General features: G+C 43.5%; 1 long non-coding RNA gene across 3 annotated transcripts; it reads right to left on the reverse strand.

Moving 5' to 3' along the window:
- Window positions 1-4,312: 4,312 nt before the first annotated feature.
- LOC128325682 (uncharacterized) lies at window positions 4,313-67,933 on the reverse strand. 3 transcript variants are annotated; one of them, XR_008307558.1, is made up of 3 exons: window positions 67,355-67,933; window positions 64,090-64,236; window positions 4,313-4,485 (listed from the first exon to the last, which is right to left on the reverse strand). It is a non-coding gene; the product is annotated as an uncharacterized LOC128325682 (long non-coding RNA). The 3 variants fall into 3 exon arrangements; XR_008307556.1 differs by lacking the exon at window positions 4,313-4,485 and adding an exon at window positions 24,247-24,957; XR_008307557.1 differs by lacking the exon at window positions 4,313-4,485 and adding an exon at window positions 51,931-52,031.
- Window positions 67,934-102,014: the final 34,081 nt, after the last annotated feature.

Genomic DNA, 102,014 nt, shown 5'->3' on the forward strand with positions numbered 1-102,014 from the left:
GGCAACTTATTATCTGAGAAGGGTCTGTTCCAAGGATTTATCCATATTATATATACACATTTGGTTACTGGTGGAAGTGTGAGATACAACTTCCACAAAGATAACCTTCGCTCTCTTAATCAATAAATTATCTTTAGATTTGCACATTACCAAATTCTCAGTCCAGATGCCTTTTGGAGCATGGTTTCTCTTCAGTGCAGGATAATGACAGGGGTGTAACAAGGCTGGAGTGGGCCCAGAGACAAAATTTTAAAATGGGCCCCTCACTGATACACACACACAAGGAGGGAGGCAGGGAGGGAGGGTCGAGAGACAGGGAGAGAGATACTAGCCGGGTCGAAGGAAGAAATATGAAGGTAGGATCATAATGAAGGAAGCTCTGCGGGTGTTGGGGAGTCATGTGACTTGCCTCTGGGGGGGCCCTCGAGGCGTTGGGGTCCCCAGGCAGCTGCCTCCCCTTGCCTAATAGTAGTTACGCCCCTGGATAATGAGCAAAATCAACCACTAATCATGAGTGAGTAAGGCTGTTATTGATATTTTTGTTTTGATCAATTCCGTGAGGGGAAATATGGCAAAAGCTAATGAAACAAAATTGGGACTTTCTCCCCAATTGTAAATGCTTGCAGAAAGTACAGTCCTAACTGAATTTATCTGAGAGTTGGTTCAGTTGAAATAAAGTACATGCATTTCCAAGAAAACTTATTTAGGACCAAGGTGTGACACCTCCCCACCCCAACATACTACCACATTTTTACTGTATTAAGCACATGGAGTGGACGTGGGGACCAGAGTCAAAACAGAGCCTGATTTTGTTACACCACAGAACCTAGGTTTACTCTGAGATAGCAAGTTCTGGTCTCCAATGTCTTGTCTCTTCTCTGTTTAACATAATTAGAAAGGAGATGTTTGAGAGCCCAGTGGGGTTGAAAGCTGGGTGATAGATAGATAGATAGATAGAAAGAATTATATCGCCTGAGGTGGTATAGCAAGCTGCTGTTCCCCCATCCACTCCCCACTGTGCCATTCTTCCCTCCCCAACCCCAATGTGGATCTCCCCACCACCACCACCCCACCCAGCTCTTCTTCCCCATTTTCCTGGTGGTGCACTAATGAACTTGAAAAAATGGTGGAAATGGAGTTTAGCGCATCTGCAATAGCAGGGGCACTTCACAGATCTGGACTGCACTATTTGAGGGTGGCTTCAGGGGCGTAACAAGGTTGGCTTGGGCCCAGAGACAAGATTTTAAAATGCCTCCCCCCCGTCACCACCTTCCTCTCCTTCTCCTGGCCTGATGTAGACTCTGCTAACTATCCCAACTAGTTAAAAGGTGTAAATAACAGCACAGCAGAACCAACTAATACAACAGAAGAACTTTACTCATTGTACATATCCCAACTACAGTTACAAGGTGTGCATAACAACAGACCCAACTAAAAACAGTATCAATGAAGAACAGTTAACACTGCACACATAAATAACAGAACCAACTATTAAAATAGTATCAATGAAGAACTTTAACCATTGCACACATCCCAACAGTTACAAGGTATAAATAACAGAACTATTACAACAGTATCGATGAAGAACTTCACATTGCACATATCCCAACTATGATATCTCACCACTACCCATATACTATGATATCTCACACCCACCATCCAGAACTTAATTCAATGGCTTCTTTCGTGCTCATGAAATATTAAATAAATCTTTAATTATTATTATTATTATTTTTACATTTATATCCCGCTCTTCCTTCAAGGAGCCCAGAGCGTTGTACTACATACTTGAGTTTCAGATTCACAACAACCCTGTGAAGTAGGTTAGGCTGAAAGATGTGTGACTGGCCCTGGGTCACCCATCTAGTTTCATGGCTGAATGGGGATTTGAACTCGGGTCTCCCCGATCCTAGTCCAGCACTCTAACCACTACACCACGCTGGCTCTACACTACACCATGAGGCTGAATAGTTTTGAGCAGAATTACAATTAAATAAGTAGCTAACTAAATTAATTAAAATGGCTCCCTGTCCTCTCAGGGTTCACAATAAAGAAAAAATTCATAGTAACACAGAAAGCTGGCTTGTACTGAATCAGAATGAGAAGTAAAGCATACTGGGATCTGAGAGATCAAACCAACAAGAAATAATAAGACCCCCCATCAAACTATGCACAACCACATGATAAAAAGCAAGCGACAACTTAATCAAGTACATCTTTAATTGAAAATATATACAATCTAAGACAAGACCAATTGGAAATGATATCAATGAAACAAATATATAGCATGATAGTGTAGAGATCAATGTAATACACACAAAACTGTGTCCACTCCACACATAAGATAAACACCAGAAACAGCCACAATGCTGTACTGGGGATGGATAGGGCCAGTTATTATCCCCCAGCTTAATATAAAGCTTTATTATTTCTATTTTAACTGACTTTTGGTGGGATTTATTGGATTTATATACTGCCTGATATATCTAGGCAGTGTTTGGATCTCCAATTTTTATTCAATTTTGCCTTGGCAATAAGCCATAGGAATAACAATACAGATATACATATTTTTAAGTTACATATTTTGAAGTGAATTCACACATGGACATTAGTCGGGAAGACTGCAGAACACTTCCTACTTTGGAAGTAGCCATAGATGTACAGAATCAACATGTGAATGAACTGAAAAACCTCAAAACAAACCAATAATCTTCTGGGCTGCTTTTTATTTAGTTTCATCTCAGTGCTCTTTAGTATGAAATCTAAACACAAACGTGAATAGACAGAAAATTGCCTCTGTCCACTCTCCTTTTGCATATGGACCACAAAGATAAGATGGGTGTATTTTTTAAAAATTTGGATTGCATGTTTCTTCACCCCTCACTATCACAGAAGTATGTATTTCAATAAAATATCTCCTAAAAGGATTGCAGCCACGCTACTCAACTCTACAGGCAGGATCCAGGCTTACTTAGTCATGACTAAGTCCTGCTGAAATCAATGGGGCTTCACTTAGTCATGACTAACTCGCCTCCTTTATTTCAATGGTGCTTAGTGATGACCAACTTAAACCTACATGCTGCCCCTAAGCCTTTGTTCAGAAGTAAGCTTCAGTGACTTTGGCAGGGCTTACTCTCAAGTAAGTGCATGTTCAAGATTACAGGCTGGGCAGTCGCAATCCTATGCCTGCTTCGTCAGGAAGAAGCCCCACTGCAGTCTATGGGGCGTTCTCCCCAATAAAACGTGCACCCAGGATCGCAGCCGTTGTACCCCCAATTCTCTGCATGGGGGGCTCGGAAAGGGAACTGAATAGGATTTACTCCCAGGTAAAGCATGGATGGCAATCGCCCCGATTCCACCAGTGGCACATATAACTGCAGCCCACCCGCAAGGGAAACCTCCAACCGCTTGTGCGCCTCGGCCTCCCTTTCTGCCTTGGAAAGTGCGTGCTGGGGAGCAACTGCTGCCGCCGCCAACATCAGGGAGCATGCTGTGGTGCTGTGGCAGCGTTTGTGCAACTTAGGGGTTTTTTGGGGGGTGGGGGGGAGAAGTGGGGCGAGGGCCATCCATGCCGCAGCACCACGGCATGCTCCCCAATGTTGGCGGTGGCAGCAGTGGCTCCCCCGCACGCACCTTCCAAGGCAGAAAGGGAGGCCGAGGCGCACAAGCGGTTGGAGGTTTCCCTCGCGGGTGGGCTGCGGTTATATGTGCCGCTGGTGGATTCGGGGCGATTGCCATGCTTTACTTGGGAGTAAATCCTATTCAGCTCCCTTTCCGAGCCCCCCATGCAGAGAATTGGGGCTGCAACGGCTGCGATCCTGGGTGCACGTTTTATTGGGGAGAATGCCATATGATGCAGGCGGGCGGCGGTTGTCGGGCGGGGAGAAGTGGGACATGCCCAAGCCAGTGGGCAGAGAAGTGGCTGGGCCACCATGGGGGGGGGGCGGCGGGGGGGGAACTTGGGACAGTCAGACTAAGCGAACCGAACACAGTGTCAGTCAGCTAACTAAGCTGAGGGTTCCTGAGCCTCTTGCCGCTCCATGTTGTGTTAAGTAAGTAACACGAGTGAGTCTCCTAGCTTGCTTGCTTGCTAGATAGCTTGGCGGTAGGGCACGGATAACGGCAGCGAGCGACCTCTTCCTTCCTTGCTTGGCGGCATGTGTTAGGCAGCAGCAGCCGAGCTGATCATGCGCCTTTCTTCTGGGTCACGTGCTGCGAGAAGGAGGAGGAGCCCACCGGCCACAACTAGGCAAAAGGGTGGAGGGTGGACGGAGGCAGCAGGCAGGAAATACGGCGCTCCCCGGAGCCAGAACAAAGGCAGAATATTTATTTTTTAAAAAAAACAATACACTCATTCAAGGAAGCTGGGGCCAGCGCTGGGTGGGGGAGGCACGTGACATGTTTCTCGGGGGGCCCCTAAGCTGGGGGCCCACGAGACAACTGTCTCCCCTTGCCCGATCATAGTTACGCGCCTGGGTGGCTTGCCTGTGAAAGAAAACAAAAGTACACTATGAACTGCACTTGAGAACTTTAAAGCAACCATACATAAAGAATTCATAAGCACTTGGTTATCAGATCCTATAGTTTGGAGACAATTATGCTGTGTAATTAGAGAATATTGTGTTCTCTTTGTGAGCACAGACACAGAGTATCTGATTCCAGACTATGCAAAAAGAAGGTTCAACTTGTTTATAAAAGCTCACTGTTTGCATTCATTATATACCTATCAATATAATTTCAACATCTAACAACTACCACCACGTTCAGTTACAAGTTCTGAATTCAGTAAAAATATATATAATAAAAAGAATGGATAGCATTTAAGCTCTAGAGTACAACTACTAATACATTGTTAACTTGTTTAGCTGTATTTCACCTTTTGAGATTAAACTGCATGTACTGCCAACATACAAGTAGATCCTTTTGACATCATGAATTATGAATTCTAGCAGACAATAGCGAACCAAATTATTCAGCCTGGGTGTGAGCCACATCATACTGAATGAAGCTGGATTGGACCCATTCTTTGTCAAATTTTACTAAATGACAAAAAGGATATATTGTTTTGTTCTACTCACTCCTATGCGTGGGTGAGAAGTAATCTATATTAAAAATGAATTATTTAGCAACACACTATGATTTATAAGGATAGACTTTCAGCTAATTTATCACTTTCCTAGGATACTGACCAAGATTTATGGACAGAATTATTGTGCACATATTACTATGACAAATTTGTTTTGGTAAGTTCAGAAAATAGACCCCGTTAAGAATCAGAACCTCTTTTTACACCCCAACCTTCTTTAAGTTGCTGACATACTAGCTATTTACTGGAAGAAAGTCCTACTGAAATTTAGTCTTTAGAGTAACTCCTGAGTCTGGAAGTCAGCCAATGAAACTAGTCGTCCACCTCCAACCTTGCATATGAAACCCCTACAGGAAAAAATACCCCTTGTCTGTGTCACCAGATCTTAGTGGCAAAATAATCCCACCCCCAAGGAAACTTTCAAATTGTTCATCCTGTGCCCATATGTAGCCATGAAAACCAGTTTAGTAACTGGCTTTTATTGTTGCACTTATTGCGATTGCTTGCTTGCTGCATGATTGTTGTTTTATTGGATGTTTATTGTGAGTTTACTATTCTAAGCCGCCATGAGTTCGCATTGTGAAAATTGGTGTGGGGTATACATTTTTAAAATAAATAAAGATAGTGACAAAGCATAACCTGTACAAAATGTGAGTGAATTGTGAATGAGTCATGTTGCAAATTGGTCACATGTGAAAGTATTTGCAAGACCTGTCCAGTAGGTACCAAATCTACTGTCCAGAAGGTGCCAAACCTGGAGACATCAATGTATGTTAACTTCAACCCATAAAAATGGCTGTGGACATCCACACTAAGGCTGCAGTCTCACATAACGTGAAACTAGAGGTTGCCTAATCCGCGGTTAATTTTTCTAACCATGAATCACATCACAGACATTCATCCAATCTCAGTCTGGCAACCTCTGTTTTCAGTGCAGGGGAGCCCCCCCCCCCCCGCTTCCAGGTCTGCCAAGGCTGCATCCCAGCAAGCTGTGTACTGCTCACATCAGCAAATTGTGAGCAAGATGTCAGAACATCTCCAGGGTAGCAGACATTGCCATGGTCTTCAAGGGGATGTGCCGAGATGATTGTGCCTTTTTGGAATGGTTCACCTGCCCTGGACTGAGAAAGAGCATTTAAATCCCTTTGAAAGCCCTTCATCTGACAGCAATTGCATTGCCACCCTCTTAAGAGCCCTGCAACAAAATAGTCGTGCACAAGCACAATTTCTGGTAGAAGGGGATGCTGCAGGGCACTGTTTTCCTATTACTCAGGAAAGGGAAGGGAACATGATGATTTCCTAGGAGGGGAAATGTATATGAGGGAGTACAAAGGATCCTGGGGTCTGGCCCATTGTGACCAAGGATACTTTTGTGATGGCTCACCCTAGCAAAACAGTCCATAAAGATCAAAGCACACTCCTGCCCCCATGGTGGCTTGATGCCAGATTAGCACTCTCATGGGAGGGGCAGTCTACTGGGGAGGACCTTAGGCTTGCAAACCTCCGGTTTTTGAGCAGATCCATTCAAGAATTCTGGGGGCTGCCCTTTATACCCGACCCTTGGTATCGCCACTCTGCCATATGTTCCCGTCCCAGTGATCTAATGGGGTTGGCCTGTTTATGTTGGCACCACAACTGCATGTACTTGTGAACACACATCGCTTCATTTTCAGAGAGCTAAGCCCTTAATGCCCATCTTGCCACCCTGTCCTCTTTCTATCTCATGACTGCCAGGAGAGGGAAACAAGGGACGGAGTGGGAATGAGGGCATGCCCCCATGTGCAGCTTTCCCATTTGACAGGCTTGGAAGCTGTTGCTGTGGAGTTTATTCCCTGTTGCTTTATTAGATTGGAGAGAGGGGGCAGTGCAAGTGCTTGAAGAGCACTGCAGGCATGGAGCAGGCATGATCTCAGGTGGATCTGAGCTGCCCTTTCTATGATTACAGTTCCAAAAACTTCATGGGACCATGGTGATGGTGGCATCCGCAGTCGGATGTAGTTGCCAACAAAAACCCTAAGGTTGTGGCAGCGGAACTCACTACAAACCAAAGCTTCAAACTGGAGTTTTGTCAAGAAAACCTCCAGTTGCTTTTGCCACAAAACCATGGTTGCACACATTCTGGCGTTCACAAATTCCAACCTCTGCCCCATTTAACTGTGGTCTCATGTTACGTGTGAATGCAACTTAAGCTTCACATGGTACTTTCCACAGGAAACGACAGGATGCAATTGCCCACTGCAAGGGTCACTTCATTAAACATGGTTGAAACAAAGGCATGGCAATACACACTGCTTCAAATATTCCCTGATGTGATTTCCTCCCAATGTGATTTTTAGTAGTGCAGAAGAGCCAGCATATACCATAGCTAAGCACGTATTCAAAGAAGAAGAAGATCTTAAAGATGCTTGGGTGCAGGCATCTTTAAAATTATCTTACCCTGGAGGATCTTGCACACTAGAATATATTAAAACAGATTTGAAAATAGTCACCTGCCTGGTAGTCTGCAGCAAATTAGAAATGCTTCCAGCAGCTCTTATTTCCTGTAGGCTTTTCATAAGCTGACCTGGCGTTACAGAGACTGGCCATTTTTTCTGCTAGGCCACAACTGACTAGCACATGTATGTAACTTCTGACTTATTTTCATGGATGCTTTAAAATAGTTAATCAAATACAGGTGAAACTCGGAAAATTAGAATATCGTGCAAAAGTCCATTAATTTCAGTAATGCAAATTAAAAGGTGAAACTGATATATGAGACAGATGCATTACGTGCAAAGCGAGATAAGTCAAGCCTTAATTTGTTATAATTGTGATGATCATGGCGTACAGCTCATGAAAACCCCAAATCCACAATCTCAGAAAATTAGAATATTACATGGAACCAAGAAGACAAGGATTGAAGAATAGAACAATATCGGACCTCTGAAAAGTATAAGCATGCATATGTATTCAGTACTTGGTTTGGGCCCCTTTTGCAGCAATTACTGCCTCAATGCGGCGTGGCATGGATGCTATCAGCCTGTGGCACTGCTGAGGTGTTATGGAAGACCAGGATGCTTCATTAGCGGCCTTCAACAATTCTGCATTGTTTGGTCTCATGTCTCTCACCCTTCTCTTGGCAATGCCCCATAGATTCTCTATGGGGTCAGGTCAGGCGAGTTTGCTGGCCAATCAAGCACAGTACACTGTATACTTTTCAGAGGTCCGATATTGTTCTATTCTTCAATCCTTGTCTTCTTGGTTCCATGTAATATTCTAATTTTCTGAGATTGTGGATTTGGGGTTTTCATGAGCTGTACGCCATGATCATCACAATGATAACAAATTAAGGCTTGACTTATCTCGCTTTGCATGTAATGCGTCTGTCTCATATATCAGTTTCACCTTTTAATTTGCATTACTGAAATTAATGAACTTTTGCACGATATTCTAATTTTCCGAGTTTCACCTGTATGTTATGTGTGAGCAGCAGCATAGCAACTGTGCAGTAGTGCTCATAGTCTATGGTATGTTCCCAGAGGATTGCAGAATTCCTAAAAAGGTAAAATTCTATAGGTGTTGTGTTGCCCCATATTCCACATGTACATAGTGAGGCGATTCTCACGATCACTCAAAAGCGGGCTAGAGGAGCCTAGCCTGCTTTTGGGCGATTGTGTGCTGCAACGGGAGCCGCAGCATATACCCCTCCCCTAAGACAAGTTAACCTCCTATTTTTGCTCATGTGTTGCCGCAGGATGTGTTGCAAGCAGCCTCCCGGGCTCAGGGGTCTCTCCAGAATGCCCCCCGTGCTCGCATGGGGCACCCTGGGACTTCTGGGGGCCACGCAGCCCGCAATCCCCGCAGCCCCCGCTGGCTCCGTGACAGAGCTGGCAGTTGTGTGGGTGGCCGACTCGGCCTCCCAGGGCTGCCTTTGGATCGTCTGCGGGGAGAGCAGGCTAAGCCCACTCTCCCTACAAACCCCCTTCCGGCAAGTCTCACTGATCGTGAGACTCTCCTCACACACTTGTATATCACTATGTGATACTCATATATCTGTATGTTACTGTATATTTTCAAATGGAAATTTACATGATAGGTAATCTTATAGCTGCTTATACCAATGTGACCATGTAGATTTTCTGTAATTCAACCCAAATAAACTTACTTATTTGCAAGGTTGTCTTAATGTCAGATTTGGAAATCTGCAGCAGTTAGACAAATCCATAGAAACCAATTCATGGAGACATAAATAAATTCATGGAGACATGGACAAATTCCTGAATCAGCCCAGGACAGGGTCTCTGCTAAGACAGGGATCTCGGAGGGACACAGATAGCTCCCATGGGAAAGGGATTGGGGCTTCAGATAGCTCTGAGCAGGACCACCAGAGAGTTGGGTATAGCAACATAAGAGGGATGTTTCTCCACCAGCAGCTGCTTGGAGTGCACTGCTGGTTTTTATTGTTGCTAGCTACTTGAATTGAGTAGATTGGCCCTTCCCCTTCCCTGCACAAGGCTTTGTTCTTTAGAGGCCCAATTTGCTACATCGGGTCCAGTGGTGCTAAGTGGCACTTGCTGGCTCCAATGTTACTGAGATACGTCTGCATGTTCTGGCAAGTCTTTGAGGGGCTCCTCTAAGTAAGAGAATGAAGGCAGAGTCATGTCCTCAGCTTATGGTGAGGGTGCTAACTCTGGTTCCCCAGTACTTCTGATATGGGGGATCTTGTCAGTGTGGGGTCACCTAGGATCTCAGTCATAGGGTCTTTCCCTGTGTCATCACTCCAATCTGAGAGGCTGCTTAGAGTTGGGTAATGAGACAATAGGTCTGACAGTGGTTGTTTACCATGACAGCTGAATACAACTCGATTTTCAGAGGCAGCAGAAGTATCTCTGGGTGCTAAATTCATGGTGAAAACAATAGGGGATGGCTATGTACCATTATGCCTGATTTGTGATGGTGATCTTGGAGACAGAAGGTTGGACAAGTTGAATCTTGTCCAATCCAGTAATGCAATGCAAAGGCTATTAATGTACTGTGCAGATTATATGGGCTAATAATTTGACAATAACATGGATGACGTATATCAACAAAATGGAGAGCAACACCTGATTGTTATTGATCTACATTTCTTCTGTGCTACATATGGAAACTGTCTATAGTTTGTTCTTAGTTAAGCTTAAGTAACTTGTGCAAATCTAAGATGTGGAATGAGAGGCAGAAGTTGCATTGGGATAACAAGTCATCTGGATGAGCAATCACTTTCTTATATACCTCCTGACAAGTTCAGAATTGTCTTGCAATGCAATACATCAATCTTCAGCTTTGATCTTTTAAAGCCAGCAGGCTTGGTAGACATTCTGAAGCCTGTGAAATGCATGGAAAGCAACAGTAAAGTCTGTAGCCTTTCAAACTCCATGGTAACTCAAATTGCCTGACAAATCCAGGGCACATTTCCATTTAGGGGTTTTTCCTCTCCCACTAAAGCATACAACAGTCTCTTTTTTAACCTTCTTAGTGATTGTGCAAATTGGTGGATCTTCTTAAGAGAAGCCAATTGGAGCTGGCTGGTCCCATGTGCTGTACGGAACACATCCAATGGTTGGCAAACAGTAAGCAAAATTTTACAAAGCAGGGAAAGCTGTATAATTGTGAGTGCCCTCAGAATTGGCAGTGCCAGAGGCCTTGGCCATGAAGGGAGTGTTATAGGGCTCACAGTAAATTATAGAATACTTCAATGGGCCAGGGAGATCTGCTCCAGATCCTATTCAATGGAAATACTTCTCTTGATTTCAGTGAGCTCACAGTCTGGCCACAGAAGAGGGATACACTTGAGACAGTCTTTTACTTTCCAAGCTGAGCTGAATCACACTCAAATATGGATGTGAAAAGCCTTTGAGTGATCCAATTATCAGAGCTTTAGCTGTGAGATCTGTATGGCATGCTATAGACACTTTTGCTAGGTTTAGAGAGGGGAGAAAATGAAATGGAAGGACTCCTTAGATAAAACCTAAGGGATGGAAATGTAGTTGAGTGGAATACCATACTTTGTGACCAAAAATGAATTGACTTTGGGGTTATCCAAACTGAAAATATAAAAGGGGTTATGCATGCATGTGCATCACTCAGTGAATGCAACATCAAGAGACGACTCACGTGTGAAACAGCTGTCACAGAAATCAAACACTACAGAAGGAGCTTTCATTTCACCTGACATCACATAAGATACAATATTTTTCACTCAATATATTCATTTGCAAGCTATCAGTTGCTTCCCATGACACATCTAAGTGTAAGACTATTGTTGCCACAAATTTCCAGTAATACCACACTTCAAGTAACATGCCACAGAAAAAGCAGTCCCATGGGAAAGAGGCATCATGAGTGTGTGTGTGTGTGTGTTTGTGGAGAGCATCACCTGTACTGAAAATGATGGATTTAGAGAGTGCATGTTATCATCCAAAGCCGCCCTTAGGGTTAATTTGCACATATGAGAGAGAGAGAGAGAGAGAGAGAGAGAGAGAGAGAGAGAGAGAGAGAGAGAGAGGAAGAGGAGGCTTATATTGTGAAAGCCTCTTCCTCACATTGCAAAATATGAGAAAATGCAGCAGCAACAAATGAAAGCAGAACAATATATTATTTTAAAATAACAATTAAAATCGTCCCCATCAGGTAGCCATCAGAGGTCATTGACTAGCCTTTATAGCTCCACCACTGAAATTTAGTCACTGGCTCCCTTGTTTCTGCAAAGTAAGACTGAGGATCAAACAGCATGTTATGCTAATGATCACATGTTTGCATTAATGTGCTCCCCCCTCCCAATAAATAGCAGGTGGATCAGCCCCACATAGTTCAGGACCACAGCCTGGTAGGACAGGGTTTAACCCTCTGCCACTACCATGATCTTGATCTGGATAGGGTCTCCGAACACTTGTTATTTTCCTTGGGGAAAATATTTCCATTTGTGCCAATGCTATAAAACAAGGCAGTTTGCCTAAAGAGGAAATAGACGAACTGAAGAAAGAGATGACATTTTGCTAAAGTTCACATGAATGCTCTTCTTTTAATCTGTGTCTTCAAAGGGTATTAGAGCCATGAATTTGTACCTGTAAATGTCATCCCTATAGGATCTGATTTTGAAAACATATGAGAATTTCCATCAATCACTGGTTGCAATAAGGACTGTGAAAAATATTTGTTTTCATTGCTTTATGCTCTATATGTGTCTTTTAATCCATGTGTGTGTGGCTTGTAAAAATAATGGATCAAATAATGTTGAAGATGATAGTTTGAAACAAAGGAGCAAAATTTCTGATCCAAAATGGTTTAAAAGTGTTAGGTTCTATGACATTAAATATTTCAAATCAAATATTTAGTACAACTTTGATGTTCTGAGATGACCAGCTTGGATAAACTGATGTTAATGGATGGCTCTGTTACATTCATTGGGTCCAGCTCTTGCACTGGAAAACAACCCTTCTCGGTAAGGTGAGAAGTTTCATTATGGGAAAGCATTTTCAAGAGGGGACATTTTGAACATTACTTACCATTTGGAAACTCAATGGGTACAATTGCTGTATATTAAGTACATGAGATAGTTAACATACAAGCAAAATACAAGGTCTTGGTTATAACCCATAAAGCCCTAAACAGCTTGGGCCCTGGGTATTTAAGAGAACGTCTTCTTTGCTTTGAACCACACTGCCCATTGAGATCATCAGGAGAGGTTTGTCTGCAGTTGCCACCGGCTCGTCTGGTGGCTACTCAGGGATGGGCCAAGAACCTTCCCATCTCTTACAACTTTTTAAAAGGCGGTCAAGACTGGACTCGAAACTAACCAGACATTTTCAGTTTTGTGACCCCCAAATGAGGGGCTTGGCTTGGCTCGGGGGTTCTAGAATTTTAAATTATTATTACTTTTTTTATTTACCACCGGGTCCGGCGGTGGCCTTGGGTGGGGGTGTGTGTGTGTGCTGCCATGGCTGTGGGAGAGCCTCCAGATGTTCTCCTTTCCCCAACTGGAGAGCCCTTGAGCCGGACCTGTTTGATGCTGAACCGGCTTGAGGTCAAGCCAGTTTGCTTATCCCTAACTAAGAACATTTTAAGCTAAGCAGAAGCAGTTTTCTAGACAATGTGGCAAGGACAGGAAGAAAGTTGTGCATTATAGTTGGACAGGAAGAAAGTTTTGCATTATAGTTGTAGCTATAGGAAGCAGTACAAATAAACAATTAAAACCTAGACTCATCTGAACTCAAATGAGTTCATTTGAACTCACAGTAGAACTGTGGCTCTACTGAATAAGGGGGGTATAGAGATAAGAATAGACATGGGTTCAAAGTCAGGTTTATTTGCCAACAAAATAAATGTTCAGTGACTGACCTATAATTTTATTAAGAAGCTCTAGTAACTAACAAAAACTTCTTAAGTGGAGTCTTGAAGCTTGTGACACAAAACCTACAATTCACAATTTGCTTGTTATTATGGAAGCAGCTAGCATGTATAAATGCACAGTATTTTCTGACAACATACTCAAATCATCATTAGAGTGATTGTTTTATTGTTAGTCTGAGAATGTGGAATCTAAGCTGCTGAATGCTGGTAATAATTATTCATTTGGGATTAATTCTTAATAGCATGCAACAGCTCAGCATGCAGTTCTTGAAACTGCCTGTGAAAATGTATTTGGAGCTAAGGATGGTGACTGACCTACATTTTTTGCAAGTCAACACCTCTGATTAGAGCAATATTGTAAGGTAGAGTGAACTGGTGTATAGTAAAAGCAAAAAAGAGTCTATTCGAAAACAAAATAGAATGCAGTAATCTTACTAAGAGTTATGAAAGCAGAGATACACATCATTTTCTAGTAAAGAATTTAAACACATATTTCAAAATACCATCTTATATGCATATTGCTAAAAACTAAGTATATTTGAGGAGAATAGGTATGCTGAATATTTACAAGCAGAATTGGGCATAAGCCTGCCAAAACCTAGCCCTTTAATATCCCTGTGAGGGATCCCCCGGACCTGAGGCAGAGGGCAGGGAGGAGTGGACGGCCACCTGCAGAGGGGGAAGGTTCCAAACGGGGCCGCTTGCCCCAGCTGCAGACAGCATCAATTGGGGAGCTGCTGTCTGTGGCTTCGTGTGCTGGCCCAACTGAGGGGTAGGCAAGACTGTCGCGACTCCGGACGAGGTCTCACCGGACCACCCGAGTGTCTCTCATAGGGGTCTCATGATACTTCAGGCCGAGATCTTGGCTCCAGCCAAGGTCGTGAGGTTTGCCCCAGGGCTTTATAACAAGCAGCTGGCCAATGAAGAGGGGCCAGAGCAGAACGAGGGCTCAGAGGCAACAGAGCTCTATGAGTTTTGTTGGAGCTGGTGAGCGGCATATGAAAGTAGGGGGCTTCATGATTTCCATTGTAATCAAAGGGATTGTCACACTCCTTCAGCCCGCTGGCTGGCGTTCCTTGACCCTGTTGTCAGGGTCTTTTAAACCTAGCCCCAATTTGAAGGGTAGAGCCAGCTACTCACCAGACTCTGAGGCCTGGCTAGGTTTAAAAGTCCCTGACAAAAGGGACAAGGAATTCCAGCAGGCTGAAGGAGTGTGACAATCCCTTTTTATTACAATGGAATAATTAAGTACAACTTAGTGGCTGGGTTTGGACATAGCACCAAACTGGGGGTTGGCGAAGCTGCAGTTTCAATTTCAAACTGTGAATCATGCCGCAGATGTTCATCAAACTGCGACCCACCAACCTCCAGTTCCAGGAGAGGGGAGCCAAAGACTGGACAAGCACACCCACCCTGCCACCATCTTCGGGCACAGCAACACAGTGCACCACACACCTCGGTCCAGAAGACCCACCACCACTTCAAACCCCCCACCTTCCACCCTCCACAGGAACCACACAACCCCAAACATCCACCACTACCACAGACCACTGCATCACCCACTGCAGGAATCATTTCACACACCTGGGCGATCTGGCATGGTGCGACTTTGATCAACGAGGGTGTGCTTGTGGGCACACGCACCTCCAGTTGCTACCCCACAGCCCATCAGTACAGAGGTTGTGGTGGCGACCCCTATCCCAGACGCAAAACCAGGTGGCGTGTGGCGGTACAAATTGGCCTTGGTCTTGGGGGCTTCCAAACCCAAATCCTGCCCCCTAAAGGATCCCATGCCCGAACAAGGATGCATTGCTGTCCTTCTCAAAGAGGTGAGCCAAGTACAGCTGTTCTAGGTCACCTATCTGGGTCTCATCCACCTTCTCTCCTGATTTAATAGTGTATTGGCCAATTTGGAGTTGTCCTGTGGGGTCCATGAACTGGACAACCATGGGTTCGCCATGGCCCCTGGCATCCCTGGAGGTTTCCCCTGAACTTTGCACTCCTGTCAGCTGTTGGGTGGCTGCAGGTGCACATGAGGTACCAGAGAAGATGGAGCTTGTGGACTCCTCCATGGCCCTGAAGAATGTGACCAACATGTGGGGCAGGCTGGTCACCATGGATGATGCCATTCAGGCCGACCAAAGGTGGAAGGAGTCCCTACAGAAGGAACGGTGTGCTGCCGCACTGTCCCCCAAGTGCACACAGGTACTTCCCTTGCAAGAGCTTGCAAAGTGCAACTGCTACTGGAAACTGCTGCTGCTGGGACGGCGGTGGCAGGTGGTGCTCGCCTGCTGGCTATGGTGGCAGATGGTGCAGCAGGCCTGCTTACCCCCTGTGCAGATGTAAGGGAAGGCATCAGACTAGATCTCAGCATCCTGTCTGGCATCAGGTGCCCAGTCCCTGCTGTAGCCCTTCTTTCCAGCAGGACCCAGGGCTGCATGTCATAGCAGGCCATTGTCCTGGGCTCCACTCCAGACATCTTATTGTGCATGGTGACCTCTCTCAGCCCCATCTTGGAGATGCTAGAGAGGGAACTTGGAACCTAGATGCTCTTCCCAGAGTGGCTCCATCCCCTAAGGGAAATATCTTACAGTGCTCATATGTAGTCTCCCATTCATATGCAACCAGGGTGGATCCTGCTTAGCTAAGGGAACAAGTCGTGCTTGCTACCACAAGACCAGCTCTCCTCTCTATATACACATATGTATACTACCGAAGTCTCTAGGTGTTTTACAGCATAAAAGAAAAGAATAAAACAAACCAAGAATTTAACATAAAACATAAAACCAGATTAAAATATCCATTTTAAAATGGATATGTTCACTTTTAAAATGAACAATAATCTACACAAAAATATGTCCATGTGTACAGACACATGTACGCAGACACAACATAATGTCATAAAAACATGAGAACAGCCCTGCTGGAACAGGCCCAAGGCCCATCTAGTCCAGCATCCTGTTTCACACAGTGGCCCACCAGATGCCGCTGGAAGCCACAGGCAGGAGCTGAGGACACGCCCTCTCTCCTGCTGTTACTCCCCTGCAACTAGTACTCAGAGGCATCCTGCCATTGAGGCTGGAGGAAACCGATGATAGACCTCTCGTCCAATAGGTTATCTAAGACATCCAGGTCATTGGCTATCACCACATCTTGTGGCAGAGAATTCCACAACTTTATTATGTGTTGTGTGAAAAAGTACTTCCATTTATTGGTCCTAAATTTCCTGGGATGACCCCTGGTTCTAGTGTTATGTGAGAGGGAGAAGAATTTCTCTCTATCCACTTTCTCCATACCATGCATGATTTTATAGACCTCTATCATGTCTCCCCGCAGTAGTCTTTTTTCTAAACTAAAAAGCCCCAGGTGTTGTAGTCTTGCTTCATAAGAAAGGTGTTCTAGGCCCCTGATCATCTTGGTTGCCCTCTCCTGCACCTTTTCCAGTTCTACAATGTCCTTTTTTAGATGTGGTGACCAGAATTGTACACAGTACTCCAGGTGTGGCCACACCATAGTTTTGTATAAGGGCATTAAAATATTAGCAGTTTTATTTTCAGTCCCCATCCTAATGATCGCTAGCATGAAATTGGCTTTTTTCACAGCTGCCACACATTGAGTTGACAGTTTCAATGAGCTGTCCACCACAACCCCAAGATCCGTCTCTTGGTCAGTCACCAACAGCTCAGATCCCATCAGCATATACTTGAAGTTGGGGGGTTTCGTCCCAATGTGCATCACTTTACACTTGTCAACATTGAACCACATTTGCCATTTTGTTGCCCACTCACCCAGTTTGGAGTGATCCTTTTGGAGCTTTTCACAATCCATTTTGGATTTCACTACTCAAAAGAGTTTGGTATCATCTGCAAATTTGGCCACCTTGATGCTTATCCCTACTTCTAGATCATTTATGAATAAATTAAAAACCACTAGTCCCAGTACAGATCCCTGGGCGACCCCACTTCTTACTTCCCTCCATTGTGAAAACTCTCCATTTATACCTACCCTCTGTTTCCTGTCCTTCAACCAGTTACCAATCCTTATCGCATGACTGCTAAGTTCTCTCAGGAGTCTTTGATGAAGAACTTTGACAAAAGCTTTTTGGAACTCCAGGTATACTATGTCAGCTGGATGACCTTGATCCACCCACTTGTTGACACTCTCAAAGAACTCCAAAAGGTTTGTGAGACAAGATTTACCTTTGCAGAAGCCATGCTGGTTCACTCCCAGCAGGGCCTGTTCTTCTATGTGCTTTACAGTTTTATCCTTGAGGATCCTTTCCATCTATTGGCCTGGAACAGATGTTAAGCTAACCGGCCTGTAATTTCCCGGATCACCACTGGATGCATTTTTGAAAATCGGTGTTATATTTGCTACTTTCCTCTGGTATAGAGCCTGATTGCAGGGATAAGTTATATATTTTAGCAAGGAGGTTGGCAATTTCACATTTGAGTTCTTTGAGGATTCTTGGACGGATGCCATCCGGCCCTGGTGATTTGTTAGTTTTCAGTTTTTCCAGACAGTTTAGAATATAATCTCTTGTCACTTCTATCTGACTCAGTTCTTTAGCCTCCATCCCCAAAAAGCCTGGTTCAGGAACAGGTATATGCTCAATATCCTCTGACGTGAAGATCGATGCAAAGAACTCATTTAGCTTCGCTGCCACTTCCATATCCTCCATAATAATCCCTTTCACTCCCTCATTGTCTATCGCCTCCCTGGCAGGTTTCCTGCTTCTGATGTATTTAAAGAAGTTTTTTTATTCCCCTTGATACTTTTAGCTAAATGTTCCTCAAACTCTCTTTTCACCTCCCTTATTGTCACTTTGCATTTCTTTTGCCAGAGTTTGGGTTTCTTTCTGTTCTCTTTATTTGGACAGGCCTTCCAATTTCAGAAGGAAGTCTTCTTCCCTTTTATGGCTTCCTTGACGGTACCTGTTAGCCATGCTGGCATCCTCCTGGACTTAGTGGTACCTTTCCTCCTTCTGAGTATACAATCTAACTGGGCTTCTAGTATTGTGGTTTTGAGTAAACTCCATGCATTCTGGAGCGAAGTGACTCTCCTGATTTTCCCTTTCAGCTTTCTTTTCACCATACTCCTCATTTTGGAGAAGTTTCCTTGTCAGAAGGAATGTCAGAATGTCATGTCAAACTAAGCTTCAGAGATAAGAACATTTGGAACCTCTAATTAACAGGTGTCATCCTTCCATGAAGCAAGGTGAGACAATTGCCTCAGGGAGAAGATTACTGGGACACCAACAGGTTAGCAAGATGCTTCCTGTCATCTTCTGCCACTCACCACCATAGGAGCAGCTCTTTGTCTACACCTCTTGACCTCTTCACCCTTGCAACCTGTCATGGCATGGAGCACGTGTGCCCTCCTCCATTTCTTCCCTTCTGTGCTGCTAGGCTGATTATGAATTCCTCTTCCTCCTCCTTTTCACAATCAACCCAATGGTACATGAGGGAAGAGATGGAGGGTCCATGAGATGCACACTGGTGGCTCTTGCCACACAAAGGAGGTGGTAGTGGTGATAATGAGTAAGTTTGTGTGTGTGTGCGCGTGTACATGCATGCACATGAAATCAAGTGATGAATATAACTGCTGCCACTTGCAGAAAAAGAGGGAAAGGAGAAGAGGTGCATGTGGCCTGCCTCAGGTGCCCAAAGGTCTTGGACTGCCACTTCCATAGTTATAATCTGAAGAAGGGTACAAAAAGGAGGAAAAACTGGGCCAAGGTCTTTGTGCACCATAGGTGGAGTGTTATGCTGCCTACCTGCTACTTTGCCGATATTCATCTGCTGCTCTCATAGCTATCCTCTCTACCTTTTTCTTTTGGGCCATCTGACCTCCTTCCATGCATGCTGCATTTGAAAAAGAAGAAGATGGAACAGAAGACGTGTGGAGAGGAGAGGGCAGTGAGGAGAGGTGGCAGACGGCATCTGGTGAGGCAGCCACCACAGCTGAATGCATGGTGGAGATGGGGCAGCAACTGTTACCCCTTGCCCTCTGGTGATTCACCATCTGAGGTGACTGCTTCAGGTTGTCTCATAATGAAGCAACCTGTGAAGAAATCAGTTAGGCAAAGCCTCACCATCACTACCTTGACCTGCTGTTGCTTCTCCAGGAGAACTGGGCTCCTCCTTTCTTCACAAAAATCAATAGAAGTGCCCTGTGAGGAGGAGGAGGAGCAGCAGCAGCAGCTGGAGCCACCAAGGAAGGAAAAACTACTCATGTCAATGTTTGTAATGATTTACTGTTTTTATCAATTTTATGGAAGTGTTTCTGCCTGAAGAGTAGGGTAAAATGTTATAGATAGGTAGATAGATAGATAGATAGATAGATGGTGAATCTTCACAAACTCCTATTGCCAGCAAGTTAACAATGACAATTAAACAAAACAAAACAAAAAAGCAATAGGACTAAAATGGAGAAAGAGGTTGGAACTTATTTTTGTTTACTGTCTTTGGATACAATTTTGGAATTTTGGTCAGGGATGCTCTGCCATGGTGCATCTGTATGGAACTTACCTGTTTCCTTCTAATTTTGAAAACCAGAAGTTAGGAGAGTGAATGTGATGGCTGTACTCCCATCAACTTTCAATGCAACATAGAAGAAAAGAGATTCATGCAAAATTAACATGGGTGATTGATTTGATTTGACTCTAGGGTAGCATTGCATAAGCCTGTACATGAAATTTTCTAGTAGGTTTTGCAACATACGTAGCAGGTGGTAGAGTATATATGTTCTGTACCTGATTTTTGGGAGGAAGAGAGAATGTAAAGGAACACACTGAAATTGCTACACCTAACAAGTAAATAGAGAATTGCTAACTGCCCTCTTAGGGAGAGGTATAATTAACAAATAGATTTTATATGGGAAAGGTTCTTTTTTTATAAATAGCATTAGGGCTGAACTTGAATAATCAGGTGAGTTTATGTTATTCATCCCCACCTCAGCTGCCAATAAGTATCTTATTGGAAATTAAACTAATTTGAAAGACACAATGATGTTTCAACATGTCAGCAATTATCAGACTCTAGGCTTCTATCTTTCTGGGAGAAATCTTAATATGCTGTCAGGCTCTCAAATGTGTTGCTTTCCATCCTCTTCACCATTGTGAGTAGGTTAAATTGAACAGGGCTCTAGCCTGTTAATCTATCTGGTATCTTCCTGACTGCCAATTTGTCACTGGAAAGAAATTGGGAGGGGGGAATCACATCACCGGGAAGCTTATTATATCTTACTTCCTTTACTTTGTTATGGTCATAGACCAGCACACAAGCAGTGATACAATTTACATTATAAGCAAGTTAATCAATAGCAAGAATAAAAATACTAATATTTTAACTAAATATTAAAATAACAAATATATACATACCATTTCTGAAATTCCAAGACCAATACAGACATAACCATGTAGGATCTACCAGAATGCAGAGAGCCCTTGCCACTAAGAAACAATATTTTGCTATTTGATATTTAGCATTGGGATATTTATTGGCTAAAAGATAGTGACATAAAATCCATCTGGATGGCCTGGGAATTTTTAAAATAAGAGTTGAATCAACCTTAACTGAGAGTCAGAATAGAATATGCATTGTAAAAGGACATGAACAATTTACTCCAGAGCCATATGGACATAACCACTGGGAAGCTGGAACTTTGCCATACTCACCCTCTAAAAATGGCAAGGAGAGAATATTAATATAGGCTCTAGAGAAGGCCCATCGATACTTAGAATAAGTGAATGAGAATAGGTAAGCTGCTGGGGGAGATCTTAAGGACTCTAAGAGGTTGGTATATACTTGGAAGTTTGGCTTAACTAGTTCTGGAATTCCATGTCCCAGACTTGTTGTTTAATAATATCCTTGGCCTTATCAAAACATGAGGATAATAAATGCTCAGATGAGAGGTCATACAAAAGCAGCTTACATATAATGTTTTTCCACCAATTTGACCGGTAATTATTGTACAATATTAAAGAGATCAGCCCAATCGGAATTAGATTTAGCTTTAGCCATGCAGTTAGAATAACTATCCAAGCTTTAGTTTCAGTTCTAAGTAGCCCAGCTTCCAATCTCAAGGCCACTTTAGTAATTGATCTAGGATTCAAAAATAATGATCTTAAGAATGCAGATTGTACTTTTTCAAGAGAACCAAAGTTGGAATAAAGGCCTAATTGTGCTCCACATAGAAGCTGTGCTGTTGATTTTGTGGTAAATAATTTAATGGCAGCTGTAAGAAAATTCCCTCCCTGAGTTCGATGGGATCTTAATATGGCCATAGCACTTCTCTGAGGCAGGGAAGAGACATAGTTGACTAGGACAGTCTTCCTTCTATATGCCTGGAAATTGACTTCCAAATATTTAAAACAGTTCACTTGTTCTATGTCATGGATATCTATACACCATTTGTGGATCTTAAAGCTGTTAGGAAAAACTATGACTTTCTTTTTTTGATGGCTGAAAACCAACTGCTCCTCCCTACAATGTTGAGCGAGAGCCTTAAGAGCACTTCTAAGGCCAGTATGGATCTGAGAGAAAATGACAGCATCATCAGCATAAAGTAAAACAGAGAGTTGCCTGTCCGCTAGTTTTGGGACATGCAAATCCAGACTCTGCAGACACTTGATTAATGCATTTATATAAATATTGAACCAAAAATGAGCCAATATACCACCTTGTTTGACTTCCATAAAGGTCAGATTGGAGAGCTGGCCAGCATGGTTACATCTTACTCTGTCTTGCGTTCTCATAGAGTTTATAGATAAGCAACAGCAAGCATTTATCAACAGTTGAATTCTTAAATTTAACCCATAAGAAAACTCTTGAAATTGACTCAAAGGCCGCTCTGAAATCCACAAATGCAGAGAATAATGAAGAGCTGGAACTCCATGTATATTTCTCTGCTAAATACTGTAATACCAGGCAATGATTAATTGTAGATCTTCCAGCCCTGAAGCTCATCCTAGAGTATATTCTCCTAATCAAGCCAATCACAGAGCTTCCAGCAGAAATGTCTCACATATAATATGCTAATTATGTTCAAAAGGTTTATAGGTCTGTAATTAGCAGGATCATTTCTACTGCCTTTTTTGAAAATAGACAACTATAGCTACACCCCAGTCATCTGGTATGTGTGCTGTGTTGTCTGTATATGTAAACAATGATGCTAGAACAGGAGCTCACCAATCTACACTGGCCTTTATTAATTCTAAAGGAATAAAGTCATTACAATGAGCTTTACTTCATTTTAGCTGATCTATTAACTGCTTAGTCTCAGTAACTGATACCAGTGGCCAACATTGTATAATATCTGTAACTAGATCTAATAAAGAAGTGGCAGTACAGGCATCTCTGTATAATGAATGGAAATAAGATTCCCATGTTCCTGCTGGTATACAGCAAGCCAACTGGTATAGACCAGAATCTGGATACCCTGCAGTGATTTGCCAGAAAGAGGAAATATTATTGGTTTGGACTGCTTCAATCAAAAGCTGCCAGGTTAAAACTAGAGTAGCCCTTTTCTTTCTTCTAAAAAAAACTTTATAGTTTCTTTTCATTTCTAACATGGTTTGACTAGAACTAGGTGTAATTTCAGTTTTATAACAAATATAAGAATTAATTAGTGCTTTCTTGGCAGTCACATGATCATGGTCAAATTTGAGCTGACTTTAAATTTGTCTTAACAACAAGTACCTGGATCTTCTGAATGAAGACTTCATATAATTCTATTATGCTTTTGGCCAGGGGAGTTGGGTTTGTACATGTCTCTAAAATAGCCATGTGCAGGGTATTACTATGAGCAGAATTATACCATTTAGCAACTGTCTCACTTACCTGACCATCCCATTTAATTCTTGAGGGGCCAGCATCAGCCAAAACATCAGGCTGATGCCTACATGGCCCCTTCAAATGGTCACTTGGAAAACTGCAAAAGAATGATAAAGGTAGATGGTCACTTTTGGATCTAACTAGAATTTTTAAATGGGAGATCATGGGGATCAACTGACAGGAAAGTTAACAAATAATATACAGGAGAGTATCCTGCCTGACCAATATGAATATCGGCCCAGGTGCAGGTTATATGTGAGACAATTCTCCCGGAATGGCTCCATTCAGGAGTTCTTGCCTATTCAGCATTTGTGCTAGGCAGAATCCGGCAACATTGCAAATACTGACTTTCAAGACCCTGCAAGGTAGAGATGGTACATCTTCCAAGCCTGGGGGCCAATAATGGAATTGTGTGAATAGGGTTTTATCATTAGGGCCCATTCTACTGTTTAGATATAGGAAGATGCTGAAAGGCATCATCTCATACTGCGCAGGAGGAGCCAATGGTAAGCCCCTCCTGTATTCTACCAAAGAAAACCACAAGGCTCTGTGTGTGCCAGGAGTCGAAATCGACTTGATGGTACACTTTACCTTTAAAATCTTAAGAGAGCTGCTGTCAGCAGGAAAAACTGGGTTAGATGCACGAATACAGCATAAAACAGCTTTATATGTAGTCACTTTTCTTCTTGTTCCTGTAGTAAAGATGCAAATGCTTAAGACCTATAATAAGTTAGCAAAATTCCCCAGAAAGTAATAAATGACCTGGTAAGTCCGTCATAGCCTTCCCAAGTCATGAGACAATTATTCAAGTCTCCCGAAGGATCTAAAGAAATTGTTTATTCTCTATGACCCAGGTCAATGCTGATCAAAGGACCAAAAAACAGATCAGATTCCTCACAAATATGCCCATTGACAGGGGCAACGGAAGACACATGGAAGAGGTCACATCAATATTAGCAAGCAGTATTTATTTATTTAGCATATTTTTATGCCACCCAAAACTCACGTCTCTGGATGGTTTACAACAAACAGTATCCACATACTGAGGGGAAAAGTACGGGAGGGTGCCAATGAGTATTCAGTTCCAGGTTTCTCAAAATCTTTAAACAATCTTGCTCAGAATTCTCATCTGAAAAACCACCCATGACTGAGGTGGTGACCTACCAATGTTACTTCTCAAGATGACAGTCGCCATGTAATTTATGAATAATTCAGTCAAATCCTGTTACATATAAGGGCTCTTTTTAACTTTCCATCTCTGTTTTTCCCCGTATATTATATCAGAAACATTTTCAGTCTAGGTTATTAATATTCAGTGATGAACTAGGTGAGGACTTTGATCTCTCTGGTAAAAATGGCTTTCATAGTTTTTGTTATTGGTTAAAAACATATGCCTTTTATTCTTAGCATTGTGATGTGCTTCAGTTTGCATTCTCTTTTAAATATTGTTTCTATTCATAATCGTTGTCCTATTCATGCTCTTAAGTTATAAGAGAGAAACTAAAAAGAGTCAAACCCAAAAGTACAAGTAGTTCAGCAATGCTCCCCACTTTTTGATTTATAAAGGCTTCTTCAGCTTTATGCCATTCTTTACATCAAGGGCAGACAGGTGATCTTCTGGGAGAGAGAGAGCCAGAACAAGATTGATAGAGAAATAAGACAAATAACCTGTTGGGGAAAATGCAGAAGAGACACAAAGGACATTCAATGAGAACAGTTTCAAAGGAATGATGCCTCTTAAATTTAATTCTCTTTTCATTTTCTTTTTAATTGTTTCATGCTGTGCTATTTGTGCATCAGTACCTTTGCTTCAATACTTGTGGGCCCTCTTGAGAAAAAATGTAGAGCTTTTGCTGTGAGAAATATTCCAGGTGCTCTGTAAGGAGTTTAAATGTTCGCAGTATGAAACCTTCTTAGTTAATTGGTGTTGGAAGGATTTTTGCTTCTCTCCCCTAAAATGTAATCTGAGACAAAGTTAAATACTTTGTCCTTGGTTCTGACTTTCTTCATTCTAAATCTTGCTGAAATAAATCTAGATACAATGTAAACAGAAAAAAAAACCTATTCATTTATCATTGATATATTCTCTCTCTCTCTCTTTTGCTGATTTATCCATTCCTTTATCTATTTTTGCTTTTTGATCCATCTGAAGGGCTTGGGTATGCAACAATACTCTACATAAATATTATGGATAACACAGAGAATACAATCTTATTAAAATATTATATATCATAGTTAAGGATTGTGGGATTCTGCATTAAAACCAACAAATTTTACAACTGGAACATATTTTATATTTGCATAGGCTACAGACTATGCATAGACCACAAACTAACTTACTCTACTGCACATTTTGGGCAGAATAGAAAATATTTTAAATAAAAATAAACTTTTAAATGAAATAAATATGTTGCATTATTTCCAAACTAGATGTCTATGGGAGGTATATGATCAAATCTCCCATGGATTAAAAAAAAATTGAATAGCAGCCATGCTGCCACCACCCCTGATTCGGATCAGGACCATTACCGTGAGGAGGGATATAATTGTCCCACTGTGTGTTTCCCCCAGTGAAAATTATCTCCTGGGGGAAATTCCCTCATGGGGAAAACTTTACAGGTACCATACCTGTACCTGTAAGTGTCCTGCTGCGGGAAAAACAGAAAATTATTTATCCCGCAGCAGTAGATGGGGTGATTTTTCATCAAGAAAATGGTATGGCGGGAAGGGTTAACTCCCCTTCTCCCAGCACAGCATCCACACTCCCAACTATTGCAGCTATTTTAAAAATGTGGATCATCCAATCTTACTGTCATGTCTTGTTTTACCCTAGTTGCCCATTTAGTTTTTGGAATTGTTTCTTCAGTTGTCTTTTTGAGTAGTGTCTGAGGAAAAGAAAATTGAACTCATAACAATAGAGTGGCATAGGGAAGATATATCTGGAGAAAACGTAGGTGTGAATGGTGGGGACATTGTAAGAGATCTGTCAGTGATAAGTGTAGTTCTACATGAAAAGCATGAACTAGGAGATTCAGAGTGGATTTATAACAACAAAAAAGAGATATCTTTTATCTACAGAACTATGTTAGATCCCTGTCCATCTCATTGCAAGAATGGGGAAAAAATCCATCCCATGGCAGTGATACAGATTTCATGTAAATACATCCCTTTCTATCTTTTAGTAGTATAGACTCAGGTTTAACTGAGAACCAACTGGGAAATGACCCATTCATTTCAGAATGAATTTCAGGAACCCATGAAGCTGGGTCTGGCAGCACGGTGGCATCCTGGGCAAGTGTTGGTTCAGCGCCAGTCCCTCCCTCACCAGCACAGTCCTCATGCTTCTTTGAACTCTTACACTAGTGCCAGTGACAGATCCCACACTCTTCCCCCTACCAGCCAGCCATAGCTTTGCTGCCTCCTCCCATAAAGGGGATCAGATTCTGTAGAGGGCTGGTTGACCCTGCTAGGCCTTCAGCATAACCTTGGCCACACTCTGGGATGGCCCTAGGATAAACAGCACACTGGGTGAGAGTGCCTTTGGTATTCCCCTATGGTTAGTTTAGCAGTGTTGCTTGTGCAGATTTGCAAAACCTAGTTGTTAACAGGCTCCTGTTCCCAGGTGTTCCCAGCAACATTCATGAAAAGGGCCCCGAGCCACCTCTCCACCCATCACTTGCTGCCAGTGCTCTCCTACTCCAGTTCTAAGATCTGTTAATGAAACTTCCTCAAGGGTGATTGGCCTACACCCCCTAGTTAGGGTGAATGTGGGGAATTTAGCTCAAACAGGGAGACAGTTCCAATCAGCCTTAATTTATGCAAGTGTATGAACTCAAGAAAATCAGCTTGAGAGAGAGGTTTGAATTCAATCAAAAAAGAGTTTATTAAAACTAAAATCAGACTAAATCACTACGTGGCCCTAGTTTAAAGGCACTACAAATATGCTAGGAAACAGGTTATTGTGAGGCATATTTAGCTTCAAGTTCCAAATTAAGTGTAAATTCCCAGGCAGGCTAGAGAGGTACTTTAAGATAGAGGGGCAAGATTTCAGAAATAAAAGAAAGGGATAGGTTCAGCCCTGAAGAAGTTGGACAAGAAGCTATATCATCTGCCCTGAAGAGGGGAACACCAAGGTGGAGTTTCTGTTGCAGTCTTCTGGGAGTGAGAGGCACAAGGGAACACTGAGATGTCTCGCTGTGGGAGTCCAGGTGTAATAATACATGAGGAAGCACATTGGGTCATGGAATTAGGGATACTTATATCCCAAAACGTGCCTTGAGGGCACTTGTCTTTTGTCCTGCTCTGCTGAACACGGGAGCCCAGACAACTTTTTTTTGAATGCATTGTGTCTTAGTCCTTCCTGGGTAGGAATGTGTGTGAATTGCCTATGGCATTCAAGGCTGATTGTGAGGACAATTGGAGTGTGCAGGTGCATTTAAAGAATCGCCTGTGCTAGGACCAACTCTCTCAATAATTCTATCAACAGTTTCAATAGGCACACTTTCAAAGTTACATCACTTACTAATCCCTATTGTAATGGAGGCTGCAGATAAGAGACTTGTCTTCTCTGTCTTTTCTCCCTGGCCGGATGGCCAGGTTAGATTTCATTCTACGGCTGAAATAATCTTAGATGCCAGACAGTTGCAGTAGATAGTCCTGGGCGTCTGCTTAGCTGGGCACCTCTCATAGAGAGTGTGAAGCTAATCCCCTTTCCAATTTGTGGGGCTTGCAGCCAAATCTAGGGGCGACCAGTCCACTGCCAACTAAGAGACTTGTCCCCGTGTATAACATAGACTGGGAGCTCACACTGTGGTGTAGCTCTAGAGCATAGCAAACGTGCAATCTCCAAGCCTGGAGATGCAGTTGCAACCAGAGGGGCTTCTGGGAGCGAGCAGAATAAGCTCAGCTGGTAACAGATCCTACTGAAGTTTGTAGGCTTCGGCAGCTTCACTGAAAATGAGACACTCAACAATGAGTCACAAAGCTTTGCTTTGGACCCCTAGGTAGGGGTAGATACCCTAGGTGACTGTATGGCTTGCTCATTCTGAAGGTTGGTCTTTGCCACACAATTAGATATTACTGACATCTTTGTATGCAGACTTACATTCTTTGCCAAAGAGAGTGTGATTCAAGCCCTGTTCAGGCATTATACAAACTGGGGATGCATTACTTACAACATCCCCAAAAGCATGCTTGAAAGCCTTGTGCCCACTATGATGCATGCACCCCACACACTCCACTCTCCATATTTGTCTGAAGAGAAAAATGCTGCATTTGTGGAGAGATTCTCCTCAGATCAGAAAGCGGAGGCACCCTAGCATTATGCACCATGCGGAGGATCTTTCAACAAATACAGTATTTGTTTCCACGTCTATACAGTTAATTTTCTTAAATGTACCCGTTGCTAATACCATATGTAGCAGCTCTAGCAAGAGTTTGTGAGCAGCTGCCGGGGGATGATAAGTAACGGGGACGGGGGAGGAAACTAGCCATTGTGGCTGGTGGAGCCACGCCGGTGGGAGGAGGCAGATGGCTGGAACCATGCTGGCGGGCTAAGCCGCGCCGGTGGGAGGAGGCGGCCAACCGACTGGAGGAGGTGGTGGCAGGCAGACAGGAGGCAGCTGGCAGGTGGGAAGTTAGGCGCCAGCGGGTGGGCGGCGAGAAAACGGTGGCGGCGGGTGGGAGAAAACGGCTGGGCCAAACTAGAGGCGCAAATGCTCTGTGCCCGGCCCAGCTAGTATTTATTGTTTACTTCCCCCCTCTTCTATTAGAATAAAAAGGTTGTAATTTAGAACATTATTTGTGGGGGGGAGGTCCCTTTTTTCTAACAAAGTCTTCTGACCAGTTGTTTAGGGGTGAACATCTGTTCTTTTCAAAATAGCTTTATCTGTTTAAATTTAAATTTTGATTTTTAAATTTGATTTTTAAACTGATTTTTTAAAAGTTTTAAAATTGCTTTGTATTGTATTTTCTCCCCCCCACACCTTTTGGTCTGTTATGATTTAATGTATTATGTGTTTTTATTTTATGCTTTAATGTTGTGTTGTGAGCCTCCCAGAGAACAATTTGTTATGGGGCGGCTAACAAATAATGTTTTTTATTTATTATTTTTTATCCTGCATTTGGTCACCCCAAAGGACTTCTCTTTGAACAGTCCCCATTTATGCTGCCTGCCCTTGATCATGTCTTTTTCATTATTTAGCATCCTCCCCTTTCATCACTATATCCTGATCTCTGATTTGTGCTGCATTGACATCAAAGGGTATTTCACTGAAGATTTTAATATCTCTATTTTCTCCTAATCTCCAGTATTAGGCAAAATTGCTTGCACATAATTATGTGGAGATGGTTTGCTTGGTGTATTCTAACACATTTGTCTTGTTTCCCTCTGCTCATGAAGATTCCAAAACCTACCTCTTGATTTATAACTATATCAGTATTGATTATGCCAAAGAGTATTTGAAGCTGCCTTACAATGAGAAAAATCATCCATCCATCTAGTATTAGTCAGTATCATATGCACTGACTTGTAGCAGCCAGACGTGCTCTTACCCCTGGACATCAAGGCCAAAGTCCAGGGCCTCCACACCCCCTGGGGCCCCCCAAATTCTCTTTTGTCTGTCCTGGGTGGTGTGGTTGCCGTACCACCCTGCCGGCCTGCACTGTGCTGGGCCACCGAGCATGACTGTGACCAAGAGTGACCTCTGCTTTAGAGACAGAGAGGAGAGTGCAAAAAGAAATATGTGGGATGGGGATATGTTAAGTTGCATGTTGAAATGTATTCTGTGAGTTCAGTTGCTGTTTGTGCCCTCAAGAACCCACGTGTTAAATATACTTCTTGTGTCTGTGTGTCCGTGTGTGTGGAGTGGGATGATGCTTAACTTGTAGTGGTGGTGGTGGTGGTGGGGGGGCTCCAAAGGCCTTTAGGTCCAGGCTCCAAAATGGCCTAGGTGTGCCTCTGGCAGCAGCTCTCCAAGTTTCAAGAAGGGGTCTTTACCACCTCTACTAACTAGGGACGGCAGGAATTGAACCCAGACCCTTCTGCATGTAAAGTGTGCACTGTCCCACTGAGCTACAACCCATCCCCGTATATCTAACTTGTTTACAAAAGAGATAAACTGCACACTCCTATTTCACAGCTAAACTGCTAATAATGCTATGTATAGATCTCCCACAGCAGAGAACGCTTCCCCTTTGAAAACTCTCCCTATCAGAAGTCCCACAGAAGTCCTAAAAAGCAGAACACCAGCAGACCAAACAGCACAGGTCATTTACAAACTCAAACACTTACAGCCAGAAAACATCCTATAGAATGGCTGTATCATGCTTCCTCCATCCCCTTTATTTTCTCTGATAATAGGGGTCATTGATGGGTATCACTATCCTTCTCCTGCTGCCTCTCAGTTAGATCCGGAAGGAGAACAGCTGGCAAGCCCAGCCTCTTGCCCTAAAATAGGATCCACTACGTATTAATAAATCAACATAATCCAGATTATAAAGTCTCACAAGTTAGGAGCAGAAGTGATCAATATGCACCATGTCAGATGTACCTGAACTGTTCTTAGCAACTCATACTGACACTATCTTAGGGTCAAAGCAAATACGATATATGAATCACTTTGGCCCTCTGTTTCTTAAAAAAAAATAAACAGTAGACATAATGGGAGCAAACTGACTGGGACCACAGCACGGGAAGAAGAAGTGATTTTGTTGGAGATGGAGTTCCAGTGCATCGACCTTTGCACCAACTATTCTAATGACCACTAGGGGCATTGGGAGCAGAAGTAGCTAGTGAGGGTCTCCTCACCTGTCCCTGCTCTCCTCTGCTCTATGACTCCTGCTTTGACTCCTCAGGTACTTTCTGTAGTGCAGGGTTTCTTAACCTTAGGCCCCCAGATGTTGATGGACTACAACCCATCATCCCCAGCCATGTCCATTCTGGCAGGGGATGATGGGAGTTGTAGTCCATCAACATCGGGGGGGGGGGTCAAGGTTAAGAAACCCTGCTGTAGTGAGTCAGTCCTCTTTCTTTCCTCCTAGAGAGAAGATGGGAACATCTCTCTCTCCCTACCTATTCATTAGGTAGCTGATAGATAGGATAGGTCTTTCCTATCTCAAATGTACTTCACCAATAAATCAGTTTAATTTAGACTCTACAGTGATCTCCATGTGTGTTACTTAAATAGCTGCAACGACTAAACTCTGCACTCTGTAACTGGAGTGGTCGCTTCCTTGGTACTTTGCTAAATAGTCACAAACCCCAACAGGGTTACGGGCCCAGCAGCCCAAAGGTCTGCAGCAGAGTTTTCCCTTTAAAGTGCAGTGGAGTTAGTAAGACAGCAGCACTGCCCTCTCCAAGCTGAATGGAATTATGACCAATGGGTTATGAAAATGGAAGTCCTCCTGATGGCAAAAGGACTTAATGGAGCTCTTACAGAACCACGACCAATAAATGGGGTGGCTGCCCAAAAGGAGTAGGATTCCCGGAATAACAGAGCATATGGCTTGATTCTCCTATGATGACTTACTAATGCATTTCAAAGAGACTAAAATTGCCTCAGAGGTGTTGAAAAAGCTCAAAAAGCTGTATGGGAGAGTCTCCCGCAATGCTGCTGTCCTTTTAATTCAAAGGATTTGCAAAATGCCGCTGGAAGAAGGAAGGGATCTTTCAACCCATATAAGCAGGAGACTCACAGATTACTTAAACAACATGGATCTACTTTGGATGATCAAGTGTTAATTGGCTTGATTCTGAGATCTTTGCCACAGATTTACAATCATGTGAAGATTGCCTTGGAAGTTTCACATGATAAACTTGAATCGGAAACTGTAATTGCATACTTGCAAGATTTCAGCCTTAAACGAGAAACAGATTTCGCAAAGCATGGGGACAGTTCTGCAGCCTTTTTCGGCAAACAAAGACATTGCTTTAACTGTAACAAAGTAGGGCATTCACATGCTAATTGCCCAGAGCCCAAAGATGGAAAATGCAGAAAAAAATTCTAGATGAGGAAAACCTGGTTACCATAGCTACAGAGATGACTCACAGTCTGTGAATATAACAGGAAAGAGAGCATGCTTTTCTCACAGACAGAGAAGCAAAGAGCATGCTGGTTTTGAAGAACAGAACATAGACAGAGACCATCAAAAGATCAGGACTTACAATGTAGCAAGTAGAAATGAACAGAATGATTTTATTATTGATTCAGGCACTACCCAAAATATCCTGAATCCCCCTGAACTATTTATTGTTTTAGACAAAAATTACGAAGTCCCTGGTTTTTTGGGGAATGGGAATACAATAGCGGGGAAAGGAACCGCTGAGCAGTATTGCAGGCATTCGGGTGGACCGATTGAGAGGATTTTGATCCAGGATGCTCTCTTAGTCCCTGATATGGAGAGCAACTTGATCTCTGTGGGACATGGAGTCAATAAAGGCTGCAAAGCAACTTTTGAGGACAAAGTATGCTACATCATCAAAGATGATGATTTAATTATGACAGCCTAGATGCGTGAAGACTGAACAAGCAAGCCTTGCAGCCTCATGCAAACACAAGAGTTGTTCTACCATATGACATAAAAGACTAGCACAGACAAATAAATGTGATAAATGAGCTTGAGAAAAATGGGCTAATTGAGGACTTTAAGGTGGACTCATGCAAAGAAGCTGCCATTAGATGTCAATCAATCAATTTTATTACAGCCATAGGCCATACAAAAGACATTAAAAAATTAAAACAAAATATTATACATAGTAAACATAATAAAACAGAATAAAACAGTAAGTTCCTATAAATTAGATCTTAAACAAGATCTTAATCTAATAGCAACATAAAAATTTTTTGCCACCACTTTAGTGATGTCATCATTTTGGTCCTCAAGGCAGAAGTTCAAATAAAAGGGGTCAGCTCTTCCTGCAAATTGCTCTAACAAAGGGGATATAAATTCTTTCCTGGTATCACAGTAAAAAGAGCAATATAACAACACATGAGAAACCGTTTCAGGGAGGCCTGCACCAGCCATTAGATGTCAATGTTGCTTACTTAATAAAGGGTTGAGACCCAGCTTTTCTGGAAAGACACAGATGGAGTCATAGCATCCTCTGGAACTTATACATTCTGGTGTCTGTGGTCCATTTGAACACAGTATGGATGCCAATTGCTATATATTCACATTTATTGATGATTTTTTCAAGATTTATATATATCCTCTGAGAAAGAAAAGTCAAGTGTTTGAAAAATTTAAAGAGTATGTTGCACTGGTCAATAACACATTTGAAAGAAAGCATCAGAGACTAAGGTCAGACAATGGAGGCGAATACATGTCAAATGACATGAAAAGATTCCTAAAGGAACATAGGATTTCTCATGAACCTACTCCTGCATTCACACCAGAACGGAATGGTGTGTCTGAGAGGAAAAATTGCTCTCTTCTAGAAATGACCAGATGCATGTTTGTAGCGAATAGTGGATTTAAGCCCAGCCTTTGTCTCAAAGCAAGCCCACGTGGGGGAAAGGAAAATGCTGATTCATTCCCTCCATGTTTGCTCAACAAAGAGTCTTCCTTTAAAACTTAAATTGGTAGAAAATATAGTGCCACCACAGCCTAATTACAGAGTTTAACTCCTCCCTGGATTTGGGTGAGTGTCCAGGGAGACTCTCTTCCTCTTTACCAATGGAAAAATACAAAAAACCCTCCACATGCAGCTTCCACGTGGTGAGAGAATTTGGTAGGTTGTTGAACAATTAACAGTGAGGCATGTCTGCACAAAAGTAAAACCCTTTTTTCCCTGAGTTAAAAATCCACTCAGAGGCAGGTGAAATCCAAAGAACAAAAAGAGGGGAAAAACTAAATTCAAAATACTACAAACTGCTTCAGTCTGAGGTTTTCCTCAGCTTTTAGTTACAAGGAGAAGAAACACTTAGTACTTGCAAGAATACTTTCAAAGAGCATTCCAGCTGGTATTTGGAGTGGCACATTTTAAAAATTGGGCTTACCCAGCTGCAAAGATAATTCAAAAAGCACCCCCAGTTGCAAGGAACCTTTAAAAGCACTTTTACAGGGTACAGAGACTTCTACAGAGCCCTGGTTGGATAAAAAGGGCTCAAGTTCAATTCCTCTTAGTTATGTTACAGATAAAAACACTATAGACCAATTGTAAGGATTTGGAAAAGCACAAAATCAAAAGAAATCTAACGCAGGCTACCTAACACACAGTTCCCTGGCTAAACCTTTCCCCGAAGCCCTTGGCTTCCTTTCCCCTTAAACTCACCCCAAACTCCAGAAGATAATTCAAGTTTGCTGCAATCCTGTCTCTCAAGGATCTGCAGATGTCCTTTCCTGGGAGAAGTCTCCAGGCTGGCTGTGGGCCATGAGGCGGCCAGACGTCATGGCTGGTACTCACGAAGCCTGCTCCCCATCTTCTCTCATCGCTCTCCTGGCTCCTTCTGAGAACAAAGACCCCCCTTCACTTCCTGCCAACAGGCCCTCTAGGTCCTGGTCACCGTGCGCTGAGTGGCTGATTCCCAGAGGTCACTGCCTGACAGACAGGACAGGGTTCACTTCCGGTTCACTCTTTAGGGTAAGGGAGGGCCCAGTTGTGACAATGTTACATGATGCTGGCTTGGCAAATAAATTCTGGAGAGAAGCAGTGATGACTGCAAATTACTTGCAAAACAGATTGCCAACCAAAGCAATAGGCAAGATACCATTTGAACTATGGCATGAACACAAATCCTCTCTAAGCCATATCAGAGTATCTGGATCAAAGGCTTATGCATATGTCCCAAAAGCCAAGAGAACCAAACTCAGTTGCAGATGTGAACTGGGAGTATATGTGCCTGGCCAAAAGGAATACAGAATCCTTGATCCTGCAAGTGGAGAATTCAGAATTCAGAATGTGGTGTATTTTGATGAGACACAAGGTCCAACTAGAGGTGATGTACCAGAACTTGTGCCAGAGATCCAAGTGAAAGAGGAACCATGTGAGTGGACCCTTATGAAGCTAGAACCAGAAAGTGAACTCAAAGAATCTATGCCAGATTCAGAAGGGGCTGCACAGCCTGAGCCAAACTGAGGCGCTCACAGAGGCCCAACAAAAGGGTTCAACCCAAAAGACTCTCACTCATGACCAAAGGAGGAGAGATACAAGATCCTACCACATGGCGAGATATGGAAAATATGCCAGCTGATGAAGCTGAGAAACGGAGAAAAGCAGCATTAGAATAAATTGATTCCCTGCACAAAAAAGACTTGGATTCTTGTGGAACTACCTGCTGGAAGAAAGACTGTGGGGTGCAAGTGGGTCTTCAAAGTCAAGCAGGATGCAGAAGGGGATGTGTACAGCACTACAAGACCAGACTAGTAGCCAATGGATGCTCCCAAATCTATGGTGAGGATTACGATGAGACCTTTGCAACAGTTTTGAAACACACTTCAGTTAGGACACTACTCAGAGTGGCAGCAGCCAGAAAGATGCAAGTTGACCACTTAGATGTAAAGACTGCCTTCCTTGATGGGAAAATCGAGGACGACATCTACATGCAACAGCCACCAGGCTTTGAGGTACCTGGAAAGAAGTGGCTTCTGTGCAAAATACAAAAGAGCATCTATGGCTTAAAGCAAGCCGCCAGAGCGTGGAATGAGAAACTGAATCTGCTGCTACTTGAGGGGTTCATGCAAGGAAAAGCTGACCACTGCCTATATTCAAGATTCAGAGACAATGGACTTTCATCCTGGCTTATGTGGTTTACTTGATGATGGCATATGATGAAGTCCGTACAGCACCTGAACAAGGAAACAGAAGTAAAGGAACTTGGAAGCATCTCCTATTACCTTGGCATCCAAATAGAAAAAGAAGGAGATGGGACGTTCCTTCTCAACTAGAAGCAGAAGATAAAGGATCTTCTAGAATGCCTGGGACTGACAGATGCCAATGAAGTCAGTACACCAATGGATGAAAATTTCTGGAAGCAAGATGGAGATAGCGAGCCTTTACCAGCCAACAATCAATACAGAAAGGCAATAGGACAGCTTCTGTATATTGCCACAGTGACAAGGCCAGATATTGCCTCAGCAGTGGAAATCCTGAGCAGAAAAGTAAGTGCACCAACCAATAAGGATTACATTGCAGTCAAAAGACTGGGAAGATACCTAAAGGGTAATGCCGCACATTATGTGTGGGAGATCCCAGCAAATAGCAATCCCAGATTATTGGGATACATGGATTCAGACTGGGCCTAGGACAGAACAGACCACACGTCCACCAGTGGACACCTGTTCTTGTATGGAGATGGAGTCATAAATTGGGCTAGCTGCAAGCAGTCACTTGTTGCGCTCTCATCGACAGAAGCATAATATATTTCCACAGCTGAAGCATGAAAGGAAGCGATGTGGATACACCAGCTACTATCGGATTTTGGGATTGAGGAACCAAAGCCCACAGTAATGTTTGAAGATGACCAAAGTTGTATCCAGATCTCCCAGATGGAGAAGATGAAGTTTCGAACTAAGTACATTCCCATAAAGTATGACTATGTTCAAGGGATGCAGAAAAATGGGGGTAATCCAATTGAAGTACTGTCCAACAGAAGAGATGGTGTCAGATGGATTGACTAAGCCACTGCCCAGAGACAGATTCCAGATGCTTCCTGAGAAGATGGGAGTTGTGAGCCAGTGCAACAGGCGATGAAAAGGGGTGTTGGAGTTGGAGTTCCAGTGCATCGACCTTTTACACCAATTATCCTAATGACCACTAGGGGCATTGGGAGTAGAAGGAGCTAGTGAGGGTCTCCTTACCTGTCCCTGATTGCCTCTGCTCTATGATCCCTGCTTTGACTCCTCAGGTACTTCCTGTAGTGAGTCAGTCCTCTTTCTTTCCTCTTAGAAAGAAGATGGAAACATCTCTCTCTCCCCCTACCTATTCATTATGTAGCTGATAGATAGGATAGGTCTTTCCTATCTCAAATGTACTTCACCAATAAACCAGTTTAGTTTAGACTCTACAGTGATCTCCATGTGTGTTACTTAAATAGCTGCAACAACTAAACTCTGCACTCTGTAATTGGAGTAGCAGCTTCCTTGGTACTTTGCTAAATAATCACAAACCCCAACATATTTAATCCACACTATACATTTTGAGTGTCTGTACAGCTTTGTGGTGTTTGGTCTCTGTTTGCACAGTAAGGAGGAGAGGGAGGCAACAAGTTCTACCTTAAACTTTAAATTTATTAATTTTTTTAGAAAATGTCAAAGCCAAAGCTAAAAGTTTGAATTTAAAAATGTTCAAAAAATTTTGAAGTCAAATTCTAATCTTTTGTTAAATTTTGAATTCATGTGGAATTTCAGAAATTATTTGTATAAATGCAACCCTCACTGTGGATTCTTAGTTTATGCCAGATACAGGTATATTTTTTCTGCCCTGTTTTGTAACTGTTCCAACATGTATTCAAGTTGTGGCGAACTGAAGTTCAGGTGTCTTGGGTTTCTAATCTTAATCTGGGCATGTGCAAGACACAACAAGGGGTGGCAGTTTCTTCAAAAGTTCCTTAGTTTTGTGCACTCTTAGAGATAAAGGAGATACCATTGATTCCAGTGGTGTGTCCTTCCTTCTTGGAGCTGTACATTCAGATCTTTTGAAGAAGCTTTTGTTATTTGTCACAGCTTGGCATTCTGTTATTGTCCGTTGCTTGCAGGCATCTGTCTGACCCTTTCTGCTACAGTTAGTTATGCAAGCTCCACTGCACCTTTTTTTTAATTAGTTCACTATAGAGCATCCATCCTTTCGATCCTTTGGGCTACAGTTTTGAAACTCTGGTAACATCTATCTAAGCAGCATCTCAGCAAGAAATTTTGTGTGACCAATTGCCTGATTTCAGTGTGCACAGCTTCATAACATGACATGCAATTATTTAGCAATGCATATGCTCACTGCAAGAACTAGTTGCACAATGGAATAGGAAAACATCACTATTAATAATAAACTGATGGTAACATATTGATTTAACAGTACACTGGTCAGCCTTTTCTCAATAATAAATAGCATTTGTGCAATATTTAGTTCAATACATCGTAAATTTCCTTTGAAAGTTTACAACCCTGGTAATATAAGATTCAGTATGATTCTTCATCGTCTAGTATATCTTATGCATAACATTTATCATCTACTGAAGTACAGCCCAACCTTATGCATTTTTATAAGGACCACTAAATTGAACTGAGTTTGCTCCCAAGGAACTGTGCACAAGATTGCAGTAGGGATGTGCACCGTTGGGGCAGGGAGTGATTCCCTTAAAAAGCAGGTAAGGAGCTTCTTACCTGCTTGTCCCCACCCCGCTGCTTTTCCAGCAGTGGCACCCGCTCTCCAAAAGGCCACGCATGGCTGCAGCCCTGTTCCCTGAAACCTCAGCATGGTGTCAGCATGCACATGGCCAGCGTGTATGCGTGCTGGCCATTTGTGTGGTCAGAAACATGATGCTGACCATGCAAATGGCTGGTACGCACACATGCCGGCCATATGCATGCCAATGCCATGAGGAGGCTGCAGGGAACAGCCCTGTAGCCATGTGCAGCCTTTTGGAGAGTGGGTGTCTCTTGTGGGGAAGCGGCAGGGCAGGGACAAGCAGCTAAAGAGCTCCTTAAAATAAAGTGTGCTGTCAAGTCGATTCCGACTCCTGGAGCCCACAGAGCCCTGTGGTTTTCTTTGGTAGAATACAGGAGGGGTTTACCATTGCCATCTCCTGCATAGTATGAGATGAGATGCCTTTCAGCATCTTCCTATATCACTGCTGCCCGATCTAGTATGAGCGGGGATTCGAACCGGCAACCTTCTGCTTGTTAGTCAAGCATTTTCCCACTGTGCCACTTAAGGTGGCTTCCAAGGAGCTCCTTACCTGCTTTTTAAGGGAACTACTCCCCACCCCGCCAAGCCAGTTCAAATGCTGGCACCCGAGCCAGTTCGGCACTTCCCAGAGGAGATGCTGAACTAGTTCGTGCACATACCTTGATTGTAGCCGTGCACTGCAATCCCTACTGGGAAGTCAGTCCCTCTGAACTCAGTAGGACTTATTTCTAAATTGGTGTGAGTAGCATTGCAGCCGTAGTTGTTTATTAAAGTACTAGTTATTTCAGGCCCGTTAAAATAACGGGTGCTAGGGGAGTTGTGCACTCCGGGCCCCGCGCCGCCATTCCCCCTCCCGCCGCCGTCAGCCTCCATGCCGCGGCCGGTCTCCCGGGCCCGGCAAGGGCCCCCCGCCATCGTCGGCCTTCCCTTTTCTGCTTCCCCCGCCGCCTCCTCACCATGTCCGTCGGCGGCCGCCGCGGCGGCGGCTCTGCCACCGCCTTGCTCGGCTTCTTCTTCTCCCTTCTTTTTTCGCTGGCCGGGCAAGACCCGCCGCCGCCTCTCCTCTCCCCGCGGCTTTTTTGCGGCTGGGCTGGTTTCGCCGCTGCCGCCTCTGCCCTCCCCCGGTCTCCGCTTCTCCTCAACTGTTTTAGCAGCAGGGCTGGTTCCGCCGCTGCCGCATCTGCCCTTCCCGGTCCCCGCTTCCAGTTTCTGCTGCTGCCGGACGGGAGCCAACATGGCCACCGTGTCCCTGCGGCCGTATCTTTCTCGGACGTTCTGGGCATGTGCTCTGCGCATGCCCAGAACGGCCAAGAAAGACACGGCCGCAGGGACACGGGATTACACTCAAGGGCTTTATTATAGAGGATATTAGGAACCTTTGAAAACACAGACAGTACAGTCCTAAAACAGTGTGCCATTACACAAATGTGTATGTCAGGTTGTCTGAACAGCTGTGTCAGCATACTGACTCAAAACACTATCATGCACTGGGAAGGTATTAATGGTATACTGGTGCTACCGACATCACCAGTGTTTAGGAGTGTTTGAAGAACAGATTATTAAAATAAGCTCCTCCTCACTTGGCTACTTTTATCTGCTTCCAGTCTCATTTAAGGTTTATATATTCCCCATTATCTCCAAGACTCTGCCACACCAAATGCTTAAAAACAGAAAGTAGTATAATGCATCAGAAGGCAATAGCAGGGTTTTACTCCATTACATCGCACACCCCATTTTATATGCCACATCTTCTTTAGAAATTGTTTTGCTTAAATAATTTATAGCTTTGGTAACAGACATGCACATGAACACAAATATCAGAAAAGCCCTCCAGGGAATTCTCTCATGTTGATAGCTCAGGGACATCTGCTTTCAGCTCATCCCAAGTGGGAATGCTTGATATCACAGGCACACTGTAACATAAATGAACACTATATATTACCAAGCCTGTGAAGAAATACCCCTCCCACTCCTCTGCATCTCATCATGAGTTATTTGTAATGAAATGTGTATTATGTTTTATGTTTCCTATCCAAGACAGGCTTGATTAGGGGCTTTGAGACTGCTAAAAGCTCTGTTTGCCATGCATGATTTTCTGCTCCTTCCTTTGTCACATTCTTAAGATAAAAGACCAAAGAACAGTAGTAAATAAACAATGTTCCATTTTTCAAGTTTATAACAGACATAGATGTCATTCACACAATCAAAAACTGTGTTCTACTTGGGTTTGGGAGTTGTTTGTGGGAGCAAGGTAGGAGGAAAAGCAACCCAGGATTTCCTCCTACTTTGCTTGCACACAATGAGGCAGGTCTCACAATCTGTGAGACCCGCTTTTTCCAAAACTGCGGGGACAGCAGGCTAAGCCTGCTCTCCCCACAGATGATCAGGCAGGGAGCCCTGGGCGGCCGGATCATCCACCCACACGATTGCCGGCTCTGTGATGGAGCTGGCCGGGGCTTGGCGGAGCGGCCGCCGCAAGTTCCAGCATGCCCTGCGCGAGCGCGCAGGGCATGCTGCTGAGACCACTGGAGCCGGGAGGCAGCTTTTCGCCTCCCCTCCAGGGGCCTCCTCATGAGTAGCTGCGGCATGGAGCCGCACCACGGCTACTCACGATCCGATAGCCCAGGTTTGTGGAGCGCTTGCTCTGCAAACCCGGGCTAAGGGGCGGGCTACCAAAGCGGGTTTGCATCCAAGCCCGGTGGTTCTTACGATCGGGAAAAATCAGGCTAGGCTTTCCTAGCCCGATTTTCCCCGATCGTCAGAATAGCCCCGATCACTTCTACCCAGGGTTCCTTCCTACCTTGCTTCCTCACAACCAAAAATTGGGAGCACACACAGCTCCTACAACCAGGTAAAGCACAGTTTTTGACTGTGTGAATGACCTCATGGTTTAATAAAATGTAGGGTTCATGATCCCTCAAAGTAAGATATCCCTAAAAACATGTGTTTTTAAAAATTGTTTATTTGAGAGAAGATCTGGTAGTCAAACAGGAGAACACAAATGATTTGTGAGTGTTTACATGGGCCGAAGCTATCATATTCAACAGTTCCTAATTATTTAGGAGCTAAGTTAATTGTGGGTGATCCTTTCACCCCTAACATTGATAATTATGTAATACAATGAACATTTTGATGGAGGACTATCAAATATTCAAAAATTTTGATGGAGGACTTTAATAATAACAGCAATAATCAAGCATTTCCTGCCCCCTGCCCAATCCTTGGTACTCTAAAAACAAGCCCTGTACACCAGGGCTGAAAACAGTGAAAGCCACAGGCCCAGATATGCTCAAAATTGAGAATCTACCTCAGTATGTTGGACATTATTGAAAGCAAAGAGAACAATGAATTAGCATGAGACACAGCAAGAATTTACAAGCCAGAATCTGGCATCTAGCAGCTTTGAAAATTAATTGGAATATAACCTAGATGGATTCCTGCAATCCCAGAGCTGCTGTAACCTACTTTTTATCATAAGAGAGCCTGGCACAGCTATTCTAAAGAACCCCTTTAAACACTATGAAAAGCATACAATTTACCAAATCACGTGAGGACTAACCTACTTGAAAACTACAGCAAAAGAGACAGATGCCACCATCCCATGCTTCTGAGTTATTCTGTATCTGTGAAAAGAGACACTAAGGCCGCCTTCAGAAAAAGCCAAAGAGCAGAAGCTGCTGACTTGCTGCTGCTAGCCGAAGGCACACCTGACCTAGTGCTGCCAGCAGGGGCAGGGAACCACTGTTCCCTCTAAGGCATGTGCATGTGCACACACTCACAAGTTTTTGGATGTCCATTCAGTTCATTTTAGTTCCCACTCAGGTTGAATCAGGAAGGCCCCATTCTGAATGGAGGTGCGCGCACACTGCCTTGATACTGCCGCCCAGAACAAAACTCATTCCTCTCAGAGATGGAAAAAAATTAGAGGGACCACTTCAGAGAACCCCAGGTGATGCTGCTGCAGGTGCAACAGCATACCTGACGTTGTGAATTGCTTAGAGTCTTGCCCCTGCTTGCTTGTGCCCTGCAGTGGGTGCAGACAGCATGGGCAGGATCACCAAAGCAAAGCTCAAAGTGATCCCACACCATGCTGCCACTCGATTATCTGGCACATGGTTGCTTGGGTGGTGGTCGGTCTGCTGGTTCCTTCTCGGACACATTGCCGCCACTGCCCTCAGTGTGGGCCGGAGAAGGTCCAGGGACAGGAAGCATGGTGACTTCTTCCTGGCCCTCCTCAGGCCCAGACCGGGGACTCAAACTCTCCGGGGGCATTGGCGGGGGGCTGGGGATGGCGAGACGGGTCCATCTGGCTGACCTGGCAGCTGGCTTTGTCTGCACTTCCTCCATGGCTGCCATGGGAAGAGCTTACATAAGAACAGCCCTGCTGGATCAGACCCAAGGCCCATTTAGTCCAGCATCCTGTTTCATCCAGTGGCCCACCAGATGCTGCTGGAAGCCTACCGGCAGGAGCTGAGGGCATGCCCTCTCTCCTGCTGTTACTCCCCTGCAACTGGTACTCAGAGGCATCCTTCCTTTGAGGCTGGAGGTGGCCTACAGCCCTCCGACTAGTAGCCATTGATAGACCTCTCCTCCATGAAGTTATCCAAACCCCTCTTAAAGCTATCCAGGTTGTTGGCTGTCACCACATCTTGTAGTAGAGAATTCCACAAGCTGATGATGCATTGTGTGAAAAACTACCTTCGCTTGTTGGTCCTAAATTTCCTGGCAATCAATTTCATGGGATGACCCCTGGTTCTAGTGTTATGTGACAGAGAGAAGAATTTCTCTCAATCCACTTTCTCCACACCATGCATGATTTTATAGACCTCCATCATGTTCCCCCGCAGTTGTCTTTTTTCTAAACTAAAAAGCCCCAGGTGTTGTAGCCTTGCCTCATAAGAAAGGTGCTCTAGGCCCCTGATCATCTTGGTTAGGGGTGTGCACGGAACCGCAGAGCTGCCGTCCGGCACTGGGGTGGGGGGTTCCATTAAGGGCGGGGGGGGGTTACTTACTCCTCCCGCCACTTTCCACCTTTGGCGCCGTATTCTCTGTAACAATGGGGCGGCAGGATACCTCCCTGCCGTCCCTTTCCTTGCTTGACTGCAAAAGGCTTTTTGCGTGCGCACACACGCAAAAGGCTAAAGCCTTTTGCAGTCAAGCAAGGAAAGGGGCGGCAGGGAGGTATCCTGCCGCCCCGATTGCTACAGGAGCTGAACAGCCGGCGCGCAGTCAAGCGGGGAAAGGGGCGGCAGGGAGGTATCCTGCCGCCCCATTGTTACAGAGAATACGGCGCCAAAGGTGGAAAGCGGTGGGAGGGGTAAGTAAACCCTCGCCCACTCTTAATGGAACCCCCCACCCCAATCTGTCCAAACCCAAACCACCCGTCCCTGGACTGGTTCGAAGGCCTCTAGAATGGCCTCCGAACTGGTTCGTGCATATCCCTAATCTTGGTTGCCCCCTTCTGCACCTTTTCCAGTTCTACAACATCTTTTTTTAGATGTGGTGACCAGAATTGTACGCAGTACTCCAGGTGTGGCCGCACCATAGTTTTGTATAAGGGCATTAAAATATTAGCAGTTTTATTTTCAATCTCCTTCCTAATGATCCCTAGCATGGAATTGGCCTTTTCCCACAGCTGTGTTACATTGAGTCGACACTTTCAACGAGCTGTCCACCACGACCCCCAAGATCCCAATGTGCATCACTTTACACTTGCCTACAATGAACCACTCTGGCCATTTTGCTGCCCACTCACCCAGTTTGGAGAGATTCTTTTGGAGCTCCTCACAATCTGTTTTAGATTTCACTACCTGAAAGAGTTTGGTATCATCTGCACATTTGGCCACTTCACCTTCTTCTAGATCTTTTATGAATAAATTAAAAAGCACCGGTCCCAGGACAGATCCCTGGGGGACCCCACTTCCTACTTCGCTCCATTGTGAAAACTCTTCGTTTATCCCTACCCTCTGTTTCCTGTCTTTCAACCAGTTAGCAATCCACACATGTACTTGTCCCCTTGTCCTATGACTGCTAAGTTTTCTCAGGAGTCTTTGAAGAGGAACGTTGTCAAAAGCTTTTTGGAAGTCCAGGTATACTATGTCAACTGGATCACCTTTATCCACACACTTGTTGACACTCTAAAAGAACTCCAAAAGGTTTGTGAGGCAAGATGTACCTTTGCAGAAGCCATGCTGGTTCTCTCTGAGCCTGTTCTATGTGCTTCTCAATTTTATCTTTGAGGATATTTTCCATCAATTTGCCTGGAATGGACGTTAAGCTAACCAGCCTGTAATTTCCCACATTGCTCCTGGATCCCTTTTTGAAAATTGGTGTTACATTGGCTACTTTCCAGTCCTCCGGTACAGCGCCTGATTGCAGGGATAAGTTTTATATTTTTTTTACAAGGAGGTTGGCAATTTTAAATTTGAGTTATTTGAGGACTCTTGGATGGATGTCATCCAGCCCTGGCGATTTGCTAATTTTCAGTTTTTCCAGACAGTTTAGAACATCAACCCTTGTCACTTCTATCTGACTCCATTCTTTAGCCTCCATCTCTGAAAAGCGTGGTTCAGGAACAGGTATATGCTCAGTATCCTCTGCCGTTAAGACGGACGCAAAGATCTCTGTCTTTGAAAGCTTCTTCTCTGTTGGCGGGGTGGGGGCTCCCTGCTCATGCCTGCTTGGCCACAGGCCACAGTGTGGGCCCAGGATCCCCCCAAAAGGAGACCCTGCACATAACCAAAGAACCAGGGGTGGGGGGTGCCTCGGAGAGTAAGCTGGGCACATTCAAGCCAAATCTGGGGAGATTTGATTTGACCTCGAATCTAGCCATTTTCCTCAAGGGTGTTTCAATTCAAGGTCGAATTGCTCAAATCGACCAGATTTTACCCCAAATCGATTCACACATTCCTACATGATGGCTGGAGCTGCTGCGCACAGTGAACTATTATGCAAAGAGTGCTACTACAGTTTCTCCCATTGTCACAAATACAACCACCCTCTACTGTGCCAGGGCTGCCTTATGTGTCAGCAGTAGCCCCAACTCAGTGTGCATCGGCTCCGTACTACTGCCCATCATTTTAGCCAGTCTCTTTAAAGAGAAGCCGTTGGAAGCAGCCTTGTTTTGATGGGCAAAAGTAGCCGATTCCCTAATCACCTTGAAATTTTTGAGCAAAAGAAAAAATTAAGTTTTGACATTCAAATAAGCACTTACTCAAGAGAACACGTTGATCCAAATCAACAAATGAGTGGGGCAGGGGGGACCTGTTCAGGTACATTTAGAGCAGGGGTAGGCAACTTTGGCTCTCCAGCTGCGGTTGAACTCCCATGATGAGAGTTGCAGTTCAACAATTCCATGATGGGAGAGGTAGTTCAACCATAGCTGGAGTGCCAAGGTTGCCTACCCTGATTTAGGCTGTGATGCTTAGAAATAAAACAGGTGGAGGCTGACACACACATTAGGAAGCCCCCAGTTTGAATCCTGCCTCAGCCATGATCTCACTATGACCTTAGGCAAAGCAGTCTCTCTCAGCCTCAGTCTCCCATCTGCAATACTGACCTAGCTAACAAGGCTGTGGTCAGGATTATAACAAGCTTTTGTAAGTGAAGCACTTTAGAAATGCTTAGTATTGTATCATGAAAGAAACACAGTCCTGGAGGCCCTGATTAAGTAGAATGATCTCTGCCCAGGACACAACATTGCAAACAGCAGACAAATAAAAGTACATGGAGATTGCAAGTAATATTTCTTGTGGTTTCAGTGGTGAACCAATGATTTTTTAACTGGTGCCAAAGCATGGTCATTAGAACATAAGGTTTCACATTTCCCATGGGATATATGTTGAAAATTGTGTATGAGAGTCCATTACAAAACAGAGGCTTATGGCCCAGAGTAATCACATGGTTATGATTGTACAAGACAACTAAAGATGTATTATGAAATTTTGTGGGATTGTGTGCCACACCTGTTTTCCATTGAAAGTCATTGGGTTATCAAAAGATCTCATATTAAGGCTTGCGATAAAATTAAATGGGCAATTATGGCATGAGCATGTCAGCACAGAAAACACCCCTTTTAATTATATACGGGTTTTCCTCATGAAGTGTTATGTGAAAGTTGTCCGGTCATTCGGTGCTACACAATAAATGAGTGCTCTAAGGGATCTTATAGATGTAATCAGATCATTTAATTACTGGTCTGCCTAATTCCATTTCACCATTTCCCAGTATGAAAATGTGGGATGAGAAGATCTTGATGACAATTTGCATAATGTTCAAGGCACAGAAAGAAAAAAATGTAGCCCACACTTTCATCACTAGAAATATGGAATAGTCATGTATAGACTGTAGAATCAGATTGGTTCAGTCAATAAGAGTCTTGGAGGGAGGGAATTTAAATCCCATGAACATATAGGGTGGCATTAAACTAATTTACCTCACACAATTATTGTGAGATTAGTACATATATTAGATACATAATCAGTTATATAAACATTTTATATGCTTAGAGCATTATTTTGAACTAGCTTAACCTGCACAGAGCATCTGCATGCTAGTACTTGATTGCTTCCTTCACCCCTGCCACAGCCCCCCTCACCTCAGAGATCTCTCCACCCTCACCTGAGCTGCATTCAACCTTCTCCTCCATCCAGTTGCTTCCATCATCCTCACCCCTCTTGGTTGCTGCTGCAGTGTTGCTGGCGCCTATTCGCCAAGCTGCAGCCTCCTATCCCCAGAGACCTCCCCACCCTCTCCCAGCTCCTGCTCCTCCCCACAGGAGCAGCAGCAGCAGCAGCGGTTGACCGGGTCCTTCCTTGTTGCTACCACCACCATGGCCGCTTGTTCCACTCAGGCCGCTGACAGGCTCAGGCCCATCCCTCGCCCTCCCTTCTTTCTCTCTTCCCCTCCCTTCTTTTTCTCTCTTTCTCTCTCCTCCACTCAATCTTCCCCTTCTCTCTCTCTCTCTCTCTCTCTCTCTCTCCCCCTTCCTGAGTTAACAGATCTTGTTTCCTCATCTAACAACGACCACTTCCTTCTCCTGAAGGAGCTCTTTCCTCCCTCACAACCCTTTTCTTCGCAGACCCCTGCCCACTATCCTTTTATATATATAGATTCCTCTCCTTTACAATCAAGAACATCTTCTGACCAGTAACAGTTGCATTCCAACTGACCTTAACCATCACAGGCTCCTCTTCCCTATCTGCATATGGAATCCCCACTGCCTAATCACCACAGTGCCACAGACTCCTCATCCCTATCTGCATATGGAATCCCCACTGTCAAATCACCATGGTGCTTCTGCTTTCTACTGCCCAATCACCACTGTGCTTTTCCTCGCGAACTCTCGTGAGAGCTGCCATGCATGGGATTAGCCATGGCTACACCTTAGAGAATTATACATAGAGAGGGGCTGAATCCAAAGCTTCAATTTTGCTATTGGAAGGAGCTTCTGTTTCAAAGAAGGAGAATTGTGCACTGGGAAGGACTAGCCATCTCTTCAGTGAACAGAAGCTCCTTCCATACATAGAATGGCAAATCTGGATCCAACCCAATGAACTACCCTAGACAGTAAGGCCACCTATACAGCAAGGCTAATCTGAGGCTTTCCATTGTTCAAAAACAGTGAGATGGGACTACCATCATTCCCAGTCACTAATAATTTGCATCTGGGGATGAAGGGAGTTGTAATCCAACAACAGACAGCTGAACAGCCTAGGTTAGCCACCCCTGCTATAGAGCCAGACAATGGGTCTATCTAGCTCAGAATTGTCTCTGATGCCTAGCAGTGGATTTCCAGGGTTTGAGGCAGGGGGCTTTCTCAGCCCAATCTAGAGATACCAGGGATTGGACCTGGGACTTTCTGCAGACAGTGCAAGAACTCTACCACTGAGCTACCCTGCTGAGTCATGTTTTGTGCTACCAGGCATTCACACCCCCATCTACAGGAAGACCTGAAATTTGTAGCTATAAGTGCAAGGTGCTGACCTCTTGGCTACTGTGTCATATAGTCTGCACAGGTAAGAGCAAGCCAAGGTCCATGGGTGGGACACTGGGCTATGGTCGTTCTCCTTGCAACCATATGAAGCAGCAGCAGATGCAGGAAGGCAAATTTGCTGCAGCAGCCAGGCAAACCACATACATAGGTGTATTCCACCTTTGCATGCTTTTACATTTTTTTGGATTGGGTAAGTGGGAATTTCCTATAGCATCTAGATGCAGAAGGCTCATGCTGCACGTAATACTATGAAATAAAAGGATTCTTGCTATTTATATGTCTGGAGAAATGTAACATTATCCTCAAGTTCCCTATTTCAGACATCTTGGCAGGGGCAACCCAAGAAGGCTATTCTCGTGATCAGCAAAAACAGGGCTTGAGGACTGAAGATGGGGTTAGTACTCCCATGTGAACCATCGGCAAGCCCTCTAGCTGTGCTCTTTCAAAACAGAGTCACCCAGTTCCCAGCCCGACCTCTTAAATGAGGTTTAGCGGACAGAGGAACTAACCTACCCTCTCCCAGTGCTCGTGTGGAGTGACGGAGCACTGCTCTAGCTCCAACACCGTCCCTCTCCTCTCCTTTACAGAGCTACCATAGAATCTGGATACCAGAGTGGACTTGGGGCTGCCCTGCAAAGCGAGCAAAACACTCGGCAGAAGTCTCCCCTCAAGAGATGACATCACCAGCACTGAGCACTTGCTCAAGCATTAAAGTGGCAGACAACCTGCACATGGGCTCAAGAGTAAAGTGGAGCCTACTGTGGCTGCCTGCCCTGAAATCAAGCCCTTAATGGTAATAGTCTGTCCTGCAGGCTTACTGCCAAGGCCTGACCATGTGCTCGTGTGTTTGCTGTGAGGTGTGTGAGAGGGTTACAGCAGGGCTCCTGGGGTTACTCTGTTTGCTGCTCCTGAGAATAGCATCATGCAAAATAGCCTTTCTCCACATCCCTGGTGGGGCCATCCCTCTTCCAAAGCCAACCCTTGCAAGCTTTGAAAAGGCATGTGGGGGGAGGAGGGAAGGTCACTCACTAGCAGCCTCCTCTCCTTTCCTCATGCTTCATACAAGCTTTGCAAGGAGATTGCAAGGGTCAGATGGGTCCCAAAGTGTTGCTTCATTGTTGACTGTGGGGGGCATCTTCTGTCTTGCGGGTATCCCAACAATCTGCTGCCTGAGGTGGCTGCCTCACTCACAAAAGGGTCACCCCTGCAACGTAGGGTATAGACAAAATGGAGCATGTTGTTCTGTAGGTGCATCACATTCTGATTCTCAATTCAGTGTCCCATGTCTGCCAAATTTAAGGAGAGCATGAAGCCATCATACATTCATCAGTCTCTTTCTTTGCTGCTCTCTCCAAAAGTTGCACAGAAACAGAATCCAACTAGATTATTTATTTATTTATTTATTTATCAGTCATATTTTCACACCACCCAAAACCACCCAGTCACAACCACCACCCAGTCACAAACTGGAACTGATCCAGCATAACCACATAAGAGGAGTCACTGGATACCTCCGCATCAGATACTGAAGTAAGTGCAGAGACAAAATCCAAGTCGGCCTGAATACGAGAGATTTTTTCCACAAAGAATTCATTAAACACATCACAGCGGGTAATAGATGGTTCCGAATTCTGATTCAAGGGAGGAGGGGAACATACTAGCCCTCTCACAACTCTGAACAACTCTGCCAGATGTGAACTTGCGTATGCAATACGGGCAGAAAAGAATCGCTTCTTTGCCGCATGTATTGCCTGAGCATAGGTCTTCAAATGAGCTCTACGTTGCAATCTGTCAGATTCAAGTCAAGTCTTTCTCCACCTGCACTCCAGTCATCTACCGCTTCAGCCCCCATAGTTCTTCCAAATACCAAGGGGCCAGTTTTGAAGCGGGTTGGAGAGGACGCTTAGGAGCGATCATGTCTACTGCCCCGGTGAGTTTGTTGTTCCAATTCTCCAGCAGGAGATCAACAGGATCGCCGGCAGAGCCAACACTGAATCCCTCCAAGGCTTCTTGAAATCCTATGGGATCCAATAACCTTCTCGGGCAGACCATCCTAATAGGTCCCTCACCCCTGCGAAGGTGGGGTGTGACTGTGAGTCTAACCTTAACCAGATGGTGTTCCGTCCATGACAAAGGGGAAATCACAGGATTCTCCACCCATGGAACACCACCCTGATCAGAGTGAAAGACCAAATCAAGCATGTGACCTGCAATGTGCGTCAGTCCCGAGACCACCTGAGATAGGCCCATAGTTGTCATGGCCGTTATGAACTCCTGAGCTGCCCCGGACAAATTGGTCCTGAAATGAACATTGAAGTCGTCCAGCACCACAAGCCTGGGCGACTCCAACACCAAGTCTGAGACCAAGTCTGTCAGCTCAGTTAGGGACTCTGTTGAGCAGCGGGCCAATTGGTACACCAACAGAAGTCCCAGTCTATCCCTGGTCCCCAAACGTAAGTACACATATTCAATATGGTCTGACACTCTAACAGGGATCCTGGTAAGGGAGATATTATTCTTGTAGACGACAGCCACTCCACCTCCCCACCCCCGGTCCCTCACCCGCTCCTCAATAGACTACCCTGGAGGGAGAAGCCGGGACCACACTGGGCCCCCAGCCTCCCCCAACCAGGTCTCTGTAATACATACCAGGTTGCCACCTTCATCCAGAATCAAATCATGTATGTTTTCTGATTTGTTCTGGACTGACCTGGCATTACAGAGGAGCAAGGTGAGGTTCCATGGGTGGTGGGCACTGCTCCCCAAGGTCAATGAGCTGGCAAGACAGCCGGAAGGGTAAATAGCTAGTGAATTTCTATGTTCCCTTCCCCTGTAACGACCTGCTGACCTGCCAACATTACTTCTTCTGTTCCCCACCACCACCGGAATGGCTGCCCCACAGTCAGTGGACATGCCCCCTGTCTCCCCATCTCCAGATAAGCCCAGACACATTATACAAGTTCCTCACCCAGGACAAATTAAAACAGAAGCCCTTTTATAAAATGCCTCCCACATACAAATATCTGGGCCAAGAGACCTGGCCTTCGCCCTTGCTTTCCCCTGAAGTGGCTCCCCCAAAGGGGCGAACTCCTTTGGTGTTGCCCCTTCGGTGGTGACTCCACCGTTTGCGGGCCCGCCGCCACAGGCAGCGTTCTTATATAGGGCCAGAGAGAGCCCCTCTGGTCAGCTGACAGTCTGGAACTGCTGACACACTCCTGGTCCCGATCCTGCAAAGCAGCCAGAGGCCATAGTTCAACTGCCAAAGGCCACAGTTCTACAGGTCAGGCAGGGGACCAGCAGGTGGACTCGCCTTCTCCCTTTCCTTCTCCTGCAGGCAGATGTTCAAGGCAGCAGCAGCAGCAACAGACAGCCCACACCAGTCTCTCACCCTGGTGATGACAGACCAGCCTTTGGGAGAGACAGAAAAAGCAACACATTCAGCCTGACCATTTTGCATTTGTCTAAAACAACCATAATTTATGGCATTGACCTACATGCTGCTGGACTTGGAGGAATGAGCTACAATTTTGTCTGCGAGGAGAAAAAGGTGACCAATCCAATTATCGGGAGACAGGTAAACAAGAACCTGCAGTCATGTGGATACTGCATCATTACTATAAAGATTAATCATAATTTGAAGTTGCCCACTGGAGTAGGTGTGTTTCAGGAAGTGGTTTCCCAGAACCAGTGGTGTGGAGCTTTTTTCTAACCTTTGTTTATGGGCAATATTTATTATTTTATGTAGGCATTCATAAAAGTAAAGCAGTCTTTTATGCAATGCCCTGGAGAATTCCAGAGGCTTGTTTAATTTTCAGCATGTGTAATCCTAAAAGGTCAGTGCACATAGTCACAATTTCACTGCACAAAAGTATCATGGTTTTTCTAGCTGGCTTTGCTACGAAAGAAATCTGTGAGAGGGAAAAGGGCAAGTTAATCTGTAGAGGGTTAACATATTGAAGATCCTTTGCTGAGAAAAGCAAGTTTAGGTTTGATGACATTCTAGTCCCTTTCAAACATGCAATTCAATAAAAGAAATAGAAATGCTTCCAAGAAACAATAGTACCATTAAGGAATACTGTATTTATAAAGCAAATAAGGGAACAGCTTTTATTGAGCCAACTTCTGTTGCTGCAGTGATGTGCAGTGTAATTACACTAAACTTTTCATCAGGTAGAATTTGGTCTAACTTTTATTTAGAGACCAAATATAACACAGATTAGTCCAGAAGGAGAGTTGTTCAGAAAGTTACTAGAGAAAATTCCATTCTGGAATGTTAACCATATAACAGAAACTACATTGATACCAGGGAGTGAGGGGGAGGGCAAAGAGGCAATATCCTAGAGGTGGGATGGTTGTACCAAAGCTATTTGCTTTTGTTCAGCTAAGCCTTTTCTTCCCATTAAAAAGGAGGGCTGTATCTGATCTCATAATTTATGGAGTCACACAATTCATCAAATGCAGTTGTTCCCAACCTTGGGTTCCCACATGACCTTTGGCCATTGTGGCTGGAGATGACAGGGATTGTAGTCTGACAGTATCTGGAGATCCAAAGCTGGAAAGCCCTGATCTAATGTTTCGGTATCTTTATCTTGTTTATTGCTACAAAAGCAATGCCTCCACAATGGAAGCAATGGCGTTGTAACAGTCACTGTAATTTGATAGTCCTGCATTTTCCTGTGCTATAGCTCTGTGCTTGGAACATATTTATTGCCACAGCCCAATATGAGCCAGCCAGCCAGAGAACAGAAAGCCATATATTGTGATAGTTAAGTAAGAAGCTCCTCACATGCCCTCCGATGCTGCTCTGACAGCTCCTAGCAACGTCTCCTGTTGTTTTCTATATATATGAGTGTGAGGCATTATCCTACTGTTAGCTGAAGCTACCATGCAATAAAGATGTTAGGAATGCATGGGCTAAGGGTGACTGGTTATGTAAGCGGCATTGGCTTTGTCAATGAAACATACATGTTACTGGAACATAATCGTCCTGCCTAGCTGAGGTTTCCTTTGTCAGCAACAGAGCAAAAAAAAAAGGATACCTGAAAAGAAAGATCAGAAGACCAGTGATTCATCTGCATAATGCTTAATTAAACTGAGTATTCTCCTCCCTCCCATGGATCCATATGGCATGGTTCTTCCCAATTTTATGTTACTATCAGGTATACTGATAGTATAGGTAGAGAAGTGAAAAATATAGGACAAAATGTTTTATTGTGTGAGAAATGTTTTCCATAAACTGTTATAAAAAGGATGGTTTGTAATAACTTTCTGTTCTTGGTTTATGCCACAGTAAGCACATTGTGCTACAAAGTGAAAAGAAGAGTTGGCTTTGTAAAAAGGGAGGTTGTAGCTATTGCTCCAGTCTCTGGAGGTATCTGTGGACCAAATTTTCACAGAAACTACTTTTTGTCCTCAAAACTTAGGGAAACAATCTTCACGATCGCTCCAGAAGGCTACCCCCTTCTGAGGGGAGCAAGCCTGAAAGTGCTTACCTCCCTGCAGATGATCACTGCCTCCTCTCTGGGTGGCCAGATTGGCCGCCCACAAGATTATCGTACAGAGCCGGTTGGGACAGCGGGGATTGGGGGCTACCCGGCCCCTGGAAGTCCCAGAATGTCCCACACAGGTACGTGGGGCATTCTGGGGAGCCCCCCCCCAATGCTGAGAGGCTTTTCATAGCCTCCCAGTCGCGGGTCTCCTCGTGAGTCACCATGGTGTGGAGCCGCGCCATGGTGACTCATAATCAGGGAAATGAGATTCGCGGAGCACTAGCTAATGGAGTGCTAGCTCTTCTGACCTCATTTTAGGGGAGGGGAAATTAGGTGGGCTAGCAGGCTGGAGCTGTGCAGCTCCCAGTGCTGCACACAACTGTGGAGAACTGGGCTGGTCTTCCTTAGCCCAGTTTTCCGTGGTCATGAGAATAGCCTCAGGAAGTCAAATGCTTCTCTTCCTTAAACTGCTCCTGTCCCCACACCATTTGCTTTTATGGCACTCGAAGCATCTTGGGCCCTGGAGCATATTTTAGAGCAGAGTTATTCAACTGTGGACCTCCAGCTGTTTTTGGACTACAGCTACCAGCATCCCCAGCCACTGTGGCCAATAGTTAATGATGTTGGGAGTTGTAGGCAAACATCTGCAGGAGGTCCAAAGTAGGGGTATGCATGGAACCAACTTGTCCGGTTCAGTTCAAGTCTGAACCAGACCTGAACCTGACTGGGCCAGTTTGGCCTGGCACCCCCTCAAGCCCCTCCGGTTCAGTTTGGTCCAGTCTGGGGGAGGGGGTGTCTGCAAACATTTTTCAGTAAAAAAAAGATTTTCCAAATGGCCACTGCGCTGGGGGAAAGGCCCGAATGGGCCGAAGAACGGCTGAACAGGCCGGTTTTGGAAGGCGGGGAGGCTGGCGGGGGGAGGGGGAACCTCCGCGTGCCCCCCACAGCCTTGGAGAGTCCCCCCAGAGGGGGAAAGTTAATTTTTTAAAAAAATAACTAAAAAATGTTTGCGGACTGAATGGGTTCGGTTCAGGATCAAGCCGAACCAGGGGTGGTTGGGCTCAACCCCGAGCCTTTGAACCAAACTGGTTCGACTTTGAACTGGTTTGGTTCTGAACCTGTTTGCACATCCCTAGGCCAAAGCTGAGTAGCCCTTTTTTAGAATAAAGAAAGATTGTCTTGGTCCAACTGTGAGAAGCAAGGCAAAATTATTACATTTTACAATGTAAAAGAAAGCATGGAAATAAATGCCGAGTTTTGACACTATATTTTCAAGCCACTTCACATTTCACTAAAAGCATAGCATGCAAATGGTCTGTTCATGAAGCTTGCTTGCTTGCAGAAGCTCCCGTGAGTTGTGCCTGGAGTTCAGGGAGTTGTCTGAAAGCATGTCGTAATTACAGCCCATGCTTTCATGTGAATATGGAGTCATTATGTGGCCGCAGAATGAGATGGTGGAAGTGACTCAGAGGTACAGTTTTACCCACTGGAATCAACAGGAGTTTGCCCCACTAGGCCTAATAATGCTTAAATGTACATATTTCCTCTGGCAAACTGACCAGAGTTGCTAAATGCTTGCTAAAATACAAACTTGCTAAACAACATGCTATCTCAATGGCAAAGAAGAGAATAGGGAGAGTCAGTCAAGCATATACAAATAATTCTGTAGAATGCCAAATGATTTACTTCAAGACTTCAATAAGATTAACCAAGTGATGGCAATTAGAGATACTGCTAGTGACATCTAAGGAATATGCACAGTTCAACTAAAACCAGTACACACAACAAGGCATCTGTTCAAACAAATGCCAATGTTTGAAATGTGATTTCTGTAACTTTTTTTTTAAAAAGGGGGGCGGTCAAAATGGCTTCTTTCCCAGGGGCCCCACCAGTGTATTGGTATAAATAGGCTCCAGAAAGCTCTCCTTAGCTGAACACACTATGGATGAGAGGGCCAAAGCATAGACTAGCAACCAAGGCAGAAGGAAGCACAGGCGGATATTTAATTATTGTTCTTAAAATACTGTATGTGCAACAAGCACCAAAAAAGCAAACTTAGAGGAAGCAAAATAGAGGCTGATATCTAGATTAACAACATGCTGGTGCTGCAACGGTGCGCTGGTACTACAGGGGAGTTGTAGGCCAATATCTGTAGGAGGCTCATTTTTGTCAACCAATTTTTGTCAGTTTTTTAATGAGTGAGGGGCAATTTTTGTCAACCTCCCCTTCCCTCTAAAACTGACTGCGATGCCTGAAAATATGTCCCTGAGGGGGCATATTTCAACTTCAATTCAACTTCAGAGCACCAGTGCTTTGTTAGTTTGGATGTCAGCAAGAATAAAAAATGGGGGGGGGAGGGGAGTCCCTAAAAGGTAACAAAGGTTCACAGAAACATTTGTAACTGTGTTGTAAAAAAAAGTCCAAATGGATGTTTTTTTTAATGAGGTTCCAAGTTGGTGTAATAAATACATTAGAATTACAGGACTGAATTTACACACTATGAGGCTGCTTGTGTGGAGTGCCAGGATTGCTCCCAATCCCAGTGCTTCTGCCCCATCTAGTCCGATTTTCAACCCCGGCTATTAGCAAGCAGGCCCTTAACCCCAGTGCCATGTGTATGCTCAGGCTGCACAAGGACACACGAGGGAGGGCGTCCGACTCATGGGGGAACGCTGCTTGCGCGGTGCATTTAGGGATTCCTAGGAGCTGGGAACTCTGGCCTCCAGTGATCCATGCTGCTGGTAGTGTGGATCATGTGGGTGCACAAGAACACAGCAACAATCATCTGGGGGAAGGTAGGTCCAATGCTGCCTTCCCCCTCGCCCATCCTAGCCACCAGAGGTTCTGATTGTGTGAAAAGACTTTTATTTTATTATAGGATATCTTTCTATGTATGATTATTTGTAAAGCTTTTAATAGTACAAATGATTATAGTCTATGAGTGGGATTGATGTATAAGAATTGATTTTTTTTACAACTTATTGTGTAAGTTTGTTTAAATAAGATTTAATTATTCAAGAAATTTATAAATTAAGATTTTTATTTTATTTTGGGTTCTTTTTGCATAGTCAAGTTGCTGTTTTTGAACCCTCAAAGCTTTTAACTAGTCAGTGTTCTCAGCATTGTCTCGCCTCCTCTCAGTCTGGCCTCAGCACTGCCTCGCTCTGTCTTTGGCTTCAGCCTCAGCATCATGGGCAGTTAAGACGGGACAGGACAGACTCACATTTACACGCAAGACCACAACAGGAGGTGGTATCAGCAAATATTGAAACTATTCACATGAACATGTGAAAACAAGCTAATGCAGCCCAGCCCACTTTTGTGCAGTCTTGAGAACCACCAGACTTGTGAGTGAGCCCATTGGTTCTCTGGCGGCTAGCTCACCTTAAAACTCTTCCCCTTAACCTAGGTTTTGGGGTCATAAGATGCTTCGGCACTTCTCCACACTGCGATAACTCACAAAGAGACCCCTGACCGGGAGGATCCATCAAGCCTCCCAACCCCAAGGGTCTCCCCAGCATGCCCTGTGCACTTCCAGAGGGCATGCTGGGACTTCCAGGGGCTGGGCAGCCCCCAAACCCCACTGCCCCAACTGGCTCCGTGACGGAGCTGGTAGTCGTATGGGCGGGTAATGCTACTGCCCAGGGTAAGCGTTCTGCTCGTGTGTGGCCAGAGCGGGCTAAGCACACTCTCCCTGAACTAACCCTCCCAGCGCTTCACACTAATCGTGTGGAGTGCCCCAGAGATGGAGTTCCAGTGCATCGATCCTTTGCACCAACTATCCTAACAACCACTAGGGGCATTGGGAGTAGAGGCAATTAGTGAGGGTCTCCTTACCTGTCCCTGATTGTCTCTACTCTATGACCCCTGCCTTTACTCCTCAGGTACTTCCTGTAGTGAGTCAGTCCTCTTCCTTTCCTCTTAGAGAGAAGGTGGAAACAACTCTCTCTCCCTACCTATTAATTATGTAGCTGATAGATAGGATAGGTCTTTCCTATCTCAAATGTACTTCATCAATAAATCAATTTAGTTTAGAATCTACAGAGATCTCTATGTGTGTTACTTAAATAGCTGCAACAACTAAACTCTGCACTCTGTAACTGGAGTGGGAGCTTCCTTGGTGCTTTGCCAAATAATCACAAACCCCAACAGATTCCTCCTCAAATGACTGCCATTGCTCAACAGTCCAAGTAGTGAGAATGTGACTACAACTGGTTATGCCGTGCTCTTGCTCTGCTGTTCCTTCCTATCACCTGTTATGGGGGGAAATGAGAGCACTGCTAGTTCCATCAGTGAGGAGGAAGGTAGAAAATAGGATTGGCGAAGAAGCCAGATCAATTGAGAAAGATGGAAAGAAAAACCACAGTTTGTTTATTTTTATTTATTTATTTAATTTATATGTTGCCTGTCTCTGGATACGCTAGGCAGTTCACAAAAACTGGCCTCTTTCTGCATCTCCAAAGCTGTTTTGGGTTTTGACCTGACCATTTCATTCTGCATAAGACACACTCTAAAATATAAGGGTAAGATTACCTACAACAAATTGAAGGAGAAAGGAGGTAGGTAATTACTCCTGAAACTCACATCATACCTCATAATGAGTTTAAAGGGGAAATACAGTGGACAACATGTTGTTCAGTGAAATGCCAGAGACGCTGAACCACCCGCACTGCTGTGAGCACTGGGGTGGAAACTACTGGTGCTCTTCTGCAAAAGGGCTGTTGCGCAAATACTAAAACTGGTGTGATTTCACTTCCATGACTCTACTTGCATTGGAAATAATGAAAGCAGTGTTGCAGAAGTGTGATCGCACCAGTTTAAGTATTTACGCAAAAGTGCTTTTGCACAAGAGCACCAGTAGTTTTTATTTAGGATATATTCATATCCTGCTTTTCTATTTAAAATTGCTAAAGCATTTTACAAAACCAAACCATCCAGATATATAGCTATAGCGCACACACACACATACACACAGCGAGATAGCGAGAGCAGGAGAGGGAGATAGATTTAAAACTACTGTGACAGCAGCAGCAGCAACAACACACAATTAAAATCAAATGCATCTATTAGGAGACTAGATAAAAGTAGCAAAGACTCAGACCATTCCATTAAAAGCTTTGGGAAATAAAAGGTCTAATGTTTGACTTCATGTCTGAAGGAAGTGAAATTTCCCCTGCTCCATGCATCAACTGAAGACACCTGGGGAGGGAATTTCACATACTTGGGTCCCTCATACAATAAAATTATTTTGGGCACTGAAAAATGTACTCATTTCCCTTCCCCTTTAGAATTACAAGTGTCACAGAACCTATAAGGATAAAAAATGATTAAAATACACAAGGAACTGAATAAAATAAACAAAATAACAGCAAAGGACTATGCTGGATATACATCTGGAGCAATGGTAACACATCTACCCAGCAGAGTTTTAAAGAATAATACACCAAACATAAATCTTCTTTACTTGACTGTAGTGGCCAGTTGCTTACTTAACTGTGCCATAAAAACAATTCGTTCCAGTTGATGGTGCCTGTGGTGTTATGTTGAAGACTTTACATAATTATGCACTGAAGTTGCTTTTATTCCAGAATAGCCCATGAGCAGTTTATTTTTAAACAGTAACATTTCTGGTTCTGTACCTTCTATGACCATGACATGTGGCATGCATGGGCAATAGCACTGAAATCTTTAGTTAGTTATCATATTGTGCCAATCATAATGCAAAGGTTTTGGGGGGAATGGTGCTGAAATGCCCTGGGAGAACATAATGAATTATAGTACAATGCTTATATTCTGCCAAAAATGCTAATAAAGTTTTAATTAAAAAAGAAAGGAAATGTTTATATTCTACTCTTGGTGTACCGCACACAATGAATGAAATACATTCATTGGATCACCAAATATTGAAGAGAGCTGTGCCAGTCAGTTGAGAGAAACAGTACTGGAAAAATAAGAAACAAATAATCCAATGAAGAAATTGTTAAAATATATGAATTGTATGGATTTCTAATACAGAACAATGTAAGAGTTCTGTTTAAATTTTACAAGGCTCTGGAAACATTATACAGGACATTAAAGATGCAGACACCGTACATTATGCATGGCAGAAATGGGAGATGCCTGAAGTAAATAATTAACAATAAGTAAAAACTGAGCAATAAAACAAAACAAGAAAATGATGCTAAACTTCAGACTACAGAAGTTTGACTTCTGTGCCTACATTTTCTTTACATTTCTGTAGACATAGATGACTATGTAACTGTATAGTCTACCACATGTACATGTTATCACATATCTGCACTCAATAGCAAAAATCTCCATGACACTTAGCAGGATGCAGTCTCTTAAGTGCAGCTCTGCTTTGCACACAGAAGGCCATAGCTTCATTCCCCAGGCAGAACTGGCAAAGACCTATCTGAGACCCTGGAGACTTGATGCCCAATCGGTGTAAACAATGCTGAGCAAGATGGACCAATGGTCTGACTTAATATAAGGCAGCTTCATTTATGTTGGCTTATCCATATACTTCATGCAAGTTATTTGGCAAATAGTCCTGTGAACAAACTCTTTCCTTATGGTCTTGGAAAATGCCTGGACACTGCTTATTTTAGAGATCTGATACATTCATTCTCCGCACAGCTCACATATGCCAGGTTGTCAACACATTCGGGTGGTACCCCACCCCAGCAAACAATTGACAAGGGTAAGAGCACTGACACAGCAGGTTGTTCAATTTCCCAGCTGTCTTCACAGCACTATTGGTCAGGGGAATCGCTCAATATAACAAGCGTCCTCCCCGCCCCACACCCCCTAGCAACACTTCTTACACTTCCAGTTATGTCCCAATCTGTATATTTTATCTGGACGGCATAGCTATAATCATATAAATTTATCAGTACATTAAAATACAAGCACAGTTCATTATTTTAATTCTTGTTAAGAAAAGAAAATATGCTTAAATATAAAATAGATTAGACCAACAGACTTCTAATTGGATTAAAACTAATTTACATCATTGATTGATTGATTGATTAAGTGCCGTCAAGTCGGTATCGACTCCTAGCGAACATAGATAGATTCTCTCCAAGATGACCTGTCTTTACAATTTACATTATCTTTCTGTCTTATTGTCTTAATGATTTACATTATAACTACCACAAAAATTGCTCCATGTGGTGACTGTTACCATGTGGTAAATTATTTTCATGCAGTGGCTTGCCACATGAATTGTGGCAACAAAACCTGTTGCCAAGCTTTTCGGTGAGAATGAATAGTCTCAGGAATGTGTGTGTATGTTCACAAAATGCTGCCAGATACTCGAAGTATGGTATGGGACATATATTATAGGCATCAACTGTGTGCGTTTCTGTGGATGAAGAGAACACCTTCTTTTCCAGGTGTTAGTAGAGGATGGATCGATGTTTTGTACCACAAGCTTATGAGTGCCTAAATGTTGGAAAGGTTGGGAGTCCCAACTACAAAATCCATACAGTATTGCTGCCACATTAATGATGAGTATTCCTTTGATAATAAAATGCCACTCTTTTCTGACTTTCCTGGCACTTTGACCCTTTCTTTCATGTCCTTCACAATGACCCCTTCTTTCATGTCCTTCACTAAATTTCTTTCTTTCAGCAAACAATCCAAGGTCTTGAAAATGAAACATATTCCAGTTCAGCCTACACTTTAGTTATTATCCTCTCCCCCTCCCCTTCCTCTGCTTTCTGTGTCCTCCTTTTGCCCTATTCAAAATTCTCTCCTATTATGTGGCTTCTTGCTCTCATGCCTTTTTCTATTCTTCCAGTAACGTTGTTGTTCCTTACCTATTGTATGCACAATGTGATTGTATTGCATTGTATGCACAGTGTGATATTTATCTGTGCAGCTCCATCATTTCAGCACATTTTTTTTCTCTGCAGTCTGTTAACAATATTACACTGAAGAAAAGTAGTATTTAGACAGTGGCAAGGATAGTCATAAGTTTTAAATGTACACAGCCTATTGTCCATTATAGAATGGTGATGAAATATGGCTTGTATGTCTAAGGCTGTAATCATATACATACTTACCTGGGATAAGCACAATTGAATACACATTGGATTGCATGGGAGTTAACAAATATGGAGGTTATTCACACGCTTCCACTGGGGCGGGGAGAGAGGCAGGGGGAAGGCAGGGTTCAATCTACCTTCCCCTCAGAAAATCCTTAGGATTCCTGTGGGTGCACCATTGTGCGCCCACACGATCCCTTCTGCTCTGTGTAGTGTGGATCAGTGGAGGCCAAGACTCATTTCTCTGGCCCCCCCAAATCCCAGAAGGCACTGTACGATGAGTGCGGTGCCTTGCAGGCTTCCCCCAGGAATCAGACACTCTAGGCACCCGAGCATACAAACGATCCTGAGCATACAAATGATCCCGGTGCTGGGTTAGAAAGCGTGCTTGTGCCCTCTAACCTAAGTCAAAGCCCAGGGACAAAAGTTGGGCTTGCCACGGATGATCCCAGCGGTGCACGCGAGCAGCCTTATCCAGGTTGGGCTGCCCTACCCTGGGTAGGTCTGCTCGTGAGCACAGCCTCATTATTCGAATAAAAGGAATAGCTAGCTCAACCTTATATGTTACTTGGGGTGGTTTCACTTTGATGTTAGAAAGCTGATGTTAGAATCATGAACAAAAATGATGAAATAAGGATTAAATCCTGATAATACTCTGTATTGTAGATATGGAGAGATATTTATGTATGTTGACTAAAATGTATTGACTAAACATGAAGACCTACCAATTATGATCTCCTATACACATGTGGACAAATTTGTTGGTACCCTTACAGCTCAATGAAAAAGTGTTTTATGCCTCCTGAAAAGCGATTAAATGAAAAGCAATTGTCCCATGTATACCTGCATGCCTTTGATATGTCATCGAGTAAAGCAAAGCAAATGTGAAAAGAGATAAAGTACTGCTTATTCTACAAATATATTCTAAAGTGGCCTGGACACATTTGTTCGTACCCCTAGAAAAGATAATAAATAATTGAATTAGAGTGATTTTTCAAATTAGCTCTTTTCTTTCATTAGTATCACACATGTCTCCAATCGTGCAATCAGTCATTCAGCCTATTTAAATGGAGAAAAGAAGTCACTCTGCTGTTTGCTATCATCGTGTGTCCCACAATGAACATGGACCAGAGAAAGCAAAGGAGAGAGTTGTCTGAGGAGATCAGAAGGAAAATTATAGACAAGCATGTTAAAGGCAAAGGCCATAAGACCAACTCCAAGCAGTTTGATGTTCCTGTGACAACAGTTGCAAATATTATTAAGAAGTTCAAGGTCCATGGGACTGTAGCCAACCTCCCTAGACGTAGCCGCAAGAGGTTCATTCAGCTGAACATCCTCCTCTACACATGAGGACAGTGCAGAAGTGAGAATGCACCCACCGCAACATCATTAATGGATGTACCGACACTATCTTGGCATGTCCTGTAATCACATGTAGATGGGTTGTTTGGATGATCACCCTGCTACCTGATTAAAGGACATGCTGGGATGATCATGTCAGCACAACTTAATTGGGATGGGCACATTCTCACCACAGCCCCATCGTATGTAGAGGAGAATGTTTGGCTGAAACTTCCGTTTGTGATATTATAATGTGATGTTCTTTATGGATAGAGATTGTTGTTATTTGGCAAACAGTTTTAGGTGGTATGAATTTGTTGGTGTGTATATTTTTGTGTTATATACAGTATAATAGTGAGCAGCATGGGCAGGTTCCAGGCTTAAGCTGATCATGACTAAGTCTTATTAAAATTAATGAGACTTAAGTCAGTTATAACAAACCTGTTTCATTTTTATTTGAATGGTGCTTAATTTTGATTAACGAAGCCTTGATTCTGCCCAATGTCTTCTTGGATAAAAATATGTAGAAAACATCATTTAGTCAGAGAAAAATCCAAAGTAAGTTTAGATATGCCTATCACATACCTGCATCTTGTATGACTGATATGTTCTTTCTAGGGGTGATGCAGAATTTTCTGAGCATTGAATCCTGACAGCAACTCAAATGCTGGGGGGGGGGGGGTGGTGGAATGAAATCTGTCTTTAGACTGTCTCCACAGCTTCCTATTCCTGCTGAAAGCAAAAGAAATTATATTACAGCTCTTACCCATTGTTATCAGCAGTTAACAGTTGATGGACAGGACATCTACAAAACCTAGAATCAATGGGCTGTTTCAGACACAATGTGGATCCTCCTTGCTTGAATCTGAGAATACCTGCTGAGTTTTTCCATCCAAATGTGCCTCTCAGATTCACCCATGGTTCAATTTGCTTTGAAACCAAGGTGTGTAGTTGGCGTCTTTGTTTTAAGTGAGGCTGAATTTGCCATTGTGTTGCATCCAAACCAACCCCCAGGCTTTAGTCTCTGCTTCTTGCAAGAGACTCTGCGCAGAGCAGCTGAGAAACAGCTGTGGATTAGATGAATGGCAGAGGGAGGGGCCAGCAAAACAAACCACACTGCTGTCGGGTCATCTGGGGAGGGAATTCTCTGCTTGTTTTTGGAAGCTTGGTTAAGAGCTTCCATGGCTCTGCATTTCATCTGACAGGTCTCATATGATCACTAGTCCTCACTCTTTTCCTGCTGTTCTCCTAGCACTCAAGAAATTACCAGGGAGGGTGAATTAAGGACTGTGGTCATAATGTCAGCAATGCACTATCATTAGTAGAAGGCTACATCTCCTGACCAGGAGAGATACCATTGCAGGTGTCTTGCTAAGGGAACCACTATCATCTGGAGATGGTTTTAAGCATACTCTTCACTCTCTCGTGGTATGTCAACTGAAATGGAACCCTTGGCTAATTCTCCTGGTGGAAACTGATTAAATCCAGGTAAACCTGTGGAAGAACTTTTCACTTCAAAGTCCTTCAAAACTGTTACTTTCAAAAGCAAGGATTACCAAGTTTGATTTTTTGGTAATGAAGCATCGAGCGCTGGTGCAGTGTCCAATAGGAACAGCCTACTGCAGCGTTCTTCATTGTAAGGTTTGGGGGGCAGTGGTGCACCCCATCAACACTAAGTGTGGCTCCCTGACTAATTGTTTATTGGGTCTGTGTGAAGCTTTGGTCAAAACTGAAAACTGCACAGTCCCCCTGGCACCATGTACAGGCAAACGTTACCACTGTGCAGTGCTGTACTTTGGGCTCCTTTAAGAGAAACAGACTCCTCTTGAACCCCTGAACCATCTTGGAAGCATGCACAGAATGCTGGGAAATGTAGCCCTTCACAGTGCTTTCCTCTTAGAGGCAGGGCTCTGTCTCTCTTAAAGGGCGCTCTCAGCACTGAGAAAAGTGCAGAGGTTAGCACAGTGAGAAATGGCTCTCACATTGAAGGGGTTTTAGCTCGAAAAACAGTGAAGAGCACTGACCTAGTGGGTCAGTCCATCTAGTCCTGTATTCTGCTGCCACCAGAGCAAGTGCAACAGATGCAGCAATCTCCCTCAGTACATGGAAATACTCTGTAAGGTAGAGTTTGTGAGCAGTGCGTATTCCAGCTGCATTCATGTTTGCTAAGCCCCAACTACCTCAAGGCTATGAGTTCTCCTGAGGAAACTGGTTCTCAAAACCAAAGAACTTCCCTGGGGCTGCCCTTTGCCATACCAAGACACCATTTAAGAAGTTTCACTTTAAAATTATATGAATAGCTGTAAACATCACTTTGCACAGCACACCATGTAGCACACCAGACAGAAATCTCTCTGAATCACAGCTCCTAGAATTAAGTGGACCAGCCAGTTAACACTGCTTCTGAGTGGCTCTAGTAGCAAATCTCATAGCTTAGACAATTTTGGGAGTATATTAAGTTTGCATAAATATCACCAAGACAGGGATTCAAAATAACTGTAGCTCAAGTTGTTCCAGTTTGGTTCCAGTTCAGGCAAATAAGTTTAGTGACCAATTCAGTACATGTAAGCAACTGGTTCAGGTACCATTCAAATGAGAAAAATTTAAAAGATGCATTATTTATAACTAGCTGACCCAGGTGCAGAGCATCTGCGCCCCTAGTTCTCCCTTCTTCCCCCTCCATTTCAGGGCTCAGACAGTTCTTCAGCGGCCTCATTTTCACCACCTGCTTGGCCGTCCTTGGCGGCTCCCAATTGCGCCGCCACCACTGCCTCCTCCTCGGTCTCCCCCCCTCCTTACCAGCTCTCACAACTCCTGGGAGCTGTTCGTGAACTCCACACCCAGGATTAGCCACTGGTACTCCTTAGAGAATTATATATACAGATGATCATTTGCACAGCGGAGTTGAGGTCTAAAACTGTTGCAGCTAAGGCTCTAGCTGCATTACACATTTAAAAACCACTTTAAAATAGAACCTGCTTGAAAGGATTCTGGGAATCATAGTTCTGTGAGAGGAATTTTCAGCATCTCAGCAAGTTCCCAGAATTATTTAATACTGGTTCAGTTTCAAAAACCATTTCAAAAAGTGTAGTAGGTCTAGAGTCTGTATCAGCAATTAGTGTTGTGTAGAGTTTCCATGCCCGCCCAGAATTCCGGGTTTCACCCAGATTTTAAGCATCTCACCCAGATTGCTTAGCCCACGCAGATTCACCCGGATTTCAGCTTTCATCCCCCCCCACCACCAATAAACTAAGCTCTAGCTCTTGTGGAAGCGGAGTTATGGAGCAAACCATGCAGTCACTATTCTGCTCAAAAAACCTGTATATGGAAAGCCAGAGTGTGGCAACCCTAGTGGTATGAAACATGCATATGGAACAAAAAATAAATCTGAAGTTAGTACTTAATAAATGCACCCTTATTTTATGTACACAGTGTAATGTGTATAGTACAGAGATGCGTAATAGTTGAATAAGCAACCAAATCAATGTTAAAGAGAAAAGAAAGGAGAACTAAGTAAAAGAAATAATCATAGAGCATCACTGTGATAGTTAACTTGTCATTATATATTTATATATATCATCCATATATAGATTATATGTTCTTCAATTGCTTTAATGCACCAGAAAAGAAACATTTTACCCTCACATCATGCTGCAGGTCCCCATTGCCTGAGCGGAGATAGAGTTCCTTCAGGCATCCTGGGCCTTGGAGAGACTCTCTGCTTTGTCCTAGGACTCTGCTCCTCAGGGCCTGGCCTAGGCTAGGCCCAGGCTGCCGCACTCACTGGGCACTCTGCCTAAGGCCCTGAAGGCCGAGCTCCCACCATCACAGATGCATTAATAACACTCACCACCTATAAAAGCCGGCAGAGCACTGCCCGGGAGGATGCAATGCAGTGCTTAGCAGGCGTGTCCGCCTCACTTCCTTCTGTGAACTGCAAACTCTCCTCTCACCTCCATCCACATTTGTGTTCAAACTTCACACCAGGGACCACTCGAGAACAATTAATTTGGGAGAGCAAAGGGGTTGCCAAGAGCATTATTAGTGGAGCAAAGATTTCGCTAAAAATTAAGTACTTATTTAGAGGTAACTTTTGTTTACTGTATTGGTTTATTTACAGCGTTAATTAAGCTTATTTGGGGGGGGGGAAATGGATCACACTCCTCTTAGAAAATACTGTCTTTTCAGAATAGGCCAAATATTCCAGTGGGTTTTCCGGGCTAGTTTTTTCTCCCCTTTTTTTCTTCCTGTCCAAGATCATGTGTCAGGAAAGACTGGGGTGGCGAGAGGTCAGTACCAGCTCTGCACCACCACCCCCGCCACTGCACACATGGTCTCACCCAGCCCAGTTCCTGGGCAAGAAGGGTTGGCGGCTTGGCTGCCTTAGGAGGCTGGATGAGTCTCCCATTTACTTGGGTGCACTGGCTTCTGCTGCTTGTTTTGGGGTAGAGGAATGAATGAATGAGGCTTCTTTAAACAACTGAAGCCTTTTCAAATAATTAACTCAAGCTATAAGACTATAACATAATATGTATTGCCTGACACTTTTCTGTAAAGTTTCAGTCTGGTGGGTGGGGAGCAAAAGGGGGAGCGGTAAATTGCGGGGGGCACCCACTCCCTCTTGCTACCCCTCGGTGTCAACCCTGCTTCACACCTATTCATTGGAATATTTATTATTTATTTATTTATTTACATTTATATCCCGCTCTTCCTCCAAGGAGCCCAGAGCGGTGTACTACGTACTTGAGTTTCTCTTCACAACAACCCTGTGAAGTAGGTCAGGCTGAGAGAGAAGTGACTGGCCCAGAGTCACCCAGCTAGTATCATGGCTGAATGGGGATTTGAACTCGAGTCTCCCCGGTCCTAGTCCAGCACTCTAACCTTGATTCTACTTTATATCTGCTTTTCCTGTCTTTCTGTAATAATATTCTCGTTGTCCCGCTCCAGTTCTCATCACAGAAAAATATGACCATGTGAATCAGGCCCAGTACTCAACACTTGGGAACTTACGATGCAAAAATGCTCCTTAGTATTCAGCATTGTTGGATATACAGTATATCTTTTAATTTAAGACATTTCCCTGCTGTAAAGTAACTCACTTTCTTGTCAGGAAACATAGCATCAGTGAAAAGCATATGGTATATTCCAGTCCGTTGTAAGAGCTGTTTCCATTGCACGAAAATGAGCCCACTCAGAACTAATTAACATGTCAAACCACATTAAGGCATACAGTGATTCAGAGTGTGGCTGCTGTCACCACTCAGCTCCAGGAGATTATTATTTATCATTCTTTTTATTTGCATCGAGCCTTTGATGCTCTTGACACTGTACAGGATAGGAAGAAAGACACAGTTATTCTCCCACAGAGTTTAATATAAAGGCTCATTGAAGCTCAAGCCACTCTTGGGCACAGCACATATGGCTATAGTCACTCAAGGGTAATTCCTGACATGTAAGGGTCAAGCACCTCCTGCTACATTCTTTGCCTCTATAGATGTTATTACAGAAGTAACTATGCTGGTGGTTCCATGCGCTCCTCTGATTCTTGGAACTTGTTTTGTCTGCCATATAGGAGGATAACATACATAGTAGCTTGCGCCTTTGCTATCAATGGCAGGCTGTCTTCCATCCCTGTCCAATATGTTGTAAACATGCCGGTTCCATGCAGAGCCTTCATGCTTTCTCCCAGTTTCCCTAGGACATAAATTAGTTTGGGGTGGGGATGGGGAAGTCTGTAGATTTCATCAGATCCTTTAGAAAAATATATTGTATTATTGTTCTTTCAGTAGTGTAGTATTGACCACAGTCCTCTGGTTAAATGCCTGATTCTAATTATCAGTCACATATTTTAATTAATATTGTAGCAGTTACACATTTGGATAATTTAAGGATTTATTGAGTGAATGCCATTCTAATTTGTTTTTCACTTCAGTTAATTTTTATACTTCATTCTTTGCTGCATGTTTGTTGTGACACAGTTCTTTGGATGCAGAGAAAAATGTTTAAGTGAGGGAATCCCTCCAATATCTTCTGTAACGAAGACTCATACAGAGAATTCATTCAATTTCATTTCAGTTTCCCCAAATTCTTCCAATGCTCCCTTTGCAGTTTTGTCCTCTAATGGCCCCACAATGTGACCTTGGGGAAACAGCTACCTGGTTCAGTTTTTGAATCATGAGATTCAATTCTTTGCTTCCATCATGTGCAAAGCATGATTACAGAAGAGCCAAATGGAACAAAATAGCACCTAGTCACGGTGAAGCAAATAGGGGCAGTGCCCTACAAATAATAACTCTGCCTCCCATGTGAACTTTTCCTTTCAATCCTCAAATGCCTGACATTTCAGAAACTTAAGCCCTCAGCTTCAGCATGGAGCAAAGTTAATTAGTCACACCAAGGAAACGTGAACACAAATACAGAAGATAAAGGTATGAACAATCTTCTAAGTCTTACTTTGCATGTCAGAGGAATCACAGTACACGCCCAGTGCACAGAACAAACAAGGGAAAACAGCCAAAATTTGTAAATCACAGAGTCAAAATACTGCAACTTCCACCTCCTGTTCTTTTGTAGCTAATGCCTTGGGATTGCTTGTTAAACAGCATCAGCACCTTCATTGGTGTACCTATCACAGCAATGCAGGACAGGCAGCAACACAGGATTTATTTGGTGTCTTTATTGAATGGTCTTATATGTACATAGTACATGTAACTGTACAATATATTTGGAGAAATGGGGATTAACTGTGAAATTCACAATTTCAGTAGATGATGTTGTGTTGAATCTATATATTTAATTCTCCAGGGTGCGCCTTAGAATGTGCAACCCAGCGCCCAGCTGATTGGCTGGGTGGCGGAGGCACCTGATAGGCTGAGGCGGTGGTGAGGCCAGGCTGCGCCAAAAAACAGGAGTGGCTGGGGCACGGCGAGCCAGTGGGTCGTGTTGGTGATGAGGTGGCAGTGGGCCCGGCTGTGGCGGTGGTGGGCCTGGCTGTAGCAGTGGCGGTTTCAGGCCCGGTGGCGGTGGCGAGGTGGCGGCGGGGTGAGGAGGTGGCTGGGCTGCCAGGAAGAGGATATGGCCCAGGAGGGGACAGGCCGGCTTTAAAGCCGGCCAGAAACTGTGGGTGGGGTGGGGGGAGGGGAGGGGGGAGGACCAGCCCAGGTGGGAAACGCCGGCCCCAAATAACGCACAGATGTTGTGTGCGAGGTCGGCTAATCTGTCTTTAAATTGTAAACACTCCTACAGATAATCATACTATAGTTCAACTTACTTCTTGAAGATGTACAGGGTGGAGAAAAAATCACAGTAGCTCCATAATTGGGAAATGAACCTGTTTAAATGACCTTTCTGTTAAAAATACACAATGTGATGTACTATGAATGGAATATAAATAGAACAGTAATTAAAACCATAAAAGACACCAATAAGCACTGTGAATGTATTGCCATCTCATGCAGATAATAAGGCACAAGAAATTAGCGTGCACGCATGCACACGCACACTACATAGCTATAATCCTTGCTTCAGCAATGACTCATGTGACAGTTTGCTGGTGGACTATCAACTTCTGCTTCTGAGTACTTCCAAATGGAAGTGAGGAACCCAATGCACTTATCAGTGGACATCACAAGGCAGTGGTGGAGGCATGGTAGCCACTACATCAGCACTGGGCAAGCTCACAGCTGCTGAATGGGTAGCAATGCCCAGCACAGACCTCTGAGATCATCACCCACGTCTGTACTTCTAAACACTCAGTAGCTATGTGCCCAACTCTTTTTTAAGCCAAACTCTGGGTTATGGCCCATTTGACCCACAAGTATACCCCTTAGGTTTTGGCAACCTAGGCCCGAAGTAGCAGGTCTCTTCCACTGCTGTCTCATCACACTTTCTAGTAAGAGCACTGGATATTACTGGATTCCTCTTCCATTCACTGGTACTTAGCAGGGAAAACTGGCTGTCCCCCAGTGAATTGTCACATAAGCTGCTGCTGGCTTCCATGTACTATGAGTACATACAAATGCTAACAAAGTAATTAGCAGTGGACCTTTTGCATGGTTTGTTTTCTTTTACTAGCATCTCTGCCCTGAAGATCTGATAACCTAGCCTGTGCTGAGTTGACATAAAATCCAAACTGGGTATAGTGATAAAGAGCAACTAGTAGATTACAAAACCAAAAGCAAGGACGAGTCTGGATGACAAACTCTTGGGAAAGCTTTGAGTACAATTATATGGGTGACTATGTAATGTGAACCTCTTGGGTGTTCTCTGTTACCTTCTGGGAAGGGAGGAAACATCGTGTTTAGGCACCTCAAAGCAGTTTGGAGTGGGAGTAGCAATGAGGCACAATATCTGGAGGTCACATAGAGAACAAGTTGTTTTAGCAAGAATCAATCTGCCTGCTTTCCTTTCATTATCCCTACAGTTGGACTACATTTGGTCTAAATCGGTTAGGCAGTTCATTAGCCCACTTGTGCCTCAAACATTAATGCGTCCACCATCTTGAATTGAGGTGGATGACATCATCAGACTATGCATTTCAGGTATCCCTATGTGTCCCTACCACTGTACCAAATTTGGTCCAAATCAGTTCTCACTTGCACCTCAAACGTTCACAAGTCTGCCATCTTGAATCAGGGTAGTTTACAGGGTTTACAGACTAAACCCTTGAGCCATTTCTGTGTTTCAAATCGGTTAGGTGGTTCACATGTTTGCATTTTTAAAATTTTATTGATTTTTACAATACCTTAACAATCAAGTTACACTTAATTAAGTAAATATTGACTTCCCGCTTACCAGTCTGCGCGGTTCTTGTAAACTATAAATATAAGCCATTGCTATAATAATACAAAACATATATACTCCATCTTACAATTTGATTTTACCCTACCCAACCTGTTGTAATTACTAAATTTCAAACCCTGCTGATAGGTCTATGTTAGAAAAATAGTTCTTTAAGTAAAGCAAGAAAGGTTCCCAATCCGGTGGCTCACATGTTAGCCCAATTGTGCCTCAAATGTTCATGCATCTACCATCTTGAGTTGGAATGGATGACATAATCACAAACCACACTGGTGAGATATCCCAGTGTGTCACTCACTGCAACTGTACCAAATTTGGCTCAGATTGATTAGATGCTCCTTACAGCTGCATCAAATTTGGTTCAAATCTGTTCACAGCCCACTTGGACCTCAAATGTTTATGCATCCGCCATCCTGAATTGGGGTGGATGACATCATCATAAACTATGCCGTTGAGGTGTCCCTATATGTCCCTACAACTGTACCTAATTTGATATTGGTCCAGGCTTTGCAAAGCTGATGTGGGGGCACACACACACACACACACACACGGAATGCTGGGTGATCTCATAAGCCTCCACACACACACACACACACACACACGGAATGCTGGGTGATCTCATAAGCCTCCTGGAAAGTAGGCTAAAAATCCAACCCTTATGAGGAAGTATATTGATATTTCTGGGAGGACAACTAAGACCTTTGTGAATAGGTAAACATACATTCATGAAAACATCCTTAATTTTGTAAGGATTGGACTGGGCAGAATCAGCCATGCAAATTCAGAGGAGTTGCAAATTCAAATTCACTTGCCAAATTCCACCAAAGTTTCTATTTTGATCCAAACTGAATCCCCATCATTCCAGGCCATTTTAGGTCTGCCTAAAAGCCTCTGGATACTGGCACTTGCTGATGACATCCTTGTTATGTGACAGGACTTGCCACAACAAATGGGTTTTGGAATAGCAACCTCAACATCTAGGAAATCCAGATTATAATCATACTCCATTAGACAAGGTCTCTCCCATCTTAATGCTAACTATGAATGGTGAAACTCCGTAACCTTGTATTTACTCCCTTGTCCAGCTGCATTGTTACTTCACAAATACAGAACCTGGTTACTGTACAATATTAGCCCAATTTGAACATTAAAATGCTCAGCACCACTCATGGTTAAAGTGCCGAAAGCAGGTAGGAAAGGAAATCCTGCTCCAGCACTGCCATTCTCTGCTCATGGTTACAGCAGCATCGGTGTGAAAAGGGACATGATGGCTGCCATTTCTGTGATCAGCAGCCTCGGGTGCTCCAGTGCTCTACCTGGAGATGCCAAGGATTGCATGTGGAACCCTCAGCACACAAAGCAGGTGATTTATCATGACCTACAGCCCCTTGCCTCAGAATTGGTCTTTTTTTTAAAAAAAAAAAATACAATATATCCTTCTCATATATCAGCAGGGATATCATTTAGGGAAGGCATGGAAGAGAGAGACAGCCACCAAGTAAAATGTGATACTTTTTCAATTATGTGGTTGTGAGAAAAGCAACCAAAACAATTGTTCTTCAGATACATTGCTCATGGGCATCCGCAGGACTTTTTCCCAGAAAGGGAGGAAGGACTGCAATCCTATACCCAGTCCTATACCCATTGAATTCAATGGGACTGGGTGGGGGCAAGTGTCATGGTGAGATGGGGGTGATTTTTAGAGACAAAAAGGGGGGGATTTCCCCTTATGCCCCCGCTCCCCACAGCTACCACAGCCCCCAGAGAGGCATGGCAAACTCTCAAATTTTGCTGTCATAGACAGATGCCTCCTCTGTCTATGCCTTAATCCGCCATTGGCATCACCTATGGAAATCTGAAATGATGCCCCTTTAGGCCAGCTATAAATGTTGAGGTTAACTCCTCAGCTTCCTCATAAAGTACATAACACTACTCCATAGGACAAGATTTAACAGCCTCTAAGCACAAGTCATGTTATTGGATCTCAAATCTTTAATGGCAAATCGTGCTAACAGCTAAGAGGAAGCTGCCTGTCATATGGTAAATTTATTTTTCTGAAAGATATATATAGATGGTTGTCTCTTCCTTTAGCTGCTCTTCCATTCTTATCCCATGATGACATTTTGAGATTGAATCATTGTGTTGGTATGAAAATATCTGTCAGATCAGCTTTACTCATGAAGTTTAACTAATCAGTTAGGCGTTGCATCTTGTTGAAACTCACCTAGGAGGCCTGTGTTCATTGTCTGAGCCAAGTTTTCATTTTACCCTCAGGCACAGATAATTTCATTTGATCTATCTTCGTATGTAACGATGCAAGAAGCAAATCATGTAGATAATCATAAAAGTGATAGAAAATGAAGTTGGAGGGGCTGCTTCAGGACAATCTCCCAAAACTGAAATACTAAATGAGACTCTATGTGTTGTCATTGCCATGTTGTTGCTGCTTTTAATACGAACATTTGTTGTGGAAATTTAGTGAGTTAAAATGAAAGAAATAATGATATAAAAAGAATCCAAGTGTCTTTACTACTGAGTATTTCCCAATTTTTCTTAACTCTTTTAATTTATAAAGGTACATAAAATGCCTAAAGCAAGATTCTATGATTAAATTAATTCTTCCCGAGGATGCAACTGCCCTGAGCCATTTTTGGAAGCGTGGTATATAAATCAAATCAAATAAATAAATAAATAAATAAATTTTGAACAAGCCTAGACATCTTGATTGTTGGGACAGAAGCACTCCTAAAGGTGAGGCTGGCTGAACTTGTGCAATATATTTTACAATAAAATATTTTTAAAAATAAATACTTTTGTCCAATTATTTTTGATCTAATTCTGAAATTTCAATTATTCACTTGTGATGTAACCTTTATATCTCTGATTTTGTATATTGTTATAATAGCTAAAATAATGCTCAATAATCATTCACATAATTCAGATGATTGAATCTTGAGATTCCTCTTTGAAATGTAAACTGATTGATTGAACACATCACATATTCATGTTGACAGATGTATTCGTTTTTCCAGTTTAATCAACTTTGCAAAAATATTCACATGTTGTATATAATTAAAGAGAAATTTACAAAAAATAAAAGTAAATTAAAATGCCATTGTGTTTAGAGCAGCAGTTTTTGATCTGAGACAGCATTTTTATGGATAGATGTATTTTAACAAATAGACAAAATTCAAAGTATTCCAGTCTCTATATCTAGTCGTGAACAAGCACTCAAAGACAATAGTTTGTGAGCAATGATGAGAGTGGATGACTTATTCCGAACATGAAGCTTAAATAGCTTTTGAGTCGCTGTCATGTTATTTCAACATCTGATCATGTGTATAATGTGAATGTAAAGACTACATGGGTCAGAATGCTCATTCCAATACAAATATATTTTCCACATCTGATCACTACCAATGCGAAAGAGAGATATTTGTATCTGAATTAGCATTCTGGCCCATGTAGTCTTTACATTCACATTATACACTGACAGAAGCCAGGACTTCATTAAGTTGCTTGTGTGAAAATACCCCAGCAACTGTCTACATGTTGAATAAAAGAACAGGCAGATTCCTCCAGGGTCTGTACCACTTCAGAATGCAGGCAGAAGATGACATGATTGTGTTATGGGCTGCTGGTTGACCATTCCTTTGTTAGTCACATTGGTTGTAGTCATACGTAACATGAAACCAGAGGTAAATGGGGGAGAGGTTGATACTCTGTTACATCCAAATGTGTATAACCATGGTTTCGCAGTAAAAGCAACCTGCAGTTTGCTTCGCCAAACTCCAGTTTGAACCTCCAGTTTGTAGTAAGTTTTGCTACCCCAACCTGAGGTTTGGTTGCAGCCGTGTTATGTGCGAATGAGGATGGTGCCATAACTGAGGTTTCATTCACTTTCTGGAAACACAATCATAGAGACGGTGGTACAGACCTGTCCAGGACTGTGTCTGCTCCATGTCAGTGGCACTTCTCACTGGCCACCTCTCCGAAGACTCCGGCAACATGGATGCCACCATGTCCCCTCCCAAGCTTCAATGCCTGTCGAACATGGGCAAAAGTCACACATGGGCATTCCCAGTCTGTCCCATGCTCCCTCCTCCTGGCAATCAGGGGAGAAAGGAGATAGGATGTCCCCTAAGAGATTTGCTCCCCAAAAATGAAGTGACAATGATGTATGTTCAAAAGCACACCCCTTCAAGATGGCAACACAGAAAGGGCAAGCCTATTAGAGTGCTGGGACAGAAACATATGGGGGGAGGGATACCTGGAGTCAGGTTTAAAAGGCAGCCCCAAACAGGAATTATTGAATGTCCAAGGTGTAATTTCTGTAAAATGATGTTGGGGAAGGTGGCCCCAGCCCTTCCCCTTGGAGGTACCTGTGTGGTCCCTATGCTTACTCATGAGAATGGCTGGGCAGCAGGATCAGCATTGCTCCAGTGAAAGGAGTGATTCCTCATATGCAATTAGGATGGATGCTGATCTGGAGTGGACTGCTCACTCATGAGAGTGTCAGGTCATGGGGATACCCTTTCACAACACATGAGAAGAACCCTCTGTGGGGACAGGGGTGTCAGGCAGAATATCTAATAACGTGTGGAGACCATCCCCCTTCTTCCATGGACTACTCTCTTGTGAGAGTATGAGGCCATGGGGGCTGGATGGAAGGTGATGCCCAGCCAGTTTCTCTATATAAGAAAGCTGTGGGGATGGTTACACCGCCAAAAACTCTTCCTGTCTTGGCAACTGCTATGGAGAAGCCATCAAAGTGTACGCTCTGCCAGCTCATCCACCCATTTGAACATGTCCAACTTTGTGCCTGGAACAGCAAATCCACTCTCCTGGGTTTGCTGGAAACTGAGGCTCCCCTCTACTGTGACTCCCCATGGCGGCAGATCTGTATACAGCACGCCAATGGTCTGAACTCAGGAAATTTGAATAAGAGTAAAGATCCGTCACCACATCTGGTGTTTCTTCAGTCCTCACACACAGCTAGGCTCTGATACATGGCGCCTCAATATCCCCTTTGGATGTGTGAAAGGCTTCCCAGGGGAGGAATGGGTTACAGTGCAAACGTTCTATCATTAACCAGAGAGAGCAGGGGCTCAACGCAAGCGGGGCCCCTTTGTTGGGTCAATGCAACTCATGAGTGTGTAGTCTGACAGAAGATGGAAGGTTTTGGAGCCCAAGGTCCAAAATCTACTGAGGTTTTGGAGCCCAAGGTCCAAAATCTACTGAGGTTTTGGAGCCCAAGGTCCTCCCCATCTACTGGGGAGGCCCAGTAGATTGGCCCTCTAATGAGAGTGCTAGTCCGCTGGCAGCAAGCCACCGGGGGAGCACAAGTGTGGTTTGGTATGAATTGACTGTTTTACAGGGGTTAGCCCTCACAAGAGCATCCTTGGTGACAGCAGGCCAGATCCCAGGATCCTTTGCCCTCCCTCATATAATATCCCCTCCTAGGAAGTCATCATGTTCCCTTCCCTTTCCTGAGTAACAGGGAAATAGTGCCCCCAGGAACACACACACACCCCACACACACAAGAAATTGTCCTTGTGCGAGACAGTTTTGTTTCAGGGCTCTTAGGAGGGTGACAGTGCAGTTGCCAGAAAAAGTGCTGGCATGGCATGGCATGGCATGTAAAGAGATTTAAATGCCCCTTCCCTGCCGAGGGCAGGTGGACCATTCTGAAAAGGCACAATTGTGATCAGCACACCCTCTTTAAGATAATAGCTCTAGTGACGTGCTGATGCCTTGCCCACAGGCTGGTGACCCGAGAACTACAGAGCTTGCTGGGATGTCGCCTCAGAGACCAGAAAGAGGGAGAGGCACCTCTGCCCTGAAACCAGAGGTTGCTGGGCCACAGTTGGACAAACGTCTGCAATGTGATTCACAGTTACAAAAATTAACCATGAGTCCGGTGACCTCCAGTTTTCCATTATGTGGGAATGCAGCCATTACTGGTTAATAGATCAAGATGGCTGGTTAGAAGTTTGATCAGTGGTTTAGGATTGATATCCTGACAGCTGGAGATCCTTATTGAGTGTTTATAAAGGAAATAGCCATCAGAGCCTTGAGAAAGCGACACATGCATCCCAACTATGGGGAAGGGGGTGTGTGCGCGCGTGTGCGCGCGCTGGGAGTAGTGTCAAGCCTCTTAAATGGAGGTTTCCAAGATAGTTTCTGGAGACAATGTTCCTTCCAGATAAGTCCCGTTTGTACAAGTGTAGGTCACATTAGAGCTTTCAGCTGGGGGAACTTCATGAGACAGACGCCTTTGGAAAATTCTGTAGCTCTTCTTATTTTGTTTCTATTGGGGACTCTGTAACATGACATATGTGATCTTTTGTAATGAAGTACAATAGTTGACCTACACCTTGTCACCTTCTCAACATGCTAATGCTGGTCGAGGAAAAGAGGCCACAACTGACATGGTGATTATTCTCTTTCTTAACAGGGAAGAATGCAATCTTCTATATTTTGCTCTATACTTATTTAGAAGCATAAGATGCTGTTATTTCCTTAACAACCTTTTTTTTTGGGGGGGGGGGGCCATATGTAGATTAGAGGCCTGTTCTGGACTAGTCAACCAAAGAATCTTCAGCATATTTTTGGCCTCTTATGTAAAACTAAAGATTCGTTTTCAGCCCTCAGGGACAGCTGCAGCTTTTGCAATGAAGCATAGATGAAGCAGATCTATGGAGAATTTATAGTCCAGTGACGAGAATAAGTCTGGCCACAGATGGAACAGACCTCAATTAGGACATGGTCCAGTGAGGATAAAGCAGCCAAGCATACATGGAACAGACTCATATAATTCATGGGCCAATGAGAATTATCACAGCCCACTTATGACAAAAATCTAAGGAAGATGAACTGAGTAAGCCACAAAAATTAAAATGATGACTTGTGCTTAGGCTTAAGTCTCCTCAAAATAATATTTGAAACAATGGGAAAAATATTCTGCCAATAATTGAAAGCCAAACATTTCATGCTAAGTTTGTCACTGCAAGCAACACACACACACACACACACACACCACTATGAAATTAAAGTGACATTCCACACATGGTACATAGTGGCTAAAGACATTCATCTATTGAAAATAGGAGATTCAGACTAGAACTCACCTGAAATGGCACCACAATCAGATTGTGACTTGAAACTAATGTATCTGGTCCCATTTATTTCAGAAGGGTAACTGCTTAAACTGTTTTTTATGTTAGCTCGTAATCATTTTCTTTCTCATATACCTGCAGCTGTGATGGCCATATCAAAGGAGTAAAACACCTCCTTCCTTGTATTGCTGGTAGAGGGCCAGAGCTTAAGGCTGTACCAGCTTTCATGACCACTGAGGCCTTTTACTAACTGGCAGAAGGAGCTGGAGGATGGCTAGATCTGGCCTACATCATTCATTCTGAACGAACGAATGAATAGCTTTATTAGGATCATTGACACATACAAACAAATGCATTGCATTAAGATAAGAGTTAAGTCATACAGAATATACCAACATAGAAGCCTCTTGTAGCAGCATCTAAAAAGAAGGGCTGGAAATCGTTGGCGGATCTTAACAACAGCTGCACAAAATTTGGCAACATTGTAGGTGATAGAAGGTTTCTTATCTGCAAGAAGACGTGTGGCGTAAAATTCAGCAGTTTGACCGGCTGTAATACGCCAGAAGAGAGGGGAATCCTCCTCTCTAACGGAAGCAATCAGCTGCCAGGACAACCTTTGAGCCTCTCTTTTCTTAGCTTTGATCAAGGATTTATATTGTTCTTTCAGGACAATTGAACATGATTGAATTGCAGGAAAACTGCAGTCGCCCACTGGGCATAAAAGGGCATGGGGTAATCTTCACATGAAGTCCTGTTGCAGTTCATAGGGCCAGTCCTCCTTTGGGTCTAACCCCCTTTTTGCTGGGCAGCGGAATTGACATGTTGTACATAAAAACCATCCACCTCAATCTTATCCATGGCCCAAGTCTCCTGCAGGAAAATAATATCAAATTTAGACAGGTATTCTATAAAAGAGATATCTCTAGATTTACACACCCAAACAGCTACATTCCACATGCGGAGGGAGAGTCCGCACTGATCTGATGATAGTCACTTAGATAATTCAGCCGTAGCTGGGACAGAAGCCGGCTCTTCAGGAGGATTTAATTGCTGAACCAGATTAATAGAGCCCAGGGCCTTATCAGACACAGTTGGGCACACATCCAGGGGAGATTGTTATGTTATTTGGGGTCCTGATGAAAGAGACGTCTTGGGACTGGATTGATCCTTCTTCAAAGATTCTATAAGTTCAGGCAGAGATGCAAGTGGCCCCAGAAGGTCCACCAGCTTTTGCAATGATGAAATAGGCTCAGAAAGGAATTGCTGATTTTCCTCTGGGTCCATAGGATCTGCATTGGAGTGCCACTGAGTGCTCTCTGGAACTATTCCTGTCAGATGGTTTTGATTTGCAATGAATATCTTAGAAATATCTGTTGAGTCAGAACTCAGAAGCTAAGATTCTTAATATGGGCTTCCCATCTTGGGATGCTCCAATTGCTGTGCTGTAAGACTGTGAGCTTCTGCATCAAGCCCTTCCACATCTTTTGTCTCCTAGCTAATTTGTCCCACAGGCACCATTTGCAACTCTGTCAGGAGCTCTGCTTCATGCATAGAGCTCCTCTCCACGAGCTCAGCAGGTTTCAGAAAATCCTCCCCCACATTTAACTTTTTGTTAGCAGACACATCCTCTAGGATAACAGAACATTCAGTAAGGGGGTCCATCTGTTTAAATTCAGAGTTCAAAAGCTCTATTAAGTCCTTGTCTAGGGAGACATTGGTTAAAGCAAATTGATCATGCGTCCCTGAAACCTCCATTTTGCCAGGAGTTGAAATTCCAGAGTTATCAAATAACTTACACTCAGCTTGGTGTTGACCAACCTTTGCAAGAGGACTCACAATTGTTTGAACTGTGGACAAAGCCTGTTTGAGACTAAGCAATTTTTTTACTGATTTCATTTATTTTTTGCTGCATCTCCTTTGCCAAATAATCTGAAGATTAGGCTATCCTCCTGGAGACTGTCCAGAGTTTAGAGAAAATGCCTTGTTTATGTGAAACTATCTCAGCAGCTGGCTGTGCGAGCACGTTTTCCACAGTAGGCTTATCAATGATATGCAAATTCAGTCTGGTTGATGAAGATCTTGCCGCATTAACCCTTGACAGTAGTAAGGGGTAAATGGAAATGTTTTGAAATACATGAGCAGGGAAGATTTGATAATCAGCCAGAAAAGCTCTCATTCTGAAAAGCAGAAGAGGAACAGTAGATTGACTAAAAGTTAACAAAATTCTTTTGCATTTCAGGGAAGAGGGCAACCATTCAATTTCTAGAATATCAACACTCTGAAGATCACAATGAACTAATTGACCTAAAGAGAATTGAATAGCCTTCCAAGTGGACCAGCACCTTCCCACATTGTATTTATTAATAATTATCCAAAGTGCAACTTGTTTAATCTGAAGAATTCTGGTATCAGAGGTCTTGCTAGAGTCACTCCCTATGCCCACAGCATTTCTGTTCACAGAAGTCTTTGTGATAAAGCTAGCTATATTAAATGAATGTTTTTGCACAAGGGTGTCAACTGAAGTCATAATACAATCAACCTTTTGGCTAACTGAGTTTAAAATTTCAAATACTGCAAGAATGGTCCAATCTGTTAATAAACATTGATCACTGCTAAAATCTTACAATAACCTGGGGCACTCACCTGGATCCAGCCCTCCAACCAGTGCAGGAGATAGGTTCATTAAAGGCTCTTTATCATTTAAAGGAAAGGAAAGGTTGTGCCATCGAGTCAGTGTTGACTCCTGGTGACCACAGAACCATGTGGTTTTATTGGTAGAATACAGGAGTGGTTTACCATTGCCTTCTCCCACGCAGTATGAGATAATGCCTTTTTGCATTAGTTTCCTCCAAGACTGTCTGGAGGACTGTCATGGCATTGGTTCAATCCAATGCCATGGATTGAACCTGGGACCCCCCTTCTGCATGCAAAACATATGCTCTTTTACAGAACTAGAGCCCCATGATTTCTAACAGATAAATGTACACCACAGTTAAGAGAGATTAGGGATTCTAACATAAAACACAGAACACTGGAAAGCAGAACTGCACAAACACCTAATCAATGAACAACAAGGTAATGAACACCAAGGCTGAAAGCTAAGCATTTAGTACAGGGCCAGCCATGGTAGAGATGGGTTTGTGGTTTTTTTTTAAACTTGCTCTTGTTAAATTAGTGGGAATCATCAACTTTCTGATGCCAATCTATCCAATGCCTGCTTCTGCTTTAACATGCCACAGGGTTCTTTGTCTGCTCTTTGCCCCTCTGCTCCGATTTTCACCATCTCTCACCCTGTGCTGCTGCTCTTCTGCTTTGGATGTCAGCCAGCCCTCAGCACCAGTGTTCCACCTGGTTTTTTGGGGGGGCAGCAGTATCAAGGCAATGTGTGCAGATTTTGTGTGCCATTATAGATACAAGTGTACACACACACACACATATATCCACAAATATGAAAGAAAAAATGGATTTCACAGTTTTTTCCTTTCTTCCACTTCACATTTACATGTATATCTCAGCCAACTGATAGGGAACAGATTCAGTCCTGAACAAAAAAATATCTTGAGTTCATCCTAGTGAACACAAGTTTACTATGGAGTAAGTGTACATTTGTGTGTGTCCTTAGTTTATGCCAGGTTAATAATGTTTAGCCACTCCAGTACTTGTTTCATAGCTAAAATAAAGAGTTTAGTTTCCTTTGTCTCCTGCACTCAGTACCCCACTTAGTTAAATGCCTGGTTAGAGTGTTGGATGAGAATTGGGGAGAATTGGGTTCAAATCCTTCCATACTCAGTCAGGAAGCTCAGGGGATAACCTTAAACTATATACTCTCTCTCATCCTAATCCACCTCACGGGATTGTTGTAAGAATGAAAGTAGGAAGAAAGAATCATACAAACACTACTCTGAGCTATGCCAGCAGAAAGAGAAGTCACCCACCAGCAATCAGTAATCAGTTTAGGCAATCAATCTCTATCTAGCTCCTAATCTGTTTTCAAACCAGACAACAGACTGGAATACATGGAGTCATCCCAGTTTCTTGGGATTTAAGTAGTAAGCATTTCAGGGACAGGAGAGAAAGGCAGCTTTAAAAAAAATCCCCATCATCAACTGATTTGCAAAGTCTTATTTCGATGCAAGCCTTTTTTTAAAAAAGCATTTATTCAGCAGCTTTTTAGCCCCTTATCAAATGGATGACTCAGCCTGCAAGATCCCAACATTGAACACCAACTGTTCTCTCCACTGCCATCATGCTTACTTTTAAAAATACAAGTTTCTTTTGCTTTCCATCATTCCTCCCCTTCTTGTGCGACCGCAGTACCAAGGCAGCCCCCAGCCCTTTCTCATAATATCTCCCTCTTTATTAATTGGTTTTCTTCACATTCCACTTGTTTCCTCGACCCAATGGTTACTTTTAAAAATAAAAGTTTCTTTTACTGGCCTCCCGCTGCCTTGCCTTCTTGAGGGTCAGTCAGCACACCAGAACAAGGCAATTATGCAGCCCTCAGGCAGTTTTTTTTTCTATACATTCTTCTTCCCCTCCCCCTGACTAATACCACTTGCATTTACTTTACCCCCTGCCTTCTTGTGAGTCAGTCTGTCAGCAACATAAACGGAAACAAGGCTTTTACGCAGCCCCTAGGCCTGGGGTGGGGAACCTTGGCACTCCAGCTGTTGTTGAACTACAACTCCCATCATCCCCAGCCACAATGGCTGGGGATGATGGGAGTTGTAGTTCAACAACAGCTGGAGTGCCAAGGTTCCCCACCCCTGCCCTAGGCAGTCTCCAGCCAGCAGCTTGGCTTCAAAGCTCCAGCACTCCCTCTCACTGCTGCTGCTGCTGCCGCCTGACTCATGCTTGCCTGAGGTCACTCAGTCAACATGCTCTCAGTTTCAGTGAGTGAGTCTGCGCAGAACACGGCCGGCTGAGAGCAGCCATGCTGAGAGGCAAAAAGGAGGAGGAGTTGCTGGTGGTACTGGATCATTTTGCTGCTGCCACAGCTACAAAAGAAAAGAAAGAGTAAGAAATGGGGGAAAAGAGAAAGGGCAACGGCTGGCCTTTGGGGGCCCTCAGAGGCTGTGGGCCAGGAGACCTTTGTCTCCCTTTGTCTAATTAATGGTACACCCCTGGGCTAATCCTGAGAACACCCTCAATGTATTTGTAGTATTTTTATTCTGCCTTTTAATCCCAAAGAATGTACCAAGTGGATTATAATAATAATAAGATAAAAAGAGCAATTAAAAGAATCATAACACCTCTATTATAAAATACACCAAAAAAGCAAATAAAATACTGATACTCTCAGATAAAGCAGCAGCAGCAATAAAACCAAAACAAATGAAATAGCTTTAGCCCTGGGTCTAAAGCTCCTTAAAGTAGGCATTCGGCAAACATCTTTGGGGAGAGTTTTCCATAAGGGCACCACCTTGTTCCATGACTGAATGCTCGAAAGAGGTTTTAAGTTATTCCACCACAGCCCCATCACACTACATCATCAGGGTTGCCTTTTAAGTTGTGCAGTAGCCCCATCAACATAGGGCTGCCCAGCATGCTGGCCCACTTTTCTTCATAGTTCAAGTTCACCTTCCTTTGTAGCCACCATTTCATTAGCTATCAGTCAAAATCTGCCTGTCATACAGCACATACAGTTCCCAGCTTATAAACACAGGTTTAGCTTAGTTCTTTGACAGGGCATTTTGCATCCATAACACTTACTGGAGGGATGTCCAAAGACAACATATGTCAGTCAAGCACTTTAAGCTTCTTCAGGCATCAGTGAAAGTAATCTTATTAAAGCTGTATTTGTCTGGCTGGAATCCAGGCTTATCAGATCTGAGAATATCAAGCAGGCTGTCACGAAGGCTCCTGACTTGATGGTGGTCACAGATGGATCCATCCTCAGTCCTCCCCATTTGTGGTATAGGGTTAAATAAGAGGATGGGAGGACAGTACAGTAAATGGATGCAATTTCCATGTTCAGCAAGGATACAAAATCAATTTAAAACACTAAATAGGAATTACTAATGAATAATACCAGGAAATGTTTTTTAAAATTGAAATTGGGCATCAAATGTCATTCTTGGTGTCACTGCCAATAAGGTGCTGGTAACTCAACAGTGCAATCTGTGCTACCATTCTTGCTTCAGCCATCTATCTTACACACCTGTACGCCTAGTTTACATGTCTTAGGGCAGCTTTCCTTCAGGAACACAAATCATTTCTGGGGGAATTAGTTTGTTGCTGGGGGAATCTCTCCCTTTTACGTTGGTTGGCCTTTGACTGGAATGAGGACATGCAAGTGGGTGTCCTTGGATGCTGTAGTGCCTGGCCAGACAGATGCTCATTACAATTCAAAATTTGGGAAGGGGAAGCATTTCCTTCATCCCAGGACAGTCACTCCCAACATTAGCATTTGCCTGTGTTCTCCTGTATGAAATTGATCCTTTGATCTAACATGGAGGCTTCAGCAATACTAAGGGTTTTTCAGTTCTGCCTGTTTCTCTCAGGAAGGCAATGATAGTTGAGTGCACATCTTCACTCAGAACATTTCTGAGGGATTCCTACAGAGCGCTATGTTGGCCTTTTCAGTTCCTCCACGAGGCCACTGGGCAAAATTGTGGACAGGTTTGGAGTTCAGTGTCAGCAAAATGCTGATGGCAACCAACTCTACCTCTTTTTCATCATCCAAGGTCTTCCTTAGTGTGTGCCCTCAAGTTATAGCAACAATGACCATGAAATAAGGGATATCAATTGCCACACTATGAATGTGTGGAAACTCAGTAAAGAGATGCATATTTTGTCAGTATTTTATATGCAGGTGGAACAGTGTGGCACTGCTTTGATATGCTAAAGGCGGCATATGGGAGTGCCGAAAGAGTGGAGGAATTGTAGGCATGGTTCCCAGAATCATTGCTCAAGCTTAGTACTCAGAGCTCCCAATACTGATGTCAGCTTCATGTTCACTCAAAAAGTGGTGGAGCAAAAATAACTGCATGACTTATCTCTTGATTTGCATCTGCTTTGACAATTCATTTGGAGCTGTTGGGATAATATATTAATCTTGCAGCTGCTGTTCAAGAACTCTTTGAATAGCATAGGAGGAAGCCTGCTCCAGAGCGATTCCAGTCATGGCCAAGTCTTTAGAGGCTCCAAATCTCTCTCTTTGATAAGTGCATTAAAGAGCGTGTGAAATGTTGCATACTCTCAACCAAACATAATGGCAATAATCAGGTGTGCGTCAACTGTTCAGTTTTGCCAACACCAAAATTGCCAAGTGTCCACTGTATGTGGAGCAAATAACGAATCAAAAGACTAAAAAAATGACCACTAAAAAGCCAATGAAGCTGTTGCAGATACTTAGACACATAGAAGGTTGTCCCAGTTTGCTGAGAAAGATCTTGTACAGGCATTTGAGAAGGGCAGATTTCTATTATCCTATCTTGACCACTTATCTTATTTGTTTATTTCATGAATTAAATCCTATCTTTCTTCCATGCTGGTAGTAACTCGACACACTACACATAGGTGCCCCTAAGCACTGACCAGATGTAGACACACTTAGCTTCAGCAAGGTGGCTGTATCTTGCAGCCTCAGAGACTAAGCCCCATTTATCAGTCAGGCTTGATTTGTGAAGTAGCTCCATACTTAGGTAACAGGAGCAGTTAACAGACAATCAGTCTGGCGAAGCTAATGGAACTCGGTGGCAGGGGGCGGAAGGAGAGAAGCAGGAAATTTCTTCATTTGAAGAATGCTTCCTCCAGACAATCACAACCCCTTCAGCTCTTGAGGGGGAAAATCCCTAAAACTTTCACCATGCCCACTCACAGACTCAGGTAACACATGCACACCAGGGATGTACTACTACGTTTTGTTGCAGGTCTATACTTGTTTGCATAGCGAACTGTTTTCTAAAATTATGCTCTCCCACCCTGCATGGTGCATAGCCACAAAAAAACATGTGTTAGAAGGACCATTGTTAGAGTAGAGGCATCTGGAAATTACCAAAATTACTGCTGAGGTAATAAAGGTCAACTTGGAACAACCAAAATATGGAACATAAAATATGAAACATCTAAAATATTGAGGTAATCAGAAGTTGTGATACATTTGTGTGCTTCCTCACAGGATTATTTTATCTTATTTTTATCTGATCTATCTATCTATCTATCTATCTATCTATCTATCTATCTATCTATCTATCTATCTATCATATTTCTATACTGCCGGACACATGCATCTCTAGGCAGTGTACATAAGTTAAAATACAATATAAAAACAGGATACTATGATTAAAACAATTATGCTATAAAATCAATTAAAATTAATTAAAAGCCTGAGAAAACAGGTGCGTCTTAAGGGTCTTTTAAAAAACAGCCAGGGATGGAAAAACTCTGGGTTTAATAGGGAATGTATTCCAGAGCCCTGGGGCAGCCACAGAGAAGGCCGGTCCTGAGTAGCCACTCAATGAGCAGGTGGTAGCTGTAACCAGACCTCCCCAGATTATATTAATAAGTGGCAGGGTTCATGAAAAAGGATGCACTCTCTTAAATACCCTGGACCCAAGCCATTCAGAGCTTTATAGGTAATAACCAGCACTTTGTAGTTCCCTTAGAAACATATTGGAAGCTAGAACAGTTCTTTTAAGATTGATGTTATATGGTCTCTTCGGGTTATCCCAGAGACCAGTCTGGCTTCCGCATTCTAAAAAAGCTGCAGTTTCTGGACTATGTACAAAGGCAACCCCATGTAGAGTGCATTACAATAGTCACGCCTGGAGGTTACCAGCATATGTGTCTAAGGTCATTTCCCTCCAGAAATGGGCGTAGCTGACTTATCAGCCGAAGATGATAAAAAGCGCTCCTTGCCACCCTGAGAAACCAAAGAGAGTTTGGGATCCAAGAGTACTCCCAAGCTATATATTCACGGGGAGATCTAAATCATTTCTCAAGTTCTGACCCCGCCCTCCCCAGTCAGTACCTTCATCTTATTTGGATTCCATTTCAGTTTGTTATCCTGCCCATTACTGCCTCCAGGCAAGCAATTAGGGGAGTTATGTCATTCTTGATGAAGTTGATATAGAGAAATAGATTTGGGTGTCATCAGCATATTGATAACACCCTGCACCAAATTCCCTGATGATCTCTCCCAGTGGTTCCATGTACAGTAGTTGTTATAAAGCACTGGAGACAGTATGGAGCCTTGTGGAACTGTTGCGCTTTGCAGAGCAACAATCTCCAAGTGACAGCATCTGGAATCTGCCAGAGAGGTAGGAATGGAACCACTGTAAAACAGTGCCACCCAGTCTAAACTCCTTTAGGAGTCCCAGAAGGATCCCATCTTTGATGGTATCGAAATCTGCCGAGAGATCCAGAAGGATAAACAGAGTCACGTTCCCTCTATCAATACCCAATTGGAGATCATCCATCAGACCGATCAAGGCAGTTTCAACCCCATAGCCCATCGGAAAGCCAGTTTGATAGGGGACTAGCTAATCAGTTTCCTCAAAGACTGTTTGGAGCTGAGAGGCCACCACCCTCTCAATCACCTTGCCCAACCATGGAAGATTGCTTAACTGATTTAGTTTTGATTTTAACTGTTAATTGATTTTAATTGTTTTTATTTGTTGTACACTGCACAGTAGTGTGGGCTGGAGCAGAGGTAGGTTGCTGAGCACAACATGCAGGCACACTAAAAAGCAAAGGTTTTCTCTCGCCCATCTCCACAGATGCGGGCAATTGGATGTTGGTAACTACAGCCCTGTACATGTAGCACAATAGTGATCTAGAAAAATCTACCCTGCACATATACATTTTCTTCTAAGTGGATGGAAGGTCTATAAGAAGGAAAAAGCAAAGGACTCAACCCCTATTCAAATTGCATTATATGTTCTATTAGACATTGTTGTTTCGGACCTGTTCTACCTGTTCTTTTGACATTTTGCCACTTGAGGTGAAAGACAAGATGGCACACTCCCAACCAGCACTAGGTTTCTGTTTGCCCTGAGGCAAAGACCTGCCAAGCCCCACCCCATAGTGTTCCATTGCCCATGTCTCCATGGCACTCTTCCTCTTCTATCTATCTACCTACCTACCTATCACATTTCTAAACCATCCTATCCATCCAAAGGCTCTAGGCGAGGTACTCTGGTGAATTTCATTTCTGCTCTTCTCTTGTGCCATTTCTCACCTATATTCCCCCCTAGCCTATCTGAGTGGAGAGGGAGGGAGATGCAATGGTGACGGGTGGGTGGTTGTGATGGGTCATAGGTTGTTCCCTCACACGATCCCCCTTGGTGATGGCGGAGGGCGAGGCAGCAGGACACAGAACAGCAGCTGCAAATCTTCTTCTCACTCCCAGAGGGTGGGAGAAAGAGCTGCCATGTTCCCCTCAAATTTGCTGAGGTGGGAGGGGGAGACACTGCTGCCAGTCTCTCAGTAGTGACTCCTCCTTCTCCTTGGCAAATGGCACTTCCTCCCAGAGACTCCTGCCTTATTACAGGTCACTCTGGAAGTGTGGAGGGAAGAACAAAAGGAGGCAGAGTGCCAGGACCAGGAGTCTCTTGCAACGCTGATGCCTCCTCTGGTGAATTATCGGCGGAGTGGGGGAGAGGTGCCACCCCAACCCTCCGATAAGCCACTGCCTGAGGTAACTGCTTCAATTCACATCATTATAAGGCCAGCCCTGAGAGCATGGCACTATCCTTCATCCCTCCTTCCCTCCCTCCTCATCTCCTGGCTGAGAGTGCAACCAGCCATGATACAGGGAAATTGTGATTAGGATGTCCCACAGTTGGATTAAAAAAACACACACACATCAGCCACAGAGAGGTACAAATAAGAACGAAGCTTTGGCACTGGAGAGGTTAACCCTTTCTTTGCCCCTCACTATTTTGCTGGTGAGATCTATTGCCAAAGCTGCTATTTGTTCTGCCAAGGAACATTTTCAGATACTAGTATGATCTGTAAATGTAATGGGGCAAATAACAACTTGAGAGACACTTTCATCAAGAAAACAGCCCAGGGAACAGGTCAGTCCTCCTCCCCCAAGGGCCCTAACCAGCTCACCCCAGCCAGACAGGCGGCTTTACTGTGACAGGAAGTTCCTAAAATTAACCCACTTTGAGCTCTACACCAAAGTAACTGTGAATCAACAGAAGCAAATATATATAATGCCACTGGTTGTATGAACAGCACCTTCTGTCCCTGTCCAGATGTCGCTGTAAATGGTTCTCTGATATGAACCCCACCCCACCCCCATCCTATCTGTTGCAATGTTGCATTTAATCTGTGTTTGGAAAAGCTCCTGGTGGCTACAATAAATGGGGGGTGGGGAATGCAGGATAATCACATCACAGATCTCCTAGTCACATCTCATTGGACTCTCAATCTGTATTTTCCATATTTTCCTGTATTGCTTTTGGCAAGGTAGAATACATACAAAATAGAGCTGATTCATAAGTTACAGGAAAAGTGGGGACTGTAGAGAAAGAGTCCTATTGCAATAAAATGGATTTGCAAAATTTGTCTGCAATAGGATCCATGAGCCCCAGGGGTTCTCAGGACCCCATTTCTCATGCTTTGGAAGAAAGGGCAAGAGCAGAAGCACCTGCCACCATCTTGTTGCTGCTTTCTCCAAACAGGCTATTTTGCTGTGGAAAGTAACAGGAGTCTATTATTTCCCCCTGCATTTATGTCTTAGACCCCTGTGGCATTGTAAGTGGCTGAAAATATCTAGGCAGCCAATTTCCACAGTGTCTTAAACAAGAGCACAAAGATTTATTTTCTCCTGCATTTCATGTGTCAAAATGTGAATTGTTTTACTGGCCACTAGTAATAGTTTATTCCAAAAGGCAGCACAGCAAGTAAATGGCAGAAGTGGATTTTAAATGATTAAGAAAGCTCTCTAAAATAACTCTGGCACAGTAACACCAGAACACAGTATCCATTTACATACACATAACTGCGTATTTTCGAATAAAAATTAGGTCTACATTTTCTGCTTCTGAGTACTAGTAAATTGCAAAATCCAAGGCCTGGTCATAGAGTGCACCTGCTTTTCTGTTTGTTTGTTTGTTTGTTTGTTTGTTTGTTTTTGGCCTGGAATAGATTACACAGCATTAACTGCTTCATCTGCACAGATCACATTTTATACTTGCTTGTTTGCTGTAGGTGCCTGTCTACATAAAACTGCTGTATTTATATCTAGATACCTCCAAAGCTATGTTTACACACCAGCAAGAAGTAATTCACAACAGATAAAAATCTAGTTGGTAGAATCAGCCTTACAATGCAGCAGCATGAAGCAGTTAATAAGGTAGCAGTTTTCTGCCTTCAATCTTCTTCACTGGTCTCTTCTGTCGTTATACAAAAATGAATTCATGGGATTTCAACAGACTTTTCACTTCAGGGCCCAAAAAGTCAAAGGCCAACACTGGAGCCCCGTTAAGTCTCAGGAGTCAGGACATTGGTGTACAAGAAGAGTGACATCCCTTTAATTAGGTGAATCAGTGGATGAAGCCTGTACAACTTGAAACATACCAGCCTACTGTCATGTATGAAAGCTCTCTAGCAGCTTGGTAAACCTCCATATTTTCTGGCTGTGAATGCATGAAGGGGTTATCAAGCCCCTGACAGACTACAGTAAATGGACAGCAGGCTGATTTCAGCTTGGTGGTCACAAGCAGTGTAGGCCCGCAACAGATTGACCCATGGAAAATTCATTAATTAATCAGTGGGAGCCAATTTTAATCAGCAAGGACATGTTTTAATCAATTTAAATACATGGGTGTTGTTGTTTTTTTAATTGAGGTTCTTTTGATTCTGGTGTGTTAATGGGTGATTCAAAGAAAATATTAAAGATATTCTTTAATTTTTCAGTATCCAGCAATATGAAATGATAAATTAATATGTCCACATTCTGTGATCTTTGAAAAATATAAATATCCTTTAAAATATTTATATATTTCCTTTCCTTCTAACAATGACTTTTCCTTCTAACAATGAGTAGAAGGTGGGTTGTTATTTTTTAAAAAGTTGTAAATTCTCAGTATCTCAAAAAGGTACTTATACAGGTAGTGAGATTTGATTGATTGATTGATTGATTGATTGTATTTCTATACTGCCAGATATAGAAATCTTCAGGAGCTGTACAAGATAAAACATAATATAAAACAATATAAATAAGAACAAATTCATAAAACAGATAAAAATCTCAATGAATAAAAACGCATTCAAATTTAGATTTCAATTAAAAGCCTGGGAAAACAGGTACATCTTCAGGGTCCTCCTAAAAGCAGAGAAGGAGATGCTCTTATTTCATCAGTGAGGGCATTCCAAAGCCCTGGGGCAGCCACAATTTGGAATGGGTCCACATAATCTGTGTCATCCAAATCTGCCTGAAGCTGAGAAGTGACCACTCGCTCAATCACTTTGTCCAACCAAGGAAGATTAGAAACAGGTCTGTAATTAGCCAACTCTGAGGGGTCCAATGCAGGTTTCTTCAGATAAGGTCTAATAATAGCCTCCTTAAGACAAAGAGGCATCTTGCCCTCCCTCAGAGAAGCATTTATGATATTTACCAGACTGTCTCTAATAATGTGACTGCCAGATGAAATAAGCCAAGTTGGGCAAGGGTAAAGAGAGCAGGTGGTACAGTCCAAAGCAATTTGTCCACATCCTCAGGAATAACAAGCTAAAAGTGATCCAATTCAATCCTACAAGAGGAGTTGCTGGACACCTCTACAATAGACTCTGCAATAACTATGGAGTCTAGTTCAGCATGAATACAAGAGATTTTATCTGCAAAGAAGTTCTTAAAGACATCACAGTGAGTGAAAGATGGTTCCAAGTTCAAATTCAAGGCAGAGGGGGCATGAACTAGCCTCTCAAATCCTAGACAACTCAGCTGGACATGAATTTGTGGAAGCAATGCAAGAAGAAAATAACCGGTTCCTTGCTGCCTGCACTACCAGAGCATAGCTCTTCAAATGCACTGTGTTTTGCAATTGGTTGGATTTGCACTGAATCTTCCTTCACTTTTGCTTTAGTCATCTACCTCGCCACTTCAGTTCCCTTAGTACTTTCGAGTACTGTGGGGCTGACTTTAAAGCAAGTCGAATAGGACACTTAGGAACGACTGTGTCCACCACACTAGCAAGTTCATTATTCCATATTTGTACCAGAGTATCGATAGAATCACTAGCACAGCCAGCTTGAAACCCTTCCAAGACTTCTTGGAATCCTATTGGATCAAATAATCTTATTGGGCTGACCAACCTAATGGGTCCTTCAGCTCTGCAGATGTGGGTTGTGGTTGGAAGTTCTACCTTAAACAGATGGTGATCCATCTATGACAGTGGGGAAATGACAGGAATCTCCACCCACGAACACCACCGTGATCAGAGCAAAAAACCAAATTGAGCATGTGGCCTGCATCACATGTCAGTCCAGAAACCACTTGGGATAGGCCAATAGTCATTATGTCCACTATGGACTCCTGAGCCGCTCCCGACAACCCAGTCTCAAAATGGACATTGAAGTCCCCCACCACCAACAGCCTGGGCCACTCCAATGCCAACTCTGCAACTGTAAATTTTAGTATTTACTAGTAACTTTATTTTAATCCTGCTAACCAATTGCTTAAAGGGAGATGATCAAATTACAGTTCTTTACTCAATTGACAGCTGTAATAATTTAACATTTTATGGTGCTTTTCTGTGCTTTACCTTTCTTGCTTCATTTATTCCAGGGGTGTAAGGAGTTTACCGACAACCCAGGGACAGGTTCTGGCTGGCTGGAGTGTGCATACCAGCCACACCCACACATCAGACATAGGGGATGTGGCCAGCACCCAGAAGGGGGGGGGGGCATGTGGCCCCTCTCCCACTCCTTCCCTGCTGGCACTTTATTGCTGGCTTGGTGTTTTCTTTCTCTCCCTTACTCCCTGTGTGCTGACTCCAATGCAGAGGGCATGGCCAGTACCCAGCAGGAGGACCATGTGGATTATTTTCCATTCCTTCTCAGCCAGCTAATGATGGGCAGCTGGATTCTTGCTTTATCTCCCTTGCTCCAAGCACCCACAAGAAAGCACCCAGCTGGTGCTTGGTTCACAGTAGGGATATGCACAGAACAATATTTGCTTTCCATTCCGAACTTGGAACGGAACACAAATACCCAGAACGTTCCATTGGAACAACTGGTCGAGCAGGTTGTTCTGACGGAACAAGACACAAATGGCTGCCACGCATGCACAGAGGTCAGAAGAGTGCCATTTTGGAGTCCAAATTAGTGCTCAGAACACTTGAAACGTTATGACTCGGAACAGGGTCATTTCATTCCAAGCTCGGAATAGGCCCTTTATTTGAAGAGTGTTCTGTTCCAAGCCTGGAACACTTGAAACGGCCCATTTCTAGTTGGAATGTTCCTAGCTCAGAACATTCTGCACATCCTTAGTTCACAGGCTGAGAAGGAATGGCGAGAGCTTCATTTGCCAGCTGGGTGCAAGAGAGCAATGAGGGAGTGCCCTGGGGGAGGGCCAGGGTGCATAGTGGTTGCCTCCAATCCCAGCAGCTCAGGGACAGTTGTCCCCTTTGTCCAATGATGGCTATGCCACTGATTTATCCTCAGCGCAACTCCACAAGATAGGCGAGTACTAACTGTCAGCCTAATGAAATCCCAGCTGAGGAAAGGGAATATCAGAGAGATTATTGGTGCAATTACAGTGTCAGCATCTGTAATGCTTTGGGAGTATTGATGAAGAAGGCTGCCCACATCATTCCTCGATAAGTAGATTTTACTGTAGGCCAGTTCTCCCCATCACAGTGCCTACCCAGCTGCAGGATTAAGCACAGCCAAAAGGCTAAGTATAAACTGCATTCAGTGGCTGCTGTTAGAGAATGCAGTAGGGCAGAAATGGACATTATCATTACGAGAAATGCCATGCTTAATTACATCACACAAGTCAATGGATATTAAAGGCATTAGGCTAGGTGACATCTAGTTGGACTGGATTGCCATCCATTACCACATCAAAACAAACACACAAAAACCTCACATTTCCCCCCTTCTTTTGTCATGTATGAGTGCCAGAAACTTTTAATCAAGGTAGTGTTGAAACATTACTGATGGGTGATCTCAGCCAGAGATATTTTGTTTCTTCACTAAACAGTTCCACATACAATGGAATCCACTGTTTAACATACAGTATGAAATGCAGAAGGCACGTCTTGTTTTTCTTTTAATAATGAATGGCACAAATGTTTTAAGATACAGTAGCTACTTCCAGGAGTAATGGTGAGGCCGAAAAATTAAGCATCTGCCTTTCAAATGTTGAAAACAATTTTCAGATTAAACTCCAGTAAGCCATTAAAGGCTGCTCCTCATGTTACCATTCCTGACACAATTCTTAAAATGCAGTTAGGGAAGCAATCTGCTCATAAGCTATCTGATTAAGTTATAATTTGACCCTAGTCAGACCCATGTCTGTTTAACTCTCAGAAATATGTTTGATCTAGGGCTATTTAAGTCTTATGCTTGACAACTCACAAGACTCACAGACACATCTTCTGATTGCTTCCTGACATATTTTAAGAATATCAAATAATTGGGGTGGGTGTTTGAAGTTGAACATGAGAGTTAAACATGAGAGAGAAGTTGAACATGAGAGACAAGAAATGGGAGCAAGAGAATTGGGGACTGTTACAATTTTCATTTGCAAACCTGGCTGGAAAATATCAGTAAAAACCAATAAAGAGATGGCAAGGAAGGGGACCATGATTACCCCATTTAGTAACTCACCCTAAGCCATCAACAGTGATCTGCTTGCAGCAACAGGTTTCTGCAAGTTGAATGCCATCTGGATAAGATCCCATGCATTCAAAGGTATACTATCTAGGGAAAATCCCTGCAACTGGTATTGAAGCTGTCCCTTTGCTGTATCAAATCCAAATGTACCATGCTAAACAGATCGTCAGTTCTGATAGCTCTGGGGTCGGATTTCAGTCAGCTCATTACCTGGATCACCACAGTAGGCGATCAGTTCCATAAAAGCCAAGTATGCCACAATGAGCAGCTCCCATGATCTTTGAACTTGAATGCAGCATGCATTTGCATGGCACAAAGGGCCTAGGCCACTGAAATAGGGATTGGCAATCCCCTGAAAAGCATTAACCCTTTTCTTAACTGTTGAACAAATATTCTGCACAAATAATTTAAGTTACATTCATAGCTGGTATCTGTAAATTTCCCTGTAATATGCTTTCCCTGAATATTCAGGACTTGTGAGCTAACAAGAGCCAACAGGTTTATCAGAGAGAAGAATCTTGCTTTATTAAAGTAAGATAAAGCTAGCAACAAATGAATATTCACCAGCTTTTGAAAGCACCTTTTGGATGATACATCAATACATTACACATAACAGGTGATGTGTAAGCCTTGACATTAGCAACTTTCTCATACATTTGATTAAAGAATGAATAATAAAGGAACAAATAGTACTGCTAAGCACTAATCTTCCTACATGCCTTTCACAATCCCTACAACTGAAATTTGGTCCAAATTGGGTAGGCAGTTCACAAGTTAGCCCACTGTGCCTCAAATGTTTGCGGCTGACATCTTGAACTGGGATAGATGACATCATCACAAACTACGCCATTGAGGTGTCCCTATGTGTCCCTGAAACTGTTCCAAATTTGGTTCAAATCAGCTAGGTTGTTCACAAGTTAGCCGATGCGCCTCAAAGGTTTATGCGTCTGCCATCTTGAATCGGGGTGAAGGACATCATCACAAACTATGCCATTGAGGTGTCCCTACCACAGTACCCATTTGGTTCATATTGGCCCAGACATGGAGATGTTGATGGGACACCCACACGCACCCACACGCAGAATGCCAGGTGATCTCATAAACTTAATTTCCTTAAAGAAAGTAGGCGTAAAAATGTAGCATAGAAATAACTTTATACAGATGAATACTCAGATTAAAGAGTAAGTATTGCTGAGTGAGAAGCAAATGAGCAGCAGTTTAGTAAAGTGTGCATGTTATTCTATTTTGTTTCTGGATGGTCTATATGTAGATCATGAGTGCTGGTAAGCAACCATGTGTTTTGATCATATAACCAGAAGTACAACGGTGAGCAGGACGGCTCACTGCTCACAGCGCTAGTGTGGTATAATGGATAGAGTGCTGAACCTCAATGTGGGAAACAGGTTTAAATGAAGCTCACTGGGTGGCCTTGAGCAACCAATTCTCAGGATGGAGATAGATGTAATATAAGTAGGTTCACAGTGTGTTCAGCAGGTTCTAGTCCTACCTTCACAACTGAACTGTCAGATGAGCAGATCAAATGTTGGTTACTTTTGCTATTAATTAATTATTATTATTATTATTATTATTATTAATGATCTGCTTTTAAACTAAAAAGTTCTCAAAGTGGTTTACATAGAAAAAGAAGATTTTTTCCCTGTCTCCCAAAGGGCTCACAGTCTACAACGAAGCTCAAGGTAGACAACAGTCACTGGCGGGATGCTATACTGGGGTTGAATAGGGCCAATTGATCTCCCCATGCTAAATATAAGAGAATCACCACTTTGAAAGATGTCTCTTTGCCAGTTAAGCCGGGGATTCTTTCCCATCAGTCTTTCCCAACTTGCACATGGTGCACATGGGGACATTTATCATCCCAACAGCCCTATGAAGAAGGTTATCCTGAGAGATAAGTGACTGTCCCAGAGTCACCCAGTGAGTTTCATGGCTGAATGGGGATTTGAACTTGGATTTCCTCAGTCTAGTCCAGTCCAGCACACTAACCACAATACCACTCTGGCTCAGAGTTCTTTCTTCTTGTTGTTATTTATTAGCAGTAGTATTCATTTTTGAAATAATCAGGCAGACTAAGCTGCCCTGGTGACTTCAGAATGCATTTATTCTCCACAGAAGCAGCCTTTTGTAGCTGGTCTGCTCGTTATTTGTGGTTTGTACAGTTCTTTTCCGTGTGTGTGTGTGTGTATGTGTGTTGATCCTGCCATGTTAGATACACATCTACATACTACTGTAGTCTGGTTAAGCACTATAAAGCAACTGATGTTTTCCGCATTTCTCTGTATCTCTGCTGATGAGCAATTGAGATTTGTATGCTTGTGTGTGTGTGTTTGTATTTTGATCCCACTTGTTTGCTGCAAATCTACACTTTGCCAGTTATTGCAGAGGCCTCCCGCCTAGTCCTGGCACAGCTGTCCACAATTGACTCCACCTCTCACTATCTGGGGCTCCACCCAAGCAGCTAGCAACAAGTATACATAATAAGCACAGCATTAAATGAAAATAAAACAAACAAACAAACAAGCCCAATATTCAGAGCAGCTGGCCAAAAAACTAAAAGGGAGGTTTAGATAAAGATTTGGAGAGGAGCTAAAGGATCTAAGTAAACAAGGTTTTCTGTTTCCGCTTAAATACAGAGAGTGATGGAGCCAAATGTACCACCTGGGCAGAGGCAGTTCCACAACACGGTGGTGTGTAACAAACCAGTGCTTCATATGAAAAGTCTCTCCACAGTCACCCCATATCAAGGGCAAAGAAGCTTTTTTGTAGTGTGTATCACAGCTATATGCAAATCTCTTGCACCCAAAGGGGAAAAGGCTAATGATAGCATTTCAGTTCATTACTATTCATTAACTTTTCAATGCACATAGCTCTTTCTGAAAGGAATTAAAATAAACCCAAGCTGCTTACCTGCAGAGAATTCAGTATGAGTCACACTTGGGAGGATAGAAACAGTGAGCAGCGTTCCAGTAATACTTGTGTATCAAGATGTGCCCTTCATGGCAGATTAAGACATTTCAAGCAGCAGAAGGGACTCAGTTTGAAAAGTAAAAGTGGAGGGGATACATTCAGTTCCCACTTCTGTTAGCAGAACAACTTGGTTGCCTGACTGGAGCCAACCATAGCTACAGTTATTCAAAAGAAAATATCCAAGCATTCATATCATAGAACATGCCACTTTGCCTTGAGACAATTTTGAATCTGCCACAAAGAAATAGCTCTAAACTGGGGTTAAAAAATGTTCCTCTCTCAGGAGCGTTAAGGAAAAAGAGCATCTCTACTCTAACATGTATTGCTTCCTAAAGTTCCATCTTAAAGGACACGAATTGTATCTTACAATCCAAACTGCCCTGTCCGTAATGCATCAGATTGTCAGGAGTAGCAAAGCTGTTCATGGAGGTTAAATCTATAGCCTATGCAATTCAAATTTCATTTGACTAACGTTGATGAACAGAGAAGACTCCTTTAATTAACACTGCTGTCAAACTTAAAGCTGACCATTTATATCAAAATGTCTAGATCTGTCTTGTTAATGTTACAGTACAGTTCACTTGTAATGCCTTTCAGACACACAGCATGGGACGTTGCTTTGATAACATGAAAAACTGAAAGAGACTGAGGTAGTCAGACAGCACCAATCTGAGTGCTGCTCAGTATGTGTAATGCTGTGTTAATTTAAAACCCCAGAAGTAGAAAAACTGTTGGTGCGGGTGAATTGGAGCAGGGAAATGGTGCACTGTCTGTCACTTCTCCACTATCAATTGCCTCCTCCCAAAGTGTCTTTTCAATTTTTTTTTAAAAGGTTTATTGGGCTAAAGCCTTTGCGTGTAATCTGTAATTTGTCCCTATGAATTCAACAGAATAAAATAGGCCTCAGAGGCTTGCTCTTGTAAAACAACAGGAAATTCCCTGAAAAAGAAGTTGTATGATTTGAAACACATACACACACATTAGGCCTGAAACAAACACACTCACACATTTGGCTTGACAAATGTATAGCACTTAAAGGGTTAACGGTTTAACACGTTAAGAGGTGGAGTTAAATAAAGGAAACTAGCCGACCCGCACAGAGCACCTGCACGCTCTTTGGGGCTGGCTGTTCCCCCCCTCTTGCCCCACTCTTTCTTGCCCCCTCCCCCCTCCCTCTCTCTTGCCCCCTCCACATCCCTCCTGCCCCACTCTCTCTTGCCCCACTCCCCTCCCTCCCGCCCCTCTCTCTCTTGCCCCCTTCCTCCTGCCCCTCCTCCACTCTCTCTTGCCCCCTCCCTCTTCCCCCCTGCCCCCTCCCCCTCCCTCCTGCCACCACAGCCAGGTCCTCCTTACTGGGCAGCAGAGGGCCGAAAAGGGCCCCACCACCGCCGTTCCAACTCCTGGGCAGCGAACTGGGAAGTCCCGCCACCCATTTCCCTCCCACCCTGGCCTCCAATGGGTGCCGGGGATGCACCCCACCACTTGTTTTCCTCCTGCCCCAGGCTACCACACTCGCTTCCCCACCCCCTTGCCCTCCCACCAGCACCTCCTCCCCCCTTGCCTGGGCCTGGCCGTCCCACCGTTGCCTCCTGCTCCCGGTGGCTAGGCTGGGCCACCACCGCCTCCCAGCGGCCAGCTGAGGCCACCTCCTTAGGCCATTTCCTCTTGCCCAAGGCCAGGAACTCTCGCAATGTGTTGTGAGAGTTCCACCCGCCAAATCCAGGACACGCATTCCGGCCAAGCGAATTAAATATATAGATACTGCCTCCCCTGGGAGGCTTCTTCTTCAGTATTGTTTCTTCTAAAATGACTGCTGGTCTTTCTTTGCAAACACTACAACATGTACAATCAGTGTATGCATGTGCAGATCTGTATGTATGTCCTGTTATTGGCACATACAGTTCTTCACACATAATGTTCAACACATTATAGTAGTACACTTTGCTTTTGTACCTGTATCCAGGTTAACTTTGGAAATGCACACATGTACACATGACCGTACAATGCAAAAAAAGAACATCATCATATGTCCATTCAAAAACATATACTTGTGTACAGACGGTGGTACACACATACAATGTAATGTCTGAAGAGGGCTACTGGATTAAGATAACCTTTCACTTGCACCTTTGAACTTGTTCCTCTCTTGTTTGGTTTGCCAGTTGTTTTCATCTGGTGTCGCCTTTTGTTTACATCTTCCAGTCAGCCAAATCAAGTGCTTCCACTTTCAAGTTTTAAATAATTTCCACTATGAACTACTTATTATTTATTTATTATTTATTTGATTTCTATACCGCCCTTCCAAAAATGGCTCAGGGTGGTTTACACAGAGAAATAACAAATAAATAAGATGGATCCCTGTCCCCAAAGGGCTCACAATCTAAAAAAGAAACATAAGGCGGAGGTGACCAGTGACTCTCCCCTGCTAAATAAAGAGAATCACCACGTTAAAAGGTGCCTCTTTGCCAAGTTAGCAGGGGTTAAGATGGCTAATGGTTAAGAAAATGAAGAATTACCAGCAGAGGGAGCCTCTTTGCTTTATTCTGGAGAGTGCAAGCTCTGCTGGTAAAACACAACCCAGCAGAAAGGCAGATGCTTTCCAGGATTCTGCATGGTAATAGAATACTTGGGACCCACGTCTACCTGATTTGACAGAACCAAAGTTGCTTGCATTCCTCCTTACTACTCAATGTTTAGTTTTCTTTAAATAAGCAGTATTCAAAGCTTCCCAGTTTTTTGTTGATACAGCACAATATTTTGTAGAAATAGTAAAACAAAACTTCAGAAGCCTCTTTTTAGGATATTTCTAC

The sequence above is a fragment of the Hemicordylus capensis genome, chromosome 5 (assembly GCF_027244095.1).
Source record: "Hemicordylus capensis ecotype Gifberg chromosome 5, rHemCap1.1.pri, whole genome shotgun sequence".
Lineage (NCBI taxonomy): Eukaryota > Metazoa > Chordata > Lepidosauria > Squamata > Cordylidae > Hemicordylus > Hemicordylus capensis.